Source organism: Brachypodium distachyon, chromosome 1 (genome assembly GCF_000005505.3).
Source record: "Brachypodium distachyon strain Bd21 chromosome 1, Brachypodium_distachyon_v3.0, whole genome shotgun sequence".
Lineage (NCBI taxonomy): Eukaryota > Viridiplantae > Streptophyta > Magnoliopsida > Poales > Poaceae > Brachypodium > Brachypodium distachyon.
This window is the reverse complement of record NC_016131.3, coordinates 41,528,316-41,651,578: the sequence shown is the minus strand read 5'-3', so window position 1 is coordinate 41,651,578 and position 123,263 is coordinate 41,528,316. Positions and strand designations below refer to the sequence as shown.

Below are 123,263 nucleotides of genomic sequence, written 5' to 3'. Positions count from 1 at the left end.
TGCCCTTTACTATTTATCCTAGATTTGTATTTACCGCGTGCTCCCTGAGCCATTTTTGGCTGCACTCCAAAATCATGTGCCGTATGCCTGTGTCCGTCTGAGCACGCACACCCAATATTCCAGTATTGAGGGAGGGGTCGGACTCTGCACAGCTCGGACGAGAGTGGATGAAGCGCTGGAGAATAGCAGGGGATTTGTTCGTGTCTATCCTGTGATGGAATCTATCCTTTTTGTAGCGAGGCTGCTGCAGTGCAGCCGTGCAGGCTGACAAGGACTGGATGTTCTCGTGCTGTGTTATTGCGGCCCTATTTGCCTTTGTCTCGAGGTGCTTGTTTAGCGCGCATGACGATGGCATGCACGCAGCTGTGACGGACGGTTCAGGCAAAATCAGGCCTGTTTGCGCGAAGCAGCAAGCTCGCCTTGGATCTCCTCGCGGGTCGATCGATCTGAAGTTCTGAACGTGATGCAGGCCTTGGCGATTGCGTCCGAGCTTCGTATGGCCAAATCTCCCGCCTCGGTTTGGGAAACACTGAGCATGTGCAGCTCATACGGTCCCCTCGTTTCGTAGGTTTGCGCCTTGCGGTGAGCGGACACGGGAATTCTCGTACGGAAATAGAAAAAATTCCTTTGAAGAAAGGATTGGCCGGGCTTACTATTGGTTGAGATGGGCCACAGCAGCCGGTCCATGCTGTGTGCAGCCACGGCTACAGCTGCGACTTTGTGACACTTAGGATACCTCTTGACACTCTTTAGTTTAAAAAAAAAACTAAAGTTTTAAAATCACATAATTTTTTGAAAAACTAGTTCATTTGTTTGAACTAAGAAGGGTCAAAAGGTAACCTGAGAGTCACCATGTTGCACCTCTAGCCATGACGTACACACCCCAAAGAGCGAGGAGGCAGAAGCTTAAACGTCCGTCCAACACTTGTTGCTGCTCCATCCAAAGTGCTTGTTGCCCTAATTTTTTTTTCCAAAGTCCTTGCTTTACAGAAAACCTAGGTATTCGAGGTCAACTGAGAACCAAATTAGGCAAGGTCGCAAATGTAGAGAATCGGAAAGGCAAAAAACCTTGAACTCAAGTGCCGAGCAAGTGGGCGAATTGTTATTCTGTACTCCATCCGTCTCATAATTCTTGTCGAAATATTACATGTATTTAGACGCTTTTTATGAATAGATGCATTCACTTTTGGACAAATTTGAGACAAGAATTATGGGACGGAGAGAGTATTATATTCTTTTCCTTATCCGTCCAATAAAAGATGTCTCATGCTGGTCAAAATTTGCATGTATCTAGACATCACTTAGTGTATAAATGCATTCAAATTTAGTCAAAGTTGAGACGTCCTTTTTTGGACGGAGGAAATACTTTTAAATTCAAGTAAAATAATATCAATTTCATGTGACATAAATTATATATCAATGCCTAATTGGTAGTCAAAGTATTGGTCAAAAAAATCAAAATACAACCTTACAATTTAGAGCGGAGGGAATGGTAATTGTGGTCTAAAACGCTCTATGCATGGTAAAGAGACACAATTATTATGTATTGGACATAATGAATAGATCAAAAAGCATAAACGAAAGGATCGCCACATTCTCTTGTGCCATATATATATACATACATATATATACCACCAATATGCAATATAAACAAATATTAGATACCTTAATATTCAAATTATTTTGGCTAATATTAGGTTATATGGTAAATTAAATATTTTAATATTATGATTATCTTTTTGCAGGATCTTTTAAGGCTGGTGAGGCGAACGGAACTACCGACGGTTTTCGTGATGTAATAATCCTACTCAGTACTCACCGTATTTATTACTATATTGCTTCAGGAGTAGCTAACTTTATTTCCCTAAGCGTCTTTAGTCAGGTTTTATATGGATGATTTCTTATCGTCTTCCCAGATAGTTCCACCCGAAGGAAACACTTCTTTACGGTTACAAGGTTCTCATTTCAACGCCATACACTCGGTTTAACAGAAAACTACACGCAGAGATTTCTCCTATAGGATCCCTAGCATAAGCACCCACCCATATAAACATGCTAAAAAGACCGAGGGAAAAACTAAACTACTTCATTTCACGATATAGCTTACATACGGTTTTCTCTTTCGGCAACCCCTGAAAGGTTCACATAAAGATAAAGAAATTACCTTACTACCTTCCCAGTCTTATGTTACAAATGCCTTGATTACCCAGGCTTTATTACAGTGGGAAGTGGTACTACTACTACTAGAGAGCAGATAGTTTTCTGGTTAGCTGCCCTGAACTATTTGCTGCTCTCGAGGCTTGTGTTGTGCTCGATGGTTGTGTGTCCTCCAATGCTGCAAAGAGCCTCCTTATATAGGCACCATGGCTGGCTCAAATAGTGCTCTCATACATTATTTATCTCACATTTCTCTATGTCCATGATGCACCTCCTTTTTAGGTCCTAGACTTCTTTTATAGGCTTTGGATGCATGCATGCATGGTGATAAAGGGTCTTTTGGCTGCCACTTCACTCTTTGGTTGCATACGAACGTGGCTTCCTTCATCTTGGGAGTAGTCTTCCGCTTTAATGATAGTGTGTACGACACACTGCAGCCTTATTGTCTGCTTCCTTGCCTATTCTTCATCTACACACCATAAATCATAGGATTCCATACATTTGTGATCTTGTATGCTGATGATGGGTCTTATATGCCTAATACATGCTAACGATGGCTCTTAAGATTTAATATTTTTCATTATTTTTAATTATTATTTACTTTTTTTTTTCACTTTTCAATCATATTCAAATTATATTCTATCAACTATTCGGGTATAGGTGTATATGTTCGGAGGATTGGTACGCCCAACCTCCCCGGTGCCCGACATCGGTACCGTCCGATTGCATTGGAATTCCAACAATTTTTCTCCATTTAGTTATTTCCAAAATGCTTTGGTTGATGTCTTTCTCTCTCATGCACATGTCAAAAGGTGGAGTGTGTTGCTTTAATTTGAAACCATTGCAATTTAGATGGGGTCTAGTGTATTGTGTCATCCCTCAAATTTGAAAACACTTTCCTCTTATAAACGGGCCAGGCCTATGCCCTGTCATTTGTCATGCAGCTGTCAGCCCGTGTCTGGTCCGGCCCAGTGCATCACGGACTGCAGAGCTGCAGGCCCGATGTCACAGCTAGGTACACGGCCCAGCAGTACCTCCCAGTGGTACCGAATTTAAGGTCTTTCCGGTACTGGGCCAGATGCGGGCCACCCGACGAAGCCCTTATGCTTGATCCGATCCAGTTCAATAATTTGTTTTCCCGGTACTTTCTAGCTATACTTATCCGGTACTGGGCCAGCTGTAAGCCAGCCCATGAATCCCCAGTTCTTCCTCTTCTCGCTGTCTCCTCTGCGGGATCCCGGTGTCTTCAGCGACGACCGTTCCGGCGTCTGACATTGCTTCGACTCCGACATGGCGGACCGCGATAGCCTCGCGCGGCTGAGCCCATCTCCGTCGACGTGCACAAGCAAAGGTATCTGAAATCGTCGTCTGTAGGTTTCTCCGTTCTTGCTTCGGCCGATTTGTTCCAGCGATTTTGATTCGTTTTCCCGTTATCCTGCAAATTTCGGTCAGGTACCTCCATAGACTTAGCCTGCAAAAGCGGATCTGTCGAGCCGAGCTCTGCATCTGCTCCGGTTCCATTTCCTCCATTGAGCAACCATGCTGTAGTGAGTATGATGTCAATACGGAAGGACCTGAAGGAGCCAAGGATGTTAATCTTCCATCCATGGAATTGGGTCCCTGGAGAAACGTGAGGTAATTTGTTTTTTTTTGATTCGACAGTATAAGTGCAGTCCTATTGTTTTGTGATAACGGGCCATCAACATCAATCCTGCCCGAGTCTTGTCCACTGCTAGGTTTCGATTAGATTTTCATATCACAATATCTTTAGAACTTGTACCTTGGTAGTATCAATTGTATGTCACGATGTTTACATTACACATTGAAACCAGAAATGTTTTACATTACATTACATTACATATATATATAGTCATGCTCACGCAAGAAATATGAAAATTCCTAAGAATTGATATAGGAAGAAAATAACTCCTTAATTTGCTCTAACTCATGTGAAAAAAAAATCTTTGAATGTCTCAATGCTTTCTCTATGTCTCTTTCTTTCTCATGAATTAACACATAGTCACAAAATTCATACATAGTTAAGGTTATCTCACCCTAAATTTTTGTGTTTCTATATTTCAAAATTTATGTTCTTCAAAGACGTTCTCGTAGTACTTTATACAAATCCCAACCATTATCGAGCTCAACAAAAAAATTATTGAGCTAGAACCAAAGTCAGGGTCTTGAATCAGATAGATTTGTTCTTTCCCGCATAGAAAATGATGGCTTTTGTTCTTTTAGAGTTTACTTGCGTTAAAGATGAGAATATATGTGTATTTTGAGTGTCAATTTTCCGAGAGTTTGTTTGAGAAACAATGAAACAAGATTCCTGAGAGTTTGAGCACAGAGTAGAATCCTAGTCCCGTTCTTTTTCATTCTTGAATAGACCTAGTACAATTATTTTGTTTGCTGGGGTTAGAAATTAGAGTCGTCTCATTGCAGTTAGAGAGCTATACATATGAGCTCAATCATTATAATTTGGAAAAATTCATACTCCTTAGTTAAAATTTGGAGAAAGCCATGCAACAATTACCGTCAGTTGACCATCTAGTGGCGAAAATTGAGCTTTTACTTTAGTACTCCCTCCATTTCAGTTTACCAGGCCGTTCTCTCTTTTCACCGTAACCAAGGAGAGCGATATGTGGCTAAGCGAAGCGTGCCCGAGCGACCTTGAAATTAGCCCAGATATGTTGGCCGCTGAATTAACTGCCATGCAACGCTTGAGTTTCCCACAATAAAAACAGCGATCCGTGGCAATTCTGCGATCTGCGGCGTCTGCCGCGAGCATCCACATCAACCATGGCGAAGATGTCCTCCGTTCCTGCCATGGCCACTGCGCCAGAAGTAGAATCCTCTGAGCCTGCCATGGCCGCGACGGCAGCGGCGGCAGCAACGTCCTCCGAGCCTGCCATGCCCGCGGCGGCGTGCTGCTGCATGCTGGGCTGCTGGCTGGAGGTAGGAGGAGGCGCGTGCAGAAGGAGGAGGCAGGGAGGCCGCACGCATGAAGAATAGGCGAGGGGCCGCGCGTGCGTGAGTTAGTTAATTAATCTCCTGGCTTTTCTGTTCCCGTGGGGAGTAACTGCTTCGTTTCGTACGATGAGGTTTGCTGGCTTGGTACTCGCGTGAAGGGAAATCGGCCCCGTATACGGGAAATCGAGAAAAAGAGAGAACGGCCCGGTAAACTGAAATGGAGGGAGTATATTGTTTTGAACACTATTTTGGTAGTGAATTATAATAAATTTTGGTATATTACTCTTCAAGAATTTACTATGAAAATCGTGATGTCTAAACTTATTTCCTTGCTACTTTCTTGCTGAAATGCAGTCTAAACTTGTTTGGTAAATTCATGGCGAAAATTATGTAGTAACGTGATACCATGTTAAAGGTGCTAAGGATGACATCGACTTTTTAGCATTGACGATAAACTAGAGGTCAACCGACGATAGTAGTTAGTTTGAATGCGGTGTATAATTTAAGTGATAGATTGGGAAAAAGATTTTTTTAATAGTATTTGAACATGCGAACAAATTCTAAATGGTACGTGTGGAATTCACTCTACTGTTTGCGATCGTGCACACGACTCGTGCTAAAGGCACATCCTTTTTTTCTTTTACAAACTGCTAAAGATACTTTTGATCGATGCTTCGCTTCGCCTTTTTACCCTTTACCCTTCCTGCCACAGAATTCTGACACGCTTCCCGAGCCAGTGCCCAACTGCCTCCCCTTTAACATTTCTTTTGAGGTAAAGAATCCGGCAAAGCAGGTCCCAGGAAAAATAAAATACAGTAATTAAAGTCTCTGAAAGCTGTCGCTCGCATCAGTATTACTATCACTGTGTACGTGCATGCACAACACGTCCCGATAAAGCCATGCCTTTCTTTGATGCGTCGAATGATGTTGTTTTTGCTCTGGCTCTTTTTTTTCCCTCCCACTTTGTTATTCGGGTTGAATTTTTGCCCTCGTCCATTATTCATGTTCGCAACATGCCGTAGAAGACTTGGAATCACCGCCGCCGCTAGCTAACTTCCGTTGACGCAGGATACTTCTTCCGTTGGGAAAAATCTCTTCTTCTTCAGAAGATAAGGACATGTTTCTTGGTTGCGCTAATTTCCGTGGGAGTTCTGCAATTTTTCTTGACGTGGGATACTTATTCTATTGGGGAAAATGTTTCTTTCTTCAGAAAATATGGACACGTTTGGTTGCAATCCATATTCTGTTATACTTTTGTATTGCAAACGTGGCATGTCATAGCTTTTTAGCGGCGAATTTGCCTGCCGTAGGTGTGATAAAATTAGTTGAAAATGAGTCTATACAACATGCAGAGTAAATGGGCTGAGAAAGTGTCTCGCGCCACAAACCAGACATGCTCCAAGAGAGGGAACTATATATTCTTAATGCAACCACGGAGAATGGAAAACAAAAGGTACTCTATCCTAAATTCTTATCGTTGTTTCGTGCAAAATTTGAACTAAAACAACGACAATAATTTAGAATCAGAAGAAGTACTATTCTAAAATGGGCCACAAGACCACAACCCCACGCGTGTCATCTGATACCCAACTCCAACCTTGTGTTCTGCTACGCTAAAAAAAATAGTCAAATACCAGGAAAATATTCTGCTACACTAAAAAAATAGTCAAATACTAGGAAACTAGCAAAAGACCCGTGCGTTGCTACGGAAGAATGAAAAACATATCAACCATTTTTTTCGGCTTAAAGGGAAACTAATATTTTGTACCTAAATCAAAGCCAGACGCGCAACCGCATCCCTTCCTGCGTCCCTCTTCCCCACGAGCAGCCATGCTAACTTAGAGCATCTCCAAGAGTTTCCCTAAATCTCATTCCCCAAATCTCATATATGCTGATTTTCTATTCCACATTTGCTTCTCAAATTTCCTTTTCTCTTCCGCAGATTCTCCAAATCTCATCCCCGATAGTTAACTTGTCTATATTATATCCATATCTTCCAACCGATTTTGTAAACAACTATATGAAATCATATAACGCTTATCAACTTTATCATCTATATATTTGTAACAAGTATACTTTAAATTATATGTTTTTATTTTTATTTAATTTCCCGTACATGCATGAGTCTCCTGTATCATGTATTAGTGCATCAATTAGGTAAAAATAAATTAAAATATGTGCATCAATCTCCCCGTCGTGCTCTCTCTCCCCTCCCGTGCTCTCTTTCCTCTACCTCCCTCTGGCCCTTCTGCCCTTCTTGTTTAGTTGTTTGCCCGATGCGGTCATCTCGTGAGATGGATTCCCCGACTCCAGTGGCGTCGGGGGGCGAGTAGAGCTTGGGGCGGCTGGTAGAGCTGGGAGCAGCAGGCGGCAGAGCGTAGAGCAGTTGGTGGCGAAGCTCGGAGCAGCGGTGTGGGGTGGGGGGGTGGGGGGATCTTGGAGCGTCGTCGAACAGAGCTGCAAGCGACGCTGAAGGGCTTCCTTGTCCTGGCGGCAGTGGGTCCGGCGGGCTTCCTTGTCGGGGCATCCCACGCCCACGGTCAGACGAAACGTTTTTTTTTCTCATGGGGATTGGCATATCCCTCGTAATTTTGATGAAAAACCTACCGCGACGTCCGTACCATCACCCGCAACTTCAATTTAATATATTGGTATAGATTAGTATAGTGTCCGTACGTTGCCACGGTCTCTGTTTCAGTCATGGCATTCGTGAGTGACATGAGCCTGGAATTTCAATTCTCTTGCGTGGCTAGAAAACCTGGAGACGTAGCAACCCACATTCTTTTGGTTTGAGCTCCCAGCCCTGGAACATTATTAAAAAAAATATACAGAGCTAAGTACCAACCCACAGTCCATTTACGGATTACAGCAGTGGTGTCTGGGATATGTCGTCCGTCCAGCAGGCGAGTAAAATCAAACGCTTGCGAGGCTAATCATCTGCCTGGATATTGCAATATTGCAATCCCCTGAACGATCAATATTGCTGCAGTAATTTTTTTTGACTGGGTCAAAACAGCAGGAGAGGCTCCTACTATATTAATTAATGCTACCTCCGTCTCATATTAAGTGTGTCAAATTTGCCCAAATATGGATGTATATATACCTAAAAATTGTCTAGATAGATGTAATATTTCGACACTTAATATATATGAGACCGAGGAGTAAATAAAAAAGATATTACAGAGCTATTTACATAATTACAAGCCACACAAAAACCCAATGGACAGTAATTTTATTGACACGGCTACACTATTGCTAGACGCACCTAAATCTGATTAGCGACATTGTAGTGCTGTCAGGCTGTAGATTTTTTTTCCAGCACTTGCTACTTCTGGTTAGAGATTCAATTTCTTAGTTATACTGAAATCTTGAGAATATAGAGGTGTTGCATCTGTAGTAGTTCTAAATCTTTGAACTTTCACAAAGACATCGATCATAGTTATTCTCAAACCTTAAGAGTCGCCGAGGGGACCTTGCAATACTCCTGCACAGATTGAGATTATAAGTACATACCCGATATTTATGATGTTCGTGATTTGCACATGCACATTCAGATACATCAAGAGAGAAGCTGCGCCTGTGAGGTTTAACTATGAAAATCAGTTTCAGTACTTACTCATCTACTCATTTAGAATTGAGGCAGCTGAAACCAACTATTGCTAGTGTTTAACCTTATATGTCAATGAAGTTAGCACCATGATTTAGATCAATCATCTTAGTGGTTGCACTTAATATACACCACAAAGAAAGAAGGCCTTCCATGAAATTTGACGGCTGAACTTGTGATCAACGGCCGCGCGCACGTGGCTGTGCGTCCTCGCTGGCTTGAAACTGCGAGCAGGGAACCCCACCTCCTCACCGTACTCGTCGCCCTGCAGCCTCCGAGCCGGCCCATAGCTGCGAGAACGCAGCTCCGTTTCTTCCTCTCCGGGCTGAAGCCGCAAGAACGCAGCAGGCCAGCAGCCCGCCGCCTCGCCGGCCCGAAGCTTCGTGCAGGCCGTCCCGCCTCCTCGCCGGTCACCCAGCCGAGGTGCCCTCTCTGCGCTGGCCTGAAGCCGCATCTTTCTTCACGTCGTAGCTCCTGCCCTATGGCTACCTCGGCCAGTGAAAAGGGGGAGGTGCGACGAGCAGCGGTGGCGCTCTGGAGGAGCGGCCGGCTGTCGGGGACCCCGTGATGGCGGCGAGAAGAGAAAGGCCACCGGAGAGAAGAACCAGCGTGCGGCACGGCGGACAGTTGGGAGGGAGCAGCGGTCGGCGATCTGGAGAAAGGGAGATCAGTAGTGCACGGTGGAGAGGAGGAGCTGAGATCTCGAGGAAGGAGACGTCGCCCAGGGAGAAAAAAGAAACAGAAAAAAAAGGACGCGCGTAGAGATTTCTCACAAACACCTGCGGACGAAGGAAACGTATTTACGCGGTGGGACCGGGATGTGACCGACTTCTTTTATTAATTGGGTAGATATAGATGTTACGAGTATCAATTTCGACTACAATCTAGAAGCCCAAATGGCCAGCAGTTTTACCCCTCCCGTAGAATATAACCGGAGACAGTTACCGGACCACATTGTCATTCTGCCCACATTGTTTATTCCTATTTGCTATAGCAGGCAGGCAGGGGTCTCAGCCTCAGGTCAGGTTTCAGTCGTGTCTGCCCCCCTTTGTCCCACACCTCCCCCCTTTTGCGCTTTCGCTCGCTGCCACAGCACAAGCATCTTCTTTTGTGTCATCTGCCTTCCCAGTCCCAGGGCCCCAGGGAGAGTGGTGCCTCTCTCCCTCGCCCCTGCTGCCATTTTGGCTTTGGCGGTGTGGGGAGCGAGCGAGAGCGACTGCTCCTCCTATGCTTTTCTTGGCCTCACGCTTGTTCCATGTTTGAACATACGTTACACCCAGCCAGCAGCCAGCCAGTGGCCAGTGGCACATCCCCCCTCTAGCTGCTCTCCCCGTCGTCCTTCCCCTTGCCAATGGAGGCGCCTCCTTCTTCTCCCCCCAACCCGGTAGTGCTGGCGGCGGTGCTGGTTCTGGTGCTGTTCGTCTCATCCCCTTCCTGCGCCCTTCTCTCCCCCAAGGGCGTCAACACCGAAGGTTCCTTTCCTCTTTCTCCCTTCTCTTCGTTCCGAATCGACGGCTTTGCTGCTGTGGTTCCTTCGATCAAACCAACCAACGACGCCGTCCTTCTGCTATGTGCCGCTGTCTCTCTGCAGTTTGTTTTCTTGGATTGGCTTGCGCTAATAATTTGCTGTAACGGCCTGCAGTGCAAGCGCTGATTGGGATCAAGAACCTCCTCAAGGACCCCCATGGCGTGCTCAAGAACTGGGACCAGGACTCGGTCGACCCCTGTAGCTTCACCATGATCACTTGCTCGCCGGACAATTTTGTCACTGGCCTGTAAGCAATACAATACGCCTTCTTCTATTTCCACCTGAAGTCCTGAACCCATAGTTTTACTCCTCTTATCATTGCTCTTTATGCTCCGTAGGGAGGCTCCAAGCCAGAATCTCTCTGGCCTGCTCGCCCCAAGCATTGGGAACCTGACCAACCTGGAGACCGTGTGAGTGTCCTGTTCATAGATATAGCCTTGTCATTATCAGTTCTCTGTCCAGCGTTCCTTTTGTTCATGAATGTTTTTGGCTCCAGTCTTCTGCAGAACAACATCATAAACGGCCCAATTCCGACTGAGATTGGCAATCTGGAATATCTCAAGACACTTGATCTCTCCAGCAACAAATTCTATGGTGAAATCCCACAATCTGTGGGCCACCTTCAGAGCCTCCAGTACTTGTGAGCTCTGCCGTACAAGCCTCTTAAATGCTGTTCCTTACACTCACGCACAATTATTGTTATTTTTGCTTGCCGTGTTAAACTGAAGCATGTTGTAATTTGACCAGGAAGCTGAACAACAACACCCTGTCTGGCCCATTCCCTTCAGCATCAGCTAATTTGCCACACCTTATCTTCCTGTGAGTAATTTCTTGCTGTTATGTGTTCTTCTTACCTGAGTAATTTTAGTTTGACCTGTACTATGTCTTGCAGAGATTTGTCATACAACAACCTAAGTGGCCCAATACCAGGATCTTTGGCGAGAACATACAAGTAAGGCTGCAGTTTAGTTTGTGTCGGTTCTTGTTTGATAAGCGTGATTGTTAACATGGAAGTGTGGGACCTGTATCAAGTTTTAGATGTAAGGTTTGTTCTATTGTTGGTTGTCTTGCAGCATAGTTGGAAATCCCCTCATATGCGATGCAAATGCGGAGAAAGATTGTTACGGGACTGCGCCGGTGCCAATGTCCTACAGCTTGAATGGTACACAAGGCACTCCACCAGCAAAAACTAAAAGCCACAAGTTCGCAGTTGCAATTGGTGCTGTATTGGGCTGCATGAGCTTCCTGTTTCTTGCTGCTGGATTCTTATTCTGGTGGAGGCACCGTCGAAACCGGCAGATCCTTTTCGATGTTGATGGTGAGTGAAACTTGAAGAATTACATATAGTTCGTGCTTCAGTTTGGAACCTGATATTTGACGAAGCACTGTTTGCGTTGCAGATCAACACATGGAGAATGTTAACCTTGGAAACGTTAAGAGGTTTCAGTTCAGGGAGCTGCAGGCTGCAACAGATAAATTCAGCAGCAAAAACATACTAGGAAAAGGTGGTTTTGGACACGTTTACAGGGGGCAACTTCCTGATGGAACTCTCGTGGCTGTCAAGCGGCTCAAGGACGGTAATGCTGCGGGTGGTGAGTCACAGTTCAAGACTGAAGTTGAAATGATCAGCTTGGCAGTGCACCGGAACCTCCTCAGGATTCTCGGGTTCTGCATGACTGCCACAGAGAGGCTACTGGTCTATCCATACATGTCAAATGGAAGTGTGGCTTCACGCCTGAAAGGTCAGCATCTCAAATCCACAGTATGCTTAATTATCTGTTCCCTGATAGCTACTCTAGCCTCAGTCCTCTTGATAGATTAAGTAGGAGAACTGTTTGCCCCATGATAGACCAACTTGTCGTGCAGAATATGTTCGCTCTAGAATTTTCAGATCATACCATGCCTAAAATGAGCGGTGTAGAATTAAAAGTTGCAGTCCGACAATCCAAACCTAAAAAAGACATAGAATTGGATTCTTCCCTTCATTTTTTGTTTCTTTTTACAAGGATTTGTCACAGAGCATACGATTCCTATCAAAAGAAATCTTCACTTTATTCGGGTCAAATCATTCCAGCGAAGCCACCTTTGGACTGGAATACCAGGAAGAGGATAGCCCTTGGAGCAGCAAGAGGTCTGCTTTACCTTCATGAACAGTGTGACCCCAAGATCATCCACAGGGACGTCAAGGCGGCCAACGTCTTGCTGGACGACTACTGTGATGCCATTGTTGGGGATTTTGGGCTTGCAAAGCTCCTTGATCACCAGGACTCGCATGTCACCACTGCGGTGCGGGGTACCGTTGGGCATATCGCACCCGAGTACCTCTCCACCGGGCAGTCCTCTGAGAAAACAGATGTCTTTGGCTTTGGCATCCTGCTCCTGGAGCTGATCACCGGCCAGACAGCACTGGAGTTCGGCAAGGCATCAAATCAGAAGGGAGCCATGCTGGACTGGGTAATGAAGCTTGTACAATCTACTTGATAAATTTTAAACTACAGCAAAATTACTTGACAAAAGCAAATAAAGTTCAAGGAACCGTCTCACATGGTTTAGGTTTGAGGGTTAAGGTCATTGCTTAAGACAGCTCATGACAGCGTTGGTTTGATGATCAGGTGAAGAAGATGCACCAGGAGAAGAAACTGGATGTGCTGGTTGACAAAGGCCTTAGGAGCAGTTACGACCGGATCGAGCTCGAGGAGATGGTGCAGGTGGCACTCCTGTGCACTCAGTACCTCCCAGGCCACAGACCAAGGATGTCGGAGGTGGTGCGCATGCTGGAAGGTGATGGGCTTGCAGAGCGATGGCAGGCGTCACAGCGGGCCGACTCCCACAAGTTCACGGTGCCCGAATTCACCTTCAGCCGCTGCTACTCTGACCTAACCGACGACTCGTCTTTGCTGGTGCAGGCTGTTGAGCTCTCTGGGCCAAGATGACATGATCAGCAAATGACATCCCAGCTCAGAACATCAGCAGCAGTCCATGTACAGAATGAGAACCTATGTAGATTTGGAAATAATCCATATACTGAAGTATAAGTAAACAGTGATGTATGTATCTTAGAATCGTATAAAAAAGGTATCATTAGATGAAGTGTATACAGCAGTTTGTATTGTATTATATTACATATTGGTAGTTGAAACAATAAGACTGCTTGTTGCAACAAGGAGCTTCTCTTGAAGCTATAAGGTTTCGCATTGCTTGGCTTGTAGCATGTTCTCTTGACATTTTTTGTTTCTTCTTCTGCTTTTCTTGCTGTATTTTCGGATTGAAACAGATCCTAAAAACTAATCATAATCCATTGCTGACGTTTACATAACAGATTGTGCAAAACTCTGAAATACATGATTATATCTGCAGTATGCGATATGGCCAAACAATTTTTTTATAGTGCAACGACGATATACCTATAACAGACCAGTACGTTCTTATTTTCAGACAGGCATCAACTATCAATCTTCGGCTCATGTGTTCACAAATCTGCAGTTCTTCCTGACCTCGCCGCCTTCAAGGTTGGTGATGTTGCCCATCTTCACCATGGAATCTGAGAACTGCTTGAAAAACAGCTCTGGGTCAGCCCAGTACTTGTTGACAGTATCAGCTGTGGAGTACCCGGCGATGCTTGACCACATCTCCTGGTCAGAGTTCAGGAGGCCCTCGCCCTTGATGAGGGTCTCGAAGTAGGCGTTGTCGAAGGTCGAGGAAGTATGGCTGTCCATGGCACTGATGTTGTCGTCACCACCATCCAAGGGGCAGATTTCCTTCAGCTTGCTGAGGTAGGTTGCAGAAACAGGGCTATTCTTGGTTGTCATCTCAAAGTCGCCATATATTCTGTCCCGGAAGTTGGCGCACCGGGCAAAACCAATCGTGTGGGATCCTTCAATGCAAATGTTATATTTCTGGTAAGCAGTGTTTATCTTAACAAAGATAATAAGGATGCACTCCCACATGCCCACACATCAGAATTCAGAAGGTTCAGGTTAAAAAATAACATTTCCATGTTGTTACTTTTCACACTTGTAAAGGAGTGTCTCCCTCCAAAAAAAGTGAAGGAGTGTCTGTAGGCTATCTGAACATTATCATATCGTTGAAGTATTTCACATCGCTTACAGCAGATGAAATTTTATGGTTGTGTCAATCTGAACTGAACTAGTGACTTTTTTACTGTAAAACTGTAGCTGCCAAATGAGAAGAACATACCGACAAGGGCCACCATGTCAGTGGCATCAAGGCCCTTCTCCCAGAACTTGGAAATAAGGGTGACAAGACCCTGCTGAGCGGTGGGGATGTCATTGTTTGCAAGGTCAAGACTTGCCTTCTTGGAGTCCAATCTTCCTACTGGGACATCCCAGTAAGGCCCACCGACCTGAAATATTTTTTCCATGTTGTAACATACGGAGTACATATGGAATTTGTACTGCTTTGTTTCAAGAAATGAATATATGCTGTTCTTTGTTTAATACAAGTCTGAATACTAGGATGCAGGTAGCCAAACAGCATCCAGAAGGCTCAGCAAGTTTATCAGGTAATGATGAAATGGCTGTTTGGATTTCTAAGGGTATACTAAGTTATTTCAAAATGACTATCTATTTCTAGATTCTTAATTCCTCAAATGCCAAGCCTGACATGAAACTGATGCAAGCAAAAGTATGTAAGCCACTGCACAAAGAATCGGAACACCGAACTATAGGTCAGGTTATACTATTTACCAAGACAACTGCGTCCCTCGCTGCAATGGCAAGCAAGTCTGCACAGGAAACTGTTCCGGGGCATTCAGCTTCCAGCTTCTCCTTGATCTTGTCAACCACTTCAAATCCTTTCAACGAGTTCACATTCTGGTCTGCCTGCTTCTCTCCGATCATGGTTGCCGTGTCATCAAGCAGCACCGATCCATCACATCCCTGCAACAGAAAATTTAGATGTTTAGAGCAAACTCAATCCTGCTCCTCAATATGAATGTGGATTAGCAAACTAGGTTAGCACGTGAAGTACAAAAAAACGTTTGGTAGTCAACCTGTACGAAACAGTCATGGAAATGGAGGCGAAGCATCAATGCGGCGTTGCGTGGTTCGTCACGCACAGCGCACTCCATCTCAGTCCGGACGACATGCTCCACATTAGGGCATGTCTTCGAGTAGTGCTCTAGGCTCAGGTTCAACGGGTCCTGAGCCAGCAGCAATGGCACTGCCAGGAGAGTGCAGCACATGAAGAGAGCAAACGCCCTGGAGCATAACACACCTGTAGCCATCCTGACCTAGTTTTAGCTGTTCCTTTCTTTTTGGACAGTTCAGATGTTTTTGTGGCAAGTTTCTTGCTCTGCAGGGCTTTATAGCAATGTAAGACAAGCCTACGTGGCACGTTAAGAGAAATGGGTCAAGAGGGAGATGAGCTAACTCTGGTGTGGTGGTTGGTGGAGTAAGCAAGCAGAAAGTATCTGTGCTGTGGCACACTGAAGGGTCAAAGGTCCTCTCTCTGTGCAGTAGTGTTTGGTAGCTTTGGGTTCACCAATACTAGAAAATCGCAAGGGCTGCTCAGGTGCATAAAATAAAATATTGTATGTATGTTCTCTTTTTTAAAAATCTTTTGGATGTTTCCGGTGCTATCTTTGCCAAAAGCGAATTCAGATCTGTAGCTGTTCAATGCTTACTAAAAAAACTGCTACTTAATTACTTATATTTGGCTTGTGCTACCCAAAAACCTCATGTTCCTATGTTAGATCAACTTCCGATGAACACATGCAGTCGAGTTGGGAAGTGTCAAACTCTATCTATCCAGCACACTGTCTGCAGAAACTGGGACGTTTCTTCCTTCAGAACAGACAAAAGCCAATAATTCTGGGAAAACGTCTATGCCAGTGAGGAAAACAAAAATGGTGGCAGCAGCCCGCAAAAAAGTGATGCCCAGGGACCAGAGAAGAGACATAAATGGTACGGTCATATGCACTACAATGTGGAATATCTGGAAAGAAAAGCGACATGAGGTTCTCACAAAACCAGACAGCTACAGTACAAGAAGTAGCAGCGAAAGCCAAGCACGATATAATGCAAAGGAAAATACCTTTGTAGCTTTTTCCTCTGAATGTTGTTTAACCTTGTCTGTTTAGCCAAAAGTTGTTCCTTTTGATGGGCAGAGTTGCTGCTTTTCTTAACAAACCTGAAAGGAAGCCGTTCTTAACTGCTGAGTTCTTTTCATTACTTAGGGTGTCACCTTCTACATATCCTGTGTCGTGGAGCCCATTCCTCAGTCTATTTTGTGCAACTCACCAGTCACCACCTCTGTAAAACTTCTGTATATACGCACTCATGAAATGGAATAAAGATGGATTTGACCACAAAAATATCTTCATGCTTTTAGCTGTACATGCCAGACAGAAGTACTCAATGGGAATAAGATTATTTTTCAGCATATCATGCTATCTTTTCGATATACCATGCTATTGTTTATAAATTCAAATATATCAACGGATAATGTGTGAGGCATTGAGTTATAACCATGTAAGCTTTCTAAAACCATTCATCATGTTGCAGAGTTAAAGGCAAGTTTGACTTTTCTTTGATCTTTTTGTGTAAAGACTTGTTCAACCAATGAGAATGTCTATTGCCAAGAATAATTTATCTGAAGCAATTTCATGCCACGCCGCCGTTTAGGTTATTCTGCGCTAAATTTGTACTTCCAAAAAAATAAAGGATTATGCACAAATGAAAGGATGGTAAAAATAATATACTATCTTGTATAATGTTTGGCATAAAACTGAACTCAACCACACTAGCAAATTCAACTCATATTCCCAGCAGGTATTTCTGACTGTACTCAATTGGGCACTAGCAGTACCTGTATATAACTGTGCGTAAAATTGAGAACATACATGGTGCAAAAAGCTGTAAAATCACCATAGAAGATTGTTAATGATGCAACGGGGCTAATAACAAATGCACAACTCACAAAAGTTTATATGCTAGACTGCTAGAGATGGATTTGCCTTCAAAGCAAAACAAAAAATGGATAGAAGATGCAATGAAAACTGCTTCATCGGTCAGGAAATCCTCATAGCTGAGATAAGCAGGACGCTGCTGTAAATTGACTACTCGACTACACATCATCTTAGATATTTGCCGATGAATAGGACAGCGAAGAAACTATCTAGTGACATGGCAGGGTGCTTTTGAGCTTTTCTCAATATCTCAACCTGCTACCTCGCACTTGAGGTTCCAAAAGGCGGAACGGCTAAGGAGGAGCGCGAATGAATGGCAGAAAACCTCATGCTTTGGAATCCAACAGAAGCCAACCCCTTTCTCTTTTGCAAAAGAGTGTGCAACTGCTCATAAAGAGAGATGCAGCATCTTCCACGCCCTTTATCTCCTTTATATCACAATGGCTTCTAGTTCTCTCTAGTTTCTACCTTTAGGCTTAGTCCAGTCCAAGGGAAGCCAATTGCATCATCTAGGGCCTCTTGATCCATGGAATACACCTCCAGATTTGCATTAGCAGTTTCTTAGCTCATCTGGCCTATGAATCCAAACGTAAAAAGTGAACACAAGGATCCTTTCAGAAATTGGAACGGTAATCAGAGCTAAAATTTAAGTCTTCTACTTGCAAACATGCAAATTGCTTTCACAAGAAAAAAAATGGTATCAGTTCAAGCAGATTTAGCTGAACAACACTCGAGCTAATCCTCCAGGCATGCCAAGGTGCATCAAATGGTTATCTGAAAACGACTCTGCGTCAGAGGACTGGCATTGGCACAGGATAGTGAAGCAGCAACATCCAAAGCCAACAACGAGCTAAGCGCAGAACGATCCTCGCCCCTAAGAATGATGCCAAGTGTCACTCCACTGACACCCTACTATTAGTACTCTGCACTGAACTTCCAACATTGGCAACCTTCCCCTACACTCACATAGCCAGTGCATGCAAATGCGAGAAAGAGCCATGGGAGGTAGAGGAACAGGAGGAGACATGTAGAGAAATAGTGGCCACTGCCTTCCCTAATACTCTTTGCATGGTCTTTGTGCTGCAAGTCACAAGGCCTCCTCGTTCATGAATTATAATTTCAACAGCTCCGTTTACAAGGAGGTGGTTAGACGAGAGGGGAGGTGCCCATGGGCCAGGCTGTGTGACGGATGTTGCACCTTGCCAAGCGTGGTGTACTGTTATGCTGACTGCGCGTACCTCTGTGCATCCTGTGATGCACGGGTCCATGCCGCAAATCGTGTGGCCTCGCGCCATGAGCGCTTGCGCCTCACCGAGGCGTCCGAGCACACACCTGCGGTGCTGGAATGCAGCGCAGACGCTACAGCGTTGTGCGCCGCTTATGAAGCAAAGGTGCACTACGCAAACCTGCTCACCGGAATGCACCAGTGCGTGCCCGTGGTGTCTCTCCCGACTGCAGATATTCCAGCTGCTTCTTTACTTGCCGAGGCAGCAGCCACCACCACCTTCCTCAGCCACAAGGAAGAGGAGGTATCTTGGCTGCTGGTCAGCAAAGAATCTGATAACCATAATTGCAGTGGCAACAACAACAGAAGCAGCACATACTTCAATGAAGTGGATGAGTACTTTGATCTTGTCAAGTACAATTTGTACTATGATAGCCACATCTACAACAACCAAGAGCAGCATGGGATGGAAGAACAGCAACAGCTGCAGGAGATGCAAAAGGATCCCTCAGAGAAGGAAGGAAGTGAGTGTGTGGTACCTTCGCAAGCTGCTATGGTGAGTAAGTCGCTGCAGAGTGGTTATGGGCTTGGAGGGGCAGAGCAGTCTGCCTCTGTGACTGCTGGGGTCAGTGCTTACACAGATTCCAACAACAACAGCGTGAGTTCATCTATTACTATGGCCTTGCAACTTACATGCCATGCTATAATGTGTTTAATTTGGAGTTCATACTACTTCAAATGGAAGACCATCTGACTCGTTTTTATAAGATCAACCAGAATACATTTTTTTGGTCTAAGTAATTGTGTGCTTTTAGTATGTCCTCACTTTTTTGGTTCTCTCTTCAACTTTTTCTACTTCTAGGCAGATAACTTTAGCTGATTATTTCCAAAATGGAACTGCTGTCATAGCCACTTCAAAGAAAAGTACACAATTCATCTCTAGGCAATTAACCAATTAATTAATTAGTTCATGCATTAAGCAAATTCTCAAACTCTCTGCCAACTAGAAACTATGATCTCTGTTTATCAACCTTTTTATACATATCATTAGAAATTTCACACTACCTCCGGTTCAAAAAAGCTGATGTTTTGGACAAACATACGGTCTCCAAAACACATCTTTAGTCACTAACTTTTATTATAATAATACTATATTCATAAAATCCAATGAAATTTAGATATTACACAAGTACTTTTCAAGACAAATCTACATGTATGATTTACAGGTATCCAATATATAATATCCAAAAAGATATAAGTAGTCAAATGTTTCAAAGTTCGACTAGACATATGTAACGTCAAGTTTTTGTGTATCAGGGGGAGCAACTAATAAATCTAATGCAGGTTTATCGTTAAGCATAGGTTGGATTATTATACTGTGCAAAAAGGTTCAAAACAATTATATACGTATAGCTAAATAAAGTAATAAGTTCATACTAATTTTCAGCATTAGACTTCAACATCGGACAGAAGACACCGTCAACTCTTAAAACCATTTGTTTTACATCTTCCTATACTCAAACAGGTGTGGATTTAGCTGACATGGGGCCTAGGTGTCAAATGAATGTTTTTGACAATTTTTTCGCTTGGACTAAGTTTATCGAGCAAAAACTTCCAAACTCCTGTGAAAAATAAAAATATTCGAAAAATTGAAAAAAAAAAGATATATGAGGCATATTTTTATTCAAAAGGCAAAATTTCAAAGGAAAAAATTATATTAAATTGAAAGTAATAATCAATAAAAGTATGAGGGGAAACCAAAATGAGAAAATAAATTAAAAATCCTAAAAATCAGGGAGATAACAAAATAAATAAATTCTAGCTCAAATGAGTTTAGATACATAGATACTCAGACTTTTGAAATTTTAATTTTCCAACTTTTTATTATTTATCTATGTTTATCCAAGTTAAAAATTATTGTCCCCACAATTTTTGGAGTTCTCAGATTATTTTCCATTTTTATATTTTATTAGTTTTCTGGAATTGTTTTCCCCAAAACTATTTTTTTTCCACATGGACACTACTTCAGCAAAAAGATTGACACCTGGGAGACCCAAAACCACCCAGGTTTGGGTATATAGGGTAAAGTAAATGGTTTTGAGAGTTGAGAGGTGTCTCTAATCGGTACTGAAGTTCAGAGTTGAAAATTAAACTTGGGCTATTGTTGAGCGGGTAATGTTCACCTCTTAAATTCAGCGCATCTACATGTCATGGAGGGTTTCTAACATCTGCAATGTCCATATGATTTGCACATTTGAGTGACCATTTTCTGATTCCATCTCAGATATCTTTCTCATCAACGGAAGTGGGTATAGTCCCAGACAATACGGTGATAGATATGAAAAATTCCAGCATCCTGACACCTGCTGGAGCCATCGACGTCTTCTCAGGTCCTTCACTTCAGATGCCACATCATATCAGCTCCATGGACAGAGAAGCCAGGGTTCTCAGGTACAAGGAGAAGAAGAAGACTAGAAAGTTTGAGAAGACCACGCGTTATGCAACAAGGAAGGCGTATGCTGAAGCACGGCCAAGGATCAAGGGCCGCTTCGCCAAAAGATCAGATGCAGAAATCGAGGTGGACCAGATGTTCTCTACTGCAGCTCTATCTGACAGTAGCTACAGCACCGTTCCATGGTTCTGATTGGATTTGACGAAAGATTATCTTAGCATATGGACAACCCAGGGTGATAAGATCCAGTGCAAGTAGTTCTAAAAAATCGATGCTCTGAATAATAGTGTGGTGTCTACAACTTAACTGATAAGGTACCATAGTTATTATCTCAGGTAGCAGATATGTGTTGTTGGCTACTTGTTCAGTCACTTTAATATTTCAAGTGAACAAAGAGCAGTATAATATGATGGAATGTTAATGTGTACACAGACAACTATGGGGTGCCTTGGATTACAAAAAAAGCAATGAGCATGGTAACAAGGGCTATAGAACAGAACCATGACTTCTGGGTTTTCAATAGTTGCGTCGGACGTGTAGAAAATACATCTGTTTGAATTCCATCTTCAAGATAATTAGTCTGTCATGTCAGTCTTGTTTTCTGATGGCCAGCTTACGTTGAATGGAATCAGATCTTGTTTCCTTACCAGATGAAAGATGAAAGACCCTTGTTGAGTATGTCCAGATATTTACTTAACAGATGTGAAGTGATGACAGGTGAAAGATCCTGGTTATGATCATCCAAGCCGGTGGAGTTTTCACAGAGGCGAAGTGATTACATTTTCTCACCATTTATTCAGCAGCTAGTGTTCTTGCAGTCTTCATCATTCTGGACAGAAACAAAACTCAAATATAGGTCGTGGGCTAGGGGCACAGTCTGATACAGATACACATAGTGGTTGGGTCCTCTAAGTACACAACAAAATCAACACAAAAGCATCCCTGACCTTTCCTAATGAAGTGTCCAAAGATCCAAAAGGGCTTTGTGTTTCTCAGATAATACTCTAGGAATGAGACAAAAACTTCAGTTAGATTCCATTGGAGAAAGCTAACTCAGCATAAAAAAACTAGCTTGAAATTAAGATGTTAGTTCAGCTGAAAGAAACCAAGGGACTAGTTGTTTTTCCTTGTTTTTTTTAAAGTGAACTGGAACATGTCGATACAGATACATCAAATGGCTTCGAAGAACAAGAAGATTTTGGCTACACTATCCATCAATATTCTGGTAAAGGCACTAAGGGGTAAATCTTGACCAGTATATATAGTGACGAAACGAGTATGTACATACTTTAAGATTGTCAATATCCAAAGCGCAAGTAAAACATAATTGTAGATGACTATGAATTTGGTAAGTCCTCATGTTCCTTCCCACCTCCAAAATCTAAATAAAGAGGGGAATCAGTAAATCAACATTGTCACCTAGGTACGCTCTGAGGGCTCGTTCGGTTCTACCATTCCCTGGAGCTATTGGAGAGGATTGGAAGGGACTGAAGATGAATTGAACTGCAATCACATCATTCCCTCTTGATCCCCACCGGGGATGATTCAACCGAACTAGCCCTGAATGGGCTAATTTCCTAGCCAATTTTCCATCCAACTGCAATCATGGGTGAGAAAAAGTACCTGTGACTTACTTTGATATAGTTCTTTTCCTTTCTACCGATACATGAATATGGCAGAATTCAAGCGACGGAATAATAAGGATTCAGTTAAAAGGTTCATGAACCTCCTCGAAAAAAAAAAGGTTCATGAAAGGATGGTCGAATCCTCCTTCACGCAGAAACTAAACTAATCTTGTCAAAGAAAACGCATGTTGCAGTGCAGACATACTCTTGTGGAAACCTATAAACGAATGAGGCAAAAAGAATATATGAAACTGTCCTTCTCCCTTCCTTTCTTGAAACGAAGGCATCTAATACGAACACGGAATGCAATGTAAGGCGCGCGACGGCGGTGTATACCTCCTTGCTTTCCCGGCAAGGACGTCGAAGCGGTCAAGGAGAAATTAACGGGCGGGAGAGGTATGCCCGCGGTTGCGAACCAAATCGCCGCCGCCGGGGCCGGCGCGGCGTCCTGTTCCTTCCGGAGAGTTGGAGCTGGGCCGTACTTCGGCTGCAGTGCCTCGCCGTCGTTTGGACGATTGTCGGGTAGTAGGACTAGTTATGGGCCTGATCCAGTAGTAGGATAATTGGGCTGACAGCAAGCACCTTGGGTTCGGGCCCTCTAAAAAACGGTTTACCATTTTTGTACTGTAAAAATGCGAAAATGACCCCTAAATACGTACTCTTATTAAGTGATTTTTACATGTATCTAGACGTATTTTCTTTACTATTCTTTAATTCTCGATTACGTTAGTCCATCGTGCGTCCTCCGGTCTGCCTCTCTCCGCGATCGCTCCTGCAGGAAAAGAAAACCAACGCCTCCGCACGCAAAAAGAAAAGAAAAAAGAAAAGGCATCCCCGAAATCAACTCGCCTTCCCCACGAGACCTTCCCCCTGTCCCCGGCCCTAGCGGCGGCGGCCGCCGCCCTCGTCATCCAAACCTCCGTCCTGGCAAGTGTCCCGCCACTGCAGCTATCCTGTCGTCCACCAATTCTCTCCTCCGAGGCCTTTGGCCGCCGGAGACCATCCCGCCCCTAAATTTTCTCGCGAGCCCTCGCTCCAAGACGTCGTCGCCACGCTGAACGTGACGCCATCGCCCCTGAACTCCTGAAGGATCGCGAGGAAGAGGACGGAGGGGAACGAGTTCGTGGGGCGGCCGGAGGAAGAGGAGTGACAGCGGCGGCCCTATCCGGCCACGGCCCCGTGGGCTTCTTCAGATCCGCACTCCACCAAGCACCTCCTCGAGGAGACCATCTCCGACGTGCTGCCATACACACTAAACAAGGAGAGGAAGCGGGAGCGAGGGAAGGAGGTGGGCAGGTGTCGTAGCAGGGAGAAAAGGATGCGGGGAAAGAGAAGAACAGTCTGCGATTTGGCGTTACAGGCGTCGGATCCAGGCAGCAAGGAGGCAGGGGGATTAATTAGAGAACCACAATTCACCTCCAGCAATCAGATGTATACATCTCCAAATCAATCAAGGTAGAACCTTCTATTAGGGCCAGCTCAAGTAGATATTTTAATGAAAGAAGCTTGACTACTTGATGTTATTGTGTTACTTGATGAAAGAAGCTTGACTGATTGATTGTTATTGTGTTACTTGATGCTTGGTTCAGAAAAAAATAGGATTTCAATTGGTGAGATAAGCGGCTTCAGTTTAAGTTAATCGTCAATTGGTTTTAGGGTTCTTTGCCAATCAAATTTTCTTGTTTACAAGGAACACGTATATTCTAAGATGAGATGCCATCATGTAGAAATCAAGAAGGAGGCTTAACAGTTTTATAAAAAAATGATCGAGAGCATGGTCAGAATTATAGAGATCTAGCACGTGAATAAATGTTTGAGGAAATATGTAGGGACTTATTTAGCAGAACAGGTCTAACATAAAATCAGAATTTAGAAGGGAGCAACTGGGAGCATCCGTTTAAGTGGATCACCTGAGTTGACATGCTAGGTTAGGATTTAATTCAGAATAAACAATATTGTATCATGTTCTAACATAGTGTATTAATTAGTTAGTGTTAACAGAAATCGACTTCGCAAGGTTCAAAGGAATGTATAATATGAGCATTCTAGAAATCGACTTCGCAGGGTTCCATCTCAAAGCAGAGAGAAAAAAATGTAAAGGAATGAGTGGGAAAGAATAATAAGCAAATGAAGGGGAATGTACCTCCAATTAAAAGACAGCCAAGACGAGACGTCAAAAGACAGCCAAGATCAATAGTTTAGGATACGCTTGAAGTGCACAACCACTAATCAGTTTTCGGGCACTGATTCTTTTTGCTCTCTCCATATCTCGTAGGTTCTTGAAAAACACTAACTTTTGTACTTGTTTGTTATTAGATGCTATAAATTTTTTGATCTCTGCTAGGATGATATACTTCAAGCTCTTTATGTCTGGTATTGAACAAATTGATATGTTCATGAAGCTTAGTACATTGGTTTGAGAGGGCATGCAAACATTTGATAATCAAAGGTTGGAATTCGATCTCGATTCTCTTTTGGCTAGAACTGCTAAATCTGTGATTGCAATCTCCTACTATTTTTTTACTGTTCGATACCATGGTACTGAACTACTGTCGTGTGGTTTTTAAACAGAAATATTTAAGTTTGGTACTCACATTGAACAAGAATTGCTAGAAGCATTTTTGTTTTTATGTAGTATTACATATGAATCAAGTTCCCTCATTTCGCTTCTCATCATTCTTAGATATTTTATTATTCCCATTTTTGTTTTCCTAACAATTTTTCTGATCACAACGCATGGGCGAGCATTCAGAGATGAGCTTGATGTCCTGCAATTAATACGGCATCCAAATTCTTTTTCAATATGATTTATGTCCCGTCTGTCTGATGTACTCTCATGTTCAAGTGTTCTGAATAATGACCATCCTCTCACTTCTTTGAAGGTTGCTCCTATGCATGTTGACAGTGATCACGATGTTCCTGGACATGAGATTGACCGACGAGCTTCACTTCACTAATGGCAAAGATTTATCTAAGGTATGCATAAACTATCAGTCACATATTTACCTTAATCACTGCTCAGGATACCTCCACTCTGCTGTGCACAGTTGGTTCACTATATTGATTGTATTCTACTGAAATCCTGATATTAAATCCAACTTTCTGTACCAAAAATTACATACATTGAGTTTCTTCGTCAGATGCTATTAACAATTAAAATTTGATTTGTGTTGCCATTCAGGATACATTTCGGAAAGCAACATGGAGGGTCATTCTTGTTGATGTTAAGAAGCTGGATGATGATGTCCTTAATGACGAGAACAAAGTGTGGGTTGATTTCACCTGATAGTTACATTTGTTCTTCATCTATGATAGCTTTCTTGCACTTGGATGTTACTCTACTCCTCAAGTTGTATTTTCCTTACAGTTTGGGTGGATATCTTTGCATACATGCAAGCATTCAGACATGAGCTTGATGTTCTGCGATTAATACATCATCCAAATGTTGTGCAATTTCTCGCTGCGGTAACACAAAGCAACCCAATGATGATTGTCATGGAATGAGTTACTTACATGAGCATAAACTCCAATCTATCATCCACCTTGATCTTGAGCCTTCGTGAGTACCTTATTTCAATACAATTTATGATAAATTTTACTCCGTATGTCATTTACATATCCCCATCAGTTGCTTCAAATAACTGATTTGTTAAAAGACTTTTCTGTCTAATTGCTTCAGATGCTTAGTGTTACCATTGGCTGACCAACAAACAGAGAAAGCAAGGGTCGATCAATTTTGTCCAATGAGGGAGAGAGTGCAGGTGAAACTTTGAGAATTTAAGGTTCAGAGAAGAAGAGTTAGAGATAGAGGTAAAGAAAGCTTATGTTTTTGTAGTTTAATACTCCCTCCGATTCTAAATTCTTGTCATTGTTTTAGTTCAAATTTAGGATCGGAGGGAATAACCTGTAAAGTAAGGATTCTTTCTAATGGATGTAAGTAACCACTTGGATGGCTTGGTGAAGTAATTAAGACCAGCATATGCGTGCACACACGGCATTGATAAATGAGTTTCAGACCTCGTGTATGATAGCAGGTTGTGTCAAATTTGTAGCATTATGCAGTCGATGTTACAAGGGCATTCGAAATTGACTGTACCGACGCTGACATGTTAATGAGTACATTGTGGTAGTTAGACTTTACGAGTTACTCCCGCCGATAAGAAAAAAAAAGAATTTGAATTTGTTGAATTCATAAGCTGAATTTGGCATTGCTTTTATGATAATCCATCTTTTTCAATAGTTTTTGCCTATTGTTTTTTTTTCTAAGCAAAGCACGGGCACTCTGCTAGTAGCATATAAATACGTTCATATTTAGACAAATTTGAGTCACTTAGTATGAGATGGAAGAAGTATTAATTATCACTCCATGGACTCAAAGATGGCATCTGGCATCTGGCCGGTTCCGTTGGGTCGAACCACCCAATACATTTCCGTTTGTCACCATACTCGTCCTTCGTCGGATACAATTTTCTTTCCAAACCCACCACCCAACGGTCTAAACATGTACCCGTTGGAAAAAACATCCACGTGACTCGTGAGTTGTTGCTCCCCTACCTTGTGCAAGTGGTGGGCATCGTCCATGGCACGTGTCCACGCACGGGGTCGAGCACAACGACGTCTTATAGCAACTCTAGGAGATACCGTAAAAGACACCGATCCGAAAAATAACCGCTACTATAAGGGTTCAGTCGATAACAAAGGACCCAAAATGATACCGTATAATATTTCCGATCCGAAAATTCTTTTCGGAGATCCGATCTCAAAAGTCAAAACACCCAATATACTCAGGACAGAGTTATGGGCTTCTCGGTTAAATTTCAGCCCGCGCTTTCAGTTCCACGCACCCTCCTCTCGCCGGCCGCCACCACCGGCCCTTCCCCCCTCCCCTGGCCCCCGCCGGTGCTATCCCCTCCCAGAGTTTCCTCCTCTACCCGCCGCCGGCCCCGTGGCCTCCTCGCCCCGCCGTCGCCGCTGCCCGCTGCTCTCGCATCGTTGGTCGATCCACCTGCTACTATTCGCGCCTGCTGCTCGCACTTGCCGCCACTGCTTGCTTTTGGTCGCCTCGCGCCGCCCGCCATGGCCGCTGCCGCTGGTCCCGTGCTGCACCTGCTCGCGCTGCCGTCGGTCCGGCCCCTACCCGCCATGGAACGGCCGTCTCGGAGTGAACCGCGACAACCCAAGTGCGTCACAAGCTGCGCCTCGTCGTACATGTGCAAGGAATTGGACTGGGAACTACTCCAGGGAGAGCTTGTTCATCTTCCTCATCATACTACAAGGAGAGCTTCTTCGTCTTCTTCAACTCTAGCCGTCGAGAGCTACACCGAATTCCGACAAACCTACGCCTCGTCAACACCGATCGACTCCTTCTTCTCCTTCTACGTGAGTTTATCTCGCTCTGGTTTGTTTCCGCGTTTGGTTCGGTAAACTTTAGCTCTCTGTCCACCGTTGCCGCCGCCGGTGACCTACTGCTCGTCCCCTACTCACGCCGCTGCCCCTTGATTTTACGGATTGAGTATACAGTTTTGCCTGGCCTTGGGCAGAACAGATACCGTAAGAGGTTTTCAGGCCAAGTTTACGATATCTGTTATGGCCGGGTCAAATTTGAACCGAAAAACACGAATTCAGTATACCGAACTCATGTTTTTTCGATTCCTATTTTTCGGTATCTGCAGGAGTTGCTCTTAGAACGAACAAGGCATGGAGGCGGTAGGGTCCGTGACCTCGTGGAGGGATCGAAAGTGGCGGGTGGTAGGATTCGTGGGGGACCAAGAGTTGAGTCAAGTGTGAGAGAGATTTGGGTCACAATTCATGGGAGAGATCGGAAAGGGAAGAGGGGCTGAACCAGAAGGCTTAAGACGGAAGGCCCAATCGCCAAAAGGGTGCGGGAATCGGGTATTCAGGACCCAACTGTGAGTTCAAGTATGCTGGTATATAAGTGGCGAGGGTACGGGTTGTACATTCTCATACCCACAGTGGCTCTACTGAGTAGGTATAGAATCATCTATACCAATATTTTAAATTGGAGTTGGTGGTGATGGTATGGTCATTGTCGCTGCCATACGTCCCGCGCGGTAAAATATCACGCCCTGCGCCTATCAGCGTTTCTTTTCTCTTTCGTTTTTTTCCTTGCCGTGCCTGCAGACAACACCGCCCCGTCCGGCCGTGCGCCGCCCTCATGCCCCTCCACGCGCCCGCTCTCTGCCTGCTCGCGCTGCCCGGCCACCCCTCCATGAACCTGCTCGAGCCGGACCAGCGCGCGCCGCGTGGTCGCACTTCCGCGTCAAAAGCGTATTCCCCCGGCCAGGGACCTGCTCACCGTCGATTCCAGCGGCTAGGGCCATGCGCGCCGTGTATTCCGGCGTCAAGGTCCGAGTGTTGGAAATATGCCCTAGAGGCAATAATAAATTTGTTATTATCATATTTCATTGTTCTTGATAAATGTTTATTGCCCATGCTATAATTGTATTGATTGGAAACTCAAATACATGTGTGGATAAATAAACAAATACCGTGTCCCTAATATGCCTCTACTAGATTAGCTCGTTGATTAAAGATGGTTAAGGTTTCCTAACCATAGACATGTGTTGTCATTTAATAACGAGATCATATCATTAGGAGAATGATGTGATGGACAGACCCAAACCTAAACATAGCTTTTGATCGTGTCACTTAAGTTTAAGTTGCTTATGTTTTATTATGTCAAGTATTATTTCTTTAGACCATGAGATCATGCCACTCCCTAGTACCGGAAGAATACTTTGTGGGCATCAACCGTCATCTCGTAACTGGGTGATCATAAAGGTGTTTTTTAGGTATCCCAGAAGGTGCTTGTTGGGTTGTATGGATCAAGACTGGGATTTGTCACTCCTTGTGACGGAGAGATATCTCTGGGCCCTCTCGGTAATATAACATCCTAATGAGCTTGCAAGCATGCGACTAATGTGTTTAGTTGCGGGGGTATTATATTACGGAACGAGTAAAGAGAACTTGCCGGTAACGAGATTAAACTAGGTATGGCGATACCGACGATCAAATCTCGGGCAAGTAATATATCGCGAGACAAAGAGAATTGGATACTGGATTAATTGAATCCTCGACATAGTGGTTCAACCGATGAGATCTTCGTGGAATATGTGGGAACTATTATGGACATCCAGGTCCCGCTATTGGTTATTGATATTTGATCATGTCCACATGTTTTCAAACCCGTAGGGTCACACACTTAACGTTTCATGTTGCTTGGGTTAGATGAGATAAATGATGATGATATCGAATTATGATTCGGAGTCTTGGATGGGATCCTAGACGCAACGAGGAGCTCCGGAATGTTCCGGAGATAAAGATTTATATATGGAAAGTTGTTTTCAGGGTTCTGGAAAGTTTGGAATATTTCCCGGTTTTGACCGGGAAGCTTCTAGAAGGTTCCGGAGGGTTCCACCTTGAGGCCCACCTATCCCTGGGCTAAATGGGCCTGTGAGGGAGCACCCTGCCTTAATGGGCCGAGGGGCTAGCCCACAGGGCCCATGCGGCCAGGAGGAGAGTCCTGGCCGCGGGAGAGTCCTGGCCGCATGAGAGTCCTGGCCGCCGGAGAGTCCTGGCCACGGGATAGTCCTGGCCGGCCACGCCTCCTCTACCCCTATATAAATAGAAGGGGGGGCAAGGGAGAGAGACACCCCAAAGCTTTCAGTTGGATCTCTCTCCCCTGAGCCCTCCTCTCCTCCTCTTCTCACGCGCACGGCGTAACCCTGCCCGTGAGAATATTCACCATAGTCACCACGCCGTCGTGCTGCCGGGATCTCGTCTACCTCTCCCTCTCGCTTGCTGGATTGAGGAAGGAGGAGACAACGTGAAGCTGAACGTGTGGATACCAAGGAGGTGCTGTCCGTTCGGCACTGAGATTGATCTCATTGAAAGTTCCACTACACCAACAACGATCTCGTGATCGTAACGCTTAGCGGTCTACGAGGGTATGGTGTTCATGATCCCTCTCGTTACATACATCTAGTATATATATTCTTGAGTTTTCTTCCGCACTTCTCGTAGGAAATTTTTGTTTCCTATGCAACGAACCTAACACCGAGCCCCCTGCGCCTTCCCTGCTCGCCGTTGATTCCCCCGGCTAGGGCCCATGAGCCCCTGCTCACTGGCGCCTCTTGTGCGCCCTCGATTCCAGCGGCCAGGGCGCTTGGAGGCTATGGTGGAGACCTAGAAAAATCAAGCACTGGGACGGCGATGGGAGACCTTGACCCTCTCTTCGTCACCACCATAGCAAATCTATAAGGAATTAAGCTGTGAGTCATGGCTGCTGGCTGGAGTTCCAAGCGCCGGTGGGGAGAGAGGAAGAAAACAGGGGCTAGGAAGGGGTGGCGCAATAAGGGGGAATTGGGATTGAGGTGGTGGTGGCGCCTGCAAGACGCATGGAGCAAGGATGGGGAAACCGGAAGACCAGGAGAGCAGGACAAATTCAATGGAGATTAAGATCAAATCTCCAATCAGATTAGCACATCCTTAGGTCACTTACCAATCTGGTGAGACCTTGCACTTGACGGCACCAAGAATTGAAATAAAATTGCTTTCTTGATTGTTTGTGTGCTGATCTGCTGAATGGAAGTAAAAATATAAAATAGGGATTTGAGGAGAAAAGGAGAATGTATTTTTGAGTTAACCATCAATGGTTTAGGCACTTCTTGCGCCTACTCTTATCAGCTTTAGAGTTTGTCCTCCTGTGTGTAGAGATATACATGGACACACACACTTTAGAATTTCAGTATACTTAGAGGAGATTAGTCCTCTTGTTGTATAGAGACATAGAGATATACATGGCCTGTTAGCATAGCATTGATTTCTTTTGTCCCCATCAGATTTGTATGCTTAGAGGAGATTAGTATTCTGAGAAAAACAACATATCATCATGTATATAGCAGCAAGGAGAGGTAGAAGTTTAATAGTAAGAGATAGAGAGCTTCATGTCAGAAGTAGATATATAAGACACCGCAAAAACAAGTAGATATTTTATAAGTGGTATTTGACATCTCTGAACCTATATATAGGCATCAACAAATTGTAGAGTTGTAGACTATTCCAAGCAAACATGTGTTAGATAAAATTAGGACTCGCACATTTCTATCGTGATAGATGGTAGCAATATTTCAGAGAAAGAAAAGAGAAGCTTAGTAAGATGGATATCCTGATTAGATCAAAATTATGTAGCAGCATACTTTAGAAAGGGCATCGACTATACAAATATCCACATGTATAAACCGTATCCATACCCTACACATCAATAATCGGGCGACCCATAGACGTAAACGTCGATCCATGAACTAACCATCTAGGTCGGATATCCATGGGTGGGTTTTGCTACACAGAAAATTAATGTAGCTCGTGGTCTTGTCAAACCGTAGCAACGCACGGGCACTCTACTAGTACCTATTTATATACTTGTTGTATGTTGGCAATTAATTGGTACCAAACCCTTAACCTAACAGAGTCAAACCCATCCATAGACCAAAGATTTGATCGAAGAAAAGAAGAAAAAATGAAGTAAAAAAAATATACTTCCTCCGTCCAACAAAAGATGTGTCAAGTTTGTCAAAATTTAAATGTATCTAAACATGACTTAGTATATGCATTTAAATTTAGTCAAACTTGAAACATATTTGTTTGAACGGAAGTACGAGGGAAGCCACTTGCTGGGACACCCCGTGTACCCAGAGAATTTGCAATTTGCTTTCTACGTGGTTGCGATTGCAACCATGATAGACTCATCGTCATCTTCATCAATACCGGCGACGCTGCTCTCCACCTCCACGCCGGCATCACCATCGACCACGGGCACGGGGACGACTAGCTCCCGGAGCCTCCTGTGCAGCTCGGCCCGCTCCTCCCTCAACCTCGAGTTGTCTCGCACGACGCGGGCGCAGTCCCTGATGGCGCGGTTGAGCCGGTCGAGCAGTTCGCGGTTTGCGTCCCGGAGCTGGGCCGCCTGCGCCCGGAGCTGGCCCAGCTGCTTCTGCTTCCGCACGCGCGACCGCCGCGCCGACTCCCTGTTCGACGCCACCCTCCTCTTCCTCCTCTCCTCCGCCCGCTGCCGCTCGGCGCCCGCCGCGGGCTCGTCCGAGCTCGTCGTCGACCCGTTATTGCGGATCGCCGGCGCTGGAGGCGGAGGGTTATCAAGAGGAAACGGCTCGTCGTCAACGAAACCGTGGCAGTACTGGAATAGGAAATGATCGTGTGCGGCGGCTATCTGGTGGTACTGGTAACGATGGGGTTCGAAAGAAACCGTGCTTGCATCTGGTGGTGGAAAGTGTACTACGGGAGGTAGAAGAACACTTGCAACCTCACCGGAGTTCATGCTCGATCGCCTTAATTAGAGATATGGCCGAATTGGAGAGAGGATACGGAGCCTTGTGAATGAAAGGAATCAGGAGGGCGGCGTGGTGGATTTTATAGCCGGGAAATGGAACGTGGAGGTTCGTTAGTTGCATGATCCAGACACCTGAAGACTCAGATAGGGGGGGCTTTTTTTTTTTCTATCAAGAGTTTTGCTGAGACTTGAGGAGGCACACAAGACGACACGACTCGATCACTAGATTTTCTTGGATGCTTATCGTGATGTCATGTTGTATTATTGAGCCGGCTTTTCGAGAAATTCTACGTACGTACCGGCCCGGTGTGGTGTGCCTCCGATCGAGATAGCCTGCATCAACGTTGTCGACCCGCGATCAGACAGCGGGCACACAGCTATTCTAGCGAGTGAGTATCATGCAGCAGCAGTGGTAGGTGCTTGCCCATCCAAGGGGAATGTGGATGGATGGATAACAGTGACGGCCATTTCCAGTCAAACTTTGGGAGGAAACGGCGATGATCCTACATTGAGCTTGTTGTGATGTTAAGGTACTCACTCCTCACTCCGTTTCTAAATTCTTGTCGCTGTTTTAGTGCAAGTTTGGACTAAAACAACGACAGGAATTTAGAAACGGAGGGAGCACGTACGTTGCAACTACACTTATCATGTGTGTCCTTCTGTATTTTGTTAGTTTCGTCTTTTGAGAAAGTGATTGTGACTACAGGGTCATATTATAAACTAATGTTTGGGCCTCAGTCTACCATCTGTATCGACCTTAATGCAATCAGTTGTTGAGGGCTTTAACTATACTCTGAAATTTCTTCAGACCCAAAAAGTTACAAAACAACTTTGAGTTGTTTACTCTGACCGTGCTTCAATTCTAAAATGATAAACGTGCCGATTAGGCTTTATTGACGGAGAGCAGCCACATACTACTGGTATCATTTTCCTAAAGTTGAAAGGACATCTCATATCCGAATCCATGAACCTAAGATCACAGTGTAATCAGAGTATACGAAACTTCTTTAGTAGCGCCTCCCCTGCCTACCAATCAGCACCAGATTTCGATGCAATTTTATCTATCGCGGTCCTTATCATAGGTGCGTACAGAGATATGCAAGATTTTGTTGCTTGGATATTTCTTACGGCGATAGTGGTGTCTAGCTATAAATCATCAGGACAAAGCTAACCTAGCCGCAGCAGTGCGGCATGATATTTGGCTGTCTTCAGAATCCGACAAACTACATGGTTTCGTACAGATTACGCTTGTGGATTTGTGAAGTTGGTATTCCATGAATATTAATGTGGACGTGACAGGTGTGGTCTCTCTCTCTCTCTACCTGAACTCGGCCTTCCAGTGCAGGATTACGCTTGGGGCTAGCCGTGCTCATGGACCAAGGTGCATTCTTGGTTTCATTCGGTCTCTTTCGTCCATGTGAATCTGAGAGACCAACATAAGTATATAGCAGCACATCTGCTGTCCCGTTCGGTGAGCTTGCAGATTTTGTTAGTGTGATGTTGCTTCGAAGCTTATCTCCGAGCTTCAATTTGCAATGACATTGTTACTGTAAGTTAGTAACATACGGGCATACGGTATATCCAGTTAAATAGTTTTCTTGATAGGATCCATTACAAAAAATCAGAGTGGCGCAGCGGAAGCGTGGTGGGCCCATAACCCACAGGTCCCAGGATCGAAACCTGGCTCTGATATTATTTTTGCATATTTTTATTTCAGAACGATTTATGTTTTGATGACTTAAAACGAACTGCGCTTCTTTATCCCCGTTTCCATCCACACGGCATTCCCCGGACTGGCTTTTCTTCTCAAATTTGGGGGATTACGTCTCAAAGCTGGCTTTGTAAAAAGAAGGTATACTACTGTACTTTTTAGCACGTCAATTAATCAAGCGCGTCATCGCCCCCAATCAGTTTAGCTAGCGACAACGCCTGTCGATCGAGTTGAAACACGACGGGACTCTCATGTGTGTGCCCGTATTATGCTTTTACCATCTGGGCGGTGGTGACATGAAAGGCAGAAGATTCTCGCATTTCCACAGAGACGATTGGTCCTCCCGTTGATCTAGACTCATGAACCTCCGTGGCCCGGGCGCGCGAACGACGACGAACGTAAGTAGTGGAGCGGAGGCCGGGGGAGGGGGGGAAGCCACACACACGCACGAAGCCAGCCACGAAAGGAAGAATGCGCGTAATCTTGGGTGTTTGCACGTCCTTTCCTTCGATTATTGTTCCAACGTGTAACGTCCATCGACGTCGATCCAGTTGCGCGCTGACGTAATTAATCATCGGTGTCGAGTCCGCGCGGTGTCCGACATCGCTCTCGATCTCCTCCTTTCATCAATCATCGTCTCGTCTCGATAGATTTTGTCTTCATGCTAGTTTAAAGTCCTTACAGCGTGTTTGGAAGAGGAAATGGGAATTTAATATCAATTCCCTTTCCCTCTCACAGTTATAAGGCTCTCTCACGGAATAGAAATTAGAAAAATTCACTGTTTAATTCTCTTTCCCCTTTCCCTCTAAACTTCCAACTTCTGATGCCCCGACCAAACAATAGATTTAAAGTCTTATGTCTTTTAATTTGCATTTCCTATCTTTAATTACTCCGGCCAAATGAGCTGTTATAAGGCCAATGATCTGAGGTTCGCCTAATCGGCTCCACTGTTTCCCTTAGACGAGTTCTAAGATGACACCAGAGCGGCAAGTTAGAAGGAGTATGGAGTATCTTTTTTCATAATTGTTGTCTTTTTAAGTTATAATAAATGTGATATCTTTTCTTTTTTTTGTGAGTTTAATGATATAAAAGTCGCGTGCATCAATTGATGAGAGGCTCGGGGAGAACCCTCCTCCTTTTCGAACAAAAAAAAGGATGTACGGAGTATTCCCTCCCTTTCACAAATCCATGATGGGGTGACTCAGACGCTGAAATCTTGCACAACACGAAATGTTGTATATTTTCAAAATAAGTTTCCTGGTGAAATTTCATTGTGCTATTGGTTGGATTACTGGGAACTCCTTCAGAAACCTGACATGTGGAAAAAGATGTTGAGCAGCTCGTTAATTTTGGGAAAAGTGGCAATGGATTTTTTTTTAAGGGAAAGATGGGCTTTCTATTGCAATAAAATGTTCTGAGAATTACAAACATCGGCCGGCTTGTACAAGATGGAATCCCGCAAAGAGTTTAACAGAAAACCCGAGCCCTTGTTTCTACCCAACTGTGCCAGGTTATGCGCAAGATCATTTGCACTTCGCGCAACTTTAAGCACCCTAAACTCATTGAAGGTTTCCAGTCTACGTTTGATCTCTTTCAGTACGAAGCACCACATGGAACGATCATGGTTATCTGCATCCAGTCCTGAGACCACGGTCTGACAGTCGCTCTCTAGGATTACCTTCATGTTAACGTCTGCACACGGCGCTTCAATGCCATGTAGACAGGCGTGTGCTTCAGCCTCGTCCGCCGATGAGCATCTGGGACCATGGCCCCAAGCAAATGCCAGGACTTGGCCAGAGTATGAACGGAGGACAGCTCCCCAGCTGGCCTCTCCATTTTCAGCAAAGAAGCGAGCGTCAACATTTAGTTTAACCCAGCCCTCATCAGGTGGCTGCAACCATTCTCGACTTACCGAGCTGGTTCTGGCACGAGCTAGAGCTCCCCGCAGTAAGCACCCGCTGCTGCACCTTTGTCCCTGTAGTACTGAGAGTGCAGCTAACCTGAGCTTTGTCACCAGCATTGATATTGTCCAGAGCTATCGCATAATTGGAGATAAAACTTGCAGATACCTCCACACTAGCAGTCCCATCACCAAAGATTGCATCATTTCGCAAGTGCCACGCCCTCCACCACAGCAACATGAGAAATTGTCGTGTCTTCGCATCAACAGCATCCAGTAAGATCAAAACCCAATCATTTCCACTGCAGCGGAGATTCGCCTCAGCGGGGAGCTTCCATTCTCTTCTCATTCTCTGACGGAGTGCCCGGGCCTTTGTGCACGTCATAACTGCATGATAATTGCTCTCCGTCTCTCTGCCACAGATGGAGCAAGTCGGAAGTGTTTTCTTAAGGCGCACGCTACGGAGCTCCTGAACCGCCAAAGAGTCCGTTGCCAACTTCCAAACAAAGACACGGACTTTTGGAGGGACGTTTGCTTTCCAGATCAGGTTCCAGAGCGGTCTGTCCCTGTCACTGTTGAAATTTGAGCTACCCGTCTCTCCCCCGACAGCAACATTTAGCGCAAGTCTGTAGGCCCTTCTAACACTGAAAATCCCATTTTTCTTTGGGAACCAGGCCACAATATCTTTCTCATATGTCCTCGGAAGCTTGATCTGAAGGACTGCATCTGCATCATGGGGAAAGAAAATATGATGGACCAGCTCCTCCTTCCAGGTTCTGGAGTCTTGATTAATCAAATCAGAGACCCAACGCAGCCGAGTGCTTCCTGCTTTTCCGGAGATACGTAGACCACCTCTAGGCACCCAATTATCACGCCAGATGTCAACAGATGAGCCGTCTCCAATGCGCCATAGATAGCCCTTCTTCAGCAACTCCAGACCGTGTACAATCCCCAGCCAAACCGGAGATGAGGACTGAATAAAAGCAGTGTCCAGGAGGTTTCCATTGGGATAGTAGCGGGACTTGATAACTCTAGCACACAAACTTTCAGGTGAATCGAGAAGGCGCCAGGCTTGTTTTGCCAGCAACGCTTGATTGAATAAAGCTAGATCTCTCAAACCAATGCCTCCTCTTGACTTCGGTCTGATCATCCTATCCCAGGCCAGCCAGTGTACTTTCCTTCTGTCATGTTCATCCCCCCACCAGAAGTTCCTAGTAATATGCTCAAGATCATTGCACAGTGTTTTTGAAAATTTGAAAACACTCATGGTGTAAGTTGGCAGCGATTGGATCACCGATTTTATTAGCACCTCTTTACCACCCGCCGACAAGTATTTCTCTGACCAATCATTGAGTCTCTTACAGGCTTTGTCCTTTATGGATTGAAATTGATCCCCTTTCATACGACCTTCCGGTATTGGCAGAACCAAGTATCGCTCATCAAAGGATGTGTTTGTCACCCCAAAATATTTGCAACCGCAGTTCTGTTTCTGCCTGAGCATCGCTTTCCAGGCATCAAGGAGCATTTTGACGGGCTAAGAAGCTGACCTGTGCAACGTTCAGACTGATTGAGAATTCTCTTCACCACCCTTGCTTGTTCAGCGTTCGCTTGGAAAAACACTAGGCTATGATCCGTGAAGTGCAGATGCGAGATGCCAGGTGATCGCCTGATGAGTCTCAATTCTCGGAGGGATGCAGACTGGATTTCCTTTGCGAAGAGGTCAAACTGATTGGCAATGGATTTTATGAACAAGATGTTTGGCTGGAGCATGGCTAAACGACTGGAAGCTGGGGTGAGTCTTATGTCATGTAGCTCGTTTAGTTTTGTCGATCTTTATCATCTGTCTGTAATATGCAAGTTTGCTCTTTCTGTTTTGGCTGCTCAGAAGTACTTGGTAGCCGTTTTACTTTCTGTTGAACATTTAGAACCTGAACCTGAACCAATGTTGATTTCGATAATGAAATTGGGAGTTTGCTCCTCGTTCTAAAAAACGAAGGAGTCAGATATGTTGTTATCGAGTATGTGTATTTCAAAGATTCGATCATAACAAATTTTGTCAACTACTGTGGTATTAATAGTTGACCCGACTCGGCGAGGTTAGTAAAAAAATAAAGAGTTGCATATCACTTGAGTGCATACGTAGAAATCTCTTCAACTGCATCACCACAAGAGGTCTGACTCATTGCTACTAAGTTGACCGGATCTGTGTTGGAAACGACGTCGTAAAGAAAATCGAATGAACACTTCATGAGCCGTAGTTAAAAAACAAGGAAATACATAAAGTTTACAAACAAATAACAAATTATAGTTGTAAAGGAGTCGAAGAAAAACACTTAACAAGACGAGGTTTCAAATAATATAAGCAAATAGACAAAAAATTCAAACAGAAAATAAACTTTTTTTGACACCAGAAAACAATTTTTTTAAGTCACATACATTATTAAACTGTTTTTATCTCAGATGGGAATAGGGTCGGAGCTTATTTATCTCTCACCTTTTCTTTCCTAGCAACCTTCCTCCCCTGGCCCATCTCGCTGCCGAGCGCCCCGACGGCCCAACCCCGTCGTTCGTCTTCCTCCTCGAGCGAGCGCCGCCACCCCTCCCCGCCCATCCCGCTGCCGAGCGCCCCAGCCCCCTCGCTCCGTCGCTCGTCTTCCTCCTCGCGCGAACGCCTCCACCGCAGGTATCTATCTCCCCTTCAATTCTCTCGTTCCCGACCGTTTCTCCTCCCATCACCCCACGAACAGATCCAGCCCTTTAGCTCCCCGTTTCATCTCCTTAATCTTCCCCAATTCCTAACTGAGGCAAAAAAATCAAGGTAGGGCGGCCGCCCTACCTTGCCCTACCGGGTCCTCCGCCCTTGAGGGTTTTTAGTTTAGCAGCGCCGCATCTCAAACAGCTTTGTTGACATCCCAGGTTTTGGTCTTCAAGGAGTGATAGAAGTGAAATGGAGATGAATGAGAAGAACGACGCTGATTTGGAGAAGGATCAGCCCAGTGGGCACAACCAACACCCGAGCTTCCACGGACCTGGGTTCTCCACGGAGGCTCAGATTGATTCTTCCACTAATGCGTTAGCTGCCATGGGGAATCCATTCCCTCCTGGCTTATGGAATCCACCTGGGCAAAACTTTGGCTTGAGTGAAACCAACACAAATGCTATGATCACTGGACATCCATTCTCGTCATTTTTGGGGATGCTGTCAGCAGCTGTGCCCACATATGCCGGCCCGTCTGGGTTCATGGATTGCGGAACAGGGTTTCCTAGCTTAAATGGAGGCAATCTCGGACCCATGATGGATCACCCTTTCCCTAGGAACCAGCCTTTGGGTAGTTTCCAAAATGGCACTGAGCCATCTAGGGAGATTGAGATGACTGTGGATGAAGGTTGCAAGGATGGTGTATCATTGGCTGCTGATAGGCAGCAAGGAGATACTGAGGGGTCACATGGTGTTGATGCCTCCAAGGAGTTCAGCAAGCCAGGGTGCAGTGGTGGTGTTTGCCAGGATGAGGGGCCTAGTGTTTCTAGTGCCAAGAAGAGGAAAAGATCAGGCCAGGTACTTGTTTAATCCCCCCACCCCACCCCATAATATAGCTTAATCTGTGTGGGTATAGATGCAAATTAGAATGTAACATGTTCTTGAAGGATCGTGGGGTGAAGCATGTACAAGAAGGAAGCCAGCAATTGGCAACTGTGGTTGCGAAGCAGGAGAAAGATAATGATGAGAAAGATGGACCAAAGAGGCCTATTAGCGCATCCAGAAAGTCCAACGGGAAGCAAACCGAGGATAATTCTGATGCACCAAAGGAAGATTACATTCATATAAGAGCTCGAAGTGGTCAGGCTACAAACAGCCATAGTCTTGCGGAGAGGGTAGGTTCTTAGTTATCCTCCCTGAGCTTTGTAAAGTGGTGTTTCTTGCCATTTGGTCTTAATGTTAGTCTTTGCAATACAGGTTCGGAGGGAAAAGATTAGCGAAAGGATGAAATTTCTTCAAGACCTTGTTCCTGGTTGTAGTAAAGTAAGCACTTCTTAACTACCTCACATCATCGCCATGGGAAAGTTTATTTTGCATGTGAAGTTGTAGTTAGGATGCCAGCACCTATTGACTGTATCTTATCTTCATAATCCACATTATGCCATTAGCTATTTTTACCAGTGAAACTGTAAACCAGGTAATTGGTAAAGCTGTTATGCTGGATGAGATAATCAATTATGTTCAATCATTACAGAGGCAAGTTGAGGTATGAGACCCATCAAACTTGTATCGTTGTTTGCAGTTTTTGCTGTCTGCTGTGATGTAAACTTTGTTACCCTGTATCTGCATATTGTGTAGTTTTTGTCGATGAAGCTTTCAACTGTCAATCCAGCGCTGGACTTCAACATAGAACGGATTCTATCGAAGGATGTATGTAACTCCTCGCCAGATGTATATAGGTTATCCAAATTTATCTTCTCTTCCTCATGCTGATATATGTTTCGTGCATACAGTTTTTTCAGTCTCAAGGAACTCCTGCATCGTCTGCCTTTGGCTTCTTACCAGAAAATAGCCATCACTTTTTACATCAACCAAAACATTCTCAAGCTGCATTGCACGGCATTGTGAATCCTACTGATGCATTTGGAAGAGTAACCAATGCTCAGGTAGGATCTAGCAGTTCATTTAAAGAACCTGTACATCAGGTTTGTCTCGCGACTTACTGTGCCTATATTTTTCATATGAAGCTGTTTAAAGCAAATATTTGATTTGATGAAAATTAATAAAAAGTAGGTAGCACTTGCTAGATTTCCATGAGATGTAGTGCAAAGTTGCATTGTGTGGTATATCAAGAATTACTAATTCATTACTATTGTTACTGAAAAAGAATATCGACATCAGATTTTTGGAACTTGCTAGTCCCTTTTATATTGTTTCTTAGATAAATCTATAGTATTTTAGTACATTGCACTTGGATGCATCCTCTTATGAATTGACCATTGGACAGATGCCCAATAATTTTGATGGAGAGTTCCACAACGTCACTGGGATGCCCTTTTCCCTTTTTAACGATCAAGAATCAAATGTTGAGCCTTGAGAGATAGATTCCGCGACTAAAGCAAGAGATCAGTATGTGCCATGGGATTTCAACAGGATTACATGATGAGCTTGTTGATACTGTTGTACCAGCTCAGAGTTGATCACTGAAGTATAGCCATCCAAAATGCTTTATTGTTGATGCGGGGTAGTGGAAGCAGCAGTTGATTTCCTACAAGGCCTTCTCTTCAGATGTACCACTTGCTACTAGAGGAAGCTGGCGACCCAACTGCAGGGATGCTCAAATGGAGATCTCAATCAATATTATTCTCTGGAAATTACATGTATAACTATTGGTAACTTGACTATCTTTACATCATGATGAAAAGCTCCATGTTCCCAGAAGGTGACAATCTGTGTAGCGATTAGTTCGGTTGCAACATGTTTAATTTCCTCTTTCCACAAAACTTTACACTCTGCAGTACACTATTATACAAAGTACAATTGCCAGTTGCTAGCGTGATGAGAGTGCTGAAAGATTATTTTGTTGTATTTGCCCAAGTACTAGCCTAGTAGTGTTGGGTTTGCTGAGAATAAATGAGCTTGCTTTAAGGCAGCAAGTATTTAAGGCAGTGTTTGGTTGATAGAACATGGTGGGATGTAATAGAACAGTTTTAGATTTGAGAATGACTCTTCTGTTTGGAGTGGAATTGGTCGTGGTTCATAGAATATACACCCTTCGATCCATAATAAATGTCTCAGATTTTGTACTAAATTAGCACAAAGTTGTACTAAGTTTGAGACGCATGTTATGGATCGGAGGGAGTAGAAAATTGGAAGCGTTTTATTCATTCCTATAGAAATGAAACAGCTATTTGAATAAAACCGTTACGCTCCATTTCATCTGCTCTACAACTAAACATTATCTAATGCCCAAGCGCCGGCAACAATATTCTGTATCTTGGAAATTCACTCTGCAACCTGGTGGTCTTATCACCAGCTGGTCCTTTTTCTCAAACCCCTGCGCGAAGGTAGATATGACAAATTGGAGATGGGATTTTGGTTCTGAGCTTCAGTGCGCACATTTTCTCAAAATGTGCATTTTTTAGTTGCAGAAAAAGAAACTGAAAATAAACTTTTAACCCGCAAAATTCCGTGCAAACCTATTTTCATCTGTGGCCTGTGTCAATGAAACAAATAAGAGAATACAGCATCCATCTGAAGTTGCATCTCCAAGTGAGTCCCTGCATTTGACTACTGAAGTTACAATCAAGATTAAACAAGGATACATTATACATAAAAATTTGCAGTGCACATCTTCCTTTCACCAGCCTACCAATACAAACTTTTCTTTTCTGTTAAAGATATTAACAGACCCTACCTGAATTACACCCTAAAGAGACAATCAAGAATGAAAGACTACATATCATACCCTGCTATAACCCTTTAGTTACATACTACATTGCATCTGCAGATCTTCTTCCCCTCTTTCTTTTTATACTCTGTGATTTAGTTACACCAAACAATGCTCCAGCCCATACATGATATAAAGCCAAGAAGGCAAGACCGATGTTGGCTACAACTCAACAGAGACATAGGTGGCGGAGTAGTCCGGCATGCGGTTCAGGCTCCGGAGCACGCTTTCGGCGAGCTGCTTGGTGGCGGCGTCGCCCTTGTGGAAGGCACTCACCAGCGCGCTTGGCAGCACGCGGTCAGAGGTCACCTCCTTCACGCACCGGTCGCCGCCATGCTCGAGGAACCTCTCCAGGGCCCAGAAGCACCGCTGCAGCACCGCGCTGCCACGCTCATCGTCCCGGTACTGCCGCAGCGCCCGCAGCACGTGCCTTGCCGCATCGTGCTCGGAGAGCACAGCCACGCCGCTCACCACGTCCACAGCGTCCTCCAGGAGCGTGCAGACCGCGCTAAGCACAGCCTCAACCACACGCCCGTTCTCGTTGCTCTCAAGGACGCCCAGGAGGCACTCGACCGCACCAGCCTCCACCAGGCAAAATGTGGTTGTCGGCGAGCACACGCCACGGTGCACAGGGCAGCGCCGGGCATGCGCAGGTGGTTTCCGGTTGTCATGCACCCGACCGGTACGCAAGCGCCTTAGAATGGTCTTCTTCTTTGGGCGCTCTTCTGCAGACAGCACCTGCGTGAGGTTCACCGACTGGTGGCTGAGATTCTCGAGGCCGACAGCAGCAAGCCGCTGCACCTCATCGCTCCCTGACGAGCACACGAGGAGATCGGTGAGCACCGAGGTGAAGTTGTGGTCCATGGCCGCCAAGCGGACGTCTGGATCATACAGCGTCGTCGTCAGCCGGACGAGCGAGCCCACAAGGCCCTCCAAGTATGTCTTTGCATGTCGGCTTGCCCGCATCTCACCACGCTGCATCTCCTCTATCTTGGTCAGCATGGTAGACACAGCGCTCCGGTGCAGCAGCACGAGGTTCAGCGTGAGATGCTGATAGGGCAGCTTTGACAGGAGTGTTGCTGACACGGCTTGTAGTTCTGTGATCCGCCCCGATTGGCTGATGCTCTTGATCAGCTTGCCTAGCTGCCCAGGTGCCACGCAGAGCTTCTCGGCAATGGTGTGCCCCATCTGCGGAGATAACGCAGTGAGCAGCTTCGTGGCAACAATGCCAAGCGCCTCGCTAGGTGAACCTATGAACTCGATCACAGTCTGGCTGCTGTCTTGCTCCTTCATGACGGAGACCACTGTGGAGAGCGGCCTGGGGAGCGTGGTGAGTGCGAGCAGCACACGCACAATGTTGAGGTTGAGGTCGTCAGGCATGGAGAGCTTGAGCATGTGTGCAAAGTTGTATACCGAGTACTTTGACGTGATAACATGACCTTCCTTGTTGACAGCAATGCCCTCGGGGTCCATGCCAGATTCGACAATGTTGGCGAGCACTGCTGCAGCCTCACTCTTGGATCCCATGGGCTCATCATCAATCTTCCGGATGAAGAGTGCCTCAACCATGACTGGAACAGCGCCAGCATCCACGAGTGTCTTGCTGTTCGGGTGGTGAGAGGAGATTTGGACCAGGACATCAAGCGCTGCCTTGCAGATACTGGCATTGCCGTTGTGCACCATCTTGATAAGGATCTCCAATGCACTCCCAGTGATGTTAATGGTCATCTCCTGCTTCTGGACTAGCTCGCCGAGGTAGCCCACCATCTCCATCTGCACATCTTCTGACCCTGTAATTATAAGTTTACATGTTAGCTAAAAGTAGTATCACTAGCACGAGCTTGTTGAGAAAACCCCTCAAATCAGTCATCAATGCACGAGATATACTTTCAGTCAAAAAAATGCACGAGATATACTTCCAGCATAGGTTTGTGTCAAAACAAAGTTGTCCTGATGTTTGTTAAATGTTGAAACATGAGCATGTACTGATTCTCTTTCACAAATGGATTGCATAAAATGCTAGCTGTTCTTATTTATGTAAAGGAAATGCTTTCAGTAACTCATCCATAGTTCTGAATTTCTTGACATGACAAAATTGTTTTTTTCCACATTGTATATAATAGATTAATAAATGAAAGAAAGTAAAGTATGCTAGGTAAAAAAATTACCTTCAACAAGATGCCTTTGGAGAGGGTCTAAGTACCCACTTTCAGCCATGTACTTGATATTCTTTGGGCATTTCTCCAGGTTCTTGAGGACCTCTCCGGCCTTCTCTGCAGCAATTGGATCATCTGAGTCATTGAACTTCATCGTGGTGAGAATTAGTATGCTTCCAGCAGTTGATCCGATGTTTTCTAACAGTAACTCTGATTTTGAAAGCTCTGCCAAGAAAGAGATAGCTGCATGTCTTTCATCAGGACTACTACTTGAAAGCAGCTTTATTGTCCTTGAAACGGCTCTGGTTTTTCCTATGATTTCCTGCATGTCATGAAGAAAAATTTAAGACATTAATATAACAAGCAGGGAAAATTGGGAACTGAAGCTGGATTTTACCATATTTTTTTGCAGGTATCAATTTTAGCATTTCAACAAGTTTCACAGGGTATTCTTGAAATATAAGTTTCACGTTGCCAGGCTGGGGAAAGATTCAATGTTCACACAGGCTGAAACATTTTCCTTACCTTTCCTGCGTCATCCTCGACCAATAGGCAGAGCAGCTCCAGTGAGTCACAGCGTATAAGTGCATCCTTGTGCTCCAACAACCGCGCAAGGAACTTGGTGATGCCAATCTTGTGCATCTGCTCCCTGTTCTTTCTCCTCGCCCTTGCCAGCAGCTTCAGCTCGTCTATGGCCTCGAGCACCATAGCTTCCGTAGTTGCCAGTGAGAGCGCAGTACGTGCGATCCTGATCCGTGTTGCTTCATTCCTCATAATCCATTCTGCAATTGTGCTCTTCAGTGCAGCATTACTCCTCAGTGTCTTGCTTTGCATTGCCATATTTGTAACCGGGCAGATCACAGGTTCAGAATCATCTGTGAACTTCTCAAAGTACTCCTCAATGGTTCTCCTATCATATGTCACACCACTCTCAGTTGTCACTGGATCAACCATGACCTTATTTGTCAGTGAACAGAAGAAAGAATCATACAGAGGCTCCACATATTCTGCCACTTCAGGGAGCGAACTAAATGACTGCCCACCGAACTCGTGAGACTCATGGTACATTCCTTGTAGAAAATCCACCAACCTTGGCATGTCGCCGTTGTGCAGTGCTCTTCGCTTTGGCCTATCGTTCGCCACAATTACAGGCATATCAGACTCAGAATAGCCATCGCAGGAACGCTGATCATAAGGATGCTGCCGATTGCCAGTAACCTCAAGGTGTGGACTGACTGCTGTATTAGCAAACCTGTCGCTCCCAAATGCTGAAGTAGGTATCCTGCTGAGCTCATTGCCAATGTTCTTTATGACATTGTCAAGGTCCTCGGTTATGCTCTGGAGGTCGGCATCCATGAGCTGCTGAGCGACTGCACTGCACCTCGCAACAAGGTCCTTGGCGAGGTCGACATTGGCAGCCAGATATTCGATCATGTGCATCGCTTTGGTCTGAGAATTCTGCACTCTCTGCAGCTCCATTGTGGCCGGGGGCACGCGCTGAAGGCGACTACCTACATCCATGAATTTTTCTTGGTCAACATCAGCGGTAGCCACCATCGACATGAGCTCAGAGATTGCTGCTATTACAGACTCGGCTAGTAATGCCTTCCTGGCCTGACCTCCACTTCTCTGAAAGAAAGCACATGTCAGACACCAAAACAAATGCACCCGACTCCAAAGAGACGAGTTGTTCCCATGGAAAAGGATAGTTCAGACCAGGAAACTATAAAGAAATAATCCACACGCTTTCTTCACTAAACAATCTTAAGTTCACTGTTCACAGGGAGTTGAATCAATTGATTCTGCAAACAAGTTGAGCAATGATACGGGACTGGACACTTTCCCCCGAAGTCCCGAATGTTACAATATGGTTTCAAGAACTAGCACTAGGAGGTGGTAGAAAAGAAAAGGAAAGAAAAACATAGTATTCCACGGTCCTTCAGAGAACATCAAGAACAACTCAAGAAAAACAAAAACTCAATAACAATTCAACTGCAAATTTGACACGGCATCAGCTTAGATTCTCCTTTCCGCCTTTGCCAAATCCACCAGCGCCGTCCAATTTTCAAATTTTAAACATCGGCTTCGTTTGTAGAGCTATGATTCCATCACTACACAAAGTTTATTGCCCAGCGCAAGACGGACATAAAACAAACGGGCCTCTAAACAAACACAAGAACTGCAATTTTGGGGTATCACAACCCTGAACTGAATCAAAACAACCGATCAGCATGCCACCAAAGAGAGAAGGCAGTTCAGCGGTACATACCTGCATACAAGGCCCCCCAAAGAACCCAAGCTGTTGCTGTTCCTCTCCCGGCCTCCTCCCCGCTGACGCTAACCTCGAGAGGAGGTGCGGCGGCTACTGGGGGAGCATTCTCTCCTCTTTCCACGCTTCCTGCTCCCAGCCCGCCATGGACTCCACTCCAACCCTCGAACGAACGGCAGCACCAGTCGACTCACCGCAGCAGCAGAATAATCCAGAGGGGGCGAGGGGGGAAAGAAAAGAAGAGAAACGGAGAGCGGAATGATGGGAGAAAGGCGCCGCGCACGGAGACCCAGTCAAGTGAGGTCAGTTCGTGAAGCAACCTCCCTCCCTCCCTCCCTCGCCCTTCCCCCCTCCCTGCCTAGAGAGTAGAGATCGGTAAAGCAAACTCTTTGTTTAACGAACCTTTCCGATAGTGCCCCTGCTGCACTTGTTTATTGATTCGTTCGTAGTGCGGCATGGAACAGAACAAAGGTGTTGACTTTGAACTTGCAAATGCAACGCAACCCCCACCAAGTATGTCTGCCTTCTCTTCTTTTTTTGCTTTGCCTATGGAGAATTGGCATGTTCTTAAGAGCAAGTTTAGAAAAGTAAATGGATTTGCTAATGCGAGGTCACACTGAAATTTTCTCAACTTCTGACCGATTTTGGTAAGACATGGCCATCCTACCTACTTCCCTCCTTCGCACATACTACTACGAGGACCTCAAATCTACCGGTGGTCGCCGCCGTAAAATGCACTACTCGATCAAAGAAAAGCCCGGTGGTTAACAGCATCGATTAACAAAGGAAATTAAGAGCAGTTCCTCAAAAAAGAAAAAGAAATTAAGAGCAAGTCATTTTGTTTACGGCAGCTGATGACAGCGAGAAAGGGCGTGGTCATCGCTGAGGTGGAAGCTAGTGTAGTTATGCGCGGTGAAACGTGTGTGGTTTGTGTAAATGAGAAGATGGGGATGGTTGAAGTAATGTCCAAATGCGAGAAGCTTGGCAAAATTTTGATAGACAAATGTGTTCTCTCATAAGTTTGCAAAAAAATGGTTCACGTATTTTGAGATTTTATTTTGACTATCAGTTAGACCAATATATGTGGATTAGTATTTGTCATAAATTTGAGTAAATTTCAGAAATTCACACATTTTGACCGTCTTCTCACGGAACTACAATTATCACTGCTTGTTTTTTCGGGCAAACCTTCTCACACAATCATAATTAAGCCATTTGACGAGCTGCCCACATGTCATGTGTCACGTGTGCGCTCGGGCCGATTCACTTGTCATTTTCGGCCCCGCACATCCTGCTGCTAGTTCCCTTAACGGACCAGGTTAGATTAGATTTCAACTAACAATCAACTCATTGTAGTGGCATATTTTGAACCCTTGTAAAATTTGAGTGGCAAATTTGCAGCAGTGAAATTCTGAAGGGCATTTGAGCATATGGGCAAAATTTGAGTGGTAAATGTGGAATTCTCTGGATTTTCTAACATGAGGTTTTTTTTCAAATATGAATCAGTATAATTTTCATAGCACTCAGCTGACATATTATTGCTCAAAATTAAACCTCAAAATACATATATGAGTGTCATTCTTGGAGAAACGAAGATAGTACTGGAAAGGAAAAGAGGCCTCAAAACATAAGAATAAATGTTTTATGTGCTTCTGAATTACAATGGTTTTGAAAAAAGAACTGCCGGAAATATATTTGTCTGCTTATTGCAACGAACAACGCAAATTTCGTGTTTGATTACAAAAACTTAGAAATCTCATGTTGCTTCTCTACGTTATATTTCAAATGAGCCAGACACCGTTTGTACCTGCATGAAGAACTGTGTGTTCTTGAGCCGAAAGATACTACAGTACTATGATGATGGTAAAGGAGGGGAGTGCTAGGAGAGACAGCATTATTGCAGCATTTTAGGACTGTTGCTCACCCTGATTCATGAGTCCTTGCATCATACGTTTCAATCCCTTTTGTTCTCTGCTCCATTTGCCTCATCATGAAGGCATGGCGGCATTTATGATTCAAAAATCGGTGGAATGGAGAAGCCCATTAAGTGCTCTAAACCGATCTGCTAGCGGGAAAGCTTGATTTAATTTCCTGTCGATCTGTATAGATCGAGAGTTACTTATGAGGTGTTCGGTAAGGGAGGGCACTCTTGAGAGTACAGCTGACATTTTTGCCTAAATCATGCTTGAATCCTATGTTGTTAACTTTACTAATCGTGGTTATGCGCGGGGAGAAGAAAATTTACATTGTTATGAGGGTACTACCGTCAGCATTGCTAATCATGACAAGTTGAATAACAACGGCAGTGCCTACAACATGTTGAAAAAACAAACTTGATACTACTCCGTAGTCCGTAGCAAGAAGTAAACTTGCATTACGTACTTTCTCAAAAAAAAAAAAACTTGCATTACGTACGTCATGGACCGAGGAAGTTTCCCCAAAATTTAAGAACACGTACTCGTCATATTTGTCAACTCTTGAAATGTTCGATTCCATGTCAGGGACAAGGTTTCCTTGACTTGTCTTTCCGGTCGTGCTAGCTTATCGTTGTGCTTACTGTAAAAAAACAAACAGAAGAAGCTTATCGTCGAGATACACCTATCCTAAACAAAAATGATAAAAATTCTAACATGACGCAGCACGACAAGATCACGCACGGGGGACTTTGCCTGGCGCGCACAAAACCTCAGCTTGATTGATTGGCAGCACAACTCGGCATTCCAAGGATTAACGCTTCCAGTACTACCATTATTCTACCCCGAAGGCGAGACAGCGGGCGTGATTGCTACTGATCTAGACGATACTAGGCGATAGCGATGGCTAGCTACACGGAGGAAAGGGACGCTTGGGATCTTCTTATTTGGGGGCCAAATCGTCCGACGCGATCGTGATCGCCTGCGACATGGACGCCACCCACGTCGTAGGATTGATCGCAATCCATTGGCGTGCGTGCATAGATAATTAGACATGGCGATTAATTCTTCGTTGTATTTTATCACTGCCAGTACTCTATGATCGAGCAGGCTGATCATTTGGACCCGACACAGCGCCGTATTCATTGTGTACCGGTAATCTGGTATGGAAGGAGAAGGACACCCGTGCTGTCTCTGTGCAGGTGGAGTATGAACGTAGGAAAAGGATGGCGTTCACATCACATGCCTGCAGTGGCCGATCGAGAGGAATGCCTTTCTTTGACCAGATGTGTAAATTCGCACTACATTTTACACCAACAAATGACCGTTGGCTACTTGGCTGTACAGGACTGCAGGGATGACGGAGCTCAAATTACCATCGCCGGCCGCGTCCTAAGCAGTAAAAAGCGAGTTGCGGGCGGGATGTTTTGCGGCGACGAGACGAGGCGAGACATTGACTGCGGCCAGCGAGGCAAGAAGCTTTCCGTGGCAGTCGGTTGGGGGATGTGCCCTTTGGGCGCGGGCAACCTGTGGCCGGGCTCAGCCTCGCCAACCACTACACGCGGCGCTTTCCTTCTTTCACCTTGGTTTCTTTCAGACACGGCACCAGACGACCGACTGGGAGGTCGGTGGCTTCAAAAATGAAAAGAAAAAAAAGAATCTCGCCCGATCCCCAAGGGAAAGCTGCGGATCGACGCGCGCACACGGTTGCCGCTGTCTATCTATTTTCCCAACAAATGACCGTTGGAGGATGCACACGCGCACGCGGAGAAAGGCTCTCCCCAGTCTTTGGGTGTAGCGCCCAAAACAACATTGAAGTGCCCAACGGCTTCGGCTGCAGAAGTGGAGTGCATGTGGGCGCCCGGGAAAAACCGAGGCCCGTGCAATCTGCAACGTAGAGCACGGGCCGTCCGCTAGCTCTGTACAGTGTCTATTATCAGCCCAAGAAATCATCATGGACCTTCATTTTGGATTCATTTTTTTCCTACTCGAGAAGCGCACCGGGACCGAGAGAAAGGGCCGATGGTCGGGCCACGAACCCAGTGAGCGGCGCACGACGCGGCAGGGCCCGGGCCAGGTGGTCCCCACGCCCCCGGTCGGGTGGACGTCGGATGGTGAAGCTGCTATTCCGATTTCCAAGGTTAGGCGGGGCTGCTCGGTTTATTTGTGCATGTGGGCCTAAGCAAGACGACAAACTAATTACGTGCACATGTATGTTGTTTCTCACAAGGAATAGTCCATCAAAATTTCTAGCAAAAATATTAATATACCCACGAGTTAGCCGATTTGAAAAGAAAAAAAGAAGGAAGTAAAACTGGTGAAATAGTATTGGCATACTACGAAATAGTGTTTGCCACTCGAGTAATAAATACTCTCCGTCCCATATTAAGTGACTTTCCATAGATACGTTTATATTTGGACAAATTTTTGTCACTTAATATGCGACGGAAGGAACACACATGTTACGTATTCCAAAATCTAGAGCTGAAGTTTGAAGATTAACAAAGTCACCGTAAGTGTCTTACCACGTGATATATCTGTTCTAAAATTGTCCACATTTAGAGCATTTCTGACCGTTACCGAACTTTTGGAACCAGACTTTTATAACAAAACTTTTGGTTGGAACTAAGTTCCGTCATATACTTCACACACATTGAATAACATTTTTTTAGATGATGTTTTCAACGAGAAGTATCGGGTATAGAAAATATTTCTCGTATGGAGTTATTGAATAACAAAACTATGTCTCCATCTAAACAAAACTAGCGATCAAACATAGTACAGTTTTTGTAAAATAAATTTGTTCGTTACTTCCTATTATAATAGATCACAAAATATAACAATGATGCAATACTGTAACGTTGTTATGCTAAGTAAAATCAAAGTACAACCACAAAAAGGTAAATACGCAGCATTTTTATGCCACCAAATACATGTGCCTCATTCCTCATTCAAATGAATTCTAGAAATAGGTACCATTGTTTTTTCTTTGAAAGTTGGATCAAAGGAAAAACTTCCTTTGCTCCACTCCTTTTAATAGAATCTGATGAATAATGGCACCACAGGAAAGTTTTCTATTCCAATGGTTTTCTTCATGTTTCCTATGAATGAAACCGTTATCCCTTCAGATCGTGGAGGCTTAGATAATTGTACTGAAGAGCATAGCTAAATTTCATGGATGCATGTTTCAATAAATTTTTTATAATTATGTACGCACAAATATGTATAGAAAATAACAATCAAATTTGTTAATTGAAAACCATGCAAAATCAATCTAAAAAAAGATAATTCAACATCTAGAACAAGTTTCCTTTCAGTACAAAGTATGTCTGCACCATCAATAAATACGTTCAACATACCAACTATAATGGTAGAGTAGTTCACGTATGATAATAGTGATACAGGTTAAACTAGGAGCCGTTAAACTAATCATACAACAAACAAATACATACGAAAACTCAAATAATAAGATAGAGCCTTTTAGAAAGGTTGCAATTGACTTGTTCGCAAACCGGTGACGGAAGACTACGCTTTTCCTGACGACGTCTAGAAACGACGTTGCGTCGCTAATCTTGCTGACGATATTTTAGAACTGGAAGCACCGCAATGCGGCTATCTTCGACAATGCTTCACGCAATATCGTCTTTCTCCCCGACCATATCAAGACGATGCTCGGATATGCTAGGTTGTAGCATTCGCTATGCGTGTCCAGTTGTAGTCGCTAGGCATGTCGTGTTATATTTCGAGTCTCTGGGCCGTACATAACTCTTTTTTTTTTCTTATCGATGCGAGACACAAACTTTTTTTTAATGTTTTCTAAAAAAACAAGACTTGCGGCTTCCAATTCCCCGTAGCAATTTGCTCTGCCTGCCCGCCCCCACCTGACGTGACCTCCTCTCCTGTCCATATCTCGCAATATACACAAGGAGAGTGGGCTCAAGAAAATTTCACAATATCAATTCGCAGTGGCCATTGACTCCGTTTAATCCGTTCCGCATCCGTCGCTCCACGCCACGGAAGGGAATCCCCACAGTCAATCCGGAATCCTAGGAATCTCCGACCCTCTCCAGCGAAATTCTTGGCGATTCTGGTTTCAGTTCGAAGATCTATGCTCTCTGTTTCGCGGCGGTGCTTTGCGTGGAAGTTCTGTGGAATTTATGCTTGTTCTTCCGGCTCTTGAAAAATTCCGTTTTGGAAACCCCTCCATCTTGGAGCCCTAGAAGTCATTTATTCTGTTAAAGATCGTAGCTATTTTTAGCCCTTCGCGCTGTTCTTCCGCTTAGATTGTATTGTTAGATTTTTCCAATAGAGCGTAAGAATCAGCAAGTCTGCTCTTCGGAAGTTCGGAGATGACGACGAGGGGCGTTACGGAGCGCTTACCGGAGAGCAGCCAGCCGCTGCTCCCGACGAAGCAGCGATGGGAGGGGGATGACGGCGGCGCCGAAGCAGCCGCCTTCCACGAGTTCAACGGCGCCTCCTTCGCCGGGGCGGTGTTCAACCTGTCCACCACGATTGTCGGCGCCGGCATCATGGCGCTGCCAGCGACCATGAAGGTGCTCGGCCTCGTCCCCGGCCTGGTCATGATCGTGCTCGCGGCGTTCCTCACCGACGCCTCCATCGAGTTGCTCATGCGGTTCAGCCGCGTGGTGGGCGCGCCGTCCTACGGAGCCGTCATGGGGGATGCCTTCGGTTGGTGGGGAAGGAGGCTCCTCCAGGTCTGCGTCGTGGTGAACAACGTTGGTGTCATGATCGTCTATATGATTATTATCGGTAAAATGATTTCAGCCACGCTCTCTTAGTTAGTGTCGTTACTCAGTATGGTGTTCAGTTATCTAAAGTGTGAATTCACAGTTTTGGTGTCTTATACTACTTACAGTACTTTAGTATCAGAAATCTAGCTTGCTTTGGATCTTGGATTTAAGAACAGATATTTTACACCATTATTGCTGCATTTGGAACAGATTAATTTCTGAAGTAACTGAAATGCAATCTCAGAGTATTTGGCCAAAATAAAAATCTCTTTCTCAGTTAACTCTGTTTCTCCTGTGAAGCAGTTTTGTTATTTAGTACTCCCTCAGTCCGGAATTACTTGTCGCAGATTTAGTACAAGAGGGTAGTATATTTGCATTCCTGTGCTGCATAATGTTTGAGTCCACCTTCATTACATAGACATTCCAAACACAATGACAAGTGAAAGCACTGAGCACATATCTGTTGCAGATATAATTGCTTGCCTCTTTTATTGTTTTATGGATAAATAAATTCCACATTTTTCTAAGATTCCAGTTGTTGGTCCTTGATTCGGGAGATTGATTCTTATCGAGGCATCATAGTTAACCTGATTTACGATCGACCATCTTTACCTGTAGGTGATGTGCTTTCTGGAACATCCTCTGGTGGTGAGCACCATTATGGCGTGTTAGAAGGATGGTTTGGCACACACTGGTGGAATGGGCGTTTCTTTGTTCTCCTGGTTACCACCCTTGGAGTATTTACTCCACTAGCATGTTTCAAGCGTGTTGGTAGGTGATTACTTGAGAAAAGTAGCTACTCCAGTATTACTTTTCTTTTCTTTTCCAATGAGAAGTCTTTGATTAGTTCTGTGTTCTGTAAAAGCAAGATACTATGTTTTGTTAATAAGCATCTGATAATATGTATATCTTTGTTTCTCTCTCGCAGATTCACTGAGCTATACATCCGCCATTTCTGTTGCTTTGGCAGTTGTATTTGTTGTTATAACAGCAGGAATCGCTATCGTGAAGCTGATACGTGGACAAATTCCAATGCCTAAGTTGTTCCCTGCCATTCCTGACTTGACATCAGTCTGGGAACTTTTCACAGCAGTGCCAGTTCTTGTCACTGCTTACGTTTGCCACTATAATGGTATGATCCAATCCTAGCCCTGATCGCAGCAAAACAAATCATGAAGAATATTATGAAAAAGATAAGCAATAACCTTACTAAAGTTACATGCCCTGGAAATGTTCATTGTATTCTCTTGACCATGTGCCTGTAACTATTAATGGTATCTAATGCACATGCCTGACTGAGCTAAAATGATTATATATTGGTTTTGAGAAATATAGTAGGGTTTTTTAAATGTAGATTATGTTCCATGCCTTGCTTCTAAGACCCTGTTGATATTTTGCAGTTCACCCAATTCATAATGAGCTCAAGGAGTCTTCCCAGATCAAGCCGATAGTGCACACATCATTGGCTCTATGCTCAACTGTCTATATCACAACAAGTTTCTTTGGATATCTTTTGTTTGGTGAATCTACACTCGCTGATGTGCTCGCTAACTTTGATTCAAATCTCGGAATTCCATATAGTTCAGTTCTTAATGATGCTGTCAGAGTGAGCTATGCTGTTCACCTTATGCTCGTGTTCCCTATGATATTCCATGCACTGCGGCTTAATTTGGACGGGCTTCTCTTTTCCTCTGCAAGGCCCCTGTCCTCAGATAACAGAAGGTTTGCTGTGATGACAGCAGTGCTCCTTATTGTGATTTTTGTGTCCGCAAACTTCATTCCTAGTATCTGGGATGCCTTCCAATTTACTGGGGCTACTGCTGCTGTTTGTATTGCCTTCATTTTCCCAGCTGCAATCACTCTAAAGTAAGTTGTTTGATTCAATATTTTTATCATTAGTCTTGTTTTCTTGTTCTGGTATATCGCACTGCCAATTTTGGTTCGCACCAAACCAAACTGAAAATACTGCCTGTAGCATATCATATTATATGGCCACTAACATATCAACGGGTGATAGACCTAATATCATATATGGCACTAACATATCAACCGGTGGTAGACCTAATATCATATATGGCCACTAACATATCAACCGGTGGTAGACCTAATATCATATATCGCCACTAATATATGATATATGCTAGGTGTTAGTAGTTGTTAAGTACTGTTCATTGTTTTTCTGATCTAAGTCCCTTTGCTTTCGACATCTCAGGGATGCGCACAGCATAGCGAAGAAGTGGGACAAGATTCTGGCTGTTGTCATGATTGTTCTTGCAGTTGCATCGAATGTAGTAGCTGTGTATAGCGATGCATACTCGATATTCCATAAGAAAAGTGCCCCCTCCTCAGCGTGAGCTGCATAACGCTACAGGGGAGTCAAGGGTCAAGGATGCTTTTTTATGGATGGTGGTTTCTGTACATTAGGCAGTCAATAAAAAAGTATCAGTCATGAGAGAACTCATGGGATTGGTTTTGCGATTTATTTGGCGGACCACACCCTCGACTCAATTGTGTTGAGTCAGATTGTATCTACAGGGTGCTTGGTCGAGTTCGGTCTGAGGTGCTGTAAAATTACAACAGGAAATCAAATGTGTAATTACAGAGTTGTTCTTGTAATCTATGTATAAAACTTTTGATTTTGGAGTTGCATTGTATTGGATGGGAGATGGTTAATGAAAATACTAAACGGTTCTACAAATGCACTGTGCTTATTGCTCAGGGCATTTGTGCGTAAAATTGGTGTTTTCTCATGCACTTCAAACTAGAAATAGAAACCCAAGGCCGATTCGTCTGTTAAGACAAATTTTGCTACAGATTCCTCTATTGCCCTTGACTCATTATGCGGTTGTTAAAATGTGTCGTGCACTCGCGCTGAGCTAATAATTTGATGCAGAAAAATAGTGAGGTAAACAGGGAAAATGTTGTTAGCGAATGGTAAAAGTTAGCTGGAAATGAAGACTTAATTCATAGTTAGATCGTTTGGAAGAAAGGCAAATTACCACCTCTTTTCACAATAGATGACTTCCGAGAAATTGGGTCCTCAAACTTCTGTAACTTAAGATTTGTACTGGTTAGATAAGAGTTGCATTACTAGTTATATTTATTGCGGAAATGATTTCTATTACAATGTCATAAATAGTGACAATTTGAAAAATTGGATAATGTAGATTTCGTGGCCAGATGTTTGTATTTGTTGTACTACCCTCCGATCCAATTTAATTGTCACAACTTTGTCTAGTTAACGCATTTCAGTATATAGGTACATGCGTATGTAGATAAAGCTACGACAATTAATTTGGATCGGAAGGGAGGACATAGTATATTATTTCAAACACAAATATACAACTCTCAGGTTTTTCCAAAGGAAAGAATCAACCAAGTTTAAGTTTGAATTGAATTGTCTTGTTAATTAAATAGACCTCCAACTTAGAGACTCAACTCACTTTTATTGGCCCACCCACGAACCGCTCTCGCTCTATGCGAGAACGCGATGATCTCTGCCCCAAATTACAGCAACCAGCCGTCGTTTCCTGTCTCCTCCATCCGCCGCTCAGGCGACGAGAGGGGGTGGGTACCCCGGTGCTCCGGCCTGTAGTTAGAATCGGCCTAGTGTTTTCTTGGGCGTTGCTTCTATGGAGGAGACGACGCCGCGTCAGAATAATTTGCCTCTGCTCTTCCTCCATCTAGGCGTCGCTCCAATCGGTGGCGTCAAGGGGCAGGTGCCCCAGTCATCTTGCCGTGTTCTGGATCCGGCGAGATTCGTGTCTGGTGGTCGACAGTCGGCAATATTGTTGGTGACGGCCATGTTGGCTGCTGTAGTTGTGTTTGTTGTCTTGCGGTTGGGCCTATGGATGACGGCAGGCGACGCTGTTTCTCTTCTTCGACTACATTGGATGAAGATGACGGCGTCAAGATCTGGTGACCACGGGAAAGTTCCCCGGCCGACGCTCCACAAAGTCTCGGTCTCGTCGTTTGCGACGATCCGGTTCATCGGATCGGAAAGCATCCTTGTATGCGAAGGTGCTTTCACAGATTTAGATATGGCGGTTGTTCGCCTATTTTTTCAGCGTTGCCATGGTGGCGGCGGAGGACGAGGCTGGACGACGATTCAGCAAGGCACAAGTTTTTCTAATGGTGGAATTGTAATTTTACTTCTCGTGAAGTACTTTGTGCAAAGTTACTTGACATCATGTTTGTCTTATGTCGTGACTATATGTGTAATCTCTGTAAACAGATTGTCTAATGAAATATATGGTGCTTTAAAAAAAACTCATTTTTATTGGATTAGCTTTAACTAAACATCTGGTATTCTCGTTGCATAGGAGAATTTGGTGTTGTTTTTGCTAAAGCTAAAGAAAATTCAATTACTCTCACCCATCCATTAGTTGTCGCTGATTTAGCGCAATGAACTTTGGAAGTAAAATTCATACTCAATTTTTTTTAACGCTATTCATTTTGTACAGAACGTTCAAATTCGACTTGTGTCGTGGTCGACACGGCCAAGATTGCGATAGCTCCACCTACGCAGTCACCGACCCAAAGATCTTGTTGCCGTGCCTTCTTCATCGTCGGTTCAAGCCGGATAAGCGACCAAACTCCCACCTTGGCTGCAATCCGGCACCCCGCCGAAATTTCATCCCTCGTCGTCGTCTCCCTCTCTCCCAGCTCCAGCCATGAAAACTCAAATGCCTCCGCCCCCTCCCCGAAACCCTAACTCCTCCTCCTCCTCCATGCCGCCTCCCAAACCTTTATCGCCTCCCCTACCGGCGCAGCCGGAGGCAGAGGCGCCATCGAGGCCTGACGGCTCAGCGGCTGAGAGTACTAAACCGAGCCCCTCCTCCTCTATGCCGCCTCCACCGCCACCAAGACCCTCACAGCTGTCGGAGTCGGAGCCTGGCGTGCCGGTGGATGTGAGCGCTAACCTCAGCCCTAGCAGTGGGGACTCGCCGGCGGAGGAGGCTGGGAAGCCCGGCGACACGGAGATGACGGAGGCGGCGCTTCCCGAGCAGCGGCAGCAGCGGCCGCGCGCACCATACGCTACCCCCGACTGGAGCGCCGCCCCGGACCACCCCTTCTTCCTAGAGGTGCTCAAGGACGGCGCCATCTTCGAAAAGCTTGACGTGTGAGTTGCTGTCTCTGCCCTAGTATTGGTTCCTCACCCTAGCAGTTGGTAGCGATTTGTCTTTTTTGGTTCTAAGCTCATGAGTGGTTTCTAGTCACGTAAAACCAGTATTTGTTTATGCAGGGTATCATCATGAAATGACTAATTGTTAGTACCATAAGGAACATTAGCTACATTTTTGCTCATATTATGATTTGATGCTCTAGATGTGCCTTTTGAGACCTTTGCATTGGAATTAGTCGAAATTGTCTGCTACAAGATTACATCGATTGATCCTCGCATTTTTTTTACATGGATTGCTGATTTTACTAGATGTGGGTTGGTGAAATTAACTGGCATTACAAATTGCAGGTCCAAGAAAGGAGCTTACATGTTTGGTCGAATTGATCTATGCGATTTCGTACTGGAGCACCCGACAATTTCTCGGTTTCACGCTGGTGTGTTTTCAGTTTTGCACCTTTTTCTAATCAACTATCAAATAGGTCGAATTAAAGTCAAACTCTCTGCTTGTGGCTTGCTGGTTAACTAGATTTTGGTGCAGAATGAGTTATCCAAGTCTATCAGGTTTTGGGGGCTTGTTCAGTTTGTAACAGACACAAAATTTGTTAGTAGTACTTTTACCACAACAAGGAAGCTAGGCCATAACTTCTCCCTTCTCAGCTTCATTGCAATAAGTAGATGCCTACTTCCAAATAAAAGTTGGAAATATTCCTGGAACAACAAAGTACAAGCTCGGGCACCTTTTTACTGATTGCTCAGATAGCTTGCTGAAAACTGGTAGCTGGTCTATCCTGATATTCTGATCATTTGTGGATCAGTGAGCACAGTTTCTATTCATGATGCTAAGATGTTCATGAACACATGGGTCTATAGGGAAGGATATTTCATCAGGAAACTGTGAAACTTTGCTGTGATGTGAATAGACCTTTTCTTGACAGGGTAATATTTGAGTTGGGAAAAACTGTTCATTAAGTGGCAAAATTATATAGATGACCTCCTAATGGGGTAATAAAGTCGAACCAAGACACTAATTATCTGATCCTAGTAGTACTTTACTTTATTAAAGGAAATTCGTCCAGTAGCTTGGCTGAGTTCTATGGGCAGTACATTGTGCACGTTGTTTTGGTAGAACTTACTAACAGGCTGAGGGCTTGAGGTTAACTACTTTGAAGTTCTGCAGTTGTTTTTCTTGTGTAAATAGGCCATCTACTACTTTTATCCCTACCGAAATATGTTACATGAAGTGTACTCTTGACTTTGGCGAGGAATTATTTTTTAAACAGTCTCCTAGTCCAAATTTTTTTGGTCATGTGATGGCGTATTTATTTTCGTAAACAAGAGAAGGCAATAGTAGGATCCAGGAAATTCAGCACTACATATTGACGATTATGTAATATTTTCTTGTTTAGTGCTGAACACTTATGAGCTGCTTTTGTGTTATTTAGTTCTGCAGTTTAGAAATGACGGGGACGTTTTCCTTTATGATCTTGGTAGCACCCATGGATCTTCCATCAACAAAAGTCAGGTACAGTCTCCTGCCATTTGTGTTACTTCAGAAAGAGCAGAATGATTCCCATTTATCAAAGAGTTCTAATATATTTGTTGAAAATCTTTCTGTCATGTTACTGAAATACTGCATGTCCTGTTTTCATGACTGATCATGTCATTGTTCATACTTTAAAAAAACGAAAAGCAGTGTGATTTATGTTGGTGGTAGTATTAGTCTGTAGCACTTTTGTCTCTTCATCTACTTTTGGCTTGTTGAGTCACACTGTAAATTGAATCTCCATGCTCCTACCACATCATGGGAAACCTTAGCCTTAGATGTGGTGGTTTTGTGTAATTTGCTCAAGATATTATAATCTGCTACCTCCGTTTCGGTTTGTAGGTCCTGCACGTACCCCTAGGTCGACGATTTAACTCATGTTACATAAGTTTGAACTCAAAATAATTATATCATTAGAAAATAGAACATTTGAAGTTTCTAACGATATAATTTTTGTGAGTTCAAACTTATGTTACATGAGTTAAATCGTTAACCTAGGGGTACGTGCAGGAACTATAAACCGAAACGGAGGTAGTAAACTAATTAGAGATAATATACAATCAGAAGTAAACAAATAGCTTAGCTCTCAGAAGTAATCTAATACTAGGAGATAGCTAGATAAAGGTTCTGCTGCTGCCGCCCGCTGATGGGGCTGATGTCCATAACTCATGGGTTGAGTTATTCTGTTGTACTCTTAATATTCAGAGTTACACATGGAAAATATGTTTTGTTATCGGACGTAGCTGTTGTCGCTACAAATCTATGTCACCTCGATATGCGATAAGGTCAATATACTTAGAAAGAAAATACAACATATAGATGACATGAGAGCATGAGAAGAGTAGCGGAGTCGATACTGCAGTGCACATCAGAAACATTGAGAGCCTCTAGCTGCCGTTTCCTAAACAAATCACTAAATGCATTTAGATACCAGTGCTATATACACGTACAAAATAATATGTAATAATTATTAGAAAGTATACATACAATACAATAATGGCCCCCTTCTAGACAGCTTCGGCTTGTGCAGAAACCGGCTTAAGCTTAACTATGCACAGGAGCTCCGTTGTGGGTAAGCCCTGAGAAATCCAGTATCCTCTTTCAAACAGATTCTGTTCTGCAGCTTATTTTTAATCTAGAATTGTGCAAAGTCTGTAGTACCCCCTATCCCTATGATTATTGGTTTTACGCTTAGTAGATTAAAACTTTTTACAAAATATTTTTTAAAGGAGGAAAATGCACCGCTGGTCTATTAACTTGGCGCGCATGTGCAAATTAGTCACGATACCTGCAAAATGAAAAATTCGAGTGTTATATAACTTGGCACGTATGAGCGTGTGAGGTCAAAACTATGAATTCATATGTTTCGGCGCCGATGTGGCATGCCAAAACGTGGATTGCGCGGGTCGAGCCGGCCAGGAAATTTAACAAAAAAAAAAACCTCCCTCTATTCTTCTCCTCATTATCGTCCCTGTTCCCAAATCGCAACACTTCTCCCACGAAATTGTAGGCGACGTTGGCGGCGTGTAGGTGGTCCGTGCAGTTTGTCGGAGTTCAAGTGGCTGTCCGGTGTGTTTCTTGGTTGGAGAACAAGGCGGCGGCATGGACTTTGGGATTACACAAGCATCACGGACCCAAGCTTTCACCGCCAAGCACCATCTATCAACACTCGGCAGAATCTCCACAAGCTCAGCGCCCAGCTTGCTCACCAGCTGACTAACCGCATCATAATCCCAAGTTTGTGGTGGCAGTCCATCAAAGCTCAGCTTCGTCATGAGCTTCAGGCTAGACTCCTTGAGTTGCTGGCCCTCGACCACCGGGAGAGGACATCACAGCTTCGGTGCATCTCATATTGCGAGAAACGGAGAGGATGCGGGCACAGTCGTCGGCGCGGGTAAATGTCACGAAATAATTGGCAGGGAACCACACCTAGATGTCTACGGCGTTGCGCTGGACAAGTCCTTGCTGCTCTAGGGCATCAAGCAGTGCAGCCCGCGTCACCAGCGGCCGGTCTCCATGGACGTTGGCGAGCAGTGCGCGGCTGTAGAAGCCGGCCTCCAACCGAGCCATGCCCGGGTCCGAGAGAGCACGATGTGCCCACGCCGCAGGTGGGGGTCGCCGCGCCGCCATATCCTCCAGAAGTAGCGACGCATCGCCATCGGATGGAGGTGGCGCTCGAATTGGGGAAAATTAGGGATTTGGAGGATGGGGATTCGGCCGAGGGAGGAAGAAGGGGCATTTTATAAGATGCAGTCTTTGCAAATTACCCCGTGCAGAATAGCTTCGGGCCAAAAAGCCCTCGCTCGACCCGCACAGTCCACGTTGGCATGTCATGTCGGTGTCGAAACATACAAATTCGTATTTTTGACCTCGCGTGCTCATACGTGCCAAGTTGTAACACTTGTGTTTTGCATTTTGCAAGTAAGTTGACTAATTTGCACACGCCTGCCAAGTTAATATACCAGCGGTGCATTTTCCTAATTTTAAAGGGTTATAGTATTTATTCATGTATTTATATTTATTATATGTTTGCATATTATTAAAAAAGGTTATATTTTTTATTCCATTTTCCAATTTTCTGCCTACAATAAGACTATGTAATATAGTTTATAAATGTATTACTTTGTATTTACATAATATGTTAAATAATTTCATATCTTGTATGCATATAATGATATATTGCAATAATTTGAAATATAGTTTATATCTTAATATTATTATCAATAATGTAGTAATTCTTTATGTTCATTGTAAATATTTTTATATTACAATATACAATATAATTCTATTATGTTCAATGTTTATACATTCATATATCCCCAGCAAAAAAATATTACGTTCATATATGCATGTAAAGATAGCTGACGAGCTCAATTCACCCAATTCAGACCTCAAGCCCTCTAAATTTAGACGGGCTCATTTTAGGCTACAAATCTGATTCCAATTATATGTGCAACCAAACTATTGGAATTCACTCCGCTCAGTTCAAATTCCTGAATTCTGTGCTCAATTCTGCGACTCAAACGGGGTGCTAGGGCCTTTGGTCCACAATGAGTAGCAGCGGTAGGATGATGGTCTAAAGACCGGGGAAGAGCATTTTGCCCTTTTCATGATGGTCTAAAGACCGGGGAAGAGCATTTTTCCCTTTTCAAACCAGTGAAGGGCCATCCTTGACGTGGACGAAAGGTTCTGAGGCTTATTGAAACTTCTGTTTATGGGTTGCTTAATTCAACGAGTTACAAAGTAGCTCTTCATATACACAGCTGAATTTGTCCCACAACACACAAACTCTATATTTATCTTCCTAACTATGTTGATGTTGCCTAATATGATAATTCTTTCTGTAGTCAACTTATCTCTATCTCCTGGTGTCATGTGAATATGTGATTTGTAAATCGTAATTACTAATAGTCTGTGAAAACCTAAGCTATGCATGTGTCAGGCTACCTCTTTAGCCATAACAGTTTTGTATTCTATTCTAGACTTTGGAACTTTACCAGTACTCTGTGCAATTTATTTCATGATTTATTTTCTGATTTCATGTACTTAACTAGCAGATCAAGAAGAGGATGTACACAAAGATTCATGTTGGAGATGTAATTCGATTTGGGCAGTAAGCTTGTCAACCGAACCCCCATCTTCCATTTATAGTGCACCATTTCTCGCATGGTTGCATGCAGTAGATTGCTTTCTGGTGCTCAGTTACTTACAAAATTACCATACCCCATGCATCCTTTAATCTGATAGAATTTCTAGTTTTAGATCTCTAAAATTACTTAACGCATAACCTACATATTCTAGGTTTAAAGCCCTTTTCTGGATAAATCGATGAACATCTGGGGCATTGGCAAACTGACATAAAACAGTTACACTGGCGAACTGTTATAAAACAGTGGGATGGAGTTCATGGCTTAAGAAAAGACTGAGCTTTTGTTTTTGTAGTGAACTATATGGTTATATACTTATAATTCACTTAACTATGCATACTAGGTCTGGTAGAAAGTTGATTGAAATGATACGCAGGGCTTGCGCCTATTTTAGAAAAAAGAAAGATGTGATGCAATATGATTGCGTTGTAAGTGTAATAAAGGCTCTAAATATGTAATTGAAATATCACGGAAGTAGATAACAGATGAATAAAAGGACATTACTCCCCTTTAGGATAATCTTGCTTGTTGTACTAAGTTATGTTCTTCTTCTCTCTTTACATTGTTGTATAGACTTTGGCACCCTTGTCAAAGAACTTTCCTCATTTTTTTTTGTTTACCAGATCATCACGCTTGTACATCTTTCAAGGACCATCTGAGCTGATGCCTCCAGTAAGATTCTGACATTCCTTTAGTTGTCTGGCTTATCTGCCACTACACCATAATTCGATTTATGAAGTATCTGTTCGCTTGCTTCTGCTTCCACATATTAATCAAAGTGATATTGATGATGCAACATGCAATCTATTGTTCCCTATTTCTGGATTGTTAAGACGAAAACAAAAATCAGATATACATCAGTGAACAGTGTCAACCTCTTTATATTCTGTTCTGTGAGTTGCTTACATGTACTCATTTGTCTTGTATGACAGGAAAAAGACATGCAGAAGCTCCGTGATGCCAAGATTCGGCAAAATATGGTTGATCGTGAAGCTTCCCTTTTACGTGCGAAAACTCAAGCAGCTTTAGCAGAGGGTATTTCATGGGGTATGGGCGAAGATGCAATTGATGAATCTGCAGAGGTTAGTTGTTTGTTTGGCCAGTAGTTGGTGATATTGATAAATGATAATCTTACATAAGTACTTCAGAGAATCATAGGATATGTTTGGTTTGAGCCCTAGCTTGCCATGCCAAATATTTTGGCTTGCCCAAATTTTGTCAGCCCATTAGTTGTCTAAAATTGGCAAGAAGTCATTGGCTTGCCAAAAAAATGGCTACCATCCTACAAAGACCAAATATTTGGCAAGGTGAGTTTTCGCCACCATCCGAGCACCCATACACTTCGTTTGATGGAGCTTTTCTTAAGTTTCAGTTGCTTTTTATTGTGAATATTTGGAGCTGTGTTGTTTTCTAATTAGTCTTGATACATCTTTTTTTACTGAACATGTTTTTATATCTTAGGATGAAGCAGATGAGATAACATGGCAAAACTACAAAGGTCAGCTTACTGACAGACAAGAGAAAACACGTAGCAAAATAATAAAGCGGATGGAAAAGGTAAGCATTTGTTCTACTGAAACACCATTATCTTGCTCAGCACTGCGTTTTCTATATGTAACCACACTATAAAAGGATACTAGTTTGCATATTTTCATTTATACTCTACTAGGGTGAAACAGTGACTATGAATTCAAGTGAAAAATCTCAGTTACTTACGGTGATCCATTTGCAGTTCTGTCTATTTCAAATATAATATAGTTGCCATTTCTAGTGCCTTGCCAATCCAATTGAAATCAGGTGAAATTTGATGAATGCAAAAATTAGGTCTACAATATTTTTTGCGCATCATACCTTTAGCCATTCATCCTGATGTGATGTGTGGCCAAAGGGCATTTGGAGCAGCTTTTTACCGCACAACATTATTTCCTGACTGCTTATATTCTGTACTCAGTACTGCTACACTTTTGAAGAGTGAAAACTTCAAATTTGTCCTTTGACGATGCACATAGCTACCTACTTACTTACAATGTGGTACTTTAGTCTGGGCCAGCGTACCGTAGTACCTGGTATGCCATGAAGAAAAAAAAAGAGGTGGCAAGGTGTTAGTGTTGGCATCAGCCGCAGTGATGTCCACTGTCCAGCAGAGGCATGGGGAGAGGTGGCACAGAACGTGGAGGAGGTGGGGACAGCATGTGGCTGAAGTGCCAGCAGACAGTGCAGCTTTAGGTTGTGATGATGATGACTGAGAGGGAGCAGCGGCTTCTGTTTTTTATGGAGGTCTGGATCAGGACATGCGGTGCTTCCATTTTTAGTGTGCTTCGAGCCATCTCAATCTTCAAGACATGTGTGTTTTTTAGTGAAGCTATCTGTTGGATCGATGGGGAACCAGATACTGTTCTGCCCCGTCTTCCAAGTTATTAGGTTGGGGTCATTGACCTGAAGCTCTTGGGACCCTTTTGCCTTCTCAAAATATCATTTTGAAGGAGACTATGTTGGTACCATGTATAGACAAGTGCTCTGTGACCCAGATGTATTACTCTGTAGGTTTTTATGGGCACAAGTCATATTAGTCCACCAACATGTGACCTTGTTTAGTATCCTGTCTGTCAGGATAAATCGGGCTGATTGGTTGAGAAAAGGCCACCAACAATTACTCCACTAATGTGCTTTATGTGAAACAAAATCTCAATCATAAGTAAGCACCAGCGAATATGAATCTAATGACGTTAACTTTATCTTACAATTGCGTATTAATTTAGTAATTGTTGGTCAAAGCCTTGCCCTAAGCAATATGCAACTGTATATCCAGGTGGAGAGAGTATGATAACCTTGTTTAAATTTATCCACATCATGTGCGGAGGGTGCAAATTAGTCACTACTTTCGGAACAGCAAAATCCGGCCACTGAATGCTGACGTGGCATGCACAGACCACCTTTGACTGTCCAGCATGGCAAAAGGGTGACCCCAGCGTGCACCATGGGATTAAGTCGAGAGTCCATGGGCACAATGCGCATTTTGCAAATAATTCCTCGACTTTTGCCATGCCGGACGGTCAATCTTGGTCAGTTTATGCCACGTCAGTGAAATGCGTAGAGCAGACAGGCCAGTGACCGTAGATGACACAGCAAAACGACTTCAGTGACTGTATTGCCGTTTCGAAAGTACAGTAACTAATCTGCACCCATCAGACAAGTATAGTGACCGTGAATGAAATTTACTACTAAATGATTCATGGTCAGCGACTAATCTGCACCCTCCAGACAAGTATAGTGACCTTATTTTGAGCTTTCATTGAAATTTCTTTATCAAGAAGTCGCATGAACCAGAAATTGATAAATGGGCCTAGGTAGAATCACACATTCACATTTCGAACACAGGGTGCTCCAAGGGATTAAGCCTGTGGACTGTGGTGTGCGTTCCTTGTAGAGTAGCTTGCTGCGAGGTATGGAACTCCTTGCACTGGTACTAGGCGGTGGACAGTTATGTTAAACTGTATGAGTACTATGGTTTTGGGCTCAAACTTCAATTTTTTATAATCTGCCGATCTGCCCTATGTTTTATGATATGATTTCTGCTTGTCTCTGACCTCTTCTCATCATTTTTTTTCAGGTTGCGAACATGAAGAAAGAGATTGACGCAATAAGAGTTAAGGACATTTCTCAAGGAGGGTTAACCCAAGGTCAACAAACACAGATTGCACGAAATGAACAAAGGATATCTCAGGTTAGCGATCACAGCTTTACTTCATCTTGCCACTACAGTTCCATTTCTTATCAGATCAGTAATAAACCTTTTTTTCAGATTATGGAGGAGCTAGAAAATCTAGAAGAAACATTAAATGACAGTATACAAGAAAGTCTTGGTGCTCGTGCTGGAAAACCAAAACGTGGTAGCCATAAAGCAAGTCTCGAGGAAGAAGATGACGCAGTTAGGTTTGTACTTCTGAATGATTTCACCTTTGACTGCTACATTTCTTTTGTGTATCATATCTTAATCTATACTGATCTATACTGTACTAAGAGCAAAAGATGATGCTAGAGATAGCTACATTATCATGTTCTCTCTCCCTAGTCTGCTTCCAAATGCATGTAAAAGACAGACAGTAGAATATTCGATCTACAAGTTCATAGGATTTCCACAACTACTTGCAGGTTCCACTTTAGTTTGTACACTGATGGTTCAATTTTTTCATCTAGGTAGTCACGGTAAACTGGCACTAGGACAGACATAGCTGAAACTTGTACCTTGCAACCACTTCTCTTACCTTGAAAAGTTACATGTACCTATCAGTTTTTACTGGGAGGGTACATACTTACTACATATAATTCACTTTATTTCGTTAAATAGCCAGACAGAAAATTTAACCTCCTTCCTGTCTTCCTTTTTTGTATACTGTGGAAGTGATGTGATTTATTTGCCTGGTCAAGTATGCATAAACTATTTATCCAGTTTCTACTAGTGTCTTCCTGCAAGTACATTCCTAGATTATTGATTCAGACTCTACGAGTGTCTGCCTGCAAGTAGACTCGATTATTGGTCCAGTTTCTACGAGTGGCGGTCTGCAAGTAGATGCCTCGATTATTGATCCAGTTTCTATGAGTGGCTGCATGCAAGTAGATGCCTTGATTATTTTATACTCTTCTTTACTATGGCTAGAGTTAGACCTTTACATGCTTATTCTCATGAGCTGATTGAGATGGTGATTTTTTAGCGACGACGATGAATTTTATGATCGGACAAAGAAGAAATCATCTAGTGATCAATCAAATCTGCAACCATCAGTTGAGACTGCTGATAGTCTTCTTGACAAAAAGGATTCCATCACCAATGATATTGAAGGTAAAAAAAAGTTGCTTGAAGACGAGAAGGATAAGCTGGCTCAGAGAGATAATGCAGATCCTGGGGATGACCTTGATGCTTACATGAGTGGATTGTCATCTCAATTAGGTATGGTACTAGACTCTGAACCACATGGCTTATATTTCTGATTCTCAGAATTTCATCGTGGTTTGACTTTTCTTGCAAGTGAGTTCTGAATGGTACCACCAGTGACCCTGATTGTTGCCTGCCTGTTCACTTCTATTTTCTTTTTAAAATTAGAAAAATATTGCATAATGGTTCTATATGTAGTCGTACTAATGGCTTGATGGTCTTTATCATTACATGTTGGAGGTGGGTGAAAGCACAGTAAAAGAAAGGAGCTACGTTTTTTATTTAGTGGAGTGAGTAGCTAAAAACTCTGGTTTCTAAGTTCTATTGGCCTCTGCTTGAAACTTTTGTTTGGAGAAAATTCTGCTTGAAACTTGACTTAATAATGACAACAATTCTTTCAGTTATTAACTTCAATAACTGAAATATTGCTCTGAAAAGTGATGAGGAATCTGTTTAAGACTTGGATAAGGGAGTATTTTTAAATATGTTTACATTTTCTCTGTAGCAATATGTATATTTTATTTAGTTAATACCATTTTAGAGTTCATTTCAGTGCAAACTTGACTGAGTTGAATGAATTCATTTTTTTTGCAAGGAAAAGGAATTCATTGTTTTGAATCAGTGTCTAAAGTTGGTGGGAAACTATGAATGTTTTTCTTGTGATATGGTCGGAAACATTAGCTTGTTAGCTACGAATATTGTTAATGTTCTAGCAATACTTTTAGCTAGTGTGATGGTGGGAAACTATGAATGTTTTTCTTTTGTCTTTGTCAGATAGACAGGTAGGAAACTGTCCAAAATACATCTTCCTTCTTGATGTTACTCATGCATTGTATTTTTCCTTAACAAATAAGTTAGTATAAAACATTTTCCTCTTAAATATATTTTTGTTTCTTGGATCTAAACATCTATATGATATCAGTAGTGGATGTGCAACTGACAGACGTATGTCATTGACTATCATTTTTTTCCAGCTATCCGATAGTTTGGCTGGTCACCAGGGATCAGTCATTTCCCAGCTGGCCCGTTTTTCTTTTAAAAATTCCTTTCATTTTGACAACTTTATGACCTATATTCTGTTAAGATAGTTATAGAATAACAATATTCTGTTTTGCTAAAGTATGCCTGGTGCTCCCCGTGAAATCCAGCCACATGTGGGAATTGGCTGCTTCCCATGGGGATTACTAACATTGATGGTGGATCATAGTTTTGTGTTTTCGCATTTTGTACTGTGAGAGTGTTTGATCATGCAGGCACATTAGTTTATGAAAAGGATAGAGTTATTTCTTTACTTATTTTCACTGATTAGTCTACATTTGTGACCATGTGTCAGTATTGCACTCTGTTGTTTTTGCAATTTTATCAATATTAGATACTGTTAAGTGGCAGTTACCTTGTTTAACTTTGGTCGGTTTCATCCTTTGCACATAGATGTATAAAGCCTGAAATTATGTATTCATGCAGATTTAATTCATCTTTTCTGTTTAAATTTGTGTAATTGATTGTCGGTGGTCTTCTAACTGATTTGGAACTGCTTCACAGTAAACGATAATATTGCCCAAATTCAGAAGGAGCTTTATGATCTTCAAGCCGAGCTGGACAAGGTTGTTTACCTACTGAAGGTAGCTGATCCCATGGGAGAAGCAGTTCGCAAGAGGGATCTAAAGCCAAGAGAAGCAAACCATCAAGTATCTAGTGACCCAAGAACTGATTTCCAAAAACAAGACAAAATTGCCCAAAACAAAACCTCAACAGAGGAGAACCTCAAGGATTCTTGTTCTACCAAAACAGAACTGGATAAACCGGCTGAGGTACAAACAGATGTCTCCAACAATCGAGAGAATGCCACCAAACCTGCATTCACCATACCAAAACCCCAGTGGCTTGGTGACAAGAGAATCATAGAACCTGAAGAGAATTGTATAAAAGAAGGAAATGTGAATGCTGACGAATCTGATAATTTTGTGGACTACAAAGATCGAAAAACTGTCCTTTCTAATTCAGCCAATGAAAAAGATCTCGAAGAGGCTGCTCCTGGACTTATTTTACGGAAGAGAAAATCTGCTGATCAGTCAGCAGGCACTCAGGCAGAATCATCTTCGGTTGAATCTGAAGCATCAGCTGCTGATGCCGTTGCCCTTTTGCTAAAGTACAGACGTGGTTTACAAACTTCAGAAGACATGGACAACGAGAATGAACAACAGGACAGCAAGAGAAAAGGGAAAAAGTCAAAACAAAAACGTGTACTTGGTCCTGCAAGACCAGACTTTCTTGAAAAGGGTCCAGATTATGAAACATGGGTGCCACCTGAAGGTAAGAAGAATTTATTAGTAAAACATAAGACCACCAAGTGTGTGAATTTATCCCTTAATAATACTTTTGCCCAATGGTCTGCAGGTCAAACTGGTGATGGCCGCACTTCATTGAACGAACGCCTGGGCTATTGAAGTTTTATCATCCTAGGTTTCACCACTTCCATTGCGAAGGGAGATGAAGTAGCAATCACCTGTGTTACTGTAATAGTTTTGTGAGCACGTGTTCAGAATCCCTTTTTTCACCTGGAAATGTGTTCAGAATCTTCAGATGGCAGCCAAGCCTGTTGGATAGACAGATAGTGGCTCGGTATAGGCGTATACTCGGAAGAAACTGCGTAGAAATCATCAAAGGCACAAGACTGAGTAAATTTGTATGTTTGTGGTTACTGCGTAGAAATCATCAAAGGCACATAGATAGATCTATTTGTTGAGCTTTTTGGATCTATGGCAGATAGATGATAGATCAATTTCTTGAGATTCCTGGAGGACTTTGTTGATCTTTGTCATTAGCATCCTAGTTTCATAGTGTTTAAGCTTGTGGGCGAGCTCATTGGCCGCTGCCACAGGGAGTCAGTGTTCGTTCAGTTCGGGCGGTGTTGGCTGCCTTAGTTATATTGCTGGGAAATAGGGTTCGAGAGACCACGTACCTTGGATCCACTAGACCACTATCAGGCGTTCTCTCTGGCTTCGTTTCTCGCCTGCGGGTACAGTACAGTTGGAGATTCTCTACAGAAAGCTGTATCGTGTGCGCTGACCTCTACCATTTTAGCAGCGAATGCTGGAGTCCACGATGAGGTGAAACATGGGTGCTTGATCATGCGGGCATATTGCTGATGGAGCCTTGTTTAGAAGAAAAAGCATGTATTCATCATGCTATACGTCAAGATTGACATTTCAGTTTACTATAGAACGCTGTAGCATGCCCGCAACGTGGACCAACCAACCACTGATGGACCATTTGTGTCTTGAATTAGCAGCGTTCTTAATTCCTGCCAGCCCAATTTTTCCTGATCGCCAGGCTCTGATCATAACGAGCACCGAGACGCCCAAGCTCTCAATGTCCGTTCTTGTGGTCAAACAGAGTGAGCTACGCTCTCTTCATTGGCTCCACTAGCTATGTACACCGTACTTCTGTAATGCGGTAGGATAAAGTCCATAATAACAACATTCATTTCGACCCTTGGGTGGTTGTCGCCATGACGCACCACACCGGATTGAAGATACCGTATATTTCTTTAAAAGTAGACGAATGGATGAGAAATACTTCCAATGAGTGAAAACTTCAATACATTATATGATCTGTAGATTCTTCTATTGGCCGTAGGGAAGATTGCAGGGGTTACGGCATATAGATAGGATTGGGAAGCACTGAGGAAATGGGCAATGCAGCTATTCTCATAAGAGTGAGTAGCAAAAAGACAGGCTGAGAAGGTTCTCAGTTCAGTCTAATTGGAGGTTCGGAATTCACTACATCTCGGAACCAGGTTCTCAACTCACTCAGGAACTAGGATCTATATATTGAAGAAATCGTGGAGTTTTAGTGGGTATTTTCATCGACATCTCTAAAAAATAGTGGGCTATACTGCTGTAGCCAGGGGAGGTAGATTTCCATGCTAGAGTCAAGAGGAGATCGGCGACCAGAATAGTTTAGCTCCATCCAATGCTAGCGATGAGCATTTCTGATTTGTTGATTCAACTTGTAGTTTTATCACAAGTATCGCCTTTCTATCAGTAGTGTCTTTATAAGCCCTAAAAGCCATTGCTATCAGTAGTGTCTTTAACTGAATCTGGTACAACGTAACAACCATGCAAAGGATGCAGCAATATGACTAGGTATCATTTGTAATGGTTTATGAGCTACCATGTCAATAGTTGGCATGAAATGACGTGAGCACTCAATACTCCGGGTACAATTGATGAAGTGAGCACTCAATACTCCAGTACAATTGGAAGCCAGGCACAAACCAACAGTCAATGACCTTTAAAGCAAACAATTAAACCCTCTTTGATTTTATATTATTTAGCTGAACAAAACAGCAGATACATTCCAAAGGAATAAAAGGGTGACCAGATTGAAACCGCCAAAGTCTGAGAACATTAGGAACTTCACAACAGTACAGAATGGAAGGTAGAAAAAACCTATGGGTGTATAATCTGGTAAGCTGTCCATCACCTGTGTGTTCTATACAGCTGCTGACAATGAAGCGAAGAGAGATGAGCCTCTTGTATATATCCTCTTAGCCAATATGGAGAAATCCAGCAGTAAATACAAATCGGAAGGCAAGAACATCTGAGGGCAAGTTTAATATGCTTGGTTGACCGACTGCTCTGTCACGCATGGAGATCCCTCGTCTCATCAGCAAGCATAACCTCGTATGTGTCAGCGGCAGTAGGGCACACAGAACCGCTTACTGATCATCCTGACTGCTGATCCACTCTGAATTTTGTGAACATCAAGCATACTGACTTCTCATTCTTACTGCTGATCCTTTGTTAGTTCACGTGTGTGCGAGTTTCCTCATTGGATTTGTAACAACTGAGCACTTTTAATGCCATTCGTGGGGCTCTTTACTTTTGTTCTGTTTTCCCAATGGTCGGCCAAATTTTTTGACATTTTTACCTGCCAGAAGCTTCAGTGCACACTCAAGTGTAATCTTCTTCAGGTCTGTATTCTGTCATCGGACATTTTAAGTTATCATTAGACGCGCAACAAGAATTTTCAAATTTAGCACACATGTGCACAAACTCAATCATTAGAAATTAATAATTGTAACCGCATATGATTTATAAAAAAAATCATCACAAGTGGACAAAAATACCACCAACATAAAGGACTGAACAATGTCATCATGTGATGTTAATATGCATAGGAATTAAATTTCATATAGTTTTTGGTGTTAACAAATGTAATACTAATAATACACTTACCTTAGGCAATGGGGCAACGGTTCTCCTGTGCCGGACGCTAAATCCAGCTTTAGAATGTGTCATAAGTACAGGATACTCATCATCAGGATGTTTTCCCTGTTGGCAACAATAACGTCATGATTCAACTCAACAGAGGGTACAAAAGCTAAAACTTATAGAAAAGCATACCAGAATTTTTGGATACTGCAATAGCTCAATTGCATCTTCTAGAGTGATAGAGTCAACATTTTTGACCTGAAAATGTAGGTTGAATTATATCCGTGGAGATCCAAAAAGGAAAATCACAAAGGTAATAATTACCTCAGAAAGAGAAGCTCTTTTCTGAGAGATTCCTTTCCTATCCTCTCCAACCTGGATGTAGTAACCATAAGGACCTTGTTTTAAAAAGACCTGTAGAACGAGCAGCAAAATGTTATACACACTTGGTACCTGAGAAATGAAAACAAAGCCAGATACCATACAGACTGAAAAAAACCTTTTCGTTCAAATTCGGCATGACACCAAGTAACCTAGGTTCGAAATTCCATTTAGTTTCCTCACAGGCTTCATTTTCATCATCCTCATCTGACAATGTGCGAGCAATGTACCTATTTGTAAATAGTTTAGTAATTAGGTTTAACTGATATTGTCCTCTAAAAAAAGAATGATATTCAATTTATAATCAAGAAACTGCAATGGAATTCACAACTTGTAGCAAGAGAAAACAAGGCTAACAGCAGAGATTAAGATCCAACTTCAAGGCATTTAATACTCAAAAGTGGGGATGATAATATCATACTTGCATTTCGGATGTCGATCACAGCCTATAAAATAGCCTTCTCCAAACCTACTAACTTTGAATCTCAGGGTTCCTTCTGAACAACTGCAGATATTAAGGAAAAATGTCAAGAACTAAGGAAGAAACATGGTTAATGCACCACATCATAGGGTGACATCATAGGTTTGCCATGCCAAATTAACCTTAATGAATTGTGCAAAACATGTAGGGTATAAAATAGCAACTACGGAGTACTAAAATATAGGGTGTGTTTGGAATGTTACCAAAGTGCACCTAGCCAATTTTGCCAAAAATTTGGTGTTTATTTGGATTTGGCAAGCCAATGCTACTTTGCCAACTCTAGTTCATCTTTTCTGCCAAAGCTGGCCAACTCATGGGCAAGCAAAACCATAACATATATTTTGGCAACCAAATTTTTGGTAGGGCAATGGTGAGCTCAAACAACAGCCCCATATAATTCCTGAACATCAGAAGACACGTTCTTTGAGTGTGATTATGGCATGCATTACCTAGGGCAAATCCTGCTAGCATCGTCAAGGTCCGGAAAGAGGATAGGGCGGAATTTCTCTTCAAGCATTCTCTCTACCTGCATCCAAAAGGGTAATTCAAATGTATTTTTTAATTTAGATACTTATGTAACTGCGGAGAAATATGATAACAGTTTATTTGCTAAATACTGTCCCCTTTTTTTCGAACTGCTTAATACACAGTCCCTGATGTAAATCAAAAGGATAATCTGCATAATTTCATATTTATAGTATGGTAAGATGGGTGGGATGAGGTCAGGTCAGATTCAGTATTATACTGGAGATGCATAAACCCAATCATAGCTTGGACCAGTGTGTTATTAAGCTGCGGCTCGGAGAGTTAATTAATTACATCTCTGTTCATCTGTGTAATGGGTGTTGGGTCACAACCCATATGAAGTGCGGTGGTCAATTAAGTACTCCCTCCGTCCTGAAATAAGTGACGTGGATTCACGTGACGTGGATTGAATCCACTTTCAGGACGGAGGGAGTACATAAGTATATCAGGATATTTAGTAAGATATCTATTACTCCCTCCCATCCATAAAATGTGTCATCCATTTTGTACTAAGTTAGTACAAATTTTGTACCAAGTGGGCGACACTTTTTATGGATCGGAGGGAGTACATGGGAAGATAAGGATACGACTTGTTCAGAAAGTTAGGATTCAATTCTTAGGCATCATTCTAAACTGTAAAAGTAGCACCATGTACTCCATTTGGATTATCCAATGAATGATAGTGAACTATAAAGATCTAATCCATGTACCCAATGTTCTTTCCCTCTCCTCCACGGCACCATGGCCAGTCTACCCACGGACCCACCGTCTATGACGAACCACGGTACTCGGACCCTGAAGCACCATGATACCCAAAAGGATGACAATTTATAACTCTGTTCCCACAATTTTACCGACCATTGCAAAGAAAAATAAAGGTAATCGTGTAATATAGCAAATGGAATCTTGTTTGGGCAAGAATATGGGATCCACTAGAACTGTGCTTAGTTGGGTGACACGAGCCTTTGACAATGTGTCCATCCGAAACAAGATGTATCCGTAAACACACAAAATGATCTTAGCCCGCAACGTATAATTTATATTTCCCTAGAAGCAATGCAGAACTTGCTAGTTTCAGGTAGCCAAACCACAGACCTTTTAGCAGCACTCCATATTTAAGAAATGGGGCTGAAACACAGAGTTCAATTGCTATACCAATCCAAAGCTGGTGATGTATTTGATAGAAAAAAATTACAGCAATAGCCTTAAGCAAACTAGTTGTTCCAGGATAATAACTTTCTAGGTGCAAGGGTACAAAAAATTTCCCACGTAGTACAAAAATTAATATTACCTTCCTGACATCCCATTGACTAGCATCTCCGCAGTACTTGCTGAATCGTTCCCAGTAATCTTTCAGGAGGCCCTTCCATTCAGTTGACCCAGCAGAGACATTGTCTAGCTATTAATGTAGCAGAAAAGGAATATTAATAGGATTATGGCAACAATTAAATTCTCATATTACTTCGTAGTAACAAAGCAAATAAGAATATTCCTGCTCACATATCTGCTATTCAAGACTTAGTGTAGAATTATATCATAACTTTGTAATTCCACTATGATATTGATCAGTAATACAAAGCTTTTAGAAAAGAATAAAGGGAACACACAGGGGTTGAAAGTTCGCTCCCTAGCCCTGCCGCGCGACGGGCTAAAGTTGCCACTGCCGCACACTAAAGTTGCCACCGTCACAGAACTAAAGTTGCCACTTATGCAAGGCAACTTGCCACAGCAGGGACTAAAGTTGCCACCGTGACACGTGGCGCAATTGCAGCCACGCTCTTCCTAATTAGACGAACAGCAGAGCGTTCGCTCCTTATAAGTTCCGAAGGATAAATAGTAATGCACACTGTCATGGCCTTGGGCCTACCCAACTCAACAGGAGAATGCGCACAAGGAACTCTCTACTAAGTCATGAATAACAAGTCTTGACAAACCCCTAATGTCCACTTTTTATCTCTCCCTTGGAGGGCTACTGTAGATCTACACTTCACCCAAGCAGTGACCACCGGATAGAGCCATTCTACCTCAAGCCACTGCTGTCTAACCTCCCTTGGCACAAGTTTACCTACCTAATGAACCAGGTTTATAACAGACACACTACTGAAATAGAAAACGTATCCAGAAGAAATTATTCTCATTTATTAGTTACTAGAAGTTCTGAAGATACCATTCGTTAGAAAATTACTGCAGCAATTTATAGTCAAAATTTCAAGTTTTCAACACATTACTGTGATTTGTGCAAAGGATTGGGAAAGATCCCCCGATCCAAACAGGACAATGCAGACTTATTTGGATTACATGTTTCTTGCTCTTGTATTTCCATCATGAATTTGTGATGGAAAACAACTTCTAACAATTCATTTGATAGTAACTTGCTTTCAATTCTGATTTTAGTACAACTCCATTACGCTGCTGGATATTGCTCAAACGGAAGACCAGGGCTGCACATTAGCACATGGGCAACATCTCGTGTAACTTCTCCCTCCTTTCCATATTATAAGGCATATGGTTTTTTAGCTAAGTCAAACTTTGTTGAAAAAAAATATCAGCATTTACCATATCAAACCCATACCAATAGATTTATCATGAAATATATTTCCATAATGTATTTTATTTGGTATTATAGAACGTTCATACTTTTTCCTATAAGCTTGGTCAAACATTAAAAAGCTTGACTTAATACAAAAACAATATGCCTTATAATATGGAAATGAGTACTCGTTTAAGTTTCAGATGGCTAGTTGACATAACAGATACAGCATTCAAATGTAAAAATTATTTTCAGCAATAATGCTGGCAGGACCCGTGGCAACAACCGGGGCTAAAACAACTCAAACTATGAAAACCGTTTAGATTACACCCCTAATTCGGTTTTGACAGATCTAACTCTGGTTTAGGGTTTTGGGGCGCCACGTCACCTTTCCACGTCAGCCTGACCCCACCCCATCTAAAAACTCTGCTCTATTTTCAATCCAAAATTTGAGGTTCTAACGTAATAACTTATTTATTCTCAAACCATTCGTCCAAATGAGCTGAAAATTTCCCAGAATAGTAAGTATAACATTTTTTACTTTCTGTATTTTTTTTTCTGGGCACTTTCAAATTGCAACCAAGTTTGAAATTCAAACTTAAGAAGCTGTTTATTCTCAAACCATTTGTCCAAATGAGCTAAAAATAATATAAACTTTGCTACAAGTTTAGGGAGGTAATGTGGACTTATCTCTATTGTCTTTGACAAGAAAAATTATAAACAGTTACAACCTTTATAAGTTTCTAAGTATGTGGATTTCACTTCCTACTGAAATTAACCTGCTGATTTCCTGGAATTTCATATCGGCTGATCCCATGGCAGTAAACTGCCAGCTTAAGCTGGTTTCTGAAACCATACTGTAGAACAAGTATAGAAGAAAATGTAGACACAAACTATTGGATAAAAATGCTAAGTACCTCTGTCTCCATGTTAGCGGTAAAGCTGTAGTCGGCAATCTCAGAGAAATGATGTGAAAGAAATGCTGAGACCTGAGAAACAGATACCGTTGCCCATACATCAAAATTAGACACTAGGTGAACTGAAAGAATGCACGGCGTCGGCTAGGACCTAAACCATATGCAAAAATAAACTACAGAAAAATGAAATAACTGGAGAGGTCAAGGGCATTTGTAAAACCATGAAACATTTACCCTTGTAAAGAGCAGATGATTCCCAGAGTAATATGCATGGGTTTTAGCAAGTCAATCCATCTTGGTAAGTAAGAGACACGTGAAAGAGTAATTAAGATACAATTACAATTTACAACGATGACGCATTGCTACAATGCATACAAATGTAATGCCATTGCAGATAAGTAATACAAAAACCAAACACATACCTGTAAATATAATCTATATTTAAACCAACATAATGGAATTTCAGATGACATCAGAACAATACATGTTTTGACCAATAGGATCTTTTAAGAAGGGTGAAGATGACATCAGTAAAAAGAACATACCATTCGACCACGGAATTCAGGGTGCAGAACCCGACTTTTTATCGTCACATATTTCCGATCCTGGGCAACACAAGTATGGTATAAACTCTTATTCATTCGCAAAAAAAAATGTTGCCAATGATAATGAAGAACCACCAATGGAATGATTGAATGGCTAATCTAAGTGGCACACGTGTCCATGTGACCCTTTCCGTGCAGCGCCTCCTAGTGGACCTGTACCTATAAGGGGGCCGAAGCATCCGCATGCACACGCGTTTACTAATTTTGATTTTTTTAAATGATTTATCTTCTAAACCGTTAATCTAATTAAAGATGTGTTTTCACGGTTCAGTTCGTCTCGACGAGTGCTTCAAAACAAGACCACATTTTACTATGTTCTAATGACTTTTTTTATGCCACCGGTTACCAGATTATATTATCACGGTTACCATGTTAATTGTGAACGGTTACCATATTAATACTCGGTACATTAATAACAAACGACAACCAAGTAAAAAAATACTACCTCCAATCCATATTAATTCTCGAAACATTACATGTATCTAGATTCTAGACGCTTTTTAGGCATAGATACATCCATATTTGGGCAAATTTGAGAAATTAATATGGATTGGAGGGAGTATCTATTTAGACATTGCAATGTCATGCAAGATCTGAGATTGGGTTTTGCAGTGTTTCAACAAGAGATATCATTAGATCTAACAAGTACAATGATGTAAGTATTTACATGGGTGTACACCGACCAAGTGATATTAACCTGCTAATAAGTGACTACAACCTGGTAACCAAATGATATTTAACATATTTACATAGGTGCAAGTCGACGCTCAGCGAACTGGTTACCAAGTGATACTAACCTGGTAAACAAGTGACTATAACCTGGTAAACAAGTGATTATAACCTGGTAACTTTTGACGGGAAAAAAAGTCGTCAAAACATATCAACATGAGATCTCGTTTTGTAGATCTCAGCACGACTAAGCTAACGGTGAAAACAGATCGTCAATCAGATGCATGGTTTGAGAGATAAAAGATTTTAAATTTCAAAATTAAATTCACATGCGGATAGAATAGGCGCCGCATACTACCTTGCGGTGGGCACGTGCGCTCAATGGTTCGGTCCATGAATGAAACTAAAAATTGGCACATAGTGAATCCCTACACCGGTCTCATCCCTGTGTTATTGTTATCAAAACTTGCCATGTGTATTCAGCCCAGTAAGAACTGTAAACTACCCAACTTTGCATATTAGTACCACGGAGGAGACCTGTCCCAAGAACTCAGCCAAACGGACCATGTTCTACAAAACTTATCCCAAATTGCAGACAACACAAAAATCAACTTTCCCTGCAACCCAAAGATGAAATGTGGCATGCTTCGCCAAGTTACCACATGCGTGTGTGAGCTTCGTGGCATGTGAGCACTCAATGGGCAGCTATATGGGAGAACCAACCAAAGCATGTCATTCGGTAGCAGTGTGCTCGTAAGATCTAGCTCAGAAATCATCAGATATATTAGAAATAGCTACATGGCCATTCAAGATACGCAAAGATAAATTCTTAGCATATCAACAAATAGCTCGTAAGGCTACCTGCAACACCCTCATTATAGAGGCATATGTAGATGGCCTTCCAATTCCAAGTTCCTCCAGCTTTTTAATCTGGAGATAATAAGGCACACTGTGAAAATCATTGGGTACAGAGCAAATCAATATTAAGGAAACCTTCTTATTTCAGGAAGGGGCAATGATCAGAGGAACAAGTGAAAAATGTAACTCATATGTTATTACTGACCAATGCACCCTCGGAATAACGGGATGGAGGTTTTGTAAAGTGCTGCCCAAGATGCACGTTAACTGGAGACACTAAATCCTTCATCTGAGAAAAAGGACATGTGCTATGAAAGAGTTGAATGATAGACGGCAATCTGTGGTTGCATGAACCAAAATGGGCAGACAAAGGAATGTCTTTGTCAGAGGTAAATCAGCAGCTGCTAACCTCTAATTTGGACAAGGCCTCAAAATTATCATGATGCAAAGCTTCTCCTTCCGGGTTTTCACTGGACCCACTTGCTTCAGTGTCCTACAAGCAAATCATTTTCTCATTACTGGGTCTAATAAGCTAATAAAACTGAACACTGGTTACACTGTCCTCACAACTATGCTTCTCCCCATACTAAATATTAACCATCAGATCTCTTACGGAAAGACTAGAGGCTTAGACATAACACTAAAAATTAAAGACACTGATGAATCCAGCAGAAATTCATGCATTTCAAAGTTAGGAAAGAAGACGTCCTGTGGAGAAAGAAAGATAGCAAACTCTGCCAGGGGAATCAATGAAAATTTTACATGGGAATGAAAATTTTACATGGTTAGACACAACACAGATCACTCTGAAGAACAAATTCAATAGAGAACCAAGCTGAGCTTGGGTGGTTAGCCCAACGAGGTATGCTGGCTGCGCACCAGGGTTGGACCCTCGAAGGTCGCATTCTGGTCCCTCACTTTGCAAAAATGAATATATGCATCTATATATTGTCGGAATGCAATTGCGAATCTCTTATAGTTTAAAGTAAAAAAAAAGAACAAATTCATTATATGGAAGCTATTCAGTATATTAGTGGTGGAAACAGGACATATTTTATTACCATATGATATAGTCATACGGAACGCACACAGATCGAAATTGCATCAGTCAAAGATAAACATTCAAACATGTCCAGTAAGAAACATCAAGACAATAACAAACTAGCGAGTTATCAACCGATCATAGTTAGCAACGTATAGTATTGTGTGTATACATCACAAATTCATACTATAAATGAGTGGTAATCTAGCGCACATGTTGCTTTTCATTTTCAACTTGCACAAGATGGCAAACTAACCAGCCTCGCCTCCATCCCTTGTCGTCGCCACTGGGAGCCACTTGGCTGGCCAGCAACGGTGGCAAGGAGGCCTCACCATGCCTCGCTGCGGTGGTTCTGGCTGCATCTTCCACAGCATACTTCAACTGGTGTCTCTCTTCGCCATCCGCTCTCCATCAATCCATTTCTTGGCCCCTCTTGGCGGCCTTGTTTTGACGTGAGTTTACCTCCACAGGGGGTGGGGCATTGGTTCCGGAGGACTTTCTGGACCAGTGTGGTATGGGAGTGCTTGTCCCTTTCCGGCATGCTTCGTGGCAGCACAAGTCTTGTGTGAGATGTGTGGCTACTCTTTGCAAATCATGTTTGGTTGGAAGCCAGTGTGGTGGCATTGGCTGGGCAAGCAGTAGGTGACTGCTTCGGCTCCCATAGCTTTCACGGACGACGACATATTGCTAGGTTCGGTTACGGTCTGGGCTACACTGGCTGGGTCGAGCGATGCCTGAAATTTGTACCTCTGAGGCAAAGCATCTATCTGGCTTTGTTGGTAAAAGACGGTCCCGTGTCATCACCTTCTTGGAAGTGTTGTCTTGGAGTACCTTTAATCCCTCGGTGATCCAGTCTTCAGTTCTTCACTAGTAGAGGCCAGGGGTAGTAAGGTAAACTCTAAGGAAAATCTTCGTTTTTGCTTCACCGGCTAGTTGTGGCAACATTAAAGTACGGGTAATGCTACCTTCCTGAAGACATTATCTTGGTGCCCCGTTAGATACCATCTGTATTGTTTGTTGTCGGTGGTTTAGTTGGGTTAAGAGTAGCAGATCACGGCGCTGCCAGTGGCCTTGGGTGTCGCATGACAAATAGAGCTGCATCCTGCGTGCAGCGCATGATGCAGAGGCCAGGAGGATGATTCAGCCATTGCCTAAAAAACCCAGCAATAACCACCTGAAAAAAGGCCAGTGTCTGATAACAGGCCCACCATCAGTTTTCCAAAACAAGGCCAATTGAGACCATTTATCACACTCCAGTCTATATTTTATGCAGAATACATGTATTACCACTTGTCACACAAGATATTACCATTAGGTTAAAATAATCCCCTTTCTCTAGACACCAGCAAAGAACTTCTTTGAAAACCGGAAACATCCATCTAGGAAGTTTATAGCCAGTTTCTGGAAATCCAAACCGGAATCGACTGACTGGGTGAAATCAGATCAAAGAGAAATTGGGGAAATTGGGAGAACACCAGTCCACGCGGGAGGGAGGGAGAAAGAGAGAGGAGAGGGAATCGGGTGAACCTGCATCTCCCAGCCGCAGCGGTTCCAACCCCCATCCTCCAGCGCCAGCGGCTCCAATCCCCATCGCCGGCGGCTCCAGCAGCAGGTATGTCTTCCTCTCCCTCCCTCTTTGCTCTGCTATTTTGTTCTCCTCTCCATCCCTCTCTGCTCTGCTCTGTTCTGCTGCTCCCTCTCCCTCCCTCTACTCTGTTCATCCCGTGCTCTGTTCTTCCTTTGCTGTTTGTTAGTCATAGAACTTTGTGCGATACTATTATACTGATTAGGACTGCATGCTTGTTTCCTAATGTAGTCCAGCACAATGGAAGGTCCAATTGACGGCGACGAGGCTGGGATGGATCCAATGGCGGATCCTATTTTTTGCTTGTACTAAATTGATGATTTATACGGTGCCATTAAATTGGTGAGTTATATGGTGCCATTATAGGCTAGTACATTTCCGTGAAGTCGCCACGCCACATGCCACAAGCTTTATAAAGCTGTGAGCGGGGTGGGTCGCCACAACTCGCCACGCCGTATTCAAAACTATGAAAGCAATGATGTAAGGATCCCTTGAACCATGAGATGAATACGACACATCAAAGACACAATCAATCAACTGAAGGACTGACCAAAGTAAAAAAAAAAATGGGGAAGGCTACATTAGGAGACGATCAACATATTTTCTTGTAGAACTTACATCATAGACAGCTTGGTATCCCTTGAAGTCGAGCTTTGATGCCGATGAATGAAAAGTCATGTCTCCTCCAGGATTACCAATGTCAACTTGAATCTACAATTCAATTATTAATGCACTCGCAGTAAGAATGAAATTTGATGGGGTGTCTAAATTATTGAAAATACAAAACAAAAAGGTATAGAGATTGTAGCATGTTTTAAAGTGCATATCAAAGAAAAAGGATGCTCATCACCTACCACAGCATCAATATATATAGCAGAACGACCAGAATTCTGTTCGAGGAGCCACAAAAACCAAAATGAAGTCTCTCTACAAGTTCTAATAAATCATTCATAGGCCTTATTTAATATTCCCTCTTCAAAAGTAGATGATGTTTTAGATTTTAGAAAGTCTCCAATTAGGAACTTTGAGTGCTAATTTAGTATGAACAAGTAAATAATAAAAAATATTTTTTCATCACAAATCTAATGGTTTCTGTCTAACAAATCACAATAGTTTCGTATTAATTTTAGTGGTCAAAGATAGAGAAGTTTGACAGCGCTTTTGAGGACGAAATGTATTTTGGAACACAGGGAGTAGGAAAATGACTTGACATGATGTCTTCGTAACAACCATTCTCAAATGATGACCACATTCTGCATAGTTTCCTGTAGTTCCTCTTTTTCACAATAACTCTCCATTTTTATTAAGAAAACCATTTCAGAATACTAATGATGAAATCACAAGTGAAATTGTTGCATTCTCTCCTGTTTTATCATGATTTAAAAAAATATTGGGAGAAAGGTTAATGGGGGTAAAGTGTTTTACTTTTTGGTTTTTTGCTCATAATCTGGCTTGGTGACAATTGTGAAACAGAAAGGCTTAGCTGGTAGCAGAAAAACAAAACGACACAACAAAGAAATGTGGATACATTTAGGCAAAAGGTTGTGTCATAAACACAGAGCTGCCTCAGTGTCTTTCATCTACCAAAAAGAACTGAACATATGTTTGCTTGATTAGAAAAACTACGACAAATCCCTCTTAATTCTATTACTGACTACGATTTCCATAACCAGGAGGATTTTTTCTGAACCAGCGTTCAACCATACCAACAAATCTATAATATCTATAAAGTTGATCCCCACTATCTTCATTAAATGTTTGCAAGCTTGACATGCAAGATGTCCACATCATCATGCACATCATGAGCATGCAAATTGTCCACATCACCATCCACATCATGTGTTGTGGACCATAAGAAATCCATTTTGGTGGTCCTTTCGAATTTAATATTTTGATACCTAGGATTTTCACCTTCACGTTGTATATATATATATTTTACCAAATACACATATTTTCATGATATGTATGTCAATATTTCTAAGATCTGCAAATACACATATTTTGATGTTCATGTACATCAAAATTACTCCTATAGGTGTTATGAACGATAAATCATTTTGTCCTACAATATTCATATTTCTTTTGCATTGAATCATATTATTATCATTTGTTCCTAACATCATATCCATATGTGCATACAGAACTTTCCGCAGCAACACGCAGGGAATCACCTAGTATAATTTAAACATGTGGGCTTCACGCGGACCAATGCACAGAAAACCTACTTATTTCACCGTTTTTTAATGACAGATAGGCTGATTGGCAAATTATATACTCCCTCCGATCCATAATAAGTGTCTCAGACTTAGTACAACTACGTACTATGTTAGTACAAAACCCGAGACACTTATTATGGATCGGAGGGAGTACTTTCATGCTCGAATATCACATGTGACGGTGAGTTTCTTTGCTCCAGTTGAACCTTAGGTTTAGTAAGACAATAAGACACTACTGTAGCCAATATAGCTTTGTAAAAGCATGGAGAACAGACATCCTAAGAATAATAAACAGCAGCAGGTAAGAAAATGTAAACAATAACCAACCAGCTCAGTTCTGGAAGCTTCCATTTGGCAAGCCATTGTCCTTCTCCATATCAGAGCGTATAGTTTTAAAGAATCCTCATCGAGTATTCCAACCAAAGATGCTGCCAGAGATATTGTGATAGAACTATATATCAAAACAAAGAAAACTGTAGTGCTTTAAAATACTCGAAGTAAGAACAAGAGATGCTACAGAAGATTAGGGAAAGACAGAAGAAAACACTGGCAACTCATAGAGCACATGCAGATTTCTGCCATAGCCATTAGCCATTGCTCATTGCCAAGGATAATTATAAAGCATAGTAACAACAAATGTCAAACAATGTTTATTCTGAAAGCAGGGATGACGTAAACAAGGCTACACACACACTACTTGTGCTTATGGTAAAAAAACATAGTTGTGCCGACATGTGTAAGTGTGATAACGCACAGCACACTTGTATTAAGAACAATTGTGCACATTTAAGAGTTTGCAGCATACAGCAAATAATGTAGCAAACTGTCAAAATTCACCCCATTTTGTGGGCGCGACAAGATTCACTGAAGATATTTCAGACATGGTTAATTTCCTATGTAAAAAATTAGAGTGATTTGTGCAGGAGAAGATATCTTGTGCTCCCACCCCTTTAGGTGCTACGTGCTACCAATGCACGGTAGCACCTCTAAAAGGTTTTCAATTTTTTTTTTTGAGGAAGTCTGAGTTCATTAGGTATGTGTTTACAATCTCGCAAAATTTCAAATCCAAATTCATTATACATGTAGAGAAATAAAAAAGACAAACACAGATATGAATAGTGCCAAAAAAGACAAAAGACAAAATTTCAGACACTATTCATGTTTGGATTTGTCTTTTTTGTTTCTTTTTGTGTATAACAAATTTTTATTTGAAATTTTGTGGGATTCTAGTAACATAAGTAATGAGCTCACTCATTTAAAAAATAAAAAATAGGGGTGCTACCGTGCATTGGTAGCACGGTAGCACCCAAAGGGGTGGGAGCACAGGATATTCTCTCATTTGGTCAAATGGGTGCTTATCTTAAGTTAGTTTTACGTCAACTGATTCTTGGGGAGCCAAGTTCAAGTCACCCCTATATAATCACGCAAGAAAAATCTCCTGCTAACCACTGCTTTCCTTAAGCCAGTACCATTATACTTCCAGTCGTTCTCGTTCAATCTCTCTCCGACAGGACGAAGAAGAAATGTTATAAGTATTAAACAGTCAAGAATGGCAAAAGTACTAATTAAACAGTTTTCCTTTTTCTTGATTCCTAAGTATTAATTATGAATATTAACTTTAGCAAACAAAGCTTGTGACAGGTATGAACTGTGAAATCTGTAACTCGCTAAGCCAACCATTACATGGCAGTATGCTCCTAGAACCATCTTAAGCTCCCACCCCCGATCCCAGAAGACACACCATAAAAAGTTATATGCAACTGTAATTGAGCAAACACAAAAAATCACACAAAACTACAGGTGAGTTTAATACATGGCAATCTCCTTATGCTGGTGGGCCTTATGGCTTCATGGGCCTCTTGAGCATTTTTCACCTTCTTCAAGTACTTCCTAACATCCTCTGATGCATACTGCTCACCATACCTGGAAAAAATACTTGTTAACAAGAATGCAGGCCCCAGTGACATACTGATACACATGAAGGTTTGATGCTAAAATCTCAAGATACTGGTTGTCTTAAATTAGCTTGTAAAGAATAACAAGATTAGACATGAAAAGAAACAATGTAATAAAAACAATGAGGAAGAAGCTATCTAGAGACTCCATGAAATATACGGAACAATTGAAGAGTTCTAAATATTCAGTATTTTGAAACAGTCTCAATCACAAGTATGTATACCATCTCATAAATCCTGAACAATGAATAAATATGCAAAACTAAAAACTTACACTTGTGAAACTGGTCGTTCATGCACTAATCTAGATTATTGGACACTACAATAACTAACAAAATTGAATGTGAAACAAGGTAGATTAGCAACCCTGCACTTAATCAGTAAATAGACTTGACAACATGTTCCAATAGAGTATACCTTTCTTTGACTAATGAGCGGACATCTTCTGCAGCTCCATCAGAAATCTTCAAGGGAAAAGGCAGAATAGACAAGAGTAAGGCAACAAGTTCATGCTATTAAAGTCAGTATAACATCACCCTTGCTACAACGGATAACAGAAAGAAATTCTCAAATCGAGGGATAGCAGGTAATATCTTTCATGGATGCATCCCACAATTAAGATTTTGTTGCCAATATTGAGTTAATGTTCATATACATTCATGATATGTTTCATGACACATAAGTCAAGTTAAAATTACACTTAGCTCACTTGGGTGGGAGAGTGGATGCCCAATCCCACCTCCTATTTCTTCTCTATTAGTTCCTCCTAAATGCTGATCCGTAAAATTACTGTTGTAAGCATACATATTCCTCCTACATTTAAGCCCATGACCACAGACCACAGAAGTGAGACTAAAAGCGTGTTTCAATCTACCTACATGATACATTTGTAAACAGCCAGGCTGCTTTGTTCATCTAACTAAAAGTAGGATGGTACCTACATGAAACCCATCTGTTCTGAGGTATGTTATTAACCCAGTTGCTTCTTCTGAAGAAAGACTGATTCCTTCATAAAGCTTCTGTGCTACCTGAAGTCACATAGTTAATCATGCAAGTCAGTAGATTACTACACGCAAATGGAAGTATTATAACAGTAAAACACTGTATATATCCATCTTGAGTTTTTATTATTTAGAAACAACCTTCATGGTGTGCCCTGCAGAAAAATGTAGTTTGTTTGCTGCATCCTGCTGGAGGCTGGATGTTATATATGGCATCGGAGGATTCTTGTGAATTTTGCTTCTCTTAACACCTCTTACTTCAAACTGAGAAGAATAAATCCTCTTTTCTATAGCTCGTGCTTCTTCCTGAGAGCTTATAGAAAGTTGATCCAGCTTTTTTGAATTGAGATGCTTTATCCGGGATGTAAGGCATAGGCCTTTTGAAGAATCTGAACACCGGATTTTAAAGTCAGTATCGACTGTCCAATATTCCTGTGGACTAAACTGTTCAATTTCAGTCTCCCGATCAGATACAAGAGCCAAAGCTGCAGACTGAACTCGTCCAGCTGATCGACAACCAGGCAACTTCCTCCATAAAAGAGGTGATATGCCAAATCCAATCAAATAATCAAGGGAACGGCGTGCAAGATAAGCATTAACTAAGTCCATGTCGATATATCTTGGAAACATTAAGGCATTTTTTATTGCATCCTCTGTAATTTCATGGAAGACAACTCTTGCAACTGTAACATGGCAACCCAATGCTTTCTGCTGTTCAAGCATTTCTTTAATGTGCCAAGCAATTGCTTCACCTTCACGATCAGGATCAGATGCGAGAATTAAATTTTCTGCTCTGGAAAACGAAGAAGCAATGATAAGAGGAAAAACAAGATCAGTAGTGCATGTCAATGACTTCACAAAGCAGAGGAACTCAACTTGCATGGCGCAAGTTTAACAAAATATGTACTTACTTAGTATATACCGTTAGCTCTAGTTTCAATTAAGAATAACTCAAAGAGATATACAATCTGAATTTAGTATAACCAGGTGAAAGGCAGATCTAGAGAAAAAAGGTTTAATTAACTAGTTTTGTACTCAAAGGTAGCAAATGGAGAAATATATGTAGAATTCAGGATTTAGTTCAAGCTCCAGTGGAGGCCAGCTTAACCAGCTAGGTGAAATATGTAAACATTAAAACAAATAGAAATAAATGAACCATCCTAACCATAATTTGTAATTGGTGTTCTGCAATTATTAGGTGCTAACATACACACCTGGTGATATTGACATTCACACTTAAGGATATGGGCATAAGATACTAGAACACAAAACTACGGCACTAGCAGATAGTAGCCTAGTGCCCATGCGTTGCTACTGAACCAAAAGAAAAGTATGTATAATTTGCCAAATGAGTACATTTATTTTCGATTGATCATCAGTTGTATGCAAACAATTGCACACCTGATATAACGAGATAATAGTTAAACAGGGAAGAAAGATGGCAAGACGACAAGGATTGACTGAGTTCTGGGTACAAGACTGGTTGCGTGGGATTAGAATAAGTTAAACGGGTTGCTCCTCTACGCACACATGCTAGATAACCTAAGGTTTTGAGTTCGAGTCTCCTCCACACATTTGTTTAGTCATGACTTTTGCACAAGTTGTGATCCCACATGATGAGCGGAGATGAGGAGTGAACTCACCACCATCTTGAAACTTTCTAAGAAATTTAGGAATTAACCAAGAGCATATTTGTATTACAGATTCTGTCCAGATGTCCTCAAAAACCATCAAGTTAGATAGGACTAAATAATACTCCTAGGAAATTTAGGACATCGAAACTGTTTAGGACTCTGTGCACACTCCACAGACAGCTTATGCTCAAAGGTAAATAGCTCATGCTTTCAAAAGGTATTAGAACTCAGAATATCATGTCCAAGAAAGGTTAGGAACTACATGTTGGAAAACAGAAACCCAAGCGACTATCATGTGTTCACTCAATTAAGCATTGCAGAAAGTGACAACGATATGGACATATAATATTGCAAAAATACAAGATTTGGACACAAATATATGACCTATAAAGTGTAACAGTAATTAATTTGTATTGTGTGCTACTTGCTCAGCAACTAATGAAGAGGGAACGAATGCATGTCATCAGAGGGAAAGAAGACAAACAAGCCTAGATGTCATGAAAAAAAATGTGAACTTTACTGATACAACCAGCCTAGAGAACATACCCTTTCAGTGCTACTCTAATGCTCTTAAGATGTGTCCAGGCAGCAGAAGGCACCTCCCACACCATGCTGAAGTCATCATCAGGACGGACAGATCTTGACTTTCCAGCTAGATCTCTCACATGACCATAGCTAGGTAATACTTCATACATGTCCCCGAGGTATTTTTGAATAACTTTTGCTTTTGTAGCTGATTCAACAACAACAACTGATTTAGCTATGGGGGGGTGAAGAGGCATAAGTGGCTTCCCCTCGCCACCAGAACTATCAACGGAGGTCTTGATGCAATTCTTAGCTTCAGCAGGTGCAATAGCACCAGCAGATTCCTCTGCTTTAGAAGATCTCTTTGACCTGTTCACTGTCTTTTTCTCTTTAGAGCTGCCAACACTTTTTTTAGATTTAGAAGTACCAGACTCCATTTCTTCTTGATTCACACTAGCTTTCTCCGTTTTCTTTGCTGCTGCTTTACTAGTTTTAGCAGATCTCTTTTTTTTGGTAGATGATTTCTTTTGGTTCATATCTACGCTGACTTCTTTTTTGCTACCTGCAGAATTCTTCCTCACGAGAAGGTCTTTTGTAGTATCTGCACCACTCTCACTGCACTTGCTAGTAGATGTGGAAGTCTCATCAATGATGGTGCTACATGCAGCTAGTGTGCTTTGGCGTTTCTCAGATCTGCAAAACAAACTATGGGCAACACTACCATCTCCCCTATTTATATTTGGATTGACAAATGAGCTCTTATTTCTAATGAGGAACCTTAGCCTTTTACCATATGCAGTCCAGAAGGACCATGAATTACCAATGTTGTTAGCCTTTAAAGCAACTCCAGAGGTATCTGTGGCTCTGGAACTTACAAATCTGTGATAGCTCGAGAGCCCAGCAGTCAAAAAGGGACTACTTTTGAGCTGTAGGGCAAGCCGAGGGCTAGTTCTTGAAGACATTTGCCTTGTTGAAATATTCCTCACTCCAACTCCCCACATTTGACAAGGATAGAAAGGTGAATAAGGCATGAAGGTGCATGAATATCTCAGAGAAGTCCCAAAGCGAAGCTGCAAAGGTAAGATACAGCCAATACTTAGAGAGCGAGAAGACAAAAATACTTGCATGATCATGCCAGATAAACATGATCATGCACCAAAAAGTAAAGCAAAAGCGTGATGCAAGGAATAAGGGATTCGCATCCTATTAATGTCATCTTAATCTTAGTTGTAATAACAAAAAGAATGACGCTACAGAAGAAGCATTGGTCTAACTAGATCAGTGCAAGATAACTTTTTTTATCATACCCACGAAATAAGAAGTCATTGTGCACCATGTGTGTCTCAATTCAATAATTAGACAGTCAGCTTCCTGATAATGAATACTGCAAAATGGCGTGTAAATAAACACATCTTTTTCAGACTACAGGGAAAAACTCCCAACTCATGTGCCAATGTGCTACGAAGATATCAAATGAGCAAGCTGAGAGAACGGAAAAAAATGGAAAGAAACTAGAATTCACAATCAAGCAACACCCATGATCATGAACAACATTTCCTAACTGACACGATTCCTTTAATATATACTCCTTCCGTTTCATAAAGATTGGCACGGATTTGAACTAGAGCTAATTCAAATCCGTGCCAATCTTTATGGAAAGGAGGGAGTACCAGGCAAGGTTATCAAGAGTTGGAGTGCATAGAAACTACAGTTGCAGTTCATGGAAGCTCTCATCATGAACATTTTGCATGATCAAAGAAACTATGCACACTGCGCAACCTCCATTAACATTTTACCACTAACGAGTTAACAAGGTAAAAATCGCCCGAAGCCATTCAAAACACCAAGCAGGTATCGTTCACCGCAACGCCTTGTAAACAAGGGCGGAGGACCCGGTAGGGCAAGGTACCCTATTTTTGCCTCAGTTTACGAATTGGGGAAGATTAAGGAGATGAAACGGGGAGCTAAAGGGCGGGATTTGTTCGTGTGGTTATGGAAGGAGAAACTGTCGGGAGCGAGAGAATCGAAGGGGAGATAGATACCTGCGGTGGAGGCGCTCGCGCGAGGAGGAAGACGAGCGACGGAGCGAGGGGGCTGGGGCGCTCTGCAGCGGGATGGGTGGGAGGGGTGGCGGCGCTCGCTCGAGGAGGAAGACGAGCGACGGAGTTGGGCCGTCGGGGCGCACGGCAGCGAGATAGACCAGGGTAGGAAGTGAGGTGAGGCGGGGATGGCGGCTTCCGATGGCCGCGAAAATATCCGATTCGCTAGGTTTGGGGGTGCACGGTTGGGGTTGTGTTCGTGTCTTCGTGAGGAACAAGATATACGTATGGGCCGCAAGTAGCCAGAAACACCAGTCACATTGGGCCGGCCCATCTTGTTATAAACTAATATTCTAAAAGACATTATTCCGAATCAAATTTATTAGAGTTTGACCTTGTGTATAGAAAAATATGTCAACATATACTACTCTCTTCGTCCAACAAAAGATGTCTTAAGTTTGTCAAATTTTAGATGTATCTAGACATGACTTAATATATAGATGCATTCAAATTTAGTCAAAGTTGAGACATCCTTTGTTGGACGGAGTATTATAAATTAGTTATCAAATCTATTGTGATACATATTTTCATTTTATATTTATTTAATGTTCTAAATGTGATACTTTTAGATTTTTTATAAACTTGATCAGACTTTGAAAAAGTTTAACTCAAGACAAAATTAGTACTCCCTTCGTTTCATATCAAGTGACTCAAATTTACCAAAATATGAATGCATCTATATCCAAATGCGTCTAGATACATGTAATATTTCATCACTTAATATACAATAGAGGAAGTATTTCTTATATTTTGGAACGGATGTATAGTAACTAGTACTATCAGATTTATACCTTGCTAGATCGATAACGAGTTATACGTGCTGAGAAAATACAAATTGAAGTTTCGTTCGAGAATCATAAATCCATAAATCCAACGAGGTACTCCCTCCGTTGCATAATTCTTGTCAAAATATTACATGTATCTAGATGCTTTTTAGGAATAAATATATCAATTTTTAGGCAAAATTGAGACAAGAATTATGTGACGGACGGAGTAATAAGTATAGTATATATCGAATTGTTTGCGCGCTAATTCGGCTCCAACTGTTGTCCGAGTCTCGCGCTAATGGGTTGGCCCTGCAGTATGCTTCATGCGGTAGCACATTTAGTTGCCATGGCGAACATTTGGCTGCGCAATGTTCTTTTCCCTTCATCCATAATTATCGAGTGTGTCGATCTTTTATATCTAAGCAGAAGCAACCCACTATTTGATTTCTCTAAACATGCAAGCATGTCAAATCATCACATAATTAATTTGTTCACACTTGTTTAGTGGAAAACTCATACTTTTGCACATACATGCATGTTACTTCCATCGAGCTATTCTCACTAAGTGAAGAATATACAATTTTATTACTCACTCCGTCCAAGAAAAGATGTCTTAAGTTTGTCAAAATTTGAATAAATCTAGACATAACTTAGTGTATAAATGCATTCAAATTTGGTCAAAGTTGAGACATGCTTTGTTGGACGGAGGGAGTATATGTTTTCAAATTTAAATACTTTTTATGTTGATTAAAAAATTTCGCAACAACATGTGGAGCATCATCTAGTTTTGGGAACGAGGGTACCAAGCAACACACGTGGTAAGCAAAAAAAAAGAATCATCAAATAAGAAGACATTTTGTTCCCCATATCGAGTTTCAGTTGCAGATTTAACGAAATACATTATTGGATCTATAAAAAGTCATTCTCTTTTTCTCAAAGAATGGGTTGTGTATAAAAATGATACTTCTCAAGTGTGTCAACTTTAACAAATTTATTTAAAGAAACCGGATTTGTCCATTTTTTGTTGAACTCAAACAGATATGATATTGTACTAAATTTTACGAGATCGTTCGTTCACAACATAATTATATCTTTATAAAATATATCAATTTGTTTGCAACTTTTTTATATGATGAAAATGTTGTATTACTAGACATCCCTTCGATGTCCACCGAGTGAGAAAATCACTTCATAAAGATACCACGGCAATTCACGACAATTCACAGTTATGTTAGTCCATGATACGTCGTCCCTGTCCCTCCCGCAGACGCACGAAAAAAAACCAACCAGAAAAAAAACCAAGAAGATGCCCGACCTGCCACGCCCGATACATCCTCCTCTGCTCGCACCACCACCGCCCCGATCTCTCTCTGCCAGCGCCGCCTCCTCCTCCTGCTCCTCGCACACACCCGCCTAGATCCGCCTCCTCCTCGCACACGGCCCGCCCCGATCCGCCGCCTCCTCGTACTGGCGCGAGGCCGGGGGGCGCGAGGACGAGGCCGAGTTGCGCGCCGCGCGCACCACCAAGGAGGAGCAGCGAGCGGAGAGGAGGAGAAAGGAGTTCGAGGGCTAACCTCCCCTTACCGCGCCTCCCTCCTCGCTCATCTGTAGAAGGCAACGCTCGCGGGCCAGATTCTCCGGGCGCCGGCCAACAAGGAGTAGCAAGCGGGGAGGGAAGAAGGAGGTCGACGGCGCCGGCGAGTTGTCTTGCGGTGGGTGCGGACGGAGCAGGCTCGGGCTCCCTGCCTCTCGCCCGATGGACACTCGGAAGACGACGCAGCCACGGAGCTGGCTCGCCTCCACCACCGGCGCAAGTGAGTTCGCCGCCTCCGCCTTTGCTTGGCTGCCCTAATGTTCCCAAAATGCGTACCTTGCTGCTAATCTTAGGAATTGCAGAGGGTATGTCCCAATAAATTGGTTTCTAATCTCAACAATCTCATTCATTGTATCTGCTCATTTGGCATATGGCCGGGTGTTTTGCTGAATTGGTTTGAAGAAAAATCACCATATCATTCATTGTATGTGCTCATTGAGGTGTAACTAATAGGTCCATTCTAGCATATGTACTCTCTGCAACTCCCTCAATGGCTGGCTCAACTGATGCAAAATAATTTGCTTATTTTACCTAATCAATCAATGGCTGCTGTTTTGATGTACCGAGGCACACATACACAATAAAAACTGACATTACAAATGCCAAACTTGTCATATTGTTCAATAGATTAGGAGATAGGCCATAGGTGTCAGAGTACTTGTCAGTACAACCTAAAGCCAGCCATCAACTTGGTCAATCTGGAGTTAATTAAGTAATTAGTACTACTGATAAACTGTCAAGAGTATAGTAGCTCAAAAGCATGGGATCTTTCTTTCTTTTAGAAATCTGGTGGTGTCTGCCTTTCTTCAGTTCAGATCAGATGCTACATGTGATTAATTCTTGTGTGCCAAGATTAATTTGGTGGGCTCAGTCTCAGTCTATCCAATTGGATGAGGAATAATATTTAGAAGTTGTTAGATTTTTCTTCTTACCAAAGTCAGTATAACCAAGTTTGTTCTGTCAATAGGATCTTTCTTAACTAGGAGCGGTGTTCAATTTCAGAAATCTCTTGTTAGTGGTGTTACAATTCTGATAGCTGTTGGTTCTTTGTTTACTATTTTTGCAAATTTATGGTTTCATGAATAAAATCATGGACTAACTCCCTTTTGCGATATTAGCAGGGTTACAATAGTATTTTTTTCATTGTTGGTTCTAATTGGTGGACAACCCTAACATGATAACTACTCTGATGTATTTCATGATAGAAGACCTTTGACAAAAATGTCTCTGCCTCCAAGGCAACCTTCTGCGAAAGGAAAAGAAGGTCTTTGCTTTGCGCCCGTAGCACCAGACTTGAATATTATCAGAAGATTTTCAAAGGAAAGTTGTGGTAAATGTAAAAGGAGTGTCTGCATTTGACTGATTCATCTCAATTTTAGTTTGGTTTTTGAAGACATGTCGAAGAGATATAAGGATATGGACTGTACAACATTAATGTTACTTTTTTTGTCATTTGTAAGATTGATTTGCTTTGTGCAAGTTTTTTGCTTTAATCCACTTCAGTGAAACAATTACTTATTAACTAGAAATCAACCATGGCTGTCTGTAGAGGCCAGAGGAGAACTCATGTCTTGGTCATGTTACAGCTGTTGGGTCAAGGAGGTGCTCGTTGAACCACGGGGGGGTGCAGATCAGAGACTAGGGGGAACAGACCTTCAGTCTGTCATTGCAGTTTGCAGAGATAAGCACCTTAGATAAAACAGTTGCACTTTTAGAGTAAGCAAGAAGCATAAATCATTTTCTGTATCTTTTATCAAGTGGTAGTTTTTTTTGTTATGTAACTGGTATATAAGTACCGGGATAGCTTCTACTACTAACTATGGTAACAAAGCAGACTAAAATAACTTTGATTGTTCCATGGATTGATTGATATGGGTTGCAAATCCTCTCTTAAATAGAGAGATGGATAACTTGGCTTGCAGGTATTGTGATCCGATGGCTAAACAGAGTTTGCTTCTATTTTTTTCTTCGCCATCTGGAAGACTCAAGGTGTTGAATTGGATCTGCACCGAGGGTTGGTATTGTGGCATCTGGTTGATGAATTGGAATTCTGTTCTCAAACTAATATGAGCTTGTGTTGGGAGTCTATCCATTTAAAAAAATTATATCTCCTGTGAACTATTTGGAAAACCAATACGAACTTTGTGTGCTGAAAGATATACTTTGAATTTTTGAAGGAGACTGGATTCCTTATTCCCTCAATCGTTAACCTATAGTCTTTCAGCACTCACCAAATTGAAGCTAGCAGTTATCCGAAATATCTCATCATGTTTCATGTCATATCTCAGCTTATTTTATACTACCTCATTCCAAAGTACTTGACCTTTCAAAATCAGTGTTCGTCAAACCTTTTATTTTTCACTATCAGTTACAAACATTGACAACTTCAACTTGACAATATTAAATCTTTCCTGAAATATAACTTTATAATGTCTTGCTGTTTGTTTAAATCAATGTATATTTAAACAAAATGGTGGTCAAAATATCACATTTGAGATGATGTGAATGATCTGAATGACATACTTTAAGACAATGTCAAGATTCAGTAGCAAAGCATGAACAAAAGCAGTACAAAATAGTGCTCGACTATTTTTTATATTCCATAGCAGCGCACGGGCATTTTACTAGTAATCTAATAAGGCACAGTAATACAAAACTCCCCGCTAAAAAAAACAGTAATAGAAAACTGCAAAGACCAAGGTAGAGGTGGAGATTTGGGTAAAGTTTTTGTTAATTCGACAGGTAGCAATGGAGCTTACGAAATTTGCTCCTGAATCACGCATATGTTCAAATAAAACCGAAAACTTGGCATCCGTGTTACGGTGTAAATCATTTCCACTGTTTATTGCCAAAGTCCCAAGCTTTTAACCCACCGCCGCCGTCTGACCGATGTTCAACGCGGCTTTGCCGGCTTTAACCTACTGGAGTATGGAGTCCCTCACCGAGCTCGCGAAGCTCCCGGGCCAGATCCTCCACCTCCCGCCACGAGCTGCCGCCTTCCCGCACAGCCGCCGCCGCTTCCTCTGCCAGCTCCTTCGCCCGCGCTGTCAGATCGCCCCACTCCTTCCCCTTCCCGGCCACAGTCGATTCGAGCACGCGCACCAGCTCGTCCACGCTAGGCGCAGTGTCAAGGCCACCCCAGCAGACCGGCAACGCCGCCCGCAGCTCGTCCACGAGCAAGCGCGCGTTCACGAACTGGTCCGCCGCCATCGGCCACGCCAGGATGCGCACGCCGGCCGCCGCCGCCTCCAGCACGGAGTTCCACCCGCAGTGCGTCACGAACCACCCCACGGCCCGGTGCCGCAGCGCCGCCACCTGCGGCGCCCACCCGCGGATCACCATGCCCCTGCCGCCCGCTGCCGCCGCATGGTGGCGCTCCTCGAACCCCTCCGGGAGCGTCGCCGCTGTCCCGACCGCCCACACGAACGCCGCGCGCGTCCGCTCCAGCGCGGCGGCCAGCGCCGCCGCGTGCGCCGGCTGCAGCACCGCCATGCTCCCGAAGCTGATGTACACGACGGACCCGTCCTCAAACTTGTCGAGCCAGGTGCAGAGGTGGGCCGCCGACAGGGCCGTCTCCCCGCCGCGGCTGCTCGCCGCGTCGTGGGCCTCCGGCGCCAGCGGGCCGACCGCGCGCACGCGCGTGAAGCCCAGGTCCGCGAGAGGCGCCTCCAGGTACCGCCCTTCCAGATGCTGGAACGTGTTCGACACGAACGCTGAGGAATCCAGGTTCCAGAGGAAGTTGCTCCTGACCCCCTCGGCGACCTCGTCGCCTTCCTCGTACGTCCTGTACAGCGCCGAGAGCTGCCGCCACGGGTAAGCCGGGGCGCCCGGGAGATCCGGGAAGGCGACCGGGCACTCGTCGTCGCTCTCGTCCTCGCGCGTGGGCAGGCGGCGCAGCAGGGAGTGAAGCACGGCGGTGGCGTACACGGCGGAGGACGAGAACGTGATGCGCGGGACGCCGAGCTCGGCGGCGAGCGGCTGCGTCCACCCGCAGAAGAAGTCGGAGAGTATGGCGACGACGCGGTCCGGGGTGCCCGAGCGGGCGCGGACCCAGGAGCCGAGCGGGGCTCGGAGCCCCGCGAAGGCGACGATGAGCGCGCCGAAGAGCGCGGGCGGGCAGCCCTTGGCGCTCTCGACGCCGGCGGGGAAGGCCGGGTGGGAGGGGAACGGGAGAGTGAGGGCGCGGACGGCGACGCCCGGGTGCGCGGCGAGGAGGGGGCCCAGGAGCGGGGCGGTGGCGGGCGTGGCGACGACGGTGAGGCGGAGGCCCCGGGCCGCGAGGAGGCCGGCGAGGTCGAGGATGGGAATCGTGTGGCCCTGCGCCGGGTACGGTACGACCAGGACGTGGGGCGCCGGAGCGGCAACGGGGCTGTCGGTGGTGCAGGCCGTCGTCATGGTGACTAGCCTGTGGAAGTGCGGGGGAAGGGAACTGGCAGAGTGGCAGTGGTAGGGAATCGCGATGCGAAGATGAAGACAGCGGGTGCGTCAGCGCAGCTGTGTTTTGTTTTTTCAACTAGGAGTCTGTCGCGTCCTCACCACCGTTCTGTGCCGCGGTGTCGATGCGGATGCCGTCGATGGCAACGAGGGACAAAGAGGAGACGGAGCCTTGAGCCCTTGACCGTCTCGGGTGAATGGGACCACCAGTCAGGCATCCAAATAGAGAACGGGGGTTGCTAACTGTTGGAGCACCGTACCTTACCATCAGTGACGTAGGGGCGCTTAAAATCCTGAGCACAAATTCAGTTACGGCATGAAGTTGTTTTTTAAGTAAAGTTTATTTTAAATGTACGTGTCAAAAAATATTTTAAATGTTACATGTGTACAGTTGGTTGAAATTGAACCTTCATTCCTTAATTCCTGAAATCAGCATGCTGATCTTGCTATTGCCGATCAATATTGCTCGTAAGGAGGTTTGCAGTCTCGGATTGCTGACGTGGCCACATTCAAACTATTAACGGTAGCTGACGCTAATTCATTTTGCCATGCTGCTGTGAAAGGCTCCATTATTTAACCTAAGCGATTTAGGTTGCAACTGGATTATAAATTTATAAGTATGCATGCCTAATTAAACTAATCAGAAGTCTAAGCAGTCAAAAGAAAGTGGCAATCTCGTAATTTTCAATCACATAAAATTCACCTGGCAATAGTTTAGTCAAGGATCCAGACTTTACCATGGCCCTGCCGGCAATCACTATTCATGTACGTTCTAAAGGTCTCTAATGTCTGAGAACAGTACGGCAATGGTGTTGATTTCAGTGATTAGGCGGTGGAGGTCGATTTTGATCGGCTCTACAAATGCAGGGTTTCAAATAGTCTTCATTGACAATAACTAGTCAACGATCGCAAGCTTGATCATGTCCATGTAGGAAATTCATATTTGTACACGTTCTTAAGGTCACTAATGAGCTGGAACAGTAAGATCACGATATGCTGATTTCAGAGATCAGGAGGTGGAGGTTCGATTTCCAACGGGTCTACAAGTTCAAGGTTTAAAACGGACTTTAGTTTTTATTGTGCTTTCTAAGCGCGGACTCCTTTTTATGTGTCGATGCCAATAAAAGAACCAAATCGTGTGAAAATTACCAAAAACGACTAGGATTTTTATCATGGCATCACCAAATTAGCGTCGCGATGTGATCGGTCGATTCCCAACCGTCCAGTCCAAGAAAAGCTATCCATCAATTTTCTTTAATAAAATAGCGATTGATTGTTTCCCGGGCCATATTAGCTGAATGCGTCTACCCTTCTCAAGGTTTTCCTCTTTTCTCTCTTTTGATTGTTTTAAAAAGAAAAGGCTAAAATTTAGGGGTGAAGTTTTAAATTTGTGGTTAAGATTTTAGAGAATGTTGACAAACTTTTGAATTTCCAAATATTTTATATTTTTTTAACAAACATTCAAATTCTTGGGATGGGTCCCCAAATTTTTTAACAAACTTCTAAAATTTATAGGATGGAACTCTTTTTTACAAACTTTCAAAGTGCAATTCAAATGGACTATCATTTTTCTAACTATAAATTTTAGAGGCAGACATTTTAACAAACTTTAAAAATAAGATTTTTATATTATTTACGTAGAAGTATTTTATATCTTTAACTTATTTTGTCTTTAAATTAAGACCACGTAGACAACTAATATGAAAACGGAAGGATTCCAAACATAGTAGCGTTGTGGGACAAGAAGGCCAACTGGGGCCAGATAGCAGCCCGTTAAGTCCCATGCCCAAATACGAGTCGCAAGCAAAGAGGGCTCCGACCAGAACCCCATCCGATTCGATCGGAACCCAACGCGGTGTGCCTCGTGCCTCCCGTCCCGTCGTCCTGACCGCCACATGTCCTCCTCCGCCGGCGACGGCTGCGCCCTCCCGTCGACGACGTCCAAGGGCAAGGCCATGATGGACGACGACGAGGCCGAGGCGGCGGAGGGCGTGCTGTGCGGCATCTGCCTCACGGACTCGCGGCGGGCGATCCGGGGCGAGCTCGATTGCTGCGCCCATCACTTCTGCTTCGTCTGCATCATGGCCTGGGCGCGGGTCGAGTCGCGCTGCCCCTTCTGCAAGGCTCGCTTCCGCACAATCCGCCGCCCGCCCGTCCCCGGCCGCTTCCCCTCCGAGCGCCTCGTCACCGTCGCCGAGCGCAACCAGGTAACCAAATCGGAATCATTGTATTCACTCAGTTAACTATTGTCTGTCTCTTGTTATACTCTAAGCCTATCCAACCATCGCCATGCCCACCTCACTCTATGTATGTACTCCCTCCGTCCACAAATAAATGTTCTTCTAGGTTTTGTCCTAACTCTTAAGTCAAACTTTTTAGATTTGACCAACTTCGTTGAAAAGAGTAGCAACACATACAACATCAAATCGGTATATTATGAAACTACATTTCGACACGGGTCTAATGATACTAGTTTAGTGTCATAAGTGTCGCTACATTTTCAAATAAAGTTGGTCAAACTTTAATATATTTGAGTTAAGGAAAAAATCTAGAAGTGCACTTATTTGTGGACGGAGGGAGTATATGGAGTAGTAAAAATTGCAATACAGTCTTGTTAAAATTACGCAGTTTCATAGGAAAATCAAAATTTCAAAACTTTCACTACTAATATCTTCCACAATATATAATGTTTGTTGGATTTTATAAATACTTGCTCAATTTCACTGTGTATGTCTCTGACCATGGGAAACTCAGTTTCAGTATACTGAGTTTATTTGTGGAAGGAATCAAGAGCATGGTTCTTGCAATCTTTTCACTTTGTACCTTATTTAATTGCTTTCTGAAATTGTTAACTGGTTTTCGTATGTTTTTAAAGGTGTTTTTGTACTAAATGGATTTAGTTCTTTTTTTTAACGTGGGTTGTGTATATTAATAAATAACCAAGTTAGGTCACAATCGCTCATAACCTGGCCCATCACGCAGGAAGGCACAGAGTCATGCAAAACGCCATTAGACACCTCACTACGACACCAACTAGCTAAAACTATGCGCCACACCTTTATTCGATCTGTTGATCTTGCGGACTTCAATTCCAGGGTCAAACAGTTTGACTTGATATCCTCAATAATTCCACACAACACAGAACGGTCCTTGTGAGGAGAATTAACGGCGGCCACAACAACAGCACAGTTAGTCTCGACAATAGCAGCCTGGTCTGTGCACATTGTGAGATGATGACAGATATAGTAAAACAGATATATTAGTATGTTATACTCCCTCCGATCCATATTAATTGTCGAAATATTACATGTATCTAGACGCTTTTTAGGCATAGATACATCCATATTTGGGCAAATTTGAGACAATTAATATGGATCGGAGGGAGTAGTAGAAATCAGCGGTCAAAATTATTTTGTGGAGACTGACCGTGCCCAAAACGACACCCAAGGGAACCAGAGAGAGAGAGTACAATTTTAGGCTCAATAGCATGCGATTTTGTACGGCAGAGCGTCTGCCTTGTCCTGAAAAAAAAAGAGGATTTACAGAAATTTCAGGACTAGGAATCAGGGATTTTTTTTTTCAAGCCACATCACCCAAAGCTTAATATATCATGTATCCGACTACTGGATTCCACCGTCTAGCAGTTGAACAACAACCACAACCCTTTGGCCCCGTTTGTGAGGCATGTAATCATACACACCTGTAAACTAATTACAGGAGAAACTAGTGGTTGCAGGCAATCGTTTTTAGGTTGTAAACTAGCGTTTGGATGCGGAGTAAATCTTGTCACCTGTAATGTTGAGAAGTCAGCTAAACACTAGACTAGTTGAAGTACTGAACTGAGAAGTGAGCTCTGATATTAACCAATCACTGAACTAAGCTAGTGAAGACCTTTTATGTTTTCATGCAGACTGTGAGCTAGTCAAGTTCTTATTGCAGATGACCATAAGGAATCAAATAAGAACATTGTATATTTACTCACAATTATCTATGTCCATATGCTGATACGCAATGCACACCAGAAAAATAGAGATGTATTAGTTCAATAGTGCAGCAAATAAGAGCCAATGATTCAACTGCTTTACAAATGAACAGTGCTTCAGTTTTAGGCTTTTAGCTATGAACTGAGGCTCAAACTTGAATTATACATCAGAGAGCAGTCCCAACTCCCACGGAAACTCATACTCTTCATCTCTGCCCTTGAGTTTTCATACAACGAAAATGATCATAATCAAAATATATGTTACAATTAACAGGAGTCGTGAACCCCCAAAAAATGCATATTATCAGATTGCTCCTATATATAATCTGCATCCCAGACATGGAGGACTTATGGGGTTTCAGACACCAAATCATTACTATGAAAAAAATGATGCATGTATAAGGAAATGATGTACTCCCTCTGTCCAACAAAAGATGTCTCAAGTTTGTTAAAATTTGGATGTATCTAGACATGACTTAGTGTATAGATGCATTCAAATTTGGTCAAAGTTGAGACATCCTTTGTTGGATGGAGGGAGTAGAAGATAATTATTTTCTTGAACATAGAAGCGATCTGATAGGCGGTTTCAGACCTGTCATGAAAAGGGTATGCTTCAGTGCAAGAACATTATGCGGTGACCAAGTTTGCTGGTCACAAGAATCCGAGCGTATGAGAATAATATCTTGATATTGGGATTACATGCTGCTTGAAAGTTGATATAGCAAAGAATAGATTAATCTAGAAAGGCACCACAACATATGATCGAATTAGCAGAACATTGCAATGAGGCCAAAATATTCACTTAAGTATTTAACTGTAGGTTAAAGAACTAAGAACAGATTGCCCAAAAGGAGGATACAAAAACATGTTATTAAGCTGCTATATTCTGTTCCCTTTTTAGGACCCTGTGAATTCTTGGCAGGACTGACGTGCTGTGTTGGTTCAGCAGGTATACCATCCTCGAGGCAACGAGAGTAGCCTTGTGAACACTGATCCCTACGTGAACAGCAGCTGCAGCATGTGTAACTGCTCCAGGGATGAGGAGCTGTTGCTGCTCTGTGAGCTGTGCGATGCAGCTGCGCACACATATTGTGTTGGACTCGGGACCACTGTGCCGGAGGGAGACTGGTTCTGCAAGGACTGTGCGACATCCAAGGAGGAGCATTCAAGGTGTGAGATCGATGATGCCGGGTCTAGTGATCAGGGCGAATTTGAAATCACCACTGAAGTTCCGAGTGCTGAGCCAGTTGCAGACCCTACTATTTTTTATACTGTTGATGAGGCGTACTCTCTGAGTTCAGTGCGCAGGGCAAATGCGTCGAGCAGTGGGCATTTCTTAGTTGATTCAGTTCCTTCCATTTATGATATTGTGGATGAGGATTATGCAACAAACCGAGTGTGCAGGAGTAATGTGCGGAGCACCAGGCTTGATAGAAAGGCTGATGATTTCCGACCGAGTACTTCTTCAGATGAATCTTATTGTCATGAAACTCCTCAAGAGCGAACCAGTGGTCGCACGTTCCATAGCCTTGCTCGCTTTAGAGTTGAGAAAGCTAGAACATTGCCAAATTCTCGCAACCTTAGCAACCGCATAATGGCATTGCGTGAAAACTGGCCTGCACTCCGTGCAGGTTCTGTGGGGTTTGCCACACATCTACACAACAATAGAAGGGAAAATGGTACCGGAACCATTTCTGCTGTGAGTGACAATAAGCGGTGTGCAACATCCATGGTTGCTACTTCTTCTGTAAATGAGCATCAGCACTCCATCGGGGAAACCACTACCATGTCTGAGCATGCTAACAAAATTTCACCTAAGGAGACCAGCCATGTGCGTAAGGCATGGAAAATGCTGGAAATGGCAAAATCTGCTGGTGAAAGGAAGAAATGTAACAAGCCTTCCTCCCCGGACTGCACTCCTCGATTCTCCATGGGAAATAGATCAAGTTCATGCTGCCCAATTGATACAATCTTAGGACAGATGAACCAGACCCTGTCTAATGAGGTAGCTCAGAGGAACACTGTGAAATATGGCCGTGGTTCAAAAAAGGATAATACGCTGCCCAAGAAGGACAATGAAGGAAACTGCAAATTGCCTGTGAGTTACCATGTATTAGCTCATGAAAGGATGGGTTCTTCCAGGGACAGAATGGTAAATCTGGAAGGTCCAAATGATAGAGTTGCCTCATCAAGCCACAGTGAACATGTTGATCAGATGTCAGAGGCTTCATGCGGTGTTAAAGTTGCCTCATCAAGCCACAGCCAACACATTGATCAAACGTTACTGCATCCACTTGCAAACAATAGTCTATCGTCTGCTCGATCTACGGTTACCTCGGCGCTACAATTTGCATCGAACGCTGGGAGCCAATCTAGTACGATGGTAAAGCCTGAGGGAACTTCAGCTGTTTGTGATGCAACAACATCCAATGAAATTGGTATTGCTGGAGCAACCGTTCAAGCAAGGAAAGGTTCTGGACCAGACTGTCATGGGTCAAAGAGAAAACATTGTTTCGAGACATGTGATGGTCAAGGATCCAAAAAGTCCAGGACAAGCTGTAAAATTGCAAAAGCTGAAATTTCGTCTATGGCCATGCGTGAGTTGAAGCTACTCAAGATAGACAAAACACATGGTATTTTTTTTGCTTTCAATTTAGCTTCTGATTCTCCGTTCAGCAACCAATCTTCCTTCTATTTTTACACATTCGTTATATGTAAAAACTTGCTTGTGATACAGGTTCTGACAGATTCAAGGAAGTTGCTCGAGCAGCAACACATACTGTCTTAGCTTCATGCGGATTGGAACATTCGCCATCACTAGCACTTGCACTCCCTAAACCAGCTTGCAAGGACAGCTGCAGAACCGAACCTCTCAAACTGTCAGCGATAACAAATACTTGCAGAGAGTGCCTGTGTGATTTTGTAAAACAAGTCATCAGTTCAGTGCTGTCTGGCAGGCAGATGGATCAAACTGGTGACCCCTGCTAGACTAGAGTTCATACATATTAGTCAGTAACTGTCTTCAGTTGTAGTCAAGATGAACATAGCATAGCTCAAATAGGACACATGTTGTACTTGTACATTTTCATAGCATGTTACAATGTAGTATTTATTGGCTAGGCCTACCTAACCCATGGCAACTAACATAGTACTTGAAACAACATTTTGTTGGTTTGTAATTTTGTATGATGCATGGTTGGACAACTGGAGCACGGAATTGGTTTCACATGCCAGGGCAGGATCTACAAACGTCGGCTGTAATGGTTGGACCAAAGTCTTCCATGGAAGAGAAAAACAGCTGGAAGTTGGCATACTTGAAGGTCACTAATTTCTGTATTTAAGCACCACAAGCTTTTAATGGTTGCTTGGACCTCTAAAATGATAAAGTCTACTAACACAGAGGAAATGATCCATACTTTACAAGAAGGTTTGTGCAAGTTATAACGCAACTTGCATGTTGGTATTTCCATGAACCAAAAGAATATGATGTAAGCAGCTCTAGGTGGGTTAATTTTAGCAAAGATATTTTTGGTTGCTATCAGCAGTTACAAACTCAACGTCTCGACAAGATGAAGTCTTCCTAAAGATGCCACTGTTACCAAATGTGGGATCTGTCGCAACTTTGAGAAATACCAGGCACAGGCGTGTCGAAATCATCATCGGTGTCAATGTGTCATATGGCTAAGTGTGCATATGACTTGTGTTAAGAACCCTCGGCTTTTATATTAAGAAGACCGGTGGGTCAATCCACGACTTATAAAGTGAACCTCCAGATTTTCCATACCATAGCCCTAAGATAACTAGGAATACAGGTAGATGAGTAGATATCTGTAATCGGTGCTTATTTACCGGTATCAGAAATCCTGCCACTTCCAGACTTCCTAAAGCACGACTAGGATACGCTCACCGCATAAAACAACACGTCAACAACAGAAGTTCCAATAAAGACCGGAATTTTCTTTTGAAATGATTTCGACGGTCACCGGACAAGGCAGGCGTTATGCTCAAGAGAGCGAGGCACTATAAAATACGCGTCGCCGTCCGGAATGTGGCACTTTGATTCGGACGACTCTGCGTGCGTACGTTGGAATTTCCACCATATTGGCAGCAGGCAGCAATGGCTAACAGGACAGGCACGCGTGTGGTACTGGTATGTAACGTACTCTGCCATTCCTGTTTTTCGTAGTGTTATGTCGTTGCTGCTTACATCTCTTCCTCGCCTCCGCTGAAATCCAACCATTTTATACCGGGGGTGAAATGCGTGACACAATGGCAGTCTTGTGATCTTTTCTTTTTTTCCTTCAGTATAAGCTATCTAGTGAAATACCACTCCTGTTCCTAAACAGAGGATGTGTAGCCAACGTATGTAGCTTTGACTTGAATATATGTGACACATACAGACGTCCGACTCCTGCTTGTGACTACTGACAAAGTCGCCCTGAATGTGCCTGATGGTCGAAAAATATCTTCTCCATTTTATATGTCCATAGTCGTCAGCCTACCATCATTTGCATTTATCCGAGTACATAAACTTTGTATAAAATATTATACAAATTCACGTCATTTATTTCGGAACGGAGGAGTATTTTAAATACTTCCTTCGTCCAACAAAAGATGTCTCAACTTTGTCAAAATTTAGATGTATCTAGACATGACTTAGTGTATAGATACGTTCAAATTTTGATAAACTTGAGACATCTTTTGTTGGACGGAGGGAGTAGTTTATTTGCTTCGTGATCTTTTAAATACATGCTTCAGAGACCCACAAACAAGAGAAGGAGTGACAAAACCAAAAACTGTCTGGAACAAAGTATTTTCACAGAAAATTCATAAAAAAACTTACATGAAATTTGCTCAAACCTTATGTTTCCACTTTCTTTGAGAAGTACAATAGCAACACTTTGTCTTCATCTCTCCTCTTCCCCCTCCCTTGGGAAAAAAGTTCGACGCAAAACTCACGTGAAGTATCCAAACAACTGTGTTGTACAATCCATGTTTTTCAGAAAATTATAGGAACTCACAGAACATGACATCAAATTTATAGAATTTTACATTCATGTGTTTTTCCTATCTTGTGTTTCAAATGTGGCCTGATAACATGCCATTCTTTCGAAGTATTTTCTTTTCAGAAAAGAAGTCAAAGCTTCCCACTCTTTGCATCCTTGTATGTATTCAATCATGTTTTATAAAAAATAAAAATAAAGATCCGGAGGCAATCTTCTTTAGACTTGTCTGACGATAGTTAGGGGTGAGGGAGTGGGTCAGTATTCCTGAGAGAAGAGGGAGCAGTTACTGAAAAAAATGAGTGCCGCAATTGCTAGGGAGGGGAACTATCGGGGGAGCGGTGTGGATTCTCTGACTTAAGTCACCTTCCTTTGTGAGGCTGACAAGTGGGCCAGCCAAATGTGGGACCCACATTGCAGCCTCACAAAGGCAGGTGACTTAAGTCAGAGAATACTTGCCGTCGGGGGAGGGGGTCTGTAACAAGAGGAGTATGAGAGGGGGTTAGTACCGAGAGAAGAGGGAGCAGTAACCGAGAAAAAGTGGTGCGGTAATTTATGAGGGAGGGTATCCGGAAAACAAAGAACCAGGTTATCGGCAAAAGGAATTGAAACGTAGAAATTAGAGGAAGTACGACATAGCGAGTATTCTAATCCATACAGGGTAAACACCTTCTTAGGCTCGGTTTGGCATTGCTGAACCGTGATGCACTGAACTTATATCATACTCTCTCCATTTCACAAAGGTTTGCGTATTTTGTTTCGTTAAGACAAGTCTTTGACCAAGAATTACTCTATTAATATGTAAGTTATATGATACGAAATCATGATCATTAATAAGAACTTTTAAAGACGAATACATCAATATAAATTTCATGTATGAAAAAACACATATCAATAGAATTTTCATCGATCAAAGCCTTGTCTTAACGAAACAAAATACGTCAACTTTTGTGAAATGGAGGGAGTAATCTGCTATGAAAAACACACAAGAAAATAGGAAAATTTTGGTTAGCCAAACACGAAAATAGTGAAAAGCGAATGAAAAAAAGGAATTATGATAATCCACCGCAATGCCAAATGAAACCTTACGCACCCAAACTAAAGACACATGACACTAACAACGCCTAAGTACGGAGTTAGTGTGCGCAAAAAAAAAAACTGCATGGAAACAGAAATACTCATTTTGTTAAAAACCAATCACACCATTTCTACTCATATACTTCCTCTGTTCCTTGAAAGATGTCATATTACTTTTCGTTAAGACAAGGCTTTGATCACAAATTACTAAGTTAAGGTGTGGTTTGTATGACATGAAATTTGTATTGCTGAATTCGTTATCAAAAGTACTTCATAATACTTGTGGTTTCATGTCATAGAAACCACGCTTTAACATAGTAATTTATGGTTAAATTCTTGTCTTAACGAAACTAGTACGACATCTTTCAAGAAACGGAGCGAGCAAGACCCAGCACCACAACGCATCACCCATGAAGACTAGTGTCCATAATTAACTACTCCATATTACACCTCGCACCCAGTTTCTCCAAATACACGGGCTCTTCCTAAAATGTTTGTATGACAAATGGCATGACGATGACAAGGCCTCGATGACTGGCGGTCCCCATCAAACCCCAATTGCCTCCATCTGATAAACAAAAGCAGCTTTGCTTCTTTATTAGAAACCAAAGAAAAATGTGATACGGAGTATTACTTTACTATTCTTAAAAGGATCAAAGTGGAAGAGATAGAGAGAGATAATAGAGATACTCATTAATTATTTCCAGTCTTGTCTTGTGAAGCGCTTGGACCGCGTCTACTCCAAACACACACACAGCCGCCTTTTTCCACGCGCCCGTCTCCTCTGAATTTATCCTCCGCCTCTCTCTCTCTCTCTCTCTCTCTCTCTCCGCGTCTAGTCGTCTCCTGCTGCGATCCTTTGCTCTGCTTCCTGCGCTTCGAAGCGCTTGGGGATCCACATCCTAGAGCGGAATTCTCTCGCGCACTAGTCGCCCTTGGTTAAGGTATGATGCACGCTTCCTGTGCAGCTTTAGATCGCTTTTTGTTTCGGGGCGGTTCCATCGCCGGATTTCGATGCGAGATTGCTTCCTGGCGCATGCCGCAGCGGAATTCTGCCTCAGGAATGTTTCCTTGGAAGGGTCGCTTCCTGACGCGTCGTGCCGCGAGATTTTGCAGTGTAAGATTGCTTCCTGACTCGTGCTGCTGCTCCCATGGCAGGAGGGGAATCCTAGAGCGCCGCCGGCACTTACCTTTGCGGCCCGCGGTTCGTGCTCCTAGGTGTCGTCTTGCACGGCATGGTCTTGGCCTTGCCGGGAAAGGAGCGCGGGAATGGTCGGTAGCGCGGGCAAGGTCGTGGTCATCGTGGTCGCCGCCGGCGTGACCTCCGCGCTGCTCGCCGCGGCGTGCGTGTTCCTCGCCATCTGGCTCTACCGGAGGCGGGCCAGCGTGGTCGCCGGGACGCGGACGCGGTCGCTGGAGTCCACCACGGCGACGCTGCGGGCCGGCTCCGTCGGCTTCGACTCCAGCGTGTCCATCTCGGTGGCCTCCCAGAGCGTGGCCGACTGGGGCCAACACCCTCTCCCGGCGGCGAAGCGAGCCGCGTTCTGGGGCTGGCGAGGCGGCAACAACGGCAGAGACGCCCCGCAGCTGCTGTCCGTCTCCGGGATCCCACAATACCATTACAAGTATGGCGTCTACTTGCACTACTCCGACTGCAATTTTGGTGTTGATGCTCTCATGATGCTGTCCTGCCCTGTGTCATCGATGTGATTGGGTAGCCATCAACTGATATGACATTTCGTAATTCTTACATGTTGTTGTTGGATGTTTCAGGGATCTGCAGAAGGCTACCAACAATTTCACTATGATTCTGGGGCAAGGATCGTTTGGTCCTGTGTACAAGGCTGTAATGCCCACCGGCGAAGTGGTAGCTGTAAAAGTGCTCGCCAGTGATTCTACGCAAGGGGAAAGAGAGTTCCAGACAGAGGTAAGATGATTTTTTTGGGTTAATTACTACGTTTAGCTGATTTCAGGATTCTTGGATTTATTTTGGTCCTGCTTGGTTTGGCTGCAAGCCAACATTGGGCCAAGTAACAAAAAAAAATTGTGGTTTGGAAAAAATGTTGGCCCTCTCTGTTTGGCAGCAAACCAGTCAATGTCATAGGGTACTGAACCCAATTTTTGCTTGTCGAAATCCCTTATGTGTACATGGTCAGCAAGTCATTATGTTCTTGAGTGATGAGACATGTTGTGGGTGAAGTGCAACTTGCAATACCTTTAATCTACGTAGAGTAGTTGGTAGTAAAGCATTTGACTTTGATAAACTGAGTTACAACCATAAATACATCTTTGTTTGCAGGTAGTATTGCTTAGTAGGCTGCATCACAGAAATCTTGTTAATTTGGTCGGATATTGCGTGGAAAAAGGTCAACGCATTCTGATCTATGAGTTCATGAGCAACGGGAATTTGGCAAGCCTTTTATATGGTAAGTGAGACAATGTCTCTGCTTTTTCTACTATGAAACATGAACAAGAAGAAAAACTTATTTATGGTTCTGCAAATTGCACGGAGCATATAGTGTGTGGTGCAATGCAAGGGGAATGAATGAAATGTTGTCGTAAGTCCAGAAATCTCTGTAATTATTTTCATACCATGTCCTGTTAGGTGATAATAAACGGAGTTTGAGCTGGCAAGAAAGGCTACAAATTGCTCACGATGTCTCTCATGGGATTGAATACCTACATGAAGGGGTACAGTTGATGGCTATTAAACATGTACTTCCATTGTTAATGGCCTGATCTTGGCAATTTATGAAAGCTGTGACTATGTGTGCAGGCTGTCCCACCTGTTATTCACCGAGACCTAAAGTCTGCTAATATACTCTTGGACCAATCAATGAGGGCCAAGGTCAGACAATTTATGACTGAGTACTTATATTGATCATCGCAAATGTCTTTGTGCTCTATGTGTACCTTTAGGTGTTATTCTGCCAGCTTAGCTAATCCAATACTGTCCCATGATGAGTCTACGGTTCAGTTATCAACTAAACCTGCTGAAAGCCAGTTGTTTAGCTAAACTAATACTGCTGCATGATCGGTTCAGCAAGTTTAGTGATCAACTGAACCTGCTGAACCCTAGTTGTTTAGCTAAACTAATACTGTCGCATGATTAGCCTACAGTTGAGTAGTCAGCTGAACCTGCTGGAGGCTGGTTGTGTACCTTGTGTCATGGCGTGTCTACAGTTCGGTGATCAGCTTAAACCTGCTAAAGACATTTCTGATGGAAGATGCATGCAACTAAAATAGATATATTCATTTTTTCGGGGAAAAAATTCAAAAGAACTATGCTAACCTGCTCTATTTGTTTAAATTGTGGGTGCAGGTTGCTGACTTTGGTCTATCAAAGGAAGAAGTATTCGATGGGAGGAAATCAGCCCTTAAGGGCACCTATGGTTATATGGATCCTGACTACATGTCCACCAATAAGTTCACAAAGAAGAGCGACGTGTATAGCTTCGGCATAATACTTTTTGAACTCATAACAGCCATAAATCCACAACAAGGTCTAATGGAGTACATTGACTTAGTAAGTGGGTTTTTAAACATACTTACAGCAATCCTTGACAAAACTATAGACCAGTTCTTCCGAAAACAAATAATTTTAATGGTATTACTCACATTCAGCAGTTTTCTTTAACTGAAAACTGATCAAGCCAAATCTTACGAGCAGCTGATTATAACATCATTCTGTGAATTTACCTTGTATAACATCATTCCGTGAGCAGCAACATTATGCACCTCTCCTTTCAGGCAGCGATTGGAGGAGAAGGAAAGGTAGACTGGGAAGAGATCCTCGATAAGAACCTCCTTGCCGGGAGCGTTGCAGAAGAGGCGAGGGTCCTTGCCGATGTTGCGTACCGATGCATTAACAAAAGCCCCAGGAAGCGCCCCTGGATATCAGAGGTTACTCAGGCCATATCAAGGCTAAGACAGCGGCAGCTCATGAAGCACGACACAACGGCTTTGCCGAGGAGTGAGACCAGGACGGTGCTGAGGAGGATAGAGTACCAGCATGTGGAGCTGAGCGATCTTACCGGCCTCAAAGAACTCACGCCGATGAGAGCCTGAACTAGATCCCCCCTTTCATATTTGGTGAAAGCACCAATTAGTTTTGGCCTTTGAATGTCTCTAACTCGGGTTAAATAGATGTAAATAATCAAGTACTAGTAGGGTTTCGCAGGATCGATGGAGGTGACATTAAACTGCAGGATGACTATTTTCACTCCAAACCAGTTTGTGAGAGAATTTTACTGTTGCCACATGAACCGGAAAGTAAATATCCAACAGCAAGAACAGCAGAGACAGAAGAGGTTTTAACTGAATCAATAAAGAGCCACTGGAGTATCTGTGACCACAGGTTCAGTACATATAACATGCAAAATGACCAACCGAACAAACAAAATAAAACCCTTTCAAGTTGAGCTATAACATTACTCTGAAGTCTGGACAATGTTTAATTACCACACCAGAAACTTTGTTGAATGTCTATGTGAAAGAAGCCTTTGAATGCATATGATGAATGGGAAGAGTTGGGTGGCCAAGAACTGGGCAGGCATCACATCCCAAACTCTTCCCAGCTACTAGCTAGAAAAGAAAAGAACAGAAAAAAAAACTTTGTACAGAAAGGCATCAACTCAACATGGACCTCTGATGCTGTCACGCGCTCAATGATCCTATTGCGAGCCTGCAAAGGATGGTTTTATTGCACGAACTACTCCTGAACTAACTCAAAACTGGCAAGAGGTTCCCAGCCTCTGCTTCGCCCTTTGCCCTGTGGCGCCACACTTGCGCGAGTTGAATGCGCCAGGGAGCAGCTCATGGAACTTCTCAAGGAATAGCCCCCATGTCTCCATGCCCATGTCGGCTAGCTTGACAAAGCTTGCACTTGTTGGGAGCTGTTCATTTGCGCTCCTCCAGTTACCAGGATCAGTACCCTTCGGAACAGCAGGCAGTTGACGCTGGCTTTTGTCAGTGAGACTGAAACTGCTCAGCGAGGTTGATAGCTTCAAAATGTTAGGTTGCCACTTATTGACAGGTTTAGGGCAAGCTAACTTTTCTGCATTGCTTTCTTCCTCCTCAGCCTCAGTGTCATCTTCCTCTTCTTCAATGGCCTCATCCAATTTAGACAGTGGGTTTCTGCAGCTTCCCCCCTTAAATCCAAAATGGTACGCCGATGGTCCTTTTGGCATTTCATGATGATCTTCATAATCAAGTTGAAATTGAGTTACATCTTCATCTCCAGATTCATTTTCTGTTGAACATTCTTCTCGTTCTGTTGCTAGCCTCCTTGCCTCCATACAGACAACCTCTAGCTCACTTGGCTGATCTTCCGCCCCAGTAAATTCTCTGCTCATCATCTCACCAATCTCCGCAAGACAAAGACCAAATGATGTGGCTTCTTTCAGAAATATGGTCGAGAGCATTAGCACTCGGAGACATGCTTCACGGATCATAGGCAGCTCCATACGAAGCATGTCAGCATCTTTAACTGGATCAAGATCTGCTATGTACTTGAGCTCATCCTCAGAGAATGGGATTGACGCCTGTGGCCAGTGAATCCATTCAAAATAAGGATCCTCTAAGCACTCTGGGAGGCAGAGACCATGGTCAATAGGTATCAGCTCAGTTTGATTCCCAAATTTCCCTGCTCCAGTCAGGTTCCTTACCAGAAGATTCCCGGCATGTCTATCAGTGTTGAAGATTCTGATGTCAAGAATGCCAATCCTATGAACAGAAGATACAGGAAAACCTGAGGTGCCAAGGTCACTAGCATCAAAATCATGGGGAGCAAACTGCTGAAATGAGGCAATCTTGCTAACAGCTTGTGGATCACCCCCGGAAACCTTCTTTTTGGTAGACCTGACACCTTCATTCACATTAAATACAGGATGTGCAATCTTCACAAGAACTGTGGGAGGGACATTAGCAAAATTATCATAGTCCAGAAGGTATGCAGCAACCTCTCTATAGCCAGTCTCACCGACTCGAACTGATCTTTTGAGGCCTGGCTGCCCAAGGGCTCTCCCTGTAAAACCTTTAGGGTTGTTGGGCGCAAATGGCTCCTCATCATTTGGCTTCACAATTGCAGCATTCTCACCTTTACAGTTCCTGAAATAGTAGGCACCACCAAGCCCACTATTGACAGGTATTGGATCCACACCGTTTCTTATGGCCCTACCAACATCCTTAACAAGCTGCTTTGTCCGAAAGCAGCGGCTTGGGCATACTAAAACTTCAATTGGACCACCCTTATCTCTTTGCTGCTGGAGATCCTTGCTTGTAGGAGACAGGCATGGGGTGGAGGAACTCCTATGCATGAAGTTCTTGGTCAGAAGCAGTGGAGAATCATTCCGTACATTGCTGAGGTCATTCTTAAGGACATGATCACCAAATGTCAGAGAACTTTCCCCAGTGGGCACATTGAGGGCTAGCTGCAGCTTTCTTTTCACGGTGTGTGCATTGTCACCACGATCTAGTTGAACAGCCAGTACAAAACCAGTATCGGTTTGGACGAAAACACGTTTCCATCCACCACCCCTTCCTTCACTTCTAGTTTTGTCAGAGTAATCACCAATCAGAGAGCTTTTCAAGGCTGAAACTGCCATCTGGGTCTGGACTGGGCTCTCCAAATTGCGAGGCATGGTAGAGGAGAAAGGAAATAGGGTCAATGCACTAGAGGCAGCTGCCCAATTATGCCCTTCTCACTCCAGTCCTTTCTCGTGTGCCCAACAAATTTTGCAGCCAATGTGGTGCCAGAGTGTGAGACAAGTGTCACAGTAGCAATCATCAGGCAAAGAATGACATCTTCCACATTAGCTAGAAAGCAACAAATAAGGAAGGCTAAGGCAGCAGTAACCTCCCCTACAATTGGAATCCGTTACAAAACCCCGATAAGCCCAACCTTTGGATAAGTAGATCCTGTAAAAGACAAACAGAAAGAGCAACTGGGGGTTATCATCGGTTTCTCAAGTCAGAAACAACCAGCAATAAGCATCGAGCTAGAAATAATGATTCTCCACATGACTGTGTTTCATGCTTGTCCTGTATAAAGTATGAAATGGAAAATAAGGAAGTTTTTTCATGATAAACTCAGCCGTTCAGGTAATTAGTAAACCAAAACAGTTCACATGACTAGAGTTAGCATTCATATTTCTTAAGAGAGTTGACATACATAAGGAGTGCGCTACCACCTTCCATCTAATAGTTGACTAGTAGGTAATTTTTTAAGCCTCATACTGAAGATACGATACGTTCGTTGAACATAGATGCACTTCTATTCCAGATTCATTAAGATTCGTGCTGACCCCCATTCACTCCTCCATCAATAGCATTTCTGCTTTTATTACCCTGAATCTCTGGCAACTGATGAGATGCAGGCAAGTCTCTCGAACTTTCCATGTGGCAAACAAACCATCTCGCCTTTTTTTTCCCTGTGCAGCTAGGCCGGTTTCATCCCATCTCACCAGGGGTTAGTAAAAATTGAGATGCAGCTATCAAAGACCACTTTTTTATTACAGATATCTTGTAGCTTCAAGCTGAATCTAACACGAAAGAAGCTACTGAAGTACACAAATTCGCTCAGACATAGATCAGTTCCTGCAAGAGCAAGCTACAAATCGACCAAGAATAGAATGTTTAGTGCCATGGTCTACGCGGCCATGGAAGGCATTTATTCGCCAGCCTGGGGAATCATGCGTCCGTTCCAGCTAAAAGAGCAGAGAATTCTAAACAATCATCGCTCCGGAAACTACTAGAAATAAACCGCTGCTTTCCTTGGCAAGGAAGTACACAGTTCTTTCCTACTAAAATAAAGCCGTCCCTTGCACTCTCAGTTCAAATTAAAAATACGGCGAACCGAGCGAGGAATCGAGACAGCGAAATCCTGAGATTCCACCACAGGAACAGCTAAACGAACACCGGTACGAAGGAGAAATCCGTGGGGAATGAGTTCCTATCCGCACCTGATCCAATGCCGAGCCTCGGAGATGGCGGCCCGCCGCCGGCGGGGCCGCAGATCTGGCAGGTGCGCCTCAGCCGCCTGTGCTTCCCTGGCGACCGGCGCGGCGGCACTACCTCCGACTCCCTCCCCAACACAACACCCCGCAACCTCTGCCTACTGAGAACCTCGCCCCTGCTTCTCCTCTCGCTCTCCTCGTGCGTGCTTGCTTGTGGGTGCGCGAGCGCGTGAGAGGGGAGGGGTGGTGCGCGATACTGAGGGCCGGAGAGGGGAGATGGGTTCTATAGTGGGGTTAAGTGAGTCATGGTGACAAACTAACCTTGGTTAAGTAAGCAGAGACAAAGAGCGAGGTGCGAGGGTTGGGCTGTGAGGTGGAATTGGCCGGTGTAACGGGCGTCTGCCCTTTTGCCTGCTTCGTGATGAAGGAACTTGTTTTTCTTCTCTGTCTAAGAATAGTAATTACTCTCTCCGATTCTAAGTTGTTGTCAAAATATTACATGTATCTAAACATTTTTTAAGAATTGATACATTCATATTTGGACAAATTTGAGTCAAGAATTTAGGGTCAGAAGGAGTACTAGTCAGAGCCAGGAATTACATACCTTGAGGGAGGGAGAGCTGGCATAGATTGTGCTTCGTTACACAAAATGAAAACAAACCATTTTTACCGTCGGTGAAGAGAAAAAGATAATTCTTATCCTCGGATATACCTGAGAAAAAGCTGGGGATTCGGTGTTGAAGCGTGGCAGGATGAACCGGCCTCACGCCATGCGCTTGATCACAGATTCGATGATTTCAACCTGTATATCCTCTTGGTTTTGCCATATCGAAGGATGCAAAGCCGACAACAAGCACATGCGCAGAAATGGCATAGAGGCCATGGCCGGTGAGAGTAGGTAGGGTATCCCGTCAGATCTGGATCCAGGAAACAAATATTCTTGAATGAAGAAAAATAGGAGACATAGCTCAAATCGGCCACCATGAGGACACAATCCATCAGCAGGTAGTGACAGATCACCATCGGCCGCCGGAACTGAGCAATCGTGGAAGCATGACGGCAAAACCTCGGACACCATCTTGGCTGGGAGGCCTCTAAGGCCACTTTGTTTGGACCGAAACAACATATAATACAAGTAGGACTGACGGGCCCCCTCCCCCCTCACCTGTCTAGCCGCGCGAGCTACCGGAGGACGGAGGGAGAGGGGCCGGAGGCGAACGGGGAAAGGGGGTTCAGGAAGACACGAGAGAAGAGTGGTGGTGGTCGTTAGGTTTGGGGTCCTACGGGGGGTGAGATGTTTTGCTTGGTAGCCGGATTGATGGGAAGGACTGAAGGAGTGACGGTCTTTATGCTCTCAGGACCAGAGGCGGAGATAGGCCCAGACAGCCTGGACCACTACTCAGGGCATATAATTTTATTTTCCTTGTTACTTTTGGTGAAGATTTGACCGTGTCTTGCTTGGTAATTTTAATGATTTGAAGCAATTGTTCGGGCTTACTTGAACCTGGCTTCGCCACTGCTCAGGACCCTCAACTTTGGTTTATTTCGATCATGATGGTTGGCTCTGCTTTCCTAAACAAAACACTATAATATAAAAATACAATTAGAATATCAAACAAATTCTTAAAATAACTAGCATACATCTAAAAATATTTATCATATTTTAAAATTTGAATTCCAAAGGCAAAAATATGGAAAGAAAATTATTCTCTAAATAAGCCAACTTTCTAGCTCTAAATTTGTTTTTTCAGTAGTAATAAACTTGTATTTTTCCACATGGTTTTTTTTTCAAAACCGAGTGGATTGAAACTGATTGTTGTTGCACGAAAATTTACATAGTCGTGAAAGCCGAATTACCGGTTGATTGCACGACCTATTTTAGTCCGTCTTTATTTTGGTTCACCTATCATTTTCTGAAAGCAAGTGAATCCAAATTGAGCGCTTTTGCAAGAAAATTTACATACTCGTGAAAGACCGAATTACCGTTTGATTGCACCCAAATTAGGTTCACCTTTCATTTTTTTTCCCTTCTTCTTTTGGAATCCACCCGTTACTCTTGGTTTTATTAGGCGTACACTGCGTGGGAGAACAGCTTTGCGTCCAGGGCAGCAGCCTAACTGCCTAAGCTTGGCCCCTGGTTCAAGTAAAATTAAACCAGGGCTGAGCACACTCGTTCGCTTCGCAATAATGCGTGACACATCTGCGCAAGCAGTCTAACCCATGCCGCGGAGGATAAAGAGATAAGGGTCGTGTCCATGTTTTTCTTTTCTTCTACGGCAGGAACAAGTGCAAACGTGCAACGCTTGCTCCTAGCACGACATACATCATGCATGCTACGGTTGTAACAAGGAAGCTAAGCTTCCGTTTTTTCTTTTTTGTGTATCAACTGAGACTTTTATTAATCAAAAGGCGCCTTTTCCACCGGAGGTTACTGTCCTTTTCCAAAAAGTATCCTCCTTTTCGAAAAAAATAATGCGTTTTTTCTGTCATTAATCAAATGCCAGTTACATCTTCTACTAATGATCATCCGTGATAAGAAGGGGAGTTATGTTGAAGCCGACACTAAACACTTGCTCTCTCCGTCCCATATTAAATGTCGAAATAATACATGTATCTAGACGTCTTTTAAGTGTAGATACATTCATATTTAAACAAATTTGATACATTTAATATGGGACGGAGGGAGTACATCATTTCTCAATCTCCTAGAAGGTTCTCAAGAACTACCAGTCGTGCAATGCCTTGGCCCTTTCTAGTTTTGGCCCAAAAGGTCCAGTGCAGTTTCTTGTGTTATTAGTCTTACTAGTTTAGATAGAGTTGCACCGGTGCATGTACTCTTGTGTTCTAAATAGCACCTTTGGGTTGATTTGTTTTATGAAGCGAGGGTGAAAGCGTGAAAGATGTGCTATGACATGCGAGCGACGGGTGGGCACCAGGGTGATACAAGTCGTCTAGGAGAAGCCAATCTCCGAATTGCAGATCCTTTGAAGATGAACTTTTGTTTGATGATCAATTGTGCACAAACCCCTCTATCCTAAAGATTTTGTATAGTGCCGGATAATATGTTACTACCTCCGTTCGTAACATAAGATGTTCGAGCTTTGTCCCAAGTCAAAAAAATTCAAGTTTGACCAAATTTTTACATAAAATTGTACTAAAATATCACGTATTTATATATATGACGGATTTAATAAAATTAATTTAGGGTTATAGATGTTAGTACATTTTTCTATAAGCTTACTCAAACATTAAGAAGTTTGACTTAGGATAAATCTGGAAAATCTTATATATTTTGAGATATATTTAGGACAAAGTTAGAAGATCTTATATTTAGGAAAGAAGGGAGTAGCAAGTTAAGTGACAAGAAGGTATATCATATAGTACAACTTCATACTAAATCAGCTACACTTATTTAGGACAAAGAAAGTACTCGCTCCATCTCATATTAAGTGACGAAATATTACATGTATCTAGACCCTTTTGGTGTATAGATACATTTATATTTGGATAAATTTGAGTCAGTTAATATAGGACGGAGGGGGTACTTGTTAAAAAAGTTGGAGATTTCAAGATTCAAAAGAATGCTATATCATTTGGCAAAAAAATAGTTCTCAAAATCTTTGAGAATCAACTGGAGGTTGCAGAGTTTGAAACGTGGGGACATGAGTCTACATTGGAGCTTTTGTCCGAAACAGGACACCCCGGGATATTGTCATACTGTGATGAATTAGGCAATGGAAGTCATCTCTCGAAGAGCGCTCTGTCTATTATGTCATGAACCATTGCATTCACACTAAATTTGACCTGTGAGACTTATGTCAACAAATGCCAGCCCTCATTGCGCACTTGGAACTCCTTTATCGAAGTTTAGCCAGACCTCACCGAGTTCAATTTTGACCCATGGAAACTGATATCACTCCATCAAAGAACGGTGGTCTTTGATGCTTAATCTCCAGGGTCGGCGGACAATGTCCTCTTGCCTTCGTTGTGATGCCTGCTACTCTGGAATTTTTGAATAAAACGAATGCTAGGGTCGTCTTTCGTAGCGTCATCACAATTTTGGAAGAAACCGAAGCTGCCAATTGGGCTCTTGCGGAGTGCAAATCATTTTAGCCGTGAGGAGTAGCCGTTTCGGTTCCCGTCCTTTTAAATCTTTTAGGCTTTGTTGTTTGCAAACTAAGTATCTTGAATCTTTGACGTAAGGCATCGCAAATCTTGTAAGAACTAGGAAGAACGTTGTCACGAGAGTGTAGTAGTGCTTGAAACGACACCGTCCACAACAGTGTAAGTAAAATCTCACAGGTACATGAATCCAACACGTTGGGATATTTGCACGCCCGCATGCAAAGCAGAGCCTTTCACTTTCTATCTCGCGTGCTCACTATGTTCCTTTGTGCCGCAAAGCGCGGGGCTAGCGCGATGCCGATACCAGGCAGCGTCGGTCGGACTCGCGCGCCTGGTATGCGTGACCACGATCCCTGGCCTGCAGGCGTGTCGGCCGTTGCATTTGCATATATGCATGCGTGCGAAAGATGGACAGTAGCAAAGGCAAAAAGGACGCAAAAAAAGGGGGTCGAACAGAACAACGTGGCAAGGCTGGGGGTTCAATGGACCGCGACGTGAACGTACGGGCACAATCCGAGGGAAGGGGAACGGAACCTCCAGTCCCTTAGCCCATCCGGCCTGTTCTCTCCTTTTCCCTTTTCCTCTTTTCCAGCTCGCCTTGAGAACGATATCGATGCCAATGCCATCCTTGTCGTGATTAAGCTGTAGCTATTAGGATGTGATTGATATGCTTCACCTAGGGATCGATGGCAACCTGGCCGGCCATTGTTCCCCGTCTCCAGTCTCCGGCCACCATCCGCACCGCACGCCCATTGTCCAGCATCAAATCAAGGGTTTTTAATCGTATCGAATTAGTGTCCAGCAACGGTTGTATATTTCGTAATACATAAATGATATGCATGTGCGTACG

General features: G+C 43.1%; 13 protein-coding genes, 3 long non-coding RNA genes and 1 other non-coding gene across 18 annotated transcripts; 10 read left to right on the top strand and 7 right to left on the bottom strand.

The window, feature by feature from the left end:
• The first annotated feature begins 3,335 nt into the window (after positions 1–3,335).
• LOC112269944 lies at positions 3,336–4,022 on the top strand. The gene is made up of 2 exons (XR_002962213.1): positions 3,336–3,508; positions 3,610–4,022. It is a non-coding gene; the product is annotated as an uncharacterized LOC112269944 (long non-coding RNA).
• Positions 4,023–9,877: 5,855 nt separating this feature from the next.
• LOC100830910 (LRR receptor kinase SERL2) lies at positions 9,878–13,470 on the top strand. The gene is made up of 10 exons (XM_003563912.4): positions 9,878–10,206; positions 10,377–10,509; positions 10,601–10,672; positions 10,759–10,902; positions 11,010–11,081; positions 11,155–11,214; positions 11,336–11,580; positions 11,663–12,004; positions 12,337–12,716; positions 12,875–13,470. Exons 1-10 carry the CDS (start codon positions 10,086–10,088, stop codon positions 13,193–13,195), a joined length of 1,890 nt encoding a protein of 629 aa, XP_003563960.1. The 5' UTR covers positions 9,878–10,085; the 3' UTR covers positions 13,196–13,470.
• A 77-nt stretch (positions 13,471–13,547) lies between these two features.
• LOC100830602 (peroxidase 11) lies at positions 13,548–15,581 on the bottom strand. The gene is made up of 4 exons (XM_003563911.4): positions 15,274–15,581; positions 14,969–15,160; positions 14,460–14,625; positions 13,548–14,136 (listed from the first exon to the last, which is right to left on the bottom strand). The coding sequence occupies exons 1-4, from the start codon at positions 15,505–15,507 to the stop codon at positions 13,724–13,726; spliced, it is 1,005 nt and encodes a 334-aa protein (XP_003563959.1). The 5' UTR covers positions 15,508–15,581; the 3' UTR covers positions 13,548–13,723.
• Positions 15,582–18,028: 2,447 nt separating this feature from the next.
• On the top strand, positions 18,029–21,458 carry LOC100830296 (zinc finger protein HD1). The gene is made up of 2 exons (XM_003563910.4): positions 18,029–19,073; positions 20,700–21,458. Exons 1-2 carry the CDS (start codon positions 18,297–18,299, stop codon positions 21,057–21,059), a joined length of 1,137 nt encoding a protein of 378 aa, XP_003563958.1. The 5' UTR covers positions 18,029–18,296; the 3' UTR covers positions 21,060–21,458.
• A 110-nt stretch (positions 21,459–21,568) lies between these two features.
• LOC112269750 lies at positions 21,569–22,973 on the bottom strand. Its single transcript, XR_002961691.1, has 3 exons — positions 22,829–22,973; positions 21,815–21,871; positions 21,569–21,696 (listed from the first exon to the last, which is right to left on the bottom strand). It is a non-coding gene; the product is annotated as an uncharacterized LOC112269750 (long non-coding RNA).
• An 8,710-nt stretch (positions 22,974–31,683) lies between these two features.
• Positions 31,684–33,032, bottom strand: LOC100833756 (basic leucine zipper 43). The gene has a single exon (XM_010231573.3). It carries the CDS (start codon positions 32,844–32,846, stop codon positions 32,226–32,228), a length of 621 nt encoding a protein of 206 aa, XP_010229875.2. The 5' UTR covers positions 32,847–33,032; the 3' UTR covers positions 31,684–32,225.
• Positions 33,033–34,478: 1,446 nt separating this feature from the next.
• On the top strand, positions 34,479–34,550 carry TRNAM-CAU. The gene has a single exon. It is a non-coding gene; the product is annotated as a tRNA-Met (tRNA).
• Positions 34,551–39,073: 4,523 nt separating this feature from the next.
• On the top strand, positions 39,074–42,193 carry LOC100829992 (transcription factor bHLH49). Its single transcript, XM_003563909.4, has 8 exons — positions 39,074–39,152; positions 39,386–40,025; positions 40,115–40,342; positions 40,425–40,490; positions 40,645–40,713; positions 40,806–40,877; positions 40,961–41,152; positions 41,455–42,193. Exons 2-8 carry the CDS (start codon positions 39,417–39,419, stop codon positions 41,542–41,544), a joined length of 1,326 nt encoding a protein of 441 aa, XP_003563957.1. The 5' UTR covers positions 39,074–39,152; positions 39,386–39,416; the 3' UTR covers positions 41,545–42,193.
• Positions 42,194–42,702: 509 nt separating this feature from the next.
• On the bottom strand, positions 42,703–47,680 carry LOC100829374 (putative U-box domain-containing protein 42). Its single transcript, XM_003563907.4, has 4 exons — positions 47,323–47,680; positions 45,579–46,682; positions 45,066–45,375; positions 42,703–44,687 (listed from the first exon to the last, which is right to left on the bottom strand). The coding sequence occupies exons 1-4, from the start codon at positions 47,326–47,328 to the stop codon at positions 43,060–43,062; spliced, it is 3,048 nt and encodes a 1,015-aa protein (XP_003563955.2). The 5' UTR covers positions 47,329–47,680; the 3' UTR covers positions 42,703–43,059.
• Positions 47,681–53,166: 5,486 nt separating this feature from the next.
• On the top strand, positions 53,167–56,684 carry LOC100829076 (amino acid transporter AVT6A). The gene is made up of 5 exons (XM_003563906.4): positions 53,167–54,005; positions 54,605–54,757; positions 54,915–55,118; positions 55,387–55,852; positions 56,199–56,684. The coding sequence occupies exons 1-5, from the start codon at positions 53,585–53,587 to the stop codon at positions 56,338–56,340; spliced, it is 1,386 nt and encodes a 461-aa protein (XP_003563954.1). The 5' UTR covers positions 53,167–53,584; the 3' UTR covers positions 56,341–56,684.
• A 1,842-nt stretch (positions 56,685–58,526) lies between these two features.
• Positions 58,527–72,050, top strand: LOC100833138 (kanadaptin). Its single transcript, XM_003560768.4, has 12 exons — positions 58,527–59,108; positions 59,460–59,545; positions 60,554–60,633; positions 64,212–64,267; positions 64,925–64,973; positions 65,234–65,383; positions 65,763–65,858; positions 67,912–68,025; positions 68,104–68,234; positions 69,014–69,249; positions 70,777–71,547; positions 71,632–72,050. Exons 1-12 carry the CDS (start codon positions 58,660–58,662, stop codon positions 71,679–71,681), a joined length of 2,268 nt encoding a protein of 755 aa, XP_003560816.1. The 5' UTR covers positions 58,527–58,659; the 3' UTR covers positions 71,682–72,050.
• Positions 72,051–73,508: 1,458 nt separating this feature from the next.
• On the bottom strand, positions 73,509–91,538 carry LOC100832827 (DNA topoisomerase 1). The gene is made up of 20 exons (XM_010229462.3): positions 91,399–91,538; positions 89,360–90,006; positions 89,159–89,245; positions 88,635–88,681; positions 88,076–88,185; positions 86,590–86,690; positions 84,665–84,757; positions 81,829–81,912; positions 81,625–81,708; positions 81,423–81,491; positions 79,833–79,892; positions 79,288–79,359; positions 77,132–77,239; positions 75,765–75,841; positions 75,256–75,339; positions 74,953–75,064; positions 74,778–74,867; positions 74,646–74,711; positions 74,478–74,573; positions 73,509–74,221 (listed from the first exon to the last, which is right to left on the bottom strand). Exons 2-20 carry the CDS (start codon positions 89,939–89,941, stop codon positions 74,096–74,098), a joined length of 2,148 nt encoding a protein of 715 aa, XP_010227764.2. The 5' UTR covers positions 89,942–90,006; positions 91,399–91,538; the 3' UTR covers positions 73,509–74,095.
• Positions 91,539–95,490: 3,952 nt separating this feature from the next.
• On the top strand, positions 95,491–97,703 carry LOC104581586. Its single transcript, XR_729610.3, has 2 exons — positions 95,491–96,057; positions 97,043–97,703. It is a non-coding gene; the product is annotated as an uncharacterized LOC104581586 (long non-coding RNA).
• A 703-nt stretch (positions 97,704–98,406) lies between these two features.
• Positions 98,407–100,659, bottom strand: LOC100832514 (UDP-glycosyltransferase 89B1). Its single transcript, XM_003560766.4, has one exon. The coding sequence runs from the start codon at positions 100,230–100,232 to the stop codon at positions 98,751–98,753; it is 1,482 nt and encodes a 493-aa protein (XP_003560814.1). The 5' UTR covers positions 100,233–100,659; the 3' UTR covers positions 98,407–98,750.
• Positions 100,660–102,082: 1,423 nt separating this feature from the next.
• LOC100828773 lies at positions 102,083–107,486 on the top strand. 2 transcript variants are annotated; one of them, XM_010229461.3, is made up of 3 exons: positions 102,083–102,478; positions 105,203–106,886; positions 106,991–107,486. In XM_010229461.3, exons 1-3 carry the CDS (start codon positions 102,167–102,169, stop codon positions 107,239–107,241), a joined length of 2,247 nt encoding a protein of 748 aa, XP_010227763.1. In that variant the 5' UTR covers positions 102,083–102,166; the 3' UTR covers positions 107,242–107,486. The 2 variants fall into 2 exon arrangements, with proteins under 2 accessions (XP_010227763.1, XP_010227762.1); XM_010229460.3 differs by having other exon boundaries at positions 105,200–106,886.
• Positions 107,487–111,084: 3,598 nt separating this feature from the next.
• Positions 111,085–114,562, top strand: LOC100832206 (calcium/calmodulin-regulated receptor-like kinase 2). Its single transcript, XM_003560765.4, has 8 exons — positions 111,085–111,277; positions 111,492–111,958; positions 112,107–112,260; positions 112,633–112,759; positions 112,939–113,024; positions 113,110–113,181; positions 113,656–113,859; positions 114,084–114,562. Exons 2-8 carry the CDS (start codon positions 111,603–111,605, stop codon positions 114,399–114,401), a joined length of 1,317 nt encoding a protein of 438 aa, XP_003560813.1. The 5' UTR covers positions 111,085–111,277; positions 111,492–111,602; the 3' UTR covers positions 114,402–114,562.
• Positions 114,563–114,651: 89 nt separating this feature from the next.
• LOC100828473 (phosphatidylinositol 4-kinase gamma 5) lies at positions 114,652–118,589 on the bottom strand. Its single transcript, XM_010229459.3, has 2 exons — positions 118,295–118,589; positions 114,652–117,251 (listed from the first exon to the last, which is right to left on the bottom strand). Exon 2 carries the CDS (start codon positions 116,972–116,974, stop codon positions 115,061–115,063), a length of 1,914 nt encoding a protein of 637 aa, XP_010227761.2. The 5' UTR covers positions 116,975–117,251; positions 118,295–118,589; the 3' UTR covers positions 114,652–115,060.
• Between the last annotated feature and the right edge of the window lie 4,674 nt (positions 118,590–123,263).

What these genes read in the sequence shown, in the direction of transcription:
- LOC100830910 (XM_003563912.4), top strand. Translation starts at nt 10,086, where the DNA reads ATGGAGGCGCCTCCTTCTTCTCCCCCCAACCCGGTAGTGCTGGCGGCG. An exon ending in TCTTTGGCGAGAACATACAA is followed by an intron (nt 11,215 to 11,335) that starts GTAAGGCTGCAG and finishes GTTGTCTTGCAG; the next exon opens with CATAGTTGGAAATCCCCTCA. An exon ending in GATCCTTTTCGATGTTGATG is followed by an intron (nt 11,581 to 11,662) that starts GTGAGTGAAACT and finishes TTTGCGTTGCAG; the next exon opens with ATCAACACATGGAGAATGTT.
- LOC100830602 (XM_003563911.4), bottom strand. Translation starts at nt 15,507, where the DNA reads ATGGCTACAGGTGTGTTATGCTCCAGGGCGTTTGCTCTCTTCATGTGC. An exon ending in TCCATGACTGTTTCGTACAG is followed by an intron (nt 15,161 to 15,273) that starts GTTGACTACCAA and finishes TTTCTGTTGCAG; the next exon opens with GGATGTGATGGATCGGTGCT. An exon ending in TGACATGGTGGCCCTTGTCG is followed by an intron (nt 14,137 to 14,459) that starts GTATGTTCTTCT and finishes TTTGCATTGAAG; the next exon opens with GATCCCACACGATTGGTTTT.
- LOC100830296 (XM_003563910.4), top strand. Translation starts at nt 18,297, where the DNA reads ATGAATTATAATTTCAACAGCTCCGTTTACAAGGAGGTGGTTAGACGA. An exon ending in CAGATTCCAACAACAACAGC is followed by an intron (nt 19,074 to 20,699) that starts GTGAGTTCATCT and finishes ATTCCATCTCAG; the next exon opens with ATATCTTTCTCATCAACGGA.
- LOC100833756 (XM_010231573.3), bottom strand. Translation starts at nt 32,846, where the DNA reads ATGAACTCCGGTGAGGTTGCAAGTGTTCTTCTACCTCCCGTAGTACAC.
- LOC100829992 (XM_003563909.4), top strand. Translation starts at nt 39,417, where the DNA reads ATGGAGATGAATGAGAAGAACGACGCTGATTTGGAGAAGGATCAGCCC. An exon ending in GCCATAGTCTTGCGGAGAGG is followed by an intron (nt 40,343 to 40,424) that starts GTAGGTTCTTAG and finishes TTTGCAATACAG; the next exon opens with GTTCGGAGGGAAAAGATTAG. An exon ending in CATTACAGAGGCAAGTTGAG is followed by an intron (nt 40,714 to 40,805) that starts GTATGAGACCCA and finishes CATATTGTGTAG; the next exon opens with TTTTTGTCGATGAAGCTTTC.
- LOC100829374 (XM_003563907.4), bottom strand. An exon ending in TCGAGGATGACGCAGGAAAG is followed by an intron (nt 45,376 to 45,578) that starts GTAAGGAAAATG and finishes CATGACATGCAG; the next exon opens with GAAATCATAGGAAAAACCAG. An exon ending in CCAAAGGCATCTTGTTGAAG is followed by an intron (nt 44,688 to 45,065) that starts GTAATTTTTTTA and finishes TTATAATTACAG; the next exon opens with GGTCAGAAGATGTGCAGATG.
- LOC100829076 (XM_003563906.4), top strand. Translation starts at nt 53,585, where the DNA reads ATGACGACGAGGGGCGTTACGGAGCGCTTACCGGAGAGCAGCCAGCCG. An exon ending in AGCATGTTTCAAGCGTGTTG is followed by an intron (nt 54,758 to 54,914) that starts GTAGGTGATTAC and finishes TCTCTCTCGCAG; the next exon opens with ATTCACTGAGCTATACATCC. An exon ending in CCAGCTGCAATCACTCTAAA is followed by an intron (nt 55,853 to 56,198) that starts GTAAGTTGTTTG and finishes TCGACATCTCAG; the next exon opens with GGATGCGCACAGCATAGCGA.
- LOC100833138 (XM_003560768.4), top strand. Translation starts at nt 58,660, where the DNA reads ATGAAAACTCAAATGCCTCCGCCCCCTCCCCGAAACCCTAACTCCTCC. An exon ending in AATTTCTCGGTTTCACGCTG is followed by an intron (nt 59,546 to 60,553) that starts GTGTGTTTTCAG and finishes TGTGTTATTTAG; the next exon opens with TTCTGCAGTTTAGAAATGAC. An exon ending in AACATGGGTGCCACCTGAAG is followed by an intron (nt 71,548 to 71,631) that starts GTAAGAAGAATT and finishes AATGGTCTGCAG; the next exon opens with GTCAAACTGGTGATGGCCGC.
- LOC100832827 (XM_010229462.3), bottom strand. Translation starts at nt 89,941, where the DNA reads ATGCTTGAACAGCAGAAAGCATTGGGTTGCCATGTTACAGTTGCAAGA. An exon ending in CTGCAGGGCACACCATGAAG is followed by an intron (nt 89,246 to 89,359) that starts GTTGTTTCTAAA and finishes ATGTGACTTCAG; the next exon opens with GTAGCACAGAAGCTTTATGA. An exon ending in TGCAGTATCCAAAAATTCTG is followed by an intron (nt 74,574 to 74,645) that starts GTATGCTTTTCT and finishes TGTTGCCAACAG; the next exon opens with GGAAAACATCCTGATGATGA.
- LOC100832514 (XM_003560766.4), bottom strand. Translation starts at nt 100,232, where the DNA reads ATGACGACGGCCTGCACCACCGACAGCCCCGTTGCCGCTCCGGCGCCC.
- LOC100828773 (XM_010229460.3), top strand. Translation starts at nt 102,167, where the DNA reads ATGTCCTCCTCCGCCGGCGACGGCTGCGCCCTCCCGTCGACGACGTCC. An exon ending in CCGTCGCCGAGCGCAACCAG is followed by an intron (nt 102,479 to 105,199) that starts GTAACCAAATCG and finishes GTGTTGGTTCAG; the next exon opens with CAGGTATACCATCCTCGAGG. An exon ending in CAAGATAGACAAAACACATG is followed by an intron (nt 106,887 to 106,990) that starts GTATTTTTTTTG and finishes CTTGTGATACAG; the next exon opens with GTTCTGACAGATTCAAGGAA.
- LOC100832206 (XM_003560765.4), top strand. Translation starts at nt 111,603, where the DNA reads ATGGTCGGTAGCGCGGGCAAGGTCGTGGTCATCGTGGTCGCCGCCGGC. An exon ending in AAAGAGAGTTCCAGACAGAG is followed by an intron (nt 112,261 to 112,632) that starts GTAAGATGATTT and finishes CTTTGTTTGCAG; the next exon opens with GTAGTATTGCTTAGTAGGCT. An exon ending in TTGAATACCTACATGAAGGG is followed by an intron (nt 113,025 to 113,109) that starts GTACAGTTGATG and finishes CTATGTGTGCAG; the next exon opens with GCTGTCCCACCTGTTATTCA.
- LOC100828473 (XM_010229459.3), bottom strand. Translation starts at nt 116,974, where the DNA reads ATGCCTCGCAATTTGGAGAGCCCAGTCCAGACCCAGATGGCAGTTTCA.